This window comes from Lactuca virosa, chromosome 3 (genome assembly GCF_052849685.1).
Source record: "Lactuca virosa cultivar CGN04683 chromosome 3, Lactuca_virosa_CGN04683_v6, whole genome shotgun sequence".
In the NCBI taxonomy this organism is placed as follows: Eukaryota; Viridiplantae; Streptophyta; class Magnoliopsida; order Asterales; family Asteraceae; genus Lactuca; species Lactuca virosa.
This window is the reverse complement of record NC_136428.1, coordinates 114,525,803-114,669,981: the sequence shown is the minus strand read 5'-3', so window position 1 is coordinate 114,669,981 and position 144,179 is coordinate 114,525,803. Positions and strand designations below refer to the sequence as shown.

General features: G+C 40.4%; 2 protein-coding genes and 1 non-coding gene across 3 annotated transcripts; 2 read left to right on the top strand and 1 right to left on the bottom strand.

The window, feature by feature from the left end:
• Positions 1-39,860: 39,860 nt before the first annotated feature.
• On the top strand, positions 39,861-128,051 carry LOC145162553 (uncharacterized). The gene is made up of 2 exons (XM_079081667.1): positions 39,861-40,332; positions 127,949-128,051. The coding sequence occupies exons 1-2, from the start codon at positions 40,044-40,046 to the stop codon at positions 128,008-128,010; spliced, it is 351 nt and encodes a 116-aa protein (XP_078937793.1). The 5' UTR covers positions 39,861-40,043; the 3' UTR covers positions 128,011-128,051.
• Positions 128,052-130,184: 2,133 nt separating this feature from the next.
• On the bottom strand, positions 130,185-130,291 carry LOC145167920 (small nucleolar RNA R71). The gene has a single exon (XR_013741521.1). It is a non-coding gene; the product is annotated as a small nucleolar RNA R71 (small nucleolar RNA).
• Positions 130,292-131,396: 1,105 nt separating this feature from the next.
• LOC145163942 (uncharacterized) lies at positions 131,397-133,093 on the top strand. Its single transcript, XM_079082678.1, has 2 exons — positions 131,397-132,044; positions 132,392-133,093. The coding sequence occupies exons 1-2, from the start codon at positions 131,397-131,399 to the stop codon at positions 133,091-133,093; spliced, it is 1,350 nt and encodes a 449-aa protein (XP_078938804.1).
• Positions 133,094-144,179: the final 11,086 nt, after the last annotated feature.

The following is a 144,179-nucleotide window of genomic DNA, read 5'->3' as shown; positions in this document are numbered from 1 at the left end:
ATATTATAAGAATAATATATTAATTGAGAAATCATATTATTTAATTGGTATTGATCAAGAATTAATTTGGAATTAATTTAGTGATCAAAAGAGACTAATTAAATTAACAGGGGCTGATTATGTAAATCAGTGATACATATAGTTTGGGCTAATGATCCATGATTAATTTGTGATGGACTAAGCTTATGTGAAAGTCCATGAAGTGTTAGTCCAAATGAATTATTGGATCAAAAGCCTAAGTGTATGAATTAGGGTTTACAAGTGACCCTTGGAATTCTACACTATATATGTAACCCCTTCAACCCTAAAATCGCCACTTGTGTTCCATGAGGAAACCCTAGACGATTATGGTGGTTCTAGCCTCTCTCTCATTGTCCTCCAATTATTGGTGGTGTTTTGTGAACCATTTGAGGCATCACATTTGAGGTGTTAAGCTCTCATAAGGCGAACTTCTACAAGCTACAATAAGAGGTAATCATCTAATTAGGTTTTATGATTCAAATATTAAATTTGTATGCCAGTTAGGCTTCATGCTTTGGATAATATGCAATTGCATTATAATTAGAGAAAACTTAGATCGAAGGCATTAGGGTTGTATGTGCACCATAGGAGTGTTATAGTGCCTAAAACCCAACAGTGGTATCAGAGCCATGGGTGTTTTCTGTTATATTTATCTATTGGAAATTGTTCAAAGCTGAAAAAATCAATTTTTTGGACTCTGCCTAATGACCATGAGGTGGTCAAAATCACCACGAGGTGGTGACGGGTCTGATGGCAGATTTCGGATTTATTGGCTTAAATTCGGATTTGGATAATTACTAAAAATTGTTTTGTTGATCAAAATTCGATTTTTATGTTATGAAAATAATTATCCTCATCTAAATTAAAAGATAATGGTCAAATTTATAAAATAATTACTAGATTATATGATAAACTAATTATTTGTATTATTTGATTTGAATTGTCTTGTTATATGAGTTGCATTAGGTCAAATTGGTAAAAGATAAAGATATATGATTATTTTATTAGTTTAAAATTTGATATAGATATTTTTGAAGAGTTACAAAACTTGCCATCAAGTTTTGGAACTCAAAAGTTGTTTAAGGAGTTACTAAACTTGCCATCAAGTTTGGAATCTAAAAGTCTTGAAGAGTTTCATAACTTGCCCTCAAGTTATGAAATTTGAAAAGTTTCATTCATGAAACATTAACTCCTTAAGTTATGGAATTCAAAAGGTTTTGAATAGTTACAAAACTTGTCCTCAAGTTTTGGAACTTGAAAAGTCTCACTTATGAAACTTTAATTCTAAACTCTAGAATTTTAAAAGTCTAAAATTCAACTATTATGGCTTTATTAAATTAAGTAAGTGTTTAATTAAAAGAGAGAATTAATAAATCCATAATGACATGGTTTAAGTTTAATTAAATTAAAAGTCTAATTTATTAATAGATTAAACCACTTAGTATTTTAAATGTGTAAAATACACCCTTATACTATATAAAAATTAAAAGTCTAATATATTATATATGTATAAGTTAAAAGTCAGTTTTACCGTTAGTAGGCCTCATTCACGAAGCTGGTCTATAAGGGGTGTTTAAGGAAGCGGCCTGCAAAATGACTGCCATTGAGTATACACTCTTACCCACCGCACTCTTGACTAGTGGAGGGTCGTTAGCCGAACGGGTAGGATAGGACATCCTTATTAAAAGTATAATGAATATTTTAAGTAACTAGATGTTTCATAAATTCCCAAATCTTAGTTACTTAAGAAAAATGTGAATTTGGTGCTAATCCATGAAATTGCACATTGCACCTTATTAGTCGTTAGTGGAGCGTGTGTGGTTAACCGACACACTAATCTGGGACTAATGTAGGATGGAAATGGGTAGCTCGGAGATTATCATAGATCAATGGAGCATGTGTGGTTAACCGGCACATTGATTAGGTGATAGATGTCTTCGAGAGTACCAAGCTAATTTACATGGTTATTCGCACCTTGTTTGTGATCCTTGGTATCCCAGTCACAAACTTGAAGGACATAATCGAGATTAAACATGCCTTTGAAAAGTTCAATGAATCTCAAAGAATCTAGGAGTTTCAATTCACTTAAAACCTAATGTTCATTTTCGTTTTTTCATGGTGGAAATTGGTAAATCGTCATTTACCTACCAACAAATATTTTGCAATTGGATTACGGCATCCCTCTTCCGAATTGCAGAATATTGTGTTGGGTCCTAGCTTTAATATTCCATTTTGGGTGTTATATTAAGGATTTAAATCAACTAACTTGAATTTCTCCCTTTGTAGATGTCTAGTTCTGACAACTATGGTCTACCTTATCCTTTTGGAAAAGGCTTTCCTTATAAAGATGATATTCCACAAGACGATCAAGGTGAAAGATTAATCCCTTCTTCGTAGTGGAACTTCTCTTCCTCCACCTCCTCGAATTATTCTCCCTGACCCACATGTTCGTCGACTTGAAAAGTTCAAAGTCACTCAGGCTCTATTGGCAAGAAAACATGAAGATGGAAAGTCTGTATGTGCTCACGTCTTGGACATGAAGTTGCATATTAACAGGCTGGGAATGTTGAGTGTCGTGTTACCGAGGAAGTTGGCTGTTGACTTGGTTCTTCAATCACTTCCTGAGTCATATAGTGAGCTCATTAAGGACTACTATATGACAGATCACGGCGTGACCCTTATCGATCTTACTTATTTTGCTAACTGTTGCTGAATCAGAAATGATTTGGCGCACTGGTAAAGCAAATTTGATTGGAAGATCTGCTTCCCAAACTTCCATGGACATTGAAATTGGCAACAATGGAAGTCCAGAAAAGCTTTCTCATCCCAATGGAAAGGGATTGGCCAAACCGTTTGACCAAATGGTAAAGAGAAAGGCTGAGTCTGAGATTGTCCCGTGTACCATTCCAAGAGAGTCTGTTTGTTTCTACTGCTAAGAGAAGGGGCATTGGTTGCGAAGCTGCCATATCTACCTGAAGGATCGCAAGGATGGTAAAGTCAAAATGTATGACTCTACTTAAGGTAAATCCACTATCTAACTCTATTAACTTCCTATTTGTAGATTCTTAATACATGATGTGATGAGATTGCATTTTGATGTTTTGTAGGATCAAAGAAAAGAAAGGAAGCTTAATGGAAGAGTAAGCTGAGTCTGATCGCGAATAGATGGATTTCGATCGCATGGTTCGATAATCAGATTTTTGAGCTGCTGCTTAGGAGTTATGATAGATTGCTTAGGAATATATTTAGAAACATAGTTTTCAATTGTATTTGCATTGTAAGGACAAGTTTTCTGCACCTTTTATAAATAAAAAAAATTTGATTTTATCTTATTTTATGTTTCCTTGCAATGGCATTTGTGAAAATTGTTTATATGTTTTTAATAATAGTAATGTTGAAAATGGTTTGATTCTTAGCTATATCGATTGTGGTAGTGTCGTAATTTTTCTAAGTAAGGAAAGATTCTCATCGCCCAAGTTTCAATTGGACAGAAACTTGGAATCATATGATTTGAATCATGTGATGTATGAAAATCTTGGTACTTGGGAAATTGAGACTAATTCCTTGTTTACATATGAATGTAAGTCAAGTGAAAGATGAGAGGATCTAGTACACATTGATGTGCACTGGTCAGATCTACCATAAAGAATGATAAAGGCTATTCGTAATTACTTACTAATGGATCAATAAATATGGTTATGATTACAAGATTAAGTGTAATTCTGAATCATTGGAAAAGTTTTGATGTATAGCAGAACGAATAAGAAGAATCAATTAGGCAGAAAGATAAAAGTTTTCTCCAATCTGAAAGGAAAGGAGAATACTTTAGTATCATGTTTTATGATCATCCTAAATGATTATAGGACCATATCACAATTGATCCTCTAAGGAGATCTTAGTACACTTGTATGGATAAGAAGAGGAATCGAGAATTATTGAAATTGTTAAATCAAAAAAGATGAGTCATACTTCGTTCCAAACTCGAGTCTTAGAGTCACACTCCAAGATTATACATTGAGTGACATATCTTAAGTAGGTTTATAATGCCTCATGAAATGTGGAATAGAAATGTTTCTTGTTCTTGCATATTTGAAATTGGTAGTTGTGATGTTTTGGATAAAACAAAGATCAACTAAGACCAATTACATGAAGTGTTGTCTTGATAGGATCTTACACTAACTCTTGAATATTTATTTGTCAAGGAATGATTCTTTACAAAAGAATCTTATATGTCAAGAGGTCAGTGGGAGTCTTAATGGTTCTGAATAGTTTCAAGAACTAATCAAGAATAAACCTATTTGTTTATCACTAGCACACGACTTGAGGTTGATAACCTATCGTGTTGACATATTCTTGTTTCTGTGCCTATTCCAGTTAGTTTGACTATGCATGTGAGTTCTATGAGTTCTCATTTGAATGCATAAGGCAAAGCGCCTTGATCAATGGAAAGTGCATTGATCTGTAGGGGTGAGCTGCTCAACAACATGGAAGCAATGGTAGGACCGTTGTGCTACTAGATGGCAGGAAATTAAGATTGAAATAATTCATTCCATAAGATTTTGGATTTGTCACAAACCTTGTCTTGTGATTATTGTTATGACAAATTCACATGGATAGGAACACATACACCGATAGTTTTAAGTGGTAAAAGTTTCTCTCCGCTTCATGAAAATGATTGTGAAGAAACGCTTTCACTAAGTAGATTTTAAAGAGATTACAGTTGTGTTAATTGCATTCACAAATTTGATTATGATTACGACATCCCTCTTCATAGTTCGAATTGTGAGATATGGCAATATAGTTTGAACATTCGAGACTTTCTGATGTAAGTTCTGAAATTATTTAGACACACATATGAGCTTTCTAATGAAAGGTGTATGAGCTCGTGAACTCTAGATAAATATTTTTCGAAGCACCATCAGGTATTGATTTCTAGAAGACCATCTGATTTTTGGGTACATGTCAAAGCTAGTGGGAGCATAAGTGTTATGCTAGTAAGAATGTAATTATTATGCTAGTGGGAGCACAATTATTATGTTAAGTGTTGCGAGTTAGCAATGCTAATTATAGAAAACAAAAGTTTGCAAAGCTGCACAGTTTGAAAAAGTTGTTTTGCTATAATTAAGGGAGAGGAACTCATACTTCATTTCAAATCTAAAAGCTTAGATTGAGATTTTAATAGATTTTAGTCATGAACATATATGAATGTTATGATGAAATGATTCAACATAAGGAAATTATATATATGGAAATGTTATAGCGAGAGACTGGTAAAGTATCATGTCTTTATGTAAGACATTATGAATCGTGTCCCGTATGCTTCGGGTATAGGATCGATTGCATATGCTATAATATTTGTGTGTTCTGAATTTTCCAAATGCCTAGGGCATTAAGAAGGAAAATGGACCAGAACCGTATATGACCAAAGTTGTTAAACAACCGTTAAGGACAATCCAAGGTTCGCCAAAGATTGGTTGCTTATGGACAGTTGGAAGTATAGTAATGAATGGACCATATTGACATGATTATGAATAGATAGGATTGTCACATGGCAAATATGGAAATGTTTCCATAATGGGAGTTGGATATTAAGAATCTATGTGTAAGTTAGAAACTTTCATGCAAGAAGGATGTTCAAAGGAATGTACTTTGAATATGAGACTTCGGTTCCATGGAATTGTTCTCCATTGGAATACTTTGTAATATCTTTTTCCGAAGCCCCTGTGACTTTTGTGCATAGTCATTACAAAAGGATCATTGCATTTAAGTTTAGAATCTAACAGAATACGATAAATGGCAAGAATTTGGTATTCTTACACTTACGATAAGAATTTGGAATTGTGAAATGAATATCATTGGAAATGTTTACAATTGATCTATTTCACAAAGTAAGGAGCATAGGTAAACATAGTGTACATGCTTGGAGCATGGGATGACTATTGTTTTAATTCAAGTGTTAAGTTGGTTAGTCGAAACATTATACAGTGATTAATGTGTAATCAATATGGTGATTAAATAATAAGTGTTTTATTTATATTCAATAGTTTTGAAACCATATTAGATTCGATTATTCTTGTGTTTCACTTTGCATGTTTTACTTCCCGAATAACTAGGTTATTCAAACATGCACAGTCAATCATACTTTGGAAGTAAGTAATCAGGTAAGACTGTCATGGATCTGACCGTAGATTGTCTAAGTGTTTAGACATAGCACAAGTTTGTTGTAGTATTCATGAGTACTCGTGTAATAATATTTGAGTATTGGATTAAACCCACGCTCACGTGAATCACTTCATGGATTTATCATGAGTGATTGTGAGACGATAATATCTTATATTCTTGAAACCAAGACATGTGAGTTGTAGTTTACAAATCGGTTGCACATTGATGATACGTAAATGCACCAGTAACTTGGTGTTATAAAACATATTGTTGTGTGTGATTTGATGAGTAAATTGAGAAAGCATATGAGTCAAAGTTTATCCGTTCTTTTTACCCTAAGAGGGATAAAAGCAATATTTGTGGGCCCCTCGATGATTTAATGATGACACCCTAAGTGCTTGGCCAAGCTTGGACTGATTTGATTTGTTCAATTAGTCTTTCATCATAAACCGGAAATCGGGAAACAACACATGAACAGAGAGAATGATTATAATCCATGTCTCAGTTCATACGATATCTTGTAGAATGGAGGAATATATGATCCCTTATCTAATGGACGCGTCAGAATTCGACAGCGGCTTTTGAGAGCTACGATTGCTAGTCGGTTTTTGAAGTCATACTTGCAGTTATAGTTATTAGACTTATCCAAGTGGGAGACTGTTGGATTAGGTGTCTAAGCCCATAACTATAATTGGTATGTACTTGACTCGAGAGTAGCATGGTCTATTTTGGGTTGCATTCACCGGAGCAATTTGATAGGAAGGATATTTGAGAAATAGGTTATTTGTGATTTATTAATATATTATAAGAATAATATATTAATTGAGAAATCATATTATTTAATTGGTATTGATCAAGAATTAATTTGGAATTAATTTAGTGATCAAAAGAGACTAATTAAATTAACAGGGGATGATTATGTAAATCAGTGATACATATTGTTTGGGCTAATGATCCATGATTAATTTGTGATGGACTAAGCTTATGTGAGAGTCCATGAAGTGTTAGTCCAAATAAATTATTGGATCAAAAGCCTAAGTGTATGAATTAGGGTTTACAAGTGACCCTTGGAACTCTACACTATATATGTAACCCCTTCAACCCTAAAATCGCCACTTGTGTTCCATGAGGAAACCCTAGATGATTATGCTGGTTTTAGCATCTCTCTCATTGTCCTCCAATTGTTGGTGGTGTTTTGTGAACCATTTGAGGCATCACATTTGAGGTGCTAAGCTCTCATAAGGCGAACTTCTACAAGCTACAATAAGAGGTAATCATCTAAATAGGTTTTATGATTCAAATATTAAATTTGTATGCTAGTTAGGCTTCATGCTTTGGATAATATGAAATTGCATGTATAGTTAGAGAAAACTTAGATCCAAGGCATTAGGGTTGTATATGCACCATAGGAGTGTTATAGTACCTAAAACCCAACACCTTCTTACTGAACTCATTGACTGAACTTGTGCTTTTTGACTCGGGTGCGAGTCAGTCTTTTGTATCTCAGTCTTTTAGTAGGGGTTTCGATATGCCTCTTGGAGAGTTGGAGTGACCGTTATGAGTTTCCATCGCCAACGAACACCGAGTTTCTGCATCGAGGGTTTATCAACGTTGTGTCCTAGAGATTTTTGGGATGCCTTATCTGATTGATTTGATTCCTATCCCCATTGGGGACGTGTGTGTGATCGTAGGGATGGATTGGCTGAGCAGATTTGGGGCTATGATCGACTGCGAGGGCCAGCGAGTGGTAGTTCGAACCCCAAATGGGGGAGATTTGGGTTATCTATGGAGAGGGTACCAGTAAATTAATCTCGGACAAGTAAGGGGTTTGATGCGATTTGGGTGATAGTAGATCTGTTGACCAAGAGTGCCCACTTCTTATCCATCCGTGAGAGCTTGTCGGCCGAGAAATGGGCCGATGTTTATGTACGTGAGTTCGTTGCTCAACATGGTGGTCCGATTTTTATCGTTTCAGATCGGGATGTTCGGTTCACTTCGCGGTTTTGGCAGAAGTTCCATGAGGAACTGGGTACAAGATTGCATTTTAGCACTGCTTATCATCCGCAGACGGAAGGTCAGAGCGAGCGGACCATTCATACACTTGAGGGTATGTTAAAAGCATGTGTCATAGACTTTGGTGGGAGTTGGGACTCCTACTTTCCCCTAACTAAGTTCTCTTACAACAAAAACTATCACTCCAGTATCGGTGCACCACCTTTTGAGCTCCTTTACGGGAGGAGGTGGCGTACCCTTGTTTGTTGGGGAGAGGTTGGTCATAGAGTACTGGGAAGGACTGAGATATTCCTTCAGACGACAGAGCTTATTTAACAGATTAGGCAGATACTTTAAACAACTTAGAGTCGATAGAAGAGCTACACCGAAAAGCGTCATTTTGAGTTACAGTTCCAGGTTGGCGACATGGTCTTGCAGAAGGTATCACCCTGAAAGGGTGTAATACGCTTCAGGAAGAGGGGCTGTAACGAACCAATTTGTCAAAAGAAAATTTTCATTTTTAATAAATCAAATGTTTACCACAAACCATAAAATCCCCGAATACAATTTAGTAACAATAACAATTTTATTCCAAAACATCAGAGTGTCCCATAAACGCCTGAGAGAGAGTGCACGCCGCGCCATCAAGCCTTGCGTTTTCCCTTGGGCTCAGATGTACCTGAAACAAATCCACAAACTGTAAGTTAATGCTTAGTGAGTCCCCCAGAGCATACCCCACACGCAATCCACATAACACATATCATAATAGCTATAAAAGTTATATATATCACATAAGCCACGCATACTACATATAAGGAAGCCATTGGAACGCTCCAGGGTCTTACACCTTGTGCCACTGGAACCCCCACATGGTCTTAACTACCTTCCATGTGTCACGCCCCAAAACCAGAATGGCGGAAACGTTCTGGGGTGGAGGACGTCATGTATAGTATCACAACCAATGTATAATAGCAATCATAGCAACGCAACCATTACAATGAATACTTAAATAAAAATGTTTACATCAATCTGGAAATCGTCTGAATCTTGTTTGAATTACATCATATAGTTTGTATGAATATAAACATTAAACTCTTATTGCTCTAACTCCTCAAAAACCCAGCAGGTACCTGTCTACTGATTTCCTGAGAATACAAGCTGTTTGAAAATATCAGCATAAAGCTGGTGAGTTCATAAGCAGTAGTTTGTAGTGAAATCTTATTGATGAGTTAGCAGAAATGTTTGTATAGTTTCAAGAAAATCCGATATTTTCTTTAGTGAAAATGTAGTGTTATCAGTTCTGTAATAAACCATGAATATCTGTATGTTTCCAAGAAAATCTGATATTTTCTTTAGTGAAAAGGTGGCGTTATCGATTCCGTATAAAACGATGAATGTTCGTTACTGGAAACTGTAGTGATATGCGAAAATACTAGCTCGTGTGACTAGCTAAGGCTAATCATGAAGTATAAGTATTTTGTATGTGAAACCATTGCATAATCGGTTCTGTTTGAAAACCCTGGCTTTAACCAGTATACGTAGTGTGTTTTAGTTCTATTTAGTATAAATAAAACCGTTGAAGAGTGCCAGATTGTAAACTAAAAATGATTTATACATAATATGAGTCCTATAACCATACTTGATATGACTAGAGACCTTTCCAACGTTCTTCAGGCGTCGAGTTAAATGACATTTGTCACCCTAGGCATGCCTGCCTAACTGTAGCTAGCAGTTCGGGTGTGGGATTATCAGTCCCGAATAGATCTATTCACAAATCTCACGCTCTCCCTCCAGGAGACTCTGGTTATACTATGATAGGATCTATCCCTGTACACCTAAGGGTACAGTATTGAAGTAGTGCCTCACAGTATCGTACAATCTAGTTTACATGTAGTGTAGTAGCGTTCTACCATAGTGAAAATCCGTATGTATACCGTGTATAGTGATATTTATAGTGATAACGTAGTGATGTAAACTGTAAACTATTTCCATCTTAGTGCATATGTTTAGTAGTGAAAATTCATGTACTTGTTATATTTAGAAAATTCCAAACTATGCCGATTATAGTTTGCATGTATAACGTAGTGAGTAGCGAATCCGGAAACTATGCAATTTTAGTGAAAAACGACCCTTACGCTCAGCACAGTACAAAAGGGTTAATGTATGAGGATTGCATGAGTTTTATACTTTTTAAAATCTCTTTGTATTAACAAAAGCATTTATGGTTTAGCTTGTATCCCCCCTAAAAACGTTTGAAAACCAGTAAAAATGTAGGGGTATGAACTCACCTCGGGTAAGTGGTTTGATTGAAGGTTCGATACAGAAAGTCGGGTGTTCAAGTGAAGCCTTGAACACGATTCGATCCTAATTAACACGCAATGACACATAAACGAGTCAAATGAAGGTATTTCACTACTAAATACCATTGGAATTCACTCTAGGGACTTGAAATTACTTGCACCAAGTGATAGGACCTTGTAGGATTGAGTATACGGGGTGTATGGCCACTTGTAGTGTGTGTGCGGCCATGGGTGTGCGGCCTAATGGGTGTGCGACCGTACACTCATGAAATGTGGTGTCTTTGAAGTGCTCTCAAGGTCTATACCCACATCCACGAAGTGTTCTAGGTCTATACTCAATTGTAGTGCAAGATAAGGGGTCCTAGAAGTGAGTTTATGGTCCTAGAGTGAGTGTGTGGTCGTACACTTGGGTGTGCTGCCGCACACTTGGAGTGTGCTGCCACACAAGGGTGTGTGCGGCCGTACACAGGTGTGTGCGGTCATACACCCCTCAAAATGATGCCCAAATTGTCCATTCCCAGGTGTAACGAGGCTAGGGGCATGTCTACATCGAATATGGAAGCAAAACTCTCACTTTGGAGGGTGTTTTAGGGGTGTGCGGCCACCCTAAGAGGGTGTGCGGCCGCACTCACTTCCAAACACGAAGAACATGTCGTTTTTGCACACATAGAGCTTGGATAGAGTGGTCTTTCATGGGTGTGCGGCCGCACACCCATGTGTACGGACGTAAGGGTGCTGCCCAAAAGTGAGTGTGCTGCCAAGGGAGTGGGTGTGCGGCCGCACACCCATGTGTACGGACGTACACTCCTCCAAGAGGTGTGTATGGCCCAATTTTCTCACTATTCAACACTCTGACTCATTCCTAAGCTCAACCTTGGTTATATACAAGCTTAGAACACTTAAATGAACCCTTAAATAGCACCAGAAATCAACAAAACAAGTTGAATATTGAATTGACTAAGTGTACAAGATTGAAGTTTCCGGGTTGTCACATCATCCCCCCATTAGAGGGAATTTCGTCCCGAAATTCAAGAATAAAGCACAATCATGAACTTGGAAAGAGATGGGGATACTTCTGCTTCATTGAATCCTCGCGCTCCCAAGTGAATTCAGGACCCCACTTGGCATTCCAGCGGACCTTCACTATCGGGATGCGACTCTGTTTCGTACGCTTGACTTCCCGATCCATGATTTCGACAGGTTCTTCCACGAAGTGTAGACCCTCGTCCAATTCGATCTCGTCGAGAGGAATCACAAGTGTCTCATCGGACAGACACTTCTTTAGGTTCGACACGTGGAAGACAGGATGGATGTTGCTGAGCTCTCGTGGTAACTGGAGTTTGTATGCTACAGGACCGATCCTAGCAAGGATCTCAAATGGTCCAATGTACCTTGGGTTTAGCTTTCCACGTTTTCCGAAACGTATCATGCCTTTCCAGGGTGAGACCTTCAAAAGGACGCGGTCACCGACCTAGAATTCCAAGGGTTTTCGCCTCTTATCCGCGTAGCTCTTTTGTCTATCTCGTGAGGCTTTCAGTCGTTCTCGGATTTGCACGATCTTTTCAGTCGTCTCTCGGATAATTTCAGGACCAGTGAGAGTGCTGTCAGGGACTTGACCCTTGACTAGCTGCGTGTCACCCACTTCAGCCCAGCATAGAGGGGATCTGCACTTGCGGCCATAGAGGGCTTCAAACGGCGCAGCCTTGATGCTGGTATGGTAGCTGTTGTTGTATGAAAATTCGACCAAAGGAAGATGAGTGTCCCATGACGCGCCGAAGTCGATGACGCAGGCTCTCAACATATCTTCCAATATCTGAATTGTTCTCTCACTCTGTCCATCAGTCTGCGGATGATAAGCCGTGCTCATATCCAATTTAGTTCCAAGAGCCTTCTGTAGTGATTGCCAGAATCTCGAGGTAAACCTGCTATCTCGGTCGGAGATAATGGATACAGGTACCCCATGAAGGCGAACTATTTCTTGAATGTAGATCCGTGTGAGTCTCTCCATCTTGAAGTTTTCTTTGATTGGCAGGAAGTGGGCGGATTTAGTCAACCGATCGACAATCACCCAGATGGCGTCGTGCCCACTCGGGGATCTAGGTAACTTAGTGATAAAATCCATTGTTATCATTTCCCACTTCCACTCCGGTATTTCTGGCTGCTGAAGTAAACCTGAGGGCTTCTGATACTCCACTTTCACCTTGGCGCAAGTCAAGCACCTGCCCACAAAGGTTGCAATTTCCGCTTTCATGTTTGGCCGCCAATAGAGTTGTTTGAGATCCAGATACATCTTATCTGAACCTGGGTGAACGGAGTATTTCGTCTTGTGAGCCTCATTCATGACAACCTCTCTGTACCCGCCAAACTTTGGGGTCCAGATCCGGTTCATGAAATAGTACACTCCGTCTCCCTTAACCTCTAAGTTCTTGTCCATTCCCCGCAATGCTTCATCCGCCACTTTCTCTGGTTTCAAGGCTTCCTGCTAAGCCTCTCGGATTTGTGCGGATAGATGGGAACGAACGGTCATTGTCAATGCCTTCACCTTTCGCCCTGAATACTCCTTTCGGCTGAGGGCATCTGCCACCACATTGGCCTTGCCGGGATGGTAGCGAATTTCGCACTCGTAGTCACTGAGTAGCTCTACCCATCGTCGCTGTCTCATGTTTAACTCCTTCTGATCAAAGATGTGCTGCAGGCTCTTATGGTCGGTGAAGATAGTGCACTTGGTTCCATAGAGATAGTGTCTCCAGATTTTCAATGCAAAGACCACTGCTCCCAACTCTAGGTCGTGAGTTGTATAATTGACCTCGATTGCTTTCAACTGCCTCGAGGCATAAGTGATAACCTTTCCTCGTTGCATGAGCACACAGCCTAAGCCTTGATTGGATGCATCACAGTAGACAATGAAGTCTTCCGTCCCTTCGGGCAGGGACAAGATAGGTGCGTTGTACAGGGCCTGCTTCAATGTTTGAAATGCATTGTCTTGCTGGACTCCCCAACTAAAGGTTACACCTTTCTGTGTTAGGGTAGTTAGAGGCTTAGCGATTCTGGAGAAGTTCTGGATGAACCTACGATAATAGCCCGCGATACCCAAGAATTGCCGGATTTCTGTGGGTGTCTTTGGTGCCGACCAATTCTCAATCGCTTTAATCTTGGAAGGGTCTACATGTATTCCTTTCTCGCTAATCACGTGACCGGGGAAATTTACCTTCCTGATCCATAACTCACACTTTGAAAATTTTGCGTATAGCTTTTCCGCCCTTAATGTTTCCAACACATGCCTCAAGTGTTGTTTATGATCATCCTCACTTCGCGAATAGACAAGTATATCATCGATGAACACGATCACGAACTTGTCTAGGAAAGGGCGGCACACCCGATTCATCAGATCCATGAATACTGCCGGTGCGTTGGTCAGACCAAAGGGCATCACTACAAATTCGTAGTGTCCATAGCGAGTTCGGAATGCTGTCTTGGGCACATCATTCTCGTGAACTCGCAACTGATGGTACCCTGACCTTAGATCTATCTTTGAGAAATAACTGGCTCCCTGAAGTTGATTGAAAAGATCATCGATTCTGGGTAAGGGATATCGGTTCTTGATGGTCAGCTTGTTCAGTTCTCGGTATTCAATGCACATCCGAAAGGATCCATCTTTCTTTTTCACGAATAAGATCGGAGCTCCCCAAGGTGAGGAACTCGGCCTTATGAACCCTTTGCTGATCAGCTCATTGAGCTGGCTGGATAGCTCTTGCATTTCTGCTGGCGCTAAACGATAAGGAGATTTAGCTACAGGAGTAGCTCCAGGGATTAAGTCGATACGAAACTCGACTTGACGCTCGGGAGGAATTCCTGGGAAGTCTTCAGGGAAGACATCAGGGAAGTTGCAGACTTCGGGAAGACTCTCGAGGTCTTTACCTTTTTGTGTCTCATCGACGACGTGAGCTAGGAATGCATGGCATTCCTTCCGCAGATACTTTTGGGCCTTGATGCATGAAATGATACGAAGGTTCGAGCTAAGTTTATCACCATAAATCATGAGGGTTTCACCAGAGGGAAGGTTGAGACGAATAGCTTTCTCGAAACAAAGAATATCAGCACGATTGGAGCTCAACCAGTCCATGCCGATGATGACATCAAAGCTCTTGATGGATACCGACATAAGATCGATGGGAAAGGAGTGATTGTCTAGGGTAAGAGTACAGCCTATGAATATGTCGTTAGTGCTCTCTTTCTTTCCGTTAGCCATTTCGATGGTGAACGTTTCGGTTAAAGGTTGGGATTTACATTTGATTAGATGCTTGAATGCATGACTAACAAAACTCCTCTCCGCACCAGAATCGAAAAGAATGCATGCATAAGAGTTGTCAAGGAGGAACGTACCCATAACAACGGTAGGATCAGCGACTGCTTCCTCCTGGCCCATTGCCAGAACTCTCCCTGTATTGCCACCAGTTGTTGCTTTGGGGCAGTTTCTCCTGAAATGCCCAACCTCTCCACATTCATAACAAGCTTGACTAGCACCCGCTCCTGGAGCCTGGTTGGGTTGGCATTTTGCAGAACCGAGCTGTGTGTCCCTTCCTTCCATAGCTGTTGCAACTCAACTCACGGTAGGGTCCGTGATGATGAAAGTTGCACTTGTTGCATAGAGGTAGCTTCCCTGCATAAACACCAGTGGGAGCTTGAGCGGTTGGAACGGCAGCAGGAGTAGCAGCAGGAGTAGTAGTAGCATGAACTGCCACTGTTTGTTGCTTCTTGGAAGGCTCCTGCGAAGACTAACCCTTCCGTTTGTTCCATGATTTCTTCTTCTTCCCACCACTTTCCTTCTGTGGCTCGGAAACAGCTGCCACATCATCTAGATCAACCCCATTATCGATCAGAACCTGTGCCAGATCCTTGGCGCTTTCAAATGTAGTCGGTCTAGCAGCCAAGACATTTCCTTTGGTTGGCTGTGTCAGTCCCCAGATGTACCTCTCGATTTTCTTGCTTTCCAGGGTGACCATTCCCAGACAGAGGAGAGCCAGATCACATAATCTAGCGGTGTAGGCAGCGATGTCGGAACCCTTCATTTTCAAGTTCCAGAGTTCGTGCTCCAACTTTTGCACTTCGCCCCTCGGGCAGTATTCTGCAAGCATGAGTTCCTCCAGTCTTTCCCAACCCATGGCATTAGCCACTGGCAGGGTTAGGGTTTTGACTCGACCATTCCACCAAGTCAAAGCTCTGTCGGTGAAGGTGCAGGCGGCAAACTTCACCTTGTTGGCTTCGGAACAGGCGCAAAACTCGAAGATGGATTCGATCTTCTCGAACCATCGAGTCAGAGCGATGAATCCTCCGTTTCCGTCGAAGGACTTGGGTTTTGCGGTCATGAAGTCCTTGTAGGAACACTCCTTTTGATGTCCCTGACTTCCGTCTTGCCGTTGGGGGTCGGTTCCACCTCCAGCCCCACCGGAGTTCACTTGTGCCATTGCTGCAGTTACAGCGGCGATAACTGCTGCCTGGAACATGACGGGGTCAAACTGGGGTGGTGGTGGTGGCGGCGGAGTGTCGTTCCTTCTGTTGGGTCTTGGTCGAGGAGGCATCTTTTTCTAGAAACAATCAGGGAGAAGAGGATGGTAAGTCCTCAAGATATATGAAACAAGATATATTTCATCCTGCTAATGAAAGCATTCTACCAAGCGATAAGCACATGAAGGTTACTAATGCAACTAAGTTATCGCTACGAAACAGATAGGTAGCAACACTAAGAATGAATCTCTTCATTGAATTTGGCTCTAGCAAAATACTCCTATAGTATTTTATGATGAAAGTTTTTGGTAAGTTTTAGGCCTGCTGTAACACCACCATCACTCCCAAGCACATGTTGGTCATGTTTTGGCTGAATATAGTTGATCAGGCTATATTGACCTGAAACATGATTACATAACTGCCCAGGTTTGACCGCAGTGTCCAACATCCAAATACTTTTTGTGTTATTCCACTAATGACACGAATTCTGTTATGTATGCATGCTCGTATACTTTTTATAAAAATACTTATATTTTTTTTTGAAAGTATACTTTTACTTTAGAGAGCTTAGGCCCCTTAATATTTATAGTTGTATACCATGTAAGGTTCGGTATATTTATAGTTGATACCAATCTGTCACACCCCAAAACCAGAATGGCGGAAACGTTCTGGGGTGGAGGACGTCATGTATAGCATCACAACCAATGTATAATAGCAATCATAGCAACGCAACCATTACAATGAATACTTAAATAAAAATGTTTACATCAATCTGGAAATCGTCTGAATCTTGTTTGAATTACATCATATAGTTTGTATGAATATAAACATTAAACTCTTATTGCTCTAACTCCTCAAAAACCCAGCAGGTACCTGTCTACTGATTTCCTGAGAATACAAGCTGTTTGAAAATATCAGCATAAAGCTGGTGAGTTCATAAGCAGTAGTTTGTAGTGAAATCTTGTTGATGAGTTAGCAGAAATGTTTGTATAGTTTCAAGAAAATCCGATATTTTCTTTAGTGAAAATGTAGTGTTATCAGTTCTGTAATAAACCATGAATATCTGTATGTTTCCAAGAAAATCCGATATTTTCTTTAGTGAAAAGGTGGCGTTATCGATTCCGTATAAAACGATGAATGTTCGTTACTGGAAACTGTAGTGATATGCGAAAATACTACGTCGTGTGACTAGCTAAGGCTAATCATGAAGTAAAAGTATTTTGTATGTGAAACCATTGGATAATCGGTTCTGTTTGAAAACCCTGGCTTTAACCAGTATACGTAGTGTGTTTTAGTTCTATTTAGTATAAATAAAACCGTTGAAGAGTGCCAGATTGTAAACTAAAAATGATTTATACATAATGTGAGTCGTATAACCATACTTGATATGACTAGAGACCTTTCCAACATTCTTCAGGCGTCGAGTTAAATGACATTTGTCACCCTAGGCATGCCTGCCTAACTGTAGCTAGCAGTTCGGGTGTGGGATTGTCAGTCCCGAATAGATCTATTCACAAATCTCACGCTCTCCCTCCAGGAGACTCTGGTTATACTATGATAGGATCTATCCCTGTACACCTAAGGGTACAGTATTGAAGTAGTGCCTCACAGTATCGTACAATCTAGTTTACATGTAGTGTAGTAGCGTTCTACCATAGTGAAAATCCGTATGTATACCGTGTATAGTGATATTTATAGTGATAACGTAGTGATGTAAACTGTAAACTATTTCTATCTTAGTGCATATGTTTAGTAGTGAAAATTCCTGTACTTGTTATATTTAGAAAATTCCAAACTATGCCGATTATAGTTTGCATGTATAACGTAGTGAGTAGCGAATCCGGAAACTATGCAATTTTAGTGAAAAACGACCCTTACGCTCAGCACAGTACAAAAGGGTTAATGTATGAGGATTGCATGAGTTTTATACTTTTTAAAATCTCTTTGTATTAACAAAAGCATTTATGGTTTAGCTTGTATCCCCCCTAAAAACGCTTGAAAACCAGTAAAAATATAGGGGTATGAACTCACCTCGGTTAAGTGGTTTGATTGAAGGTTCAATACAGAAAGTCGGGTGTTCAAGTGAAGCCTTGAACACGATTCGATCCTAATTAACACGCAATGACACATAAACGAGTCAAATGAAGGTATTTCACTACTAAATACCATTGGAATTCACTCTAGGGACTTGAAATTACTTTCACCAAGTGATAGGACCTTGTAGGATTGAGTATAGGGGGTGTATGGCCACTTGTAGTGTGTGTGCGGCCATGGGTGTGCGGCCCAATGGGTGTGCGGCCGTACACTCATGAAAGGTGGTGTCTTTGAAGTGATCTCAAGGTCCATACCCACATCCACGAAGTGTTCTAGGTCTATACTCAATTGTAGTACAAGATAAGGGGTCCTAGAAGTGAGTTTATGGTCCTAGAGTGAGTGTGTGGTCGCACACTTGGGTGTGCTGCCGCACACTTGGAGTGTGCTGCCGCACAAGGGTGTGTGCGGCCGTACACAAGTGTGTGCGGTCGTACACCCCTCAAAATGATGCCCAAATTGTCCATTCCCAGGTGTGACGAGGCTAGGGGCATGTCTACATCGAATATGGAAGCTAAACTCTCACTTTGGAGGGTGTTTTAGGGGTGTGCGGCCACCCTAAGAGGGTGTGCGGCCGCACTCACTTCCAAACACGAAGAACATGTCGTTTTTGCACACATAGAGCTTGGATAGAGTGGTCTTTCATGGATTGTAAGCTAGAGGAAGAAGTACTCATGTTCTTGAAGCTTTGGAAGGTTCAAAGTTGGAGAAACTTGAGAGGAAATGATGTTGTGTGCTGCCAAGGTGCTAAAGGAATGAAAGGAAGGGGGCTACCCTTTATATAGGGGTAAGGGTGTTGCCCAAAAGTGAGTGTGCTGCCAAGGGAGTGGGTGTGCGGCCGCACACCCATGTGTACGGCCGTACACTCCTCCAAGAGGTGTGTATGGCCCGATTTTCTCACTATTCAACACTCTGACTCATTCCTAAGCTCAACCTTGGTTATATACAGGCTTAGAACACTTAAATGAATCCTTAAATAGCACCAGAAATCAAAAAAACAAGTTGAATATTGAATTGACTATGTGTACAAGATTGAAGTTTCCGGGTTGTCACACCATGGGAACCCCCACATGGTCTTCCTGCCATGGGAACCCCCGCATGGTCTTCTCTACCAAGCAAATACAATGCAAAACTAACATGAAATTATATACTAGGATGCCATGGAAACCCTCCAAGGTTTTATACCAAATGCCACGGGAACCCCCGAGGTCTTCCATACAAATGTCATACTAACATAACGTATAGTCAACCGACAATCCACATATTATAAAATGGGTCGGCCTTGGTGCCTTAGACCCATTGGTATGGTGAGAAGACTCACCTCTCGAGTGCTGAAACGACAAGCTAAGATAAGATATATCCCACACACTGCTCCTCCTCAACTGCCTATAACCAACATGTGATTAACTTGTCACAATCCCAAAATATCATAATTACCCTCAATGTCAAACCCGGTCAAAGTCAAGGTCAACAGTCCATGTTGACCTCAACTCGTCGAGTGCATCCAGCAACTCGTCGAGTTAGCTGAATAATTCTTTAACTCGCCGAGTCACCTAAGTGACTCGTCAAGTTCATCAAATGTACAGAAAGCCTAAAGTCTATTCTGACCAAACTCTAATCCTTCACTGCACTCATTCAGAAGCTCGAGAATGGGTAAACCCTACCCGACTCGTCGAGTCAACTAAGGGACTCGACGAGTTCCTTTAGTCCCTTTTGTGTTCAACCCTTTTTAATGGGATCTAAGGTCCCAAACTTCAGATCTAACCTCCCCTAGTGCAGATACCACATAAAGTTGCAAACTTTACGTGCATGCAAGGTCCTCCAAGGCTATAACATCAAAACTAAGCTTCCTACAAGGTTTTAGTGCATGGAGAGGGGCTAAGCTGTATAAAGTGAACAACTTTATGTCATTGGGGACCTAGAGAGGTCCAGATCTGGAACCATATCCTTGTGATAAGTCCAGATCCGAGTTTGACCCCATTTTGCACCCAAAAGTGACCACATCCTTCCATGAAATGAGATCTAAGCAAATAGAGATCAAGGTGGTAACTTTTTACCTCTAAATGGATGCTCACAACCAGTAGATGCTGGATCCCAAGCTTTCTCCTCTCTTCAAGCTCCTCTACTTTCAAGTTTCATTCTTCAAAGGCACAAGTTTCACTCTCTAAGGCTCACACACACTCAAGGAAGCTCAAATATGCAGCTAGGGTTTCTTTCTGGGCTGTAAGGACGATGAAGGAGGCTACAAATGAGCCATAAGTCCTTTAAATAGGGTGCAAACCCCTGAAAATTAGGGTTTCTCTCTACAGCGTCTACTCTTTGAGTCGGGGCCTTCCGACTCGTCGAGTAGCATCCAAATCCCGCGTCCTCATATTAGTATCGACTCGACGAGTTGGAGCACCCCAACTCGCCGAGTCCATGCACAAAACCCTAAAAATTGGATAAAATATATAATACCTGGAACATGTGTTATAAGTGTCCCCCACTTGAACTAGACTTCGTCCTTGAAGTCTGCTGGTCCAAACAAATCCGGGTAGTGGTCTCGCATCTCGTCCTCCGGCTCCCATGTCCATTTGAAGCCCCTACGGTGCTGCCATTGCACCATCACCAGCTTCACTTCCTTGTTCCGAAGAACCTTGGTCTTCCTATCTAAGATCGCAACAGGCCTGTCAATGTAGTTCAGGCTCTCATCCACCTGCATATCGTCCAGAGAAACGACTGCGGCCTCGTCGGTGACACACTTCTGTAGCTGTGACACATAGAAGGTGTTGTGAATCTGGCTAAGCTCATCCGGCAGATCCAAGCGATAGTCCACCTTGCCCACCGAGCCATAATCCTTAACGGTCCAATATATCGGGGCCCTATCTTGCCTCTCTTCCGAAACCTGATGACTCCCTTCCATGGCGACACCTTTAGTAACATAAATTCCCCTACCTGGAACTCAAGATCCGATCGCCGCCGGTCAGCATAACTTTTCTGACGACTCTGCGCGACCCGCAGCCGGTCGCGCACCTGCTGAATCAGTCTGGTAGTCTTGAGCACTACCTCAGTGCTCCCCATGACCCGGTGTCCAACCTCGCCCAAACAAACCGGGGTCTTACATCTCCTACCATACAACATCTCAAACGGGGGTCGGTCGATACTGGCATGGTAACTGTTGTTGTATGAAAACTCTGCCAACGGGAGATATGTATCCCAACTCCCTCCAAAATCCAACACGCATGCCCGAAGCATATCTTTAAATGGCTGGATCGTCCTCTCACTATGGCCATCGGTCTGGGGGTGGTACGCCGTGCTAAAATGCAACTGAGTGCCCAGTTCCTCGTGGAACTTCTTCCAGAATCTAGATGTAAATCGAACATCTCTGTTAGAGACTACCGACACTGGCACCCCGTGTTTAGCCACCACCTCTCGTACATAAATATCTGCCAACTTCTCAGCGGATATACTCTCAGAGATCGGAATAAAGTGGGCACTCTTCGTCAATCTATCCACAATCACCCATATGGCGTCCATACCCCTCGATGTCCTCGGTAACTTCGTGATGAAGTCCATAGTGATCTCCTCCCACTTCCACATGGGAATGGGTAGTGGCTGAACCTTGCCATGAGGCCGCTGATGCTCGGTCTTGACCTTCCTGCAGGTCAAGCACTGCTCCACGAACCAAGCGATCTCCCGCTTCATGTAGGGCCACCAGTAGCTCAGTCTCAGATCTCTATATATTTTCGTAGCTCTCGGATGTATAGAGAACTTAGACTTGTGTGCCTCCTCCAATATCTTCTGTCTCACTCCTCCAGTCACCGGTACCCACACCCGACCACACTACGTCAGGAGACCACGACTATCCTTAACAAACAAGGGATACTGACCCCGAATCCTCTCTATCTTCCAATTCTCTTTCTTTACACCCTCAACCTGAGCCTTCTTGATCATATCCAATAATGGGGAAATCATCTTCATCCTCAAACATACATTCCTGATCGGGGAACCGACCGCCTTGCGGCTCAAAGCATCGGCCACTACATTGGCCTTTCCGGGGTGGTACAAGATCTCACAATCATAGTCTTTTAGTACGTCCAACCACCTCCTCTGTCGCATGTTGAGGTTCTGCTGATACATAAAATACTTCAAACTCTTGTGATCAGTATAAATCTTGCACCGTACTCCATACAAGTAGTGCCTCCAAATCTTGAGGGCAAACACCACTGCCCCCAATTCTAGGTCGTGAGTGGGGTAGTTCGCCTCATGAGGCTTCAACTGCCTCGAGGCGTGGGCTATCACATGACCCCTCTACATCAGTACCGCGCCTAGCCCTGAGATCGACGCATCACAGTATACCACCAAATCATCTAACCCCTCCAATAGTACTAGAATCGGAGCTTTGCACAACCTCCGTCTCAGGGTCTTAAAAGCCAACTGCTGATCTGTGCCCAATCGAAAGGTCACATTCTTCTTGGTCAAGCGGTTCAATGGCACAACAATCTTGGAGAAATCCTGGATAAATATCCGATAATAGCCCGCTAAACCCAAAAAGCTACAGATCTCGGATGCGTTCTTCGGTACTTCCCACCGCATCACTGCCTCCACCTTGGCTGGATCAACCGAAATGCCCTCCTGATTGATGATGTGCCCTAAAAACTGTACATCACGCAGCCAGAAAATCACACTTGGAGAACTTTGCATAAAGCTTCTCCGCCCTCAAAGTCTCCAGTACCTCCCTCAGATGCTGCTCATGCTGCTCCTTGGTCTTAGAATATACTAGGATATCATCAATAAAAATGATCACTGACCGATCCAGCATCGGTCTACACACTCTGTTCATAAGATCCATAAATGATGCTGGGGCATTGGTGAGCCCAAATGGCATCACCACAAACTCATAGTGCCCATACCGAGTCCTGAAAGCTGTCTTCGGTATATCCTTATCCCAAATCCTCATCTGATGGTATCCCGACCGAAGATCAATCTTGGAAAACCAAGACACACCCTGCAGCTGATCGAACAAATCATCGATCCTCGGTAACAGATAATGGTTCTTCACCGTTAGTTTGTTCAGTTATCGATAATCAATACACATCCTGTGTGACCCATCCTTCTTTTTCACGAACAGGATCGGAGCTCCCCACGGGGAACTGCTCGGTCGGATAAACCCTCGGTCTAGCAGCTCCAGAAGCTGCATAGATAACTCCTTCATCTCAGGCGGTGCTAGCCGGTACGGTGCCTTTGCTATCGGTGCGACACCCAACACTAAATCAATGCGAAACTCCACTTGCCTCTCCGGAGGCACTCCCGGTAACTCCTCGGGAAAGACATCCCGAAACTCCTGTACAACCGTCACACTTGAAGAAGTTTGATTATGATGGCATGTGCGGAATATGAAAGATCTAGTGAATCATCAAGTAAAATCAAGAACATGAACAAAAGAAGTAAATAATTCTTTTAAGCTCTCATTAGTTTCATAGAAAGAGTACAAAATGGGTTTGCAATTTTCTCTCTCTAAACTAATCTCTCAAAATGTTCATTAGATAAAATGAGTGTCACTCATTTCCTTATAAAGGAAAGACAACTCATTATGCAAAATCAAAGGAGTAAGCCCTCATAACATCCAAGAGTGACTTTGCACCCTTACATTCTCTCTCTTTTTATAATCAAAAAATGATTATAAAACTCATTAAGGGTGAGAAGCGCCCGAGGAATAAACTTCACAATACTCCCCCTTGATGTGTGCCAAAAATGAAACACCAAAAATCTTGCACGAAAAAACAATCACTAAAAAGCCTCAAAAAATTTCCAAATTCGTGAAATTTTTTTGACTTTTGGGTGAAAGTTGCAAGATTTTCCAAAATCCGGGTAAAAAATGTAACTTTCTGAATTCTGCAGGGACCCATTGCGCCAAAAACAGCCAAAAATGCGAAACTCTCCCCCTTTTTCAAAGCTGGGTAGAAAGCGTCAATTCGCATAAACTGTAAGGGCCTGAAATGCATTGTCTTCAATTTCTCAGCAAAAACAGTCCATTTTCGAAACTGGGCAAAAACTGCCAACCTTTCAAAACTTCAATGTCTGATTTTGAAAATTTTGCTTTTTGTCCTCCAAACATTCGAAAAATACCCCAATTGTCGAAGTTGGGTATAAGCTGCCAAATTGTCGAAATTTCAGGGACTAAATTTGAAAATTCTGCACACTTCTTCAAAACATACGAAATTTTATGGAACGTACGAAAAAGTGCCAAATTAACGAAACTTTAAAGTTCTTTTACGAAGCTTTGTTTTCTTCTTCCCCAATTTCGTTTCCCAGGCAACGTTCCGCAAATTTTCGTTAGTTTCACCATTCTAACAAAAAATTTTCATCCTCTTCAATTCGTGAAATCGGTAACGAAATTGTCTTCCCTTCGTTAATGAGGTAACAAATTTTCGTTATCTTTACATCTTCTTCAATTTTCGTTATGTTTTACATCTTCATGCTTCGTTATCAAAATAACGAAAATCTCTATTAAACCCATTCGTCAACTCAGATGTAATCCAATACACACACATCGATTTTTAGAAGTGTCAAATTTATTTGTGAATCACGAACTCAACACTATCTTTTGCAAAGCTCAATTGAACTCAAATCGATTTCACAAAAACTTCCAGACCACAAAAACTTCCATACCAGGCTAACTCAAGCTTTGAATTTTCGACTATCAACCCAAATGTCTTTCGATTATTACTGCACATATTCAAAATCAAAATACTTTTGATTTCAAATTATTCCCAATTTCACAAATCTAATTTCGATTTTAAGTAGCCTAAGCATACGTTCTGTGAGAACTAACAAATCCAGTCAATCCTTGGTCGATACCAAATAACTCCAATCGGCATCAATCGAACTCGCACAAATCAACCATGCGAACTCACACATCGAACCAAATCATCGACAATACTGGTACCATTCGCACATCAACCACACAAACAAAATCACTAGTCAACTATCTTGTTCGTTTGCTAAGGTGTGTTCGTCCCCAACCCATCGAAATCAAACTTCAACTCAACTATCAGGCTTCGTTTTCTTCGCTTTTGATTCACTAAACACGACATCAAATTCTCAACTTCGTTCGCTTTTCACAGTTCAACCCAAAACGAACTCACATCGACTTCCAAACTCTTGATTCCAAATCCAAGCAATTCCATGCCTTCGAAATCACGACATCAACGAAAGTCAATATCATTCAATCTACAAATACAGTTTAATTTTCGATTTCGTGTTCGATTCATCAAGAACATGAATGTTGACTTTTGAGTTTGACTGTTCAATCGAACCAATAATCGATATCTTGATCATAATCGATTTCTGTGAATAAACACAGTATATTGAATCGATTCACAAGAGCTGAGGAACATGAAATTCTAATTGATTTTCAGAATTGCTAAAACATCGTATGAACACCGGTCTTGAAGAAAGTCAAGAATGTACAACACATGTATGCGTATTGTACAAAACAAAGAATTGTTAATGAGTTTATTAAATCAAAATAACGAAATAGTTAGATGAACAGTATTCGAAACTTTTATGGGCTCAACAAACGTGAATAGTAACTGATCATACCAATTGGGCTGAATTAATTCAATGAACAGTGATTTTATCACAATTGGATTTCGAATTATTGGGCTGAAACAATGATGAACAGTAAATGAATTTAGAAAATGATTTTAATTTTGATGTTTTGATCATAGAAAAAATAATTGGATAAATCAATAGGGTTGAAACGGATTTGATCCAATGAGGCAAATCGATCAAAAACGAAAAACAAAAAACACAAATCAAACTCATGGACGTTTTGGAATCCATTTGAGAATTTGTGATACCTTTTTGACGAATCGAGACCCATTTTCAACGAACGAATCAAATTTAGAAGATCTTGGTTCTTTTGTCGGAACGAGAAAATCTCCAATTTGAACATTATACCACCCATTATGCGAGATGTACAATTCGTTCTTCGTGTTCTTCAACGATCCAAGAACATCTTCAAAAGAACCACCAACACTTTTGGGTTTTGACTTCAAATTCAATGCAACCTTTGGAGATTGTTGCTTTGCAACCCAAATTTGCTTCACGGATTTCGGATTCACAACAACATTTGACGATTTTTGTGAATAAACCCGCTTGTTCTTCCTTTTAATCTTGTTCTTCTTTTTCTTTCTCATCTTTTTGCATATTGAAGACTTGATTTCATGAACAAACCCACTTTCCACAACTTCAACTTTGTGAGTTTGCATCAAATCTTTTGGAGTTTGATACTTGTGAATTTCTTGGATCACCGGCTTCCGATAAGGAATAATTCCTTCAAACGAATCACAAGAACACAAAATATCATCGGTTTGAACTCCAATCGACCAAAAAACTTTTTCATCATGAGAATCAACTTGAATCTTCTTATCATGAACTTCAAGAACATCAAGAACATCATATTGAACTCTATTGTCTTGAACTTCAACAAACTTAAGAGCATGAAGATCATTTGGGTCTTCAATAAGAGAAACATATTTCTTATTGAACAAATATTTTTCTCCTCCAATCTTATCACAACTACGTGTTGATATGGACCATGTAATTTCAGCCAACCATTTAATCTCACAAAGTGGTTGAAATATCAAGCTTCCATGATCATCCTTCAATCCTCCATAAGAAACCATAGTTCGCCATGTAATCAAGTTGTTTAACACCAACCCATAATATTGATTTTTATTGACTTTGTATTTAACATCTTCAACGATCACAATTCAAGAATTATACGGCAAATTCACCATGATCACAAAAACTTGAAGATTTCTAGAGAGAGAAAGTGATTTTGAATGAGTTTTCTAGAGAGAGAAAGTAAAAATCACTTGAATTCTAGTAAAGAAAATCGAATTTTGAAAATAGAATCAAAGATGAATTCGATTTCTAGAATCCAAAAACTCTCTAAAACACAAAGATCAAAGATAAAAAAATGAATCACCAAATCAAGATTGCCATCAAGGATCAATTCTTGATCAAATCAAGAACACCCGCTCTGATACCAATTGAAGAGGTTTGATTATGATGGCATGTGTGGAATATGAAAGATCTAGTGAATCATCAAGTAAAATCAAGAACATGAACACAAGAAGTAAATAATTCTTTTAAGCTCTCATTAGTTTTATAGAAAGAGTACAAAATGGGTTTGCAATTTTCTCTCTCTAAACTAATCTCTCAAAATGTTCATTAGATGAAATGAGTGTCACTCACCTCCTTATAAAGGAAAGACAACTCATTATGCACAATCAAAGGAGTAAGCCCTCATAACATCCAAGAGTGACTTTGCACCCTTACAACACTGCCCACATCCGTCGTGGGCTCAACCCTCGTATCCAAGATATAAGCCAAAAATCCCGTGCATCCCTGCTGCAGAAATCTCCTAGCCCTCGCAGCTGAACAGAGGGTTTGCCCCTGCGAGGCCCTCTCACCATGAATAACCAGTTCTCCCCCACTTGGGGTTCGAACCCTCACCAACTATCGCTCGCAATCGATCATGGCCTCGTTGGCCCCCAACCAGTCCATCCCGACAATCACCTTCAACCCTCGAAATGGTATCGGGACTAGATCAACATGAAACCTCTCCCCAAGCACATTCAGGACACAGTCCCGATACACCCTCGCAACACTCACAGTGCGGTCATCCGCAATCTCCACCTCGAGCGGGGAATCCAAAGTTCCCGACGCATCCCAGAACTTTTTGCTAAGCGCAAGAGACACGAACAATCGGGTAGCTCCCGAATCGAACAAAACATGAGCCGACATACCATTGACTAAAAAGGTCCCTATACAAGCACAATGTACACATCAGCAATGCAAATAAACATAGAGCATATAAGAATAAAACACGTACTAGCCACAACGCCTGGCGCTGCTTGAGCCTCCTTGGTAATCAACTGAAATGTGCGGCTCTTCACCGCTGGAGCATCCGACTTAGTAGGGAGGCCATCAGTAATCCTCATCGTGGTGGGCGCAGGCGCCACCACTACTCCTCCCCCTTCCTGCAACCTCGGACAATCGACCTTTTTATGGTCAGTCTGGTTGCAGTGGAAACAAATCAAGCTTTCTTGAGGAAATCCATGCTCACGTGGCCCGGCTGACCACACGTATAACATACCGGGCTCGTCCCCCGACAAGCTCCCCCATGAGATCTCCCACACTTGGCACACCGGCCACGATCCTGCTGGCCCCTACTGGATGAATCCGAGGTCTTAGGCTTTTTAGCCTGACCCACTGCTGTCTGTGCCTGCTCAGGCTTCTGCTTGGTGCAGAAGTCTAACTTCATCTCCCGCTCACGGGCCTTCTCCACCATCTCATTCAGGGTTTTGCACCATGTGAAGCTCACAAAATCCCGAATATCATCCCTCAACATGGAATGATACCTCGTCCTCTGCATATCCTCATCGGTAGCATACTGTGGCATCAACAATGCTTGTTCCCGAAACTTGGCGGTGATTTCCGCCACAGTCTCGGTGGTCTGCTGGAGCTCCTGGAACTCCCTCACCAATCGTTGCACCTCAATAGCCGGTGCAAACTCCAAATCGAATCGCCGAACGAACTCGGCCCATGTCATCTCAGTCACACCGGCTGCTCCCACCTGACTAGTCACCTCGCCCCACCAGTCTCGGGCTCGGTCTCTCAGCATACATGAAGCAAAACCCACCTTTGCCGCATCCGGGCAAGAACTCGTGCGCTGGGAACTCTCGATATCCGCCACCCAGCGTCGGCTAACAATGGGGTCCCGGACCCCGAAAAGCTTCGGCGCCCCGCACGCATTGAACTCCCGGAATGAGGGAGTTCGGGCCCCGACCTGGCCCGCAGTAATCTCAGCTCTAAATGACCTGAGCCTCTCCTCCATAATCTCCATCATACCCTCCTTAACCGTCCCAAAGATCACTGGGTGGCGTCAAGGATGCCTTTCGTCACCTCGGCTGCAATGAGCTCGCGCAGCCTCTCATCAACGGGCTCAGTACCACTGCCCGATCCAGATCCAAATCCCGATCCTGATCCCCCTTCTCCCAATCGCATCCTCACCATGCTGAACTGAAATGTCATAAATCATAATGATCAGGATATCCATATAGGGGACCTTCCGACACTGGTCCTCCTCAGAGCTTTCAGACCTAACATTGGTTCATGTACAGGTCCTGTGCTTTCAGTAGTACGGGCCCAATACTACTTTCCACACCTACCTGTACCTTCCCCAAGGCTCTACCTGTTAACTCTAATTCGTCCCAAAAATAAATCATATCCCACAGTCCATCACATATCTCAAATACAAGGCTATCTTTAGATTTTCTCTACTCACATCAATCAAACCAATCATAGCAGGTTGCCTTTATGCATGCAAATTATACACAAAAAAGGATCAAATAGACTTTCGAATAAGAGATTCTACCCTAGGACCACAACCACACAAGGAACAGGAAATAAGGCCAAATCAATCATTCTAAGGCTATAAGCTCCTAACCGTATACAATTTTAAAGCATACACATAGCAAGATCCATACGATTATCATAACTCAAATATCAATATAACATGGATAACATATTGGGGAACTACTTACTTGGCTTGACCGATCACGCGCGTTGCACTTTCATCTTTTCCATTCATTAAAAAGCTTTAACTTTTATGTTATTTTTTGAAAACAATTTTACCATCTCCTTAGTTTGAGTCCTGACACACCCTAAAGTGTGCCTGAATCCCTCAAACCACGGCTCTGATACCAACTTGTAATGACCCAATTTTTCAAAAGAAATTATTCATTTTTAATAAATCAAATGTTTACCACAAACCATAAAATCCACGAATACAATTTAGTAACAATAACAATTTTATTCCAAAACATCAGAGTGTCCCATAAACGCCTGAGAGAGAGTGCACGTCGCGCCATCAAGCCTTGCCTTTTCCCTTGGGCTCAGATGTACCTGAAACAAATCCACAAACTGTAAGCTAATGCTTAGTGAGTCCCACAGATCATACCCCACACGCAATCCACATAACACATATCATAATAGCTATAAAAGCTATATATATCTCATAATCCATGCATACTACATATAAGGAAGCCATTGGAACCCTCCAGGGTCTTACACCTTGTGCCACTGGAACCCCCACGTGGTCTTAACTACCTGCCATGGGAACCCCCACATGGTATTTCTGCCATGGGAACCCCCGCATGGTCTTCTCTACCAAGCAAATACAATGCAAAACTAACATGAAATTATATACTAGGATGCCATGGAAACCCTCCAAGGTCTTATACCAAATGCCACGGGAACCCCCCGGGGTCTTCCATACAAATGTCATACTAACATAACGTATAGTCAACCAACAATCCACATATCATAAAATGGGCTGGCCTTGGTTCCTTAGACCCATTGGTATGGTGAGAAGACTCACCTCTCGCGTGCTGAACTGACAAGCTAAGATCAGATATATCCCACGCACTGCTCATCCTTAACTTCCTATAACCAACATGTGATTAGCTTGTCACAATCCCAAAATATCATAATTACCCTCGATGTCAACCCTGGTCAACCCTAGTCAAAGTCAAGGTCAACAGCAAAGGTCAACAGTCCATGTTGACCTCAACTCGTCGAGTGCATCCAGCAACTCGTCGAGTTAGCTGAATAATTCTTCAACTCGCCGAGTCACCTAAGTGACTCGTCGAGTTCATCAAATGTCCAGAAATCCTGAAGTCCATTATGACCAAACTCTAATCCTTCACTGCACTCATTCAGAAGCTCGAAAATAGGTAAACCCTACCTGACTCGTCGAGTCAACTTGGGGACTCGACGAGTTCCTTTAGTCCCTTTTGTGTTAAGCCCTTTTCAGTGGAATCTAAGGTCCCAAACTTCAGATCTAACCTCCCCTAGTGCAGATACCACGTAAAGTTGCAAACTTTACGTGCACGCAAGGTCCTCCAAGGCTATAACATCAAAACTAAGCTTCCTACAAGGTTTTAGTGCATGGAGAGGGGCTAAGCTGTATAAAGTGAGCATCTTTATGTCATTAGGGACCTAGAGATGTCCAGATCTGGAACCATATCCTTGTGATAAGTCAAGATCCGAGTTTAACCCCATTTTGCACCCAAAAGTGACCACATCCTTCCATGAAATGAGCTCTAAGCAAATAGAGATCAAGGTGGTAACTTTTTACCTCTAAATGGATGCTCACAACCAGTAGATGATGGATCCCAATATTTCTCTTCTCTTCAAGCTCCTCTACCTTCAAGTTTCCTTCTTCAAAGGCAGAAGTTTCACTCTCTAAGGCTCACACACACTCAAGGAAGCTCAAATATGCGGCTAGGGTTTCTTACTGGGATGTAAGGATGATGAGGGAGGCTACAAATGAGCCATAATTCCTTTAAATAGGGTGCAAAGTGCAAACCCCTAAAAATTAGGGTTTCTCTCTACTACGCCTACTCGTTGAGTCGGGGCCTTCCGACGCGTCGAGTAGCATCCAAATCCTGCGTCCTCATAATAGTCTCTACTCGATGAGTTGGAGCACCCCAACTCGCCGAGTCCATGCACAAAAACCTAAAAATTAGATAAATTAAATAATAATTGGAACAGGTGTTACACGGGAAAGTTGGGCCCATGGTATATTGGGCCATTTCGGGTGACTGTCAGGGTTGGCAAGGTAGCTTATAGATTGGATTTTCCTGAGGAGCTCGGCCAGATCCACAACACTTTCCACATTTCGCAGCTTTGGAAGTGTATGGCTGATGATCCAGCGGTTGTTCCTTTGGAGGATGTTCAGGTTTATAACCACCTAAACTATGTTGAGTGGCCAGTGGCGATTTTGGATAGAAAGACGAAGGCCTTGCGCAAAAAGGTGGTATATTTAGTCAAGGTTAAGTGGTTGCATCAGAAGGGTTCTGAGTGGACCTGGGAACCCGAGGCAGAGATAAGGGAGCATTACCCAGAGTTGTTTGCATCGCGGACTTCAAGGACAAAGTCTGATTCAAGTGGGGATGAATTGTAACATTCGGATTCTTGCCGGTACTTTAATTTAAAGTGTATATATATATATATATATATATATATATATATATATATATATATATATATATATATATATATATATATATATATATATATATATATATATATATATATATATATATATATATATATAGTGGATTTTGGGCAGCATCACATTATGGTGAAGGCATCCACGACGTGGTTATGGTCGTTGTATCGTGAGTTTTAAATGGTCGCCACAGTGTGACATTCTATGGCCACGACGTGGCAGCTGTTTAATGAGAAACCCTAATCTACGGGGCTTGCGTCATATATAAGGGAATGTGATGGCTAGGGTTGCTCACCCTCAGCCTCGATCACACCCTCTCAGCCTCCAAGCAAACCCTAGCCTCCATTTTTTCTCTCTAAGCTTTTTTTTGTTGATTTTTGGGGACTGAAGAAGAAGGAGGTGACTTTTAGGCCTGGATTCAGTAAGCAACCCTTCTCACCATCTTATTGTGCATCTTCTGGACTCCTATAAGTCCCCAAGTACCAAGATTTTTTGTTCTTTGTGCATAGATATAGTTTTTTATGCCTTAAACTTTATGTAAATGACTATGGGGTGGTGAGATCCCATAAAGTTGCAAACTTCATGAATCTCCAAGTCATTTTGAACCTTAGATGCTTTGGATCTGGATTAACATTGAGTTTTAGCATCATGCATGGAAGATTTGGTCAAAAACCCTCATTTTGATCTAATAGAGTCCAATACATGCATTGGACATGCATGTCTAGAAAGTAAGGATTTTTATATTGTTATTTGATGCTAGAAATGTCCTGGATAAAGGGATCTTGTAGTCTTTAAGAGAAAGTGCTTAATGGGTTAAGCCAAGTTTTGTTCTTGCCCTTTTTGAGGTTAAGAAATGGGATCCCTACACCTTAGAGAGTTTTCAGGGATAAAGTTGGAAAATTTATCCACTTGGACCTTAGAATGGACCAGATTTGAGCTTTGGAGCCCTTAAGATCAAGGAAATCGACTTAATCCATTCAGCTGTTGGGGAGTCCAGTGCCCACGACGTGGCCAAGGTCTCCGCGGCATGGCGATTGGGCTGGGATTCGACCGTTTTGTCATTTGGTGGCCATGGCGTGGCCAAGGATGGCCACGACGTGGCGACCTGCTGTAGTTGACTTTGACTTTGACCAAGTTTGACATAGGGGTATTTTCAGTATTTTGAGTTTATTTGAGAAATGATCACTATTTGTTGGATAGGTGACCGATAGAGCTGACATTCGGAGTTGTGTCCTGTTCAACGATCATTTCAGACTGAGAGGTGAGTTTTCCTTACCGTACTTGTGGGTCGAAGGCATCAATGTCGGCCTACTAGATTATGTATCCTGATATAGAGGATGTTGATATGTTATAATGGTCTGTTAGATCAGTATCCTGGTAAATATGATGTAATATGAGGTAGTGATCTGTAGATCTTCATGTTTGTCTAATGATTGGTTATATATTTATCTGTTTGCTGGATATATGTTATATGTTATGTATATGTCGACATAGTATGGTTGGGTTGAGGTAGTACTACTTTGTGCGACAGCCAACAAACCTGGGAGCAAGCCAGACATAAGCTGTGGGCCTGTAGGGCAAGCTAGACTTATGTTGTGGGCTTAGGAGCAAGCCATATATGAGCTGTGGGCCAAAAGGGCAAGCCAGACTCATACCGTGGGCTCAGGGGTAATCCAGTCTGTTAGATGTGAACCCAATATGTGCTGTTATATGTTGTGTGTTGGTACTTTGGAGGAACCCACTAAGCTTTGGCTTACAGTTTCAGTTTATTGTTTTAGGTACTTTAGATGACCGTGACAAGGTGAATGGGTGATCGTGCACATCCTTTGGTTTTTATGTTGTTTGGATTTTGGGATACTCTGATTACTAAAATACACTTTTGAAACAATGATTTTTTAAACATTTATGGTTATAGGTTGTTTTTGAAAAATTTAAAATTTATTGTGATTTTCGGGATGTTACAGAGTATCAGACTAAGACTTAGTTATAATCATACCTAGGTCACGTCAAGGGGAAAAGTCAAGGTGTTAGGCGAAGTTCTGTCCAAATCACCAGGCATCCACTTTATCAAGTGAGTGCATAGTTACTTTAAGCTTACACATAGATATAAAGTATCTATTAAATGCTATATGTTCTTACTATCTGTGTACTTGATATTTGTGCTATAATATAATATGATTTTATTTATATAAATTACTTTATCATATACTCATCCCCTAGTGAAGGGTTTTGGGAAAGATTAAATAATGGGCTGGGTAGTAACAAGTTTTTGGGTAAATAAAATAATGGTGAGAGGTTACACATCGTATTACCGGGATCAGTCATCTAACAGAGTATAAGTGACGACCACTGGCTATTCTAGGTAGTCCGGTGGAACACTAGCAGATTCGCCACCTGTAGGTGTTTACGATCATACTTTTTAGGGAAAAGGAAAGTTGTTCGTTTGGGTACTCTATCCCTCTCAGGGTTGCCTTATTGACACATATTACTACGGAATCTACGAAGTAGTATTGTTTGCTCACAAAGATCCTTAGGGTAGGTCTTATGTGTTTAGCATTTTAGGGTCAGATGGGTAATTGGGATTAATTGTTTATTGTGAAAAATATATAATTAGAAGATTGTGGGTTGAAAACCTTATGTGCTTACCAGGTTTCCCAACCTGACCTACTCAATTTCTTTGTATCACAGGAAACAATATGAAGGTACCATCCACTGAGAGATTTAATGAATTTAGGCCTTTAATACAATAAGTTAATGTAAGGCCAGTAATCTTTATGCTTATGTTTTGTATCAGTTATGACATCTCAAGTTTTAATAATCAATTAAAAACATTTTCTTCAAAAAATATTTTTTATGGGACCAATTCCGTATTTATAAAGATCACTCTGATTTAAAATAAACATAAACAAAAAGGTCTTTTCGGACCTTGAAAATTTGGGATGTCACATAACACATCATATTTTTGTCATAAAAATAAATATATTTGTATAAGATAAATGAAGATAGATCTTAAAAATTACATCATGTAAAAATTAAAAAGTAATAAAAATGATGTTTTTATACTTCAATTTTTTTAGATAAAAAATAGAAAATTGAAATATTTAATTATGTATTGTAGTATGAATATTTTAGATAAAGTTTAGACAACAAAAATTATTTATATATTAAAAAAAGTTAATAATAACACAGGTGTGAAAAAATAAAGGAAAAATTTTAAAAGAAATTTGAATTAAAAAAAATGTAAAAAAGGGGGTCGAAAATATAAAAAGAAAAAAGTAAGAGACTAACATTGTAATATTTGAAATGGTCATTGTATAAAATTTCACAAATGGTCATTAAACAAGTTTCACAAAATCGCAAAAGTAGTCTTTATCTAAAATTCATTCAACTTAAGAGATCCATCTAACAGACATCCATGGTAAGAATAACTTGTATGCAAAGTTTGCTCCATATGAACCATCTAATGGAAAGAAGTTTCATAGGGACCATTTCATGGACAAACAGAAAAGCAAAAGGACCATTCATGGGGGCGTTGGCGATAAGGGCCCTTTTTTTTTTCTGGCTCGTCCTGGGCATTTGAAGATTTTTGAATCCTCAGGACCGGCCTTAGGACCATTTATGAAATTTTGTCTAAATTTTTTATTAACACTTATATAAATATATTAATTGTTTTAGGCTTATTATAGAAAGAATAAGAACAGAAGCCACAACATATTTAGGGTTCGAGACAAATGCACTTTAAGGAAGGCTCGAGTTGGTGTACACGTCGAGTAGAAGAAGATTGGTAAGTAATAAGCAAAATTAATATGTTGTTTAAATATGTTGTTATTATTATTATTATTATTATTATATTTTTTGTTTAAGGTATAGTATTATTAGTTTAGTGTTTAAATTTAGTTTGTTATAATGAAGGCATGTTTATTTTTTTCTTTATTTTAGGAAAAGTTCAAGAGGATTATAGGAAAAGGGATAATGACTTAAAAGGGTAATATATTTTTCGATTTGTACACATTTGGTCACTGAGTTTTTTTTTCGTCCACATTTACCCCTTCAACTTGTTAAACTGTATACATTCAGTCCTTATGACCGGCTACTCCAGATTACCCGGTAAAAATGACTTAATAGGGTAATATATTTCTCACTTTGTACACATTTAGTCTTTTTTTTTTTTTTTTTTTTTTTTTGCAAAATAAATCATTTTTTTGTATTCATTCAGTACTTATGAATGATTTTTTAGTTTTTTCTCACGAAATCTTACGTGAGACATTCATTAATGAGGTGTATGAGGCTTTTGATGCTTATATCCATTGCGATCTCGACTACTTGGTTGCTTAGGTCATGTGTTCTGAACGTCATAACTTTTTCATATGATCTCGGATTTTAACGATCTTTATATCCATGCGTTCGTATTTTAGTCTACTACAACTTTCATTTAGATTACTCCCATTAAAAAATAATATATTTTTACTTACGATTTTTATATCTACACGCGGTGGCGGATTTAGTATGGTCCCGGTGTTGCACCGACAACACTTGTTTTTTCTGTTCGCAGTGGAAATTTTTTCGCTTTTTTTTTCGTTTATACCTATTTTTCATGTATCGGCAACACCTATTTCATCTCGGCAACACCTACTATGTATTATTGCGTCTTTCCCTGTCCATACGTTTTTTATGAATGCATGTATATATGTTTTTTTTTATAAAATCGTTAGTAAAAATATATTACATTTTAACGGGAGTAATCTTAATGAAAGTTGTAGTAGACTCAAAAAATGAACACGTGGATAAAGATCCTTAAAATCTGATATCGTATGAAGAAGTCACGATGTTCAAAATACAAGACCTAAGCCAAACCACAAGACTTACGCAACCAAACAGTCGAGATCGCATTAGACATAAGCATCAACAACCCCAAGCACCTCATCAATGATTGTCTCACGTAAGATGTCGTGAAAAAAACCTAAAGAAATCATTCATAAGTACTGAATGAGTACAAAAAAAGGACTTATTTTGAAACAAAAAAAATGTTAAGGACTAAATATGTACAAAAATATTAAGGACTAAATGTGTACAAAATGAAAAATATATTACCCTATCAACTCATTTTTCCCGACTAACCTGGAGTAACAGGTCATAAGGACTGAATGTGTACAGTTTAACAAGTTTAAAGGGTAAATGTGGACGAAAAAAAAAAACTCAGTGGCCGAATGTGTACAAATCGAATAATATATTACCCTTTTAAGTCATTATCCCTATAGGAAAATGTAAGAAAAAGTCTAGTGGCGGAGGGAATAGGGGGCATGCAGGTCCTAAAACCCCCTCCCAATTTGTCTAAAGAAAAAATAATATATGTATCAAATGTATGCTTTGCATATCACAATATGGTGCTTTGTATATAGGGATTCAAAATTGTGGAACCATTTAATCTAAGTTACATTAAATCTGATTACTAAAAATATTTAAAAGCGTTTAAATCTAAGTGGGAAATAATTTAAAAATCAAAAATCAAGATTCAAAATTTCAAACCAATATCCCGATTTATCCTCAAGATTTATTCTAATAATATTTAAGATGTTCCATAAATTGAAACTAAAAACTACACCAATATCTACCTAACAGAACATACAACCTTGAAAGGTCGTCAGCGACGCTACCCTCTCCGACATCATCTCACTGTTTAACCTTTTCTCTCTGGCATCGCCTTCTTGGGCTATTCCCCCTCTATATCTTTCGCATGCGGTTTCTCCCTCGTCAACCTACGTCCATGCCTATCTTGCGTGGCCAGTAGCCCTAATCAGATTTTCCTTCTCCTTTCTTAAAGTATCCATTGCATCTTGTTCTTTGAGTGCTTCATTCCAAGTTAATATTTGGTGTGTTAAAGTTAAATAAAAAGGTGTGAAGCGGTAACTAGTATAGACATTGCATACCGTAATTTATTTTCTAGTTTCATCGTTAAGCCCCCCTTAATATAGAATTCTAGCTCCGCCCCTGAAGAAGTCGTAGATGCAAAGATGTAAATGAGTCTCAATGTCTCACTCATGGCCTCGGGAAGAGACACGAACATACTCGTGGATTTGGAAGGAAACCCAACAAACAATAATTTTTTTCCAAATCAGCCCCCTTCCACATCTTTCCAATCCCAACCCCAACCCTAAAAATATGAATGATTCTCAATTTGTTGCATTAACCTACAAATTCCAACAATACTTGCAGAAATGAATAAAAGGTATAATGACTCATTGATGGCCTCAATTCCTAACTACCAACCACCACCAATGCTACAATTTCAATTCTATCCTTCTATGTTTCCAAGAAATACACCCGAATCACCTGACAAGACCGATGAAACTGAAGAGACGAAAGAAGAAGATGATGATTAATCTTTTTTACCATTTTGAACAATGTTTGTTGAACGCTTGTTATTTTTTTTGTATGTCATTTTGGTATGAACTAGACTTTAAAGTCTTGAATTTGAACTATGTGGGTTTGTTATGTTTATTTAGTTATGAATTATGTTGCATATTATTTGGGTTTGTTTTAAAAAACAAGTTTGGTAGTTACAAAATTTGTGAAAAATATTAAAAAATAAGTTGGTTATACCGACGACATGTCGTCGGTATAGATCTTAACTGTAGAAACGGTTTTGACCTATATCGACAACATGTCGTCGCTATAACTCAAACTCTAAAAACGGTTACAAACTTGGGCCGACGACATTACGTCGCTATAGCGTCGTGTCCTCACGACATGTTATCGGTATAGAATTGACCTATGGCGATGATATGTAGTCGGTACAAGTAAATAATAAAACTTTATTATTTTTTTTTGAAAATCAATCCCGACGGACCTGTATAAACTACATGTCGTTGGTATAGGGGGTACTTATCCAGACGACTTTTTCCACTTCCAGCGACACGAGGCTATGCCGACGATTTTTTACCGGCGCTTGTTGGTATAGGCTATCCAGACGACTTATCATCGGCATAGGGTTTGTAAAGTCGTCGCTATAAGGGTCGATTCTTTTAGTGTTAGGCACAATTTATGGAAAGACAAATTATGTGTTCGTAGATGTATAAGAGGTGGACTATAATCTTGCTACATTTACATAGTATTCTGGAGACAAAAATATTTTTAAATGGTGATTCGGATGACGTAAAATATTATTTTCGCTATGTCATCAAAGATATGTGTTATATTATGTATTTGGTTAATTATTTATTTATTTATTTTTTTTGCTATGGGGTTCGGATGATGTAACACCATAATGTTCCAGGTGATTAGTAATTATTAATCCAAATTTATGGCTGTTTACAAAAATGATTATTTAAATAGAATCTTCAAAACATAGAAAGTTTTGCATTGTAGGACTACTTAAAATAGAAATTACCGTAGCAAAGTAGCTTACTCAAAAATATTAATTTCTTCTTAAAATATAAACAAAATTAGTATATATTAATTAATACTCACTGTTTGGTGTAGTTATTTAATACGTACAAATAATCAACTGTACACGTCATAATACTCCGGAAATCTCATTATTTGAAAATTTAAATAATACAACACGATATAATGATATATTATTAGAACTTAAATAAATTAATTACATATAATAGTTTTTATTTTATTTTAGTATAAAATAAGCCTACCCCACTCCCACCGGCCTTCTCTACTATCTCCTCTCCAGAAAGGGATTTTTGTTGTAAAACCAATCGTCCCCTTTACATCTTCCAAGTCAAATATCACTTTCAGCTTTCAGATTTCATCTGCTCTCTTTTTCTCCACCTTCCTACCTAAAACTATACTACTATATATAATATATTATATATATACTTGCACTAGATACCCGCACTCTACTGCTACTACTGCAGCTGTAACCACTATACTATCAAGAATCCTTCAAAATGGCGCAAGATCTTTCACAAGAAATAGCAAAAACAAGACGCACAAGGAGAAGAACAGATTCGAATCCAAGAATCCCACTTTTTGTCATTTGGGTCATCCTAATCTCCACCCAATTACCGTCATCGTCCCCAGCTCACCACCACCACCACCACCACCACGATTCAATACCCTCCAGCCGAAAAGCTGAGTTCTTTAGAACTGCGGCACCACATTTCCATGCAGCAGCACGAAGCCGAGCAGCTGGAGAAGGCAATTTGTACGATGAAGATAAACGATTAGTTCACACAGGTCCAAACCCTCTTCACAATTAGTTAGTTAGTAAATTAAATGGCTTTGCTAATGTTGATTCTATAGTTTCAATTCAGTTTTCATTTTTTTTTTTTACCTTTTTAATGGTAGTATTTAAGATGTGTAGAAAGTAGGATCAGAGCAACACTTATCTGTGTAAGTTCTTTCTGTTATCATCTTATTCCTTTTCTTCATTTCACCCGACTTAGAATTAATGGTAGCATGGCTTTTTAGCTTTTTCAGTCCATGTTTAACGAGTGTGACAGTCCAGAAATGGATGATACATATACATATGTGTGTGTATATATACACACATAGTATATATGGAGAGAGAGAGAGAGAGAGAGAGAGAGAGAGAATTTACTGCTCTTGTCTTCTTACTGGTGTCCATCTGAAACCTTCTGTTGAAGAAGTTAATGAGTTTCTGTATTGAATTTGATGTAAATAACAGCAGCCATTAATTTACTGTTTCGCTCCATGTGGGAGATGTTTCTTTAGCAACAAACCATTGACTTACTGTTTTAAATCCTTTAATTAGGGCAAATAAGTCTTTTACTAGAGGTGTTAAGGCGTTGATTCTTCATGCTTTCATGCCATGGGTCCATGTTATGAGTTCTAACAATAACCAGCCAGGATATCTTTGTCTTTTGACAAACATGTGTATAGAAACATTAATCCTAGTACATTTTGGCATCGACAAGGGCAAGTTTGTCCTTTCCAAGCAGAGTGTGAAGGTATGTGTAGGAGTGTCAAATCGGACAATCGTGTTGTGTTTTTGTCAGACAAAACACGACACAACAATGTTTTATGTAATACAAACACGACACGACACGGTGCCGTGTTTTTTTAATAATACGAAAACGAACCGATTAAAAAACGACAAACATGAAAAAGATAACATAAAATAACAATTAGTTTATTTAATTAATACTTAATCATAAATAACACGACAAACACGAAAAACACGACAAAAAAAATGCTAAATCGTGTTAATTTTGTGTTGAATTTTAAACACGAACACGACATGACACGAAATCATGTTTTTTTTATAGTTGACACGAACACGAATTCGAATTTCAGTATCGTCCCAATTTCGTTTCCTATCATGTATTTTTGCCGTGAGGTGTCATCAATTTCCACCCCTAGGTACAAATGTTCACAATGCAATATGATATATTTTAGAGTCAAAACCGCTCTACCGCACCATATATGTGACAGGGTTTAATCATTTTGACAAACGATAAATGATTTTTTCAAAAGAGTAATAAATGCAAAAGACATAGAATACAATCAATTTATGTGGTTTACATGATTATGATGATTTGCTATGTTTACGGCGAACACGAAAAAGTTTTATTATATATGATGTAAAAGACTTTAGTATAGTACATTCGAATGTAAGGAATATAAATATTATTCTCTGATTTAAAACTGCCAATAAGGTCAAGCCCAAAAAACGCTAATGAAACTAGCCCATACATGTTTTGATGTCGTTTATGATAAATGAACTAGCCCACAAAAAAATTCTTCATGGAGCGGAACCCCATGTTTGGGTTGTGTAGCGGTTATACAGTCAAATGGTGAATCAGTTTCCAGAACTTATTAGTATGTCGTTTAAACTTTTCGAAAACCGCTAAACAACATTATAAAAATTCTAAACAACGTTATGCGGTTCAGTTTATTGTCGACAGTTTATATTTGTTTGTAATCATTCAATTTAAACATTTTTTTTTTAAATTTTATTGAAAATAAATGCATTTGTGTTTTCCTTTCTCTAATTAAGTAAGTCTATTATAACTTTGTAAGTTGCATGATTGCACTTTCTTTGTCAAATTTGTACTTCTTATCTTCTTTGAAAAAACCTATAACAAATGAAGAGCGACATCAAATAGGTTATAGTTTGAGCACAAATATATCTTTGACATACAAAGAATGTTCGGTGCAATTTGTCCTTCGAAAGCTAGTATGATACACATTTACTAGTTGGTGTTAAAGTTTTCTTTTTCATACTTCAATTCTCAAACAATACAATTTCGTTAATGGTTCATGTTTTAACTCAAATATGGGTCAATTTTGTTTTTTGATGTTTAAGAGTTTGGATTTTTGCAAGTATAACTAATATATTTCATATATAACATCTGTATTTTATTTAGAAAGTATTAAGGGGATGGTAATTATCGATTTAAAAAATCATTTTTTGAGCTTCAAAACTTATCTTTGGCGTACAGTTATAGAAAGAACAAAAACACTTTGGATCCTTGAAGTACTATAAGAGTTTTCTTTTATTTTGTTCTAACACATACTCCGTATTTGTCTTTCCACAACCACATATTAATACATTATTCTTGTCTATGCATATTTGTTTTTCTATAACCACTAGCCATTCCTTGTGTTCCAAATCTGTCTACAAGTTCCGTTATACACGTTAAGTACCATCATATTTCAATAAATGTTAAAACTAACATTCTAATTTCAATCCAAGTCATTCTTCTAGTTTTTGCCCCATCTTACATGACACTTTAATTCAAAGTCACGCCCTCAAATTCTTGACATTAATGTGATTAACACTTGCTTATGCGAACCATTTATATTAACAATTACTTGGTTCAAGCATACATACTCAATGTTTATCTGTCACACCCCCGAACCAGACGGCGGAATCGTCTGGGGCTCGTGTGACGATCAATTGAAATATCATCACAATGAATATACATGAAACATAACACAATCATCACCAACATTACATATTACAACTGATATTGTTCACATCAAGTACATTGTCTTAGATTACATTTTCCCAAATATTAATTGTACGATGATTGACATTACACAAAATAAATTCCTACACTTGAAAATTCCCATGTTTAACGGTTACCTGAGAATACAAGTTATTTTGAAAACGGCCAACATATATTATGTTGGTGAGTTCATAAGCATGTTTGAATGAAAGTCTTTATATTATTTGTAAAACCCAGAAAGTCCGATACTTTCTGTAAAAGTCTGAAAAATGATGTGAAAATCGAGTATAGATGCATGTGTATAGATCTATACACAAACTCTCGCTCTCCCTCTAGGAGACTCTGATTATAACTACAGGCTACGATCATACACTCAGTGGTGTCAACCGACATGTCTCACTAGATCCTAATTGTTAATGTATAATCATTTGAAATTCCCGATATAAAATGTATATGAATTTAGATTCTTGCACATACCAATTAAGAATTTATATGAATAGACAAAGCCCAACCAACATGGAAGAGGGACAACTGTGGTCCATTAGGCATGAAAGTTATTTCCAGGCTTGATAAGTATGCGAAAGGACACTTTAAGGCCAATTAAGCATATAATGAACAGTCCACGCCCAATCAGCATGTAAATGGGCCACCAAGGCCCAATAAACATGTAAAAGATGATTTCGGCCCATTAAGCATGTAATTGGGTCGCTAAGGCCCAATGGACATGTAAAGAATGAATTGGACCCAAATAAACATACAATTTGGACCACGAAGGCCCAATAAGCATGTATAGTGGTTATTAGGCCCAATAGTCGTATAGTGGTTGTATTTTGTTGGTTCATTATAACATGACTCTTTCTATTTGAATTGTTTAACGAAGATGATGTAAATAGTCCAATATTTTATTATAAGGATATTTTTAATCCATTACGTCAAAACTTTACAATTTGGACTTATTTTTGTAAAACTTACACTTTAGGTCCCTTAAAACCTAAATATGTTTGTAATGACTTATTTCCTATAAAATGACATTTTTGGCCTAAATAACATTTTAGCCCATTAATTTAGAAAACTTTGTATTTTCGGCCCAATTTTGTAATAATTTGCAATTTCGGCCCAAAAATACATTCATGGACATTTTCAGCCCATTTATATAAGATTTCACAATTTCAACCCTTATTTGATAAAAACGGCATTTTCAGCCCTTATTTTGTAGAAATGACATTTTCAGCCCTTATTTGCTATAAATGACATTTTCGGCCCAAATTTTATAAAATTAACATTTTTGGCCTAATTTTGAAATAAGTGTCATTTTCAGCCCCTAAATTTGTAAGTTTTCGTTTTTGACTCAAGTTGTGATCAAATAACATTTTAGTCCATAAAAATTTATATCTTTGCAATTTGGGCCCAAAAAGCCGTAAGGCCCAAATTAAGGCCTATAATGCAAAATTTTACACTTTTGGTCCTTTGGAAGGTATGGTTGTTATAAAAACTCATTTTTATACAAATGTGACCCTTTTGATCCTTACAAAACCGTAAGTGGCAAAATTATTCCAATCTTTTGTTTACTTGTCAAAAATGATCCTTATACAAGATTTTTGTTTTGTTTTTCACATCTTAGGCATGTATAACACTTTTATCTTTGTAGTATGATGTTTAGAGTGTTTTAGTTTATGAATCTCACCCATTTTTGTTAGAGTTTTCGAGATTCATCAATTTTTATCACATAATCACAACATAAACCAAGAAAATCACACATAACATGCATAAATACATAGATCTACACATAAAAACTTGTATTCTCCCCCCAAAAACATGTAAAACCGAAAACAAGGGGTATGAACTCACAATGGGTTGATGATCTCGGTTGTGAAGAATAAAGTGGAAAGATCTCGGCCTTTAGTAAGCTTTCTTGAGTGGATTTCGAACTTAGGAAGTTCTAGGAAGCAAAATCATGAAAACATGTGTTGATAAGGAGTGATTTAGCTAAAGAATGAAGTAAACCAACTTAAGTTTACAAGATTTTACCAAGGATTGATTATATTAGTGAAGGATCCTCTTGAAAGCACTCTAGATCTTCGAAAATTTGAGGGAGGAAGGGGATGTCTTGAGAGTGTTTGAGAGAGAGTTTTGAAAGTGTGTGTGTGTGTGTTTTGGGCTTGCTCTCGTCCGAGAGTGATAAAGAGAAGGAATAAAAGGTTTTGCATGGAGGGTAATGATCTCATGGATGTATGTGATTTCTCGATATTTGATATGTAATTGTGAGTTGTCACTAGCTTAATCCATGCTCTTTTCATTTCTTTTTCCTTTTTTTTTACATATGGGCCGGAAATTTGGGCTAAAAAAAAGAAGTGGATTAATTTGGGCCATTACTTGCCTTTCCTTGAAGTTATGAGGCCCAAATAAATACTTTTTGGCCCATTGGGCCCTTAGGATGGTTCACGGCCCAATAAAAGTCCATTAGGGTAAATGGAATCATTTATGGCCCAGCAAGGCCCAATAGAAGTAAACTAATCCTTTTTAGGCCCATTATTGCCCAAAATGTTAAGTTTTATGAATGTGGGTCCATTTAGAGCCCATTTAAGGGTTCCTAGGCCCAAAGTAGTCAAGTTGAAAGTTTATTGGTCCATTAGGCCCAATAAGAGAGTCCTAGTCCATAACGAACTTGAACCGGGATTTTTAGGGTTTTCAACTCCCAATTGACTTTCTGAATTGTTTTGCATAGAGTTTGAACTTCAATTGTGAATCTTGACTAAGTTTGTTGTCATAGAATGAGCATAGTGCATGATATCGAATAAGAATTACATGTGCCATAATAGATGATGTTTACAAGAGTACATAATTTCCTAGCAAAAAATGCCAGTTGTGACATCATCCCGCCGTTAGAGGGAATTTCGTCCCGAAATTCTTTTGAAAACTAGGATTATGAAGGAGAGAATAAGTGGGGGTACTTCTGCTTCATTAGGTCTTCGCGTTCCCACGTGAATTCCGGTCCACGCTTAGCGTTCCACCGAACCTTCACAATCAGAATGCAACTCTGCTTTTGTACGCTTCACTTCCTTGTCCATAACTTCGACCGGTTCTTCGATGAACAGGAGATTCTCGTTGATCTCGATCTCTTCTAGAGGAATGACAAGAGTTTCATCTGATAGACTCTTTTTCAGATTCGATACGTGGAACACGGGGTGTACGTTGCTGAGCTCGGCAGGTAGCTGCAGCTTGTAAGCCACTGGACCAATCCGGGCAAGAATTTTGAACGGTCCAATGTATCGCGGGTTCAGTTTTCCCTGTTTCCCAAAGCGGATCATCCCTTTCCAGGGAGAGACCTTCAATAACACTCGATCCCCGAATTGAAATTCTAGTGGCTTTCGCCGCTTATCTGCGTAGCTCTTCTGTCGGTCTCACGATGCTTGAAGTCGAGCTTTGATTTGGATTATCTTTTCGGTCGTTTCACGAATGATTTTTGGTCCTGTGAGAGTACTGGCTGGTGATTGCCCTTTTGCTAGCTGGGTGTCACCCACCTCAGCCCAGCATAGGAGCGATCTGCATTTACGACCATAAAGAGCCTCGAAAGGAGCAACCTTGATGCTCGTGTGATAACTGTTGTTGTATGAGAATTCAGTCAAAGACAAGTGAGTATCCCATGACTTGCCAAAATCAATCACACAGGCTCTAAGCATGTCTTCAAGTGTCTGGATGGTGCGCTCACTCTGACCATCCGTCTGAGGGTGGTAGGCAGTGCTCATATCTAGCTGTGTTCCCATTGCCTTTTGCAGCAACTGCCAAAATCGTGAAGTAAATCTACTATCTCGATCCGAGACGATAGATATTGGCACCCCATGAAGTCTCACGATTTCTTTGATGTAGATTCTGGTCAACCTTTCCATCTTGTAGGATTCCTTTATTGGCAGGAAATGAGCGGATTTAGTTAACCTATCGACAATTACCCATATGACATCCAATCCATCAGTTGTATTGGGTAGTTTGGTCACGAAGTCCATAGTAATCCGTTCCTATTTCCACTCGGGTATCACGGGCTGTTGCAATAGTCCCGAGGGCTTTTGGCATTCCACTTTTATCTTAGCGCAGGTGAGGCACTTGCGTACATAAGTGGCAATTTCTACTTTCATGTTTGGCCACCAATAATGTTGCTTGATATCCAGGTACATCTTATCTGAACCAGGATGTATGGAGTATCGTGTCTTGTGAGCTTCATGCATGACTACTTCTCTGAATCCCCCAATCTTAGGAACCTAGATTCTATTCATGAAGTAGTGAGTTCCATCCTCTTTAACTTCAAATCCCTTATCCATTCCACACAGTGATTCACTAGTGACATTCTCCGGTTTCAATGCGTCCAATTGGGCTTCCTTGATCTGTGAGGATAGGTGAGATTTGATGGTGATTGATAGAGTTTTCACGCGACGACTTGAATATTCCTTTCGGCTCAGGGCATCGGCTACCACGTTAGCCTTGCCTGGGTGGTACTTGATCTCACACTCGTAATCATTTAGCAGCTCAACCCATCTCCGTTGCCTCATGTTTAACTCCTTTTGGTTTAGAATGTGCTGGAGGCTTTTGTGGTCTGTAAAGATGGTGCACTTGGTACCATAGAGGTAGTGCCTCCAAATTTTTAAGGCAAAGACCACAGCTCCCAGCTCGAGATCATGCGTGGTATAATTTACTTCATGTGTCTTTAGTTGCCTGGATGCATAAGCTATCACCTTCCCACATTGCATGAGGACACTGATGGGTTTGAGCCATAAGAACTTTCCTATGTGTACATGCAAACCCTAATGCTTGGATCTAGGTTTCTCTAATTGAACATTCAATTTATCCAAGTCTTGCAAACCCTAGATCTAGTGAGTATAATTCAAATTTGATGAGACAAATCAAATCTAGATGATTACCTCTTGTTGCTTGTTTGAATCTTCTTGTTCTTGGAGCTTAGAGTCACAATTGTCACTCCTCTAATGGCTTACAAACACTAACTGGCAAGAGGATGATTTGGAGAGAGGATGTAGGCACAAAATCGGCTCTTGGAACTCCTTAGGGTTTCTGGTAGTCGATTTCTGTAGCCCATGAGGTCTTTAACTACTTGAGCTGCTAGGGTTACATCCTGAAACCCTAATTGAATAACTTAGGCCCTAAGCAATCCAAAGATCCTTCTAGATTGAGGCTTGGACGAATTCAAGGAGCCCATACACCTTGATTTCGTCCACCCTATAATTCATAAGGATCCATAGCCCAAAATCAACTATCACACAATTGACAGCTCCAGTCCCCTTTATTTAATTAATCTCTTTTAGTCACCAAATTAATTCCTAATTAATCTATGACTAATATTAATCAAATAATATGATTATTCCTTTAATATATTATTCTCATAATATATTAATATAATAATATCTTCTCTCTTTTCATAAATCACCCTGTCAAGTTGCTATGGCGAAGGCAACCCAAAAGGACCATGCACAACCGGGTCAAGTACTTACCAAATATAGTTACGGGCTTAGACACTAATCCAACAGTCTCCCACTTGGATAAGTCTAGTAACTACAAATGCAAGCACAATCCGATTAGCAATCGTAGCTCTCAAAGATGCTGTCGAACTTTGATCTTATCAGTAACCTGTCCTTTAGATAAGGGATCGTATAATCTTCTGTTCTAGATATCATGTGGACAATTACATGGAACATAGTCATACCTATTGTCCATCAGTTAGTTTCTCGATCTCAGATTCATTTGACATAGAACTTAATTGAACACATCAATTCAGTCCTGACCGGGCCCGACACATAAGTCAAATCAAATCATCGAGGGGCCCTGATATCGCTTTTACCCTCTTAGGATAAAAGGAACATATAAACTTCGACTTATATGCATTTATTATCCACTAATCAAATCATACACAACAATGCGTTTTATAACATCAAGTTACTGATGTGTTTACGCATTATCAATGCACAACCAATTAGCAAACAACAAATCATATATCTAGGTTTTAAGACCATATGATATTACCGTCTTGCGATCGCTCGTGATGAATTCCATGAAGCGATTCCAGCCAGCGTGGGTTTATTCCAATGCTCAAATCAAGTTCATAAGCACTCATGAACGTTGTAGCAAGCCTTTGCTATGTCTAATACATTTTAGACATTCTACACACCAATTCATGACAATCTTCATTCATATCTACTTCCAACATATGAACGACTGTGGATTGTTCGAATAATTCGATTATTATCAAATAATTCAATTATTCAGGAAGTCAAAACATGCAAAATGAAACAATAGGTAAATGATTAACATAAGATAGTAACATTACTAATAAATAATACTCTTTTATTTAATCATCGAATGTTAATAACAACTTATCTATTACACGTTTCTAAACTATCTAATCTAAACTAATATCGTTCTTCAGCCCAATGCTCCTAGCATGCTGCAAGTGCTTAACCCTGCTCAGTCCCTTCGTAAGCGGATCTGCTGGGTTATCCTCTGACGATACTCTCTTCACTACGAGAAGTCCTTCTTCCACCCGATGTCGAATAAAGTGATATTTTCTGTCGATATGACGAGATCTACCGTGATCCCTTGGTTCCTTGGTCAAGGCAACCGCTCCTTCATTATCATAGAAAATTTCCATAGGCTCTTGTATGGCCGGTACAACTCCAAGGTCTCCAATGAAGTTCTTCAACCATATTGCCTCCTTTGACGCTTCGCTTGCTGCTATATACTCTGATTCGCACGTTGAATCAGCTACGGTCTCCTGTTTGGAACTTTTCCAAGTCACTGCTCCTCCATTAAGGGTAAAGACCCAGCCCGACTGTGAACGGTAGTTGTCCCTGTCGGTCTGAAATCTAGCATCACTGAACCCTCACACCTTTAACTCATCACTCCCACCGAAGACTAAAAACCATTCCTTGGTCCTCCGAAGGTACTTAAGAATATTCTTGACTGCGATCCAATGCGCTCTGCCAGGGTTCCCTTGATATCTGCTGACCATGCTCAAAGCGAAGGCCACATTAGGGCAAGTACAAGTCATAGCATACATGATTGAGCCAACTGCGGAAGCGTAAGGTACTCGACTCATCTCTGCTATCTCGACTTCAGTACTCGGACTTTGAGTCTTACTCAACTTGGCATTACTTTGGATTGGTAACTCCCCTTTCTTTGAATTCTCCATACTAAAACGTTTTAGTACCTTGTCGAAGTAAGTATTCTGACTAAGTCCTATTAGTCTCTTACTTCTGTTTCTTACTATCCTTATTCCCAAAATATAGGAGGCCTCTCCGAGGTCCTTCATAGCGAAGCACTTCCCGAGCCAGGACTTAACATCCTGCAGTGTCGGGACATCGTTTCCTATGAGCAGTATGTCGTCGACATACAATATGAGGAAGCTTACTATACTCCCACTGGCTTTAACATATACACATGATTCATCTTCGCTTCGCAGAAAACCAAACTCTTTGACCATCTCATCAAAACAAAGATTCCACCCGCGAGACGCTTGCTTAAGTCCATAAATGGACTTCTCAAGCTTACACACTCTATTGGGATGCTTCGCATTGACAAAACTCTCTGGTTGAGCCATGTAAACATCCTCAACCAACTTCCCATTAAGGAAAGCGGTATTGACATCCATCTGCCATATTTCATAATCATGAAACGCAACAATGGTCAGCATCACCTTGATAGACTTTATCTTCGCAACTGGTGAGAAGGTTTCGTTGTAGTCAACTCCAGGAGTTTGAGTGAAACCCTTCGCAACCAATCGTGCCTTATAAGTGTGCACATTCCCATCCACGCCAGTCTTCTTCTTGAAGATCCACTTGCACCCGACCATCTTACGACCTGGTACGTTGTCAACCAAATTCCAAACTTGGTTGTCATACATGGACTGAATCTTGCTGTCCATAGCCTCTTTCCATTTCGCAGACTCCGGGCCTGCCATGGCTTCCTTATAGCTGTTAGGTTCGTCCAGATTCACTAATGTACTATCACTAATGAACGTATCCCCTTCTGTAGTAATATGAAAACCATAAAACTGGGGTGGAACACTAACCCTTTCGGAACGTCTAAGAGGTAAGGACTCATCAATCGGTTCAACCGGAGTTTCCTCCTCGGGTTGAGCGCCAGTGTTAGAGGTTCCTTCATCGCTCGACTCTTGAAGCTCTTCAATATCGATTTGCCTCCCACTGTCTCCTTGGCTTATGAGTTCTCGCTCTCGAAAAACCCCTCTCCTCGCGACGAAGACCACATTGTCACTCGGTCTGTAGAAGAGATATCCAAAGGATTTCTGCGGGTAGCCGATGAAAATACATCGCTCACTACGAGGTTTGAGCTTGTCGTAAGTCTCTCGTCTTAAGAAAACCTCGCAACCCCAAACCTTGATATGTGCCAACGAGGGAGCCTTCCTTGTCCACATTTCGTGAGGTGTTTTGGCAACCTTCTTCGTAGGGACTAAGTTAAGGATATGGGCGGCAGTCTCTAAGGCATACCCCCAGAATGAGATAGGTAGTGAAGCACGACTCATCATGGAACGAACTATGTCTAGCAAGGTTCGATTGCGCCTCTCAGCCACACCATTCAACTGTGGTGTCCTAGGTGGCGTCAATTGCGAAACAATTCCACATTCCTTGAGATAGTTGTGGAGTTCAAGACTTAGGTACTCTCCACCTCGATCAGATCGAAGCATCTTGATTTTCCTGCCCAACTGATTCTCCACTTCTTGTTTAAACTCTTTGAACTTTTCAAAGGTTTCTGACTTGTGCTTGATTAAGTAGATATACCCATATCTGCTATAATCATCTGTGAAAGTCACATAGAAGCGATTCGCATCCCTTGTGGTGGATCTAAAGGGTCCACATACATCTGTATGTATGAGATCCAATAAACCCTCACCCCTCGCACAAGTGCCAGTGAAGGGTGACTTGGTCATCTTTCCAAGTAAACAAGACTCACACACGTCATCGTCCCTAAGGTCGAATGACTCCAACACTCCATCCTTCTGGAGTTGGGCTATGCGTTTCTTGTTGACATGTCCAAGACGACAATGCCACAAGCATGCCTTATCCATACTATTGGAAGAATCCACATACAACACATCATTTCCTAAGTTATCTACAACCATCACAGTTTCATATATTCCATTACAAGGCGATGCTTCAAAATATAAAACATTATTAAGATAAGCATAAATAGAACCCTTTTCATTATCAAATGAATATCTAAAACCTTGTCTATATAAACCATGAAATGAAATGATGTTTCTAGCCATATCTGGCGAATAGCAACAATTATTCAAATCCAAATCTAATCCATTACTAAGCACTAAGGAGTATACTCCAATCTTGGTGACAGGTGACGTTCTTCTGTTTCCCATGATCAGATTCATCCTTCCATGCTCCACATCCCTATTTCTTCTTAGTCCCTGCAAATCAGAACATATGTCAAAACCACATGCTGTATCAAGAACCCAAGAAGTAGCATGTGATAAATCATTAGATTTAATTGTGTAAATACCTGCAAAAGATGGCTTGATCTTCCCATCCTTGATGGCCTGCAGATATTCTGGGCAGCTTCTTTTCCAATGCCCTATCTTGTGGCAGTGGTGGCACTCTGCCTCTTTAGGGTTAGAGTTGGGTTTAGCAGAACCAACTTTGGTTCCACTAGAAGAGGTGCCATCTTGGGACTTTCCCTTGTGGTGGCCCCTTGAGGGAGCCTTCCCCTTCTTACCCTTCCCTTGCCCTATTGCCAATACAGGGGCAGCAGCAGGAGTTGGAGTTGATGCAACAGATTTATCCTTGAGGTTGCTCTCAGCAGTCCACAACAAGCCCTGAAGCTTGCTCAAGGAGACCTCTTCCTTATTCATGTGGTAGGTCATGCGGAACTGGCTATAGCAGGAAGGCAATGAGTGAAGGATGATGTCAATTACCAGCTCTTCATCGAAGTTCACGTTCAACTTCAGCAGGCGATCGACATATCTCTGCATCTTTTGCAGATGAGTGGTAAGGGACTCTCCATTACCCATTTTGGTAGTGATCATCGAAGTGATGATCTCATACCTTTCTTGCCTAGCGCTCTAGTGGTAGCGTTCCAGCAGATCCTGATGCATCTCATAGGGGTACTTGTCCTCATAGGACTTCTGGAGTTTTGCAGTCATAGTCGCTAGCATGATGCAATGGACTTTCGTGGCATCACGCTCGTGGGCCTCATAGGTCGCGATCTCTTCGGCGGTAGCAGTGTCGATGTCAATCTCCTTTAGCTTCTCATCGAGGACATATTCTTTGTCCTCGTAGTGAGAGACCATGCGAATGTTGCAGATCCAATTACTGAAATTAGTCCCATCAAAGATCACTTTCCCACACAAGTTCATGAGTGAGAACGAACCAGAGGAGTTTGAACCAGAAGCGTTGTTGTTTGCGTTCGACATCTGAAAAGGAAAAAGAACAAAGTTGATTAGAAATGAATTTCCCCAATTAATCACCCAAATGAAAAATTTAGGGCTAGGAACCAACAACATTATTCACAAATTAGAAAATGAATGCCGTAATCTAACAAGTAAATAATTTGAAGGCAAGTGAATGTCGATTCACTAATTCTCCACCATGAAAAACGAAAAAGAGATTAGGTTTTAAATGTATTGAAAAACTCCTTGATCTTTTGAGATTCATTGAACTTTTCAATGACATGTTTAAATCTCGATATGCCCATGTAGTTTGTGACTGGGATGCCGAGGATCACAAAGCGGGTGTGAATAACCATGTAAATGTACATGGTGCCCTTATTGTTACAGTCACCTATTCGATGTGCCGGTTAGCCACACACGCTCCATCGAACTATGACAAACAATGAGTCACCCTTTGCCACCTTTGCTTAGAACCCAATTAATGTGCCGGTTAACCACACACGCTCCATTAACGTCTTAGCAAGGGTACAAAGTGTAATTTCATGGAATTGCATCAAATTGAGTTTTGCCTAAAGTAACTAAGATTGAGAATTTTGTAAAAACATTTAGTTACTTTATATAGATTCATTATACTTTTAAATGAGGAAAGTTTGTCCTATCCTACCCGTTCGGCTAATGACCCTCCACCAATCAAGGAAGCGGTGGGTGAGAATGGACACCCATTAAACGGCCATTTTATAGGCCATAACCTTATACCCCCCTTATAGATCGACTTCGTGAATGAGGCCTACTAACGGTAAGAATAACATTTAAGTTATATATATATATATATATATATATATATATATATATATATATATATATATATATATATATATATATTAATCTTATAATATTATAAGTATAAGGTTGAATTTTAAAACTTGTAAAATTCTAGGGTTTGAAATTTAAATAGTTCAAATTAAAACTTTTAATCACAAAACTTAAATTTCAAAACTTGAGGACAAGTTTTGAACTTTTCAAAACATGAAGGATCAAATAGCAAATAATATAAATTAAACAATTAATTTAATGATTATCTAAATTTGACCTAGTCAATATTATTTGCAAGACAATTCAACAATTAATTCAAATAATCAATTATTATCAAATAAGGAAATTATTATTTAAACAATTGGTAATTATCTTTTGTTTTGATGAGGATATTGACAAAAGGATGATAAAATTCGGATTTTATTGAACCAAAACGATTTAGGCAAGTATCGTCAAGCAAAACAGCAAGAAATCCCGAAAATCACTCTGACAGATGCTTCGACTCGCCGAGTCCCCTTATGGACTCGTCGAGTTCATCCTATTCGTCGAGTTCATCCTTCTCGTCGAGTCCACAATGGGACTCGCCGAGTCTGTCAGTCAGAAGGCAGAAAAACGATTTTTCCAAAGCTTGAACAAATAACCAATGCATCAATTCAATAGAAATCAATCAAAACTCTGATACCACTGATGGGTTTGAGCCATAAGAACTTTCCTATGTGCACATGCAAACCCTAATGCTTGGATCTAGGTTTCTCTAATTTAACATGCAATTTATCCAAGTCTTGCAAACCGTAGATCTAGTGAGTATAATTCAAATTTGATGAGACAAATCAGATCTAGATGATTACCTCTTGTTGCTTGTTTGAATCTTCTTGTTCTTGGAGCTTAGAGTCACAATTGTCACTCCTCTAATGGCTTACAAACACCAACTGGCAAGAGGATGATTTGGAGAGAGGATGTAGGCACAAAATCGGCTCTTGGAACTCCTTAGGGTTTCTGGTAGTCGATTTCTGTAGCCCATGGGGTCTTTAAATACTTGAGCTGCTAGGGTTACATCCTGAAACCCTAATTGAATAACTTAGGCCCTAAGCAATCCAAAGATCCTTCTAGATTGAGGCTTGGACGAATTCAAGGAGCCCATACACCTTGATTTCGTCCACCCTATAATTCATAAGGATCCATAGCCCAAAATCAACTATCACACAATTGACAGCTCCAGTCCCCTTTATTTAATTAATCTCTTTTAGTCACCAAATTAATTCCTAATTAATCTATGACTAATATTAATCAAATAATATGATTATTCCTTTAATATATTATTCTCATAATATATTAATATAATAATATCTTCTCTCTTTTCATAAATCACCCTGTCAAGTTGCTATGGCGAAGGCAACCCAAAAGGACCATGCACAACCGGGACAAGTACTTACCAAATATAGTTACGGGCTTAGACACTAATCCAACAGACACAACCTAAACCTTGATTCGAAGCGTCGTAGTAGACTACGAAGTCCTTGGTTCCCTCTGGTAAGGATAGCACTGGAGCACTGCAGAGGGCTCGCTTCAAGGTTTGGAAGGCAATCTCTTGCTTCTCAGTCCAGTTGAAAGGTACACCTTTTTGTGTCAGTGTGGTGAGAGGTTTGGCTATGTTGGAGAAGTTTTGAATGAACCTTCGATAGTAGCCTGCAAGACCCAAGAATTGGCGAATTTCTGTTGGTGTTGTCGGACTTGCCCAGCCTTCAATGGCTTTGACTTTGGAAGGATCTACATGAATTCCTTCCTTGCTGACAACATGTTCCAAGAAGTTCACAATGCGGAGCCAAAACTCACACTTGGAGAGTTTCACATACAACTTCTCAGCTCGCAGGGTCTCTAAGATTTGTCGGAGATGTTGGCTATGCTCTTCTTCGCCTCGAGAGTATACAAGAATATCATCGATGAAAACGATTATGAAATTGTCAAGGAATGGGCGGCATACTCGATTCATGAGGTCCATAAATGCAGCGGAGGCATTTGTTAGACTGAAGGGCATCACGACAAATTCGTAATGACCGTAGCGAGTTCAGAAAGCAGTCTTAGGAATGTCCTCATCTCGGACTTTGAGTTGATGATAACCAGATCTCAGATCTATCTTCGAAAAGTAACTAGCCCCTTGAAGCTGGTCAAATAGATCATCGATTCGTGGAAGTGGATACCGGTTTTTGATGGTGAGCTTATTCAGTTCCCTATAGTCAATGCACATCCTGAAGGATCCGTCTTTCTTTTTAACGAAAAGAATCGGAGCTCCCCATGGAGAGAAGCTTGGTCTTATGAATCCTTTATCCAAGAGTTCGCTCAGTTGGCTTGATAATTATTGCATTTCAACAGGAGCCAACCTATAGGGTGATTTGGCGATTGGAGTGGCTCCAGGCACGAGGTCGATTCGGAATTCGACTTGTCTTTCTGGGGGTATTCCCGGAAGATCTTCTGGAAATACATCCAGGAAGTCACATGCCACTGGAATGTCTTGAATGTTCACTTCCTCTTTGGTCTTATCCACCACATGAGCAAGAAATACGTAGTTCTTCTTGTGTAGACACTTTTGTGCCTTGATACACAAGATAAGGCGAAGGTTGGCACCAAGTTTATCGCCATAGATTATTATGGTTTTGTGATTGGGGAGATGAAGGCGAACGGCCTTCTCGCAACACATTATATCAGCATGGTGGGGGCTTAACCAATCCATGCCGATTATCACATCAAAACTCCTAATATTTACTGGCATCAAGTCTATTTGGAATGAGTGATTGTTTAACGTTAATGTGCACCTTACATAGATATCTTTGGTTGTTTCAGTTCTGCCATTAGCCATTTCCACCGTGAAGGCTTCGTTGAGCTTCTGGGGTTGTTGATTTAGTAAGTGTTTGAATTTATTGCTAACGAAACTTCGCTCCGCCCCACTATCAAATAAGATGCATGCGTGCGAGTTGTTAAGTAGGAACGTACCAGTAACAACTGTTGGGTCCTGCACTGCTTCACCTTAACCCATTGCCAACACTCTTCCTGCTGCTCCTGCCCCTTGATTGTTTGCTTTGGGGCAGTTACGCCGGAAATGGCCAGTTTCTCCACACCCATAGCAGGTGTAACTGGCCCCAACATTGTTTTTGTTGTTGTAGTTGTTATTGTTGTTGCGTTTGTTGTTGTTTGACTGTTGGTTTTGTTGCGGATAAGTTCTACAGAATCTGGCAGTGTGACCCTTTCGGTTGCAGCTCGTGCAGTGCATCTCTTTGCATTCTCCCTGATGGTGAAAATTGCATTTGCTGCACTTAGGTAGGGTCCCTGAGTATTGCTTGGGATTATTTGGTGTGGATGAGGCTGGAGCATGTGGTGTGGTGGTAGCTTGAGTTGCAGCATGGACGGTCACAGTTTGTTGTTTCTTTGATGATTCAGAGTTTTGTTTTCCCTTCCGTTTGTTGTTTCCCCCTTTCTTGTTCTCACCTTCTTTCTTAACTTCCGCTTCTCCTGTTTTGGCACCCTTTTTGTTGCCATGATCATACAATTTCTTGGCCAGCCTCTTCGCACTATCATACGTCTCAGGGTTTGCCGCAATGACATTCCCGTGGATAGGTGCGGTCAATCCCCAGATAAACCTCTCAATCTTTTTCCCTTCAGAGGTGATCATTCTGGGACACAGGAGAGATAGCTCACTAAACCTGGATATGTATGCGTCGATATCAGAGTTTTGAACCGTGAGGTTCCACAACTCTTGTTCCATCTTCTGAATTTCACCTCTTGGACAGTATTCAGCCAACAACATTTCCTTAAGCTCTTCCCATGGCATCGCGTTCGCCACCGGGAGTGTCATGGCCTCTACATGACCATTCCACCAGGAGAGAGCTTGATCAATGAATGTGCAGGCCGCAAACTTGACCTTGCACCCATCCGGACACCCGCAAATTTCAAAAACTGATTCCACCTTCTCAATCCATCGCTTCAGGTCTATTACGCCTCCTGTTCCTTTGAAAGTTTGAGGTTTGGCATTGGTGAAGTCCTTGTAGGTGCAGGTTCGTGTGGTTCTGTGGTTTGTTCCTTGATTTGTGCTTCCGGTTCCCTGTCTGTTGCCTTCCCCGTTGTTTCCGTTGCGAATCTGCGCAAGTGCTGCAGTGACCGCAGCGGACACTGCTGCTTGGAATGCAACTGAGTTTATTTCAGGTGGGGTCGGTGTTGCGTTGTTTCCACGGTTGGGTCTTTGAGGCATCTTTCTGTCAAAGAATGGAAAGATGTTGAGTACATATCGTATTCCGAGTTTAGAATTCCACAGACTCGGCGAATCGAGTGTGCATTTAAGTGATTCCATGTATTAACACAAAACAAGGAAATAAAACACATAGCCGATAACAACATCACGATAAAAACATAAAGCATTTCCATTAATACTAATTGTTTTTAATACATGAAAATTTGCCAAAAAGGCATACAGTACATGGGAAAAACATATGATCCGACAACATGACGACCCTATGAGTAGTGTAATCACTTAAACATATGGTCGATAGTACAGAGAGCAAAACACAAAAAGAAACTCATAACAGGAGTACGTAAACAGGTGCTAACTACGATGAGATGGGTCTGCCTACAATATTTTTTATGCCGAAATGTCTTGCGACTAGATTAGCCATCACGATCATCTCTCTGCCCACTTCGTCTCTCTCGTGCTCAGCCTGGACAGCTCGGGCCTCTGTCGCTAAAAGTTGTTGCCGAAGAGTGGCAACCTCCTCCTCTAGGGAGTGAGTCCTATCTACGGGATCCCGTGGTGCTATGGAGTGATCCTGCACTGTCTCGGAAGTAGGAGGTTCACTAGGTTCTTCATTAATATCTCCATTCTCCTCTGTGATCTTATCGTATTCCCCAAACTCATAATTCGTCTCCACGTATTCTTCGGGCCCGACACTAGGGGCCGCCTCCACCACGGGGTCCTCCTCAACTACTCCGTGGGCCACTAGGTTCTGGTAGAAAAGAATGCCCTGTTGTGCTCCGTCCATGGCGATTGCATGAGAAATTGGGATTGAGAAGTGTGTAAAAGGGGGGGTGTGTATAAAATTTCAAAATACTCCTATAGTATTTTAATTATTTATGTTTGAATTCCCGAGAAGTTTTGGATATGAGGTAAGTTTCTAGGTCAATTTCCCGCCATGATTACCCCCAAACACATGTTGGTCATATGTTGAATAAATATAGTTGATCAGGCTATATTTACCCCCAATATAACTACATAACTGCCCGGGTTTAATCACATCGTTCCATTTCCTCTAGAGACTTTTAATGTTATAGTTTTTAATGTATGCACTTTATTCAGAGTGTTTTAGTCCCATTGTATTTATAGTTGCATATCAAGTATGGTTAGATATGCTAGTTCACTATAAACAATGCTCTGATACCAATCCGTCACACCCCCGAACCAGACGGCGGAATCGTCCGGGGGCTCGTGTGACTATCAATTGAAATATCATCACAATGAATATACATGAAACATAACACAATCATCACAATCATCACCAACATTACATATTACAACTGGTATTGTTCACATCAAGTACATTGTCTTAGATTACATTTTCCCAAATATTAATTGTACGATGATTGACATTACACAAAATAAATTCCTACACTTGAAAGTTCCCCTGCTTAACGGTTACCTGAGAATGGAAGTTATTTTGAAAACGGTCAACATATATTATGTTGGTGAGTTCATAAGCATGTTTGAATGAAAGTCTTTATATTATTTGTAAAACCCAGAAAGTCCGATACTTTCTGTAAAAGTCTGAAAAATGATGTGAAAATCGAGTATAGATGCATGTGTGAATTTCATAGTAAAACATGTATAAGTATGCAGTCCAAATTTCTTTGTATTCTTTCTATTGTAAGTAGGAGGTAATTGAATAATAATATTTCCCCAGGAAATCCGATATTTTCTGATTATAAATGTGTTGTGGTCTTAAACCCTATGACCATGTATTGATGTATGTATGATTTGTATTGACATGATTAATGTTCTGATCTCCTTAACGTTATGATGATAATGATCTCTATGTGAGTCGTTATAACCATGCTTGATAATGACTAATTCGCATGTCTTGGCATTTTTCCAAACGCCGGTTTGATAAAGAAAAGGTTGTCACCCTAGACTGGCCTAGTCTAGCTGTAGCGAACAACTCAGGTGTGGGGGAGTCACCCCCGTATAGATCTATACACAAACTCTCGCTCTCCCTCTAGGAGACTCTGATTATAACTACAGGCTACGATCATACACTCAGTGGTGTCAACCGACATGTCTCACTAGATCCCAATTGTTAATGTATAATCATTCGAAATTCCCGATATAAAATGTATATGAATTTAGATTCTTGCACATACCAATTAAGAATTTATATGAATAGACAAAGCCCAACCAACATGGAAGAGGGACAACTGTGGTCCATTAGGCATGAAAGTTATTTCCATGCTTGATAAGTATGCGAAAGGACACTTTAAGGCCCATTAAGCATATAATGAACAATCCAGGCCCAATCAGCATGTAAATGGGCCACCAAGGCCCAATAAACATGTAAAAGATGATTTCGGCCCATTAAGCATGTAATTGGGTCGCTAAGGCCCAATGGACATGTAAAGAATGAATTGGACCCAAATAAACATACAATTTGGACCACGAAGGCCCAATAAGCATGTATAGTAGTTATTAGGCCCAATAGTCGTATAGTGGTTGTATTTTGTTGGTTCATTATAACATGGTTCTTTCTATTTGAATTGTTTAACGAAGATGATGTAAATAGTCCAATATTTTATTATAAGGATATTTTTAATCCATTACGTCAAAACTTTACAATTTGGACTTATTTTTGTAAAACTTACACTTTAGGTCCCTTAAAACCTAAATATGTTTGTAATGTCTTATTTCCTATAAAATGACATTTTTGGCCTAAATAACATTTTAGCCCATTAATTTATAAAACTTTGTATTTTCGGCCCAATTTTGTAATAATTTGCAATTTCGGCCCAAAAATACATTCATGGACATTTTCAGCCCATTTATATAAGATTTCACAATTTCAGCCCTTATTTGATAAAAACGACATTTTCAGCCCTTTATTTTGTAGAAATGACATTTTCAGCCCTTGTTTGCTATAAATGACATTTTCGGCCCAAATTTTATAAAATTAACATTTTTGGCCCAATTTTGAAGTAAGTGTCATTTTCAGCCCCTAAATTTGTAAGTTTTTGTTTTTGACTCAAGTTTTGATCAAATAACATTTTAGTCCATAAAAATTTATATCTTTGAAATTTGGGCCCAAAAAGCCGCAAGGCCCAAATTAAGGCCCATAATGCAAAATTTTACACTTTTGGTCCTTTGGAAGGTATGGTTGTTATAAAAACTCATTTTTATACAAATGTGACCCTTTTGATACTTACAAAACCGTAAGTGGCAACTTTATCCCAATCTTTTGTTTACTTGTCAAAAATGATCCTTATACAAGATTTTTGTTTTGTTTTTCACATCTTAGTCATGTATAACATTTTTATCTTTGTAGTATGATGTTTAGAGTGTTTTAGTTTATGAATCTCACCCATTTTTGTTAGAGTTTTCAAGATTCATCAAGTTTTATCACATAATCACACCATAAACCAAGAAAATCACACATAACATGCATAAATACATAGATCTACACATAAAAACTTGTATGCTCCTCCCAAAAACATGTGAAACCGAAAACAAGGGGTATGAACTCATAATGGGTTGATGATCTCGGTTGTGAAGAATAAAGTGGAAAGATCTCGGCCTTTAGTAAGCTTTCTTGAGTGGATTTCGAACTTAGGAAGTTCTAGGAAGTTCTAGGAAGCAAAATCATGAAAACATGTGTTGATAAGGAGTGATTTAGCTAAAGAATGAAGTAAACCAACTTAAGTTTACAAGATTTTACCAAGGATTGATTATATTAGTGAAGGATCCTCTTGAAAGCACTCTAGATCTTCGAAAATTTGAGGGAGGAAGGGGATGTCTTGAGAGTGTTTGAGAGAGAGTTTTGAAAGTGTATGTGTGTGTGTGTTTTGGGCTTGCTCTCGGCCGAGAGTGATAAAGAGAAGGAAGAAAAGGTTTTGCATGGAGGGTAATGATCTCATGGATGTATGTGATTTCTAGATATTTGATATGTAATTGTGAGTTGTCACTAGCTTAATCCAGGCTCTTTTCATTTATTTTTCCTTTTTTTTTACATATGGGCCGAAAATTTGGGCTAAAAAAAAGAAGTGGATTAATTTGGGCCATTACTTGCCTTGGCTCGAAATTATGAGGCCCAAATAAATACGTTTCGGCCCATTGGGCCCTTAGGATGGTTCACGGCCCAATAAAAGTCCATTAGGGTAAATGGAATCATTTATGGCCCAGCAAGGCCCAATAGAAGCAAACCAATCCATTTTAGGCCCATTATTGCCCAAAATGTTAAGTTTTATGAATGTGGGTCCATTTAGAGCCCATTTAAGGGTTCCTAGGCCCAAAGTAGTCAAGTTGAAAGTTTATTGGTCCATTAGGCCCAATAAGAGAGTCCTAGTCCATAATGAACCTGAACCGGGATTTTTAGGGTTTTCAACTCCCAATTGACTTTCTGAATTGTTTTGCATAGAGTTTGAACTTCAATTGTCAATCTTGACTAAGTTTGTTGTCATAAAATGAGCATAATGCATGATATCAAATAAGAATTACATGTGCCATAATAGATGATGTTTACAAGAGTACATAATTTCCTAGCAAAAAATGCCAGTTGTGACATTATCTTTCATAGTCGAACGTCCTAATAAAAATAATATTATATATGAAAATTTGAAGTTTCAATAATAATATACTTGTCTAACATCAATTCTACTAACATTTAGTTTACTACTTCAACATCTTTTAAGCAAACATTGACTCACTAACACACATTTAAGTGTTTCTGGTTCACATGATGAAATACCAATAGTTCTTGATCTAAACATGAAATTATAATGTATAAAGTTTCTAATCATGTTCATACTCCTATAATTTAACTGAATTTCAAACATACAAGTGAAAGTTATAACATTAGGGTTCATGAGTTATTCTTAATTTCACTAATATTCACCAATAAAATGTAATATTAAAGATGATTACCTTCAATGCTTGCACTAGTTTCTCACATGTTTGCACTAGTTTTGAGCCTTGATATCGAATTTTGAGCCTTGATTACCTTCAATGCTTGCACTAGTTTCTCACATATTCACCAATAAAATGTAATATTAAAGATGAGTATTCATGAGGGTAATAAACTTTGTATTTCCTTTTTTTTCTCACATGTTTGCACTAGTTTTGAGCCTTGATATCGAATTTTTGTGTAACACTCGATTTCGGGTGATTTCTTAATTCAGGGCTGTGGACCAAAATTCGATCATGAAAAGGCTTTAGGCTTGAGGAAGGAAAGCTTAGACCTTATTGAAGGATTGTTAATGTTGGTTGTGAGATCTAATCCATTGATTTGTGTGTTGGAGCCGAAGGGTAGAAAAGGAAAAGTTATAGATTAGGTTTCATGCATGAATTAAGCATATTAGTTCGATATGTTTTTAGTCCAAAGTAACTAGATAAGATTATGGGGATCTTCAATACCTTTTCTTTAATATAAAAAACGTTGAAAACGGTGTTGGAACGAAAAGGTTATGGTTGTTTGAAGTAAGCTACAAATGGCAGTCTGGTACTACACAGGGCATACTCTAAGTAAGCAAGCCATAGTGGGGGCATGTTTCTAGTGAGTTACGCATGGCGTAACTTATGTTACGCAGGGTGTAACTTGTCATGAATAAATCTGAGATGACGAATGCAGACTATCAAGAACAATCAAGAATCAATCAGCATAATATTCAAGTAATATGTCAAAGGTTTTCTGTATATAGATTTTGATATGAACGTACAAAAAAAACCCTAATAAGGAAAAAGCTTACACCAAAAGCTAACCTAATGATTATATATAGGGAACTTAAAATATTTACCAAAAATATAAAACCCTAAAAAGGCTTCCCTAAATAACCAAAGATGCCAAATCATTTTCAATATCTCAAATACTCAACAATCCACCCTAGATGTTGAAACTGATGAAGATCACGATTTTCGATCTTCTTCGCATTTCTCCTCCTAAATTGTGATACTCATCAGCACATGGGGTCTTCAAAGCGAGAGAAATAAATATCATCTTCCAAATATGAACTCCCCCTTGAATACTCATCACACCCCCATGAATCTTCAACAAATACCATAGAGAGAATCCAGAAAGTTATGAAGAATCACCAACAATCTTCGCTATCTCATAGAGTAAGTCGTATAATCTGCTCTGTCATAAGGAGCGAGCTTGCCAAAATAGATCTTCAAAACCCGTCAGATTTGATGAAATAAATCCCTTTTAGAATATTTGTAATTCTCAAAAATCAAAACGGGAAAAATAACAAAAATTAATTTTTTATTTTTCGATTTTAAATTTTAGACAAAAGAATAGAATAAGTAGCAATTATTTAGAAGGGTTTGAAAAGAATAAGACCAAAGAAAAGGATAAGAAGTGAAAATATTTTGGTAAGAAGGGGTAAAAATGGTAAAACCCATAAAATTTGGAAAGAATTTAGAATATGGGGTTGAATCTGTTAAGTTTTGAAAGAATAGGGACTAGGATTGTAAACTCAATCCATCGTCTTCATTGATCTGATGAACACGCGTTTTGATCAAAATTGAATTTCGATCGCAGCTTCACAGTTCCGAGATGCATTTTCACATAGTTCCGATTTCGTAATGAAAGATGTGAATTTCCGATTCGATTCATTCCGAGGATCCGATCAGGAAGACAGATTTGATTAACCTGAAACACTGAAGGCGTATTCAGTACATGTCAATTCGAACGCAATTTTAATTCCGAACGATGATGTGAGTTACAATTCCGAGCAGACAGAAACTCCGAAAATGGTTCAATTCTGAATGTGATTTCTGATTTTGCCACTGAATTCCGAACACCAATAGTTCCGATTACGAAATTCGGAGTCCGAATCGATTACAGTTTCCGAAACCAAGAACTCCCAAGGACTCCGAGCGCTCGGAACGATTCGGAGATGAACGGTAAATTCCGATTGTTGATATGTAATTCCGAACGGCAAAAATCCATTCCGATTACGAACCCAAAATCAGTTCCGATTGCGAGACCTTAGCACTTGATGATTTTGACTTCCGATTGCGAACAGTCTTCAAAGCATTTCCGAACACAGTGAATTCCAAATTCAGTATTAGAAACAACTTCCGATTCCAAAAGAAAGTCCGAGTTATTCCGAAGGCTCGGAACATTTCAGAGTTTGAATCAATTTCCGATTGCCAGTGGTTGTTCCGATTCTTACTGTCGATGTCCAAATACGAGTCCGCTCAACGAGTTCTGATAAATTCCGAAATCAACCCTTATGCTTATAGTCTAATGGGAGAACCCTTAATGTTCTAAGGAAATCGCAGTTTTTACCCAAATTCCGAAAGTAACACGTTTTAGCAATAATTCCGAATCTGACCCTCGTTTTGCAGTACACTGACAGTTTCATCCCACTTTTTGCTGTAATGTCAGATTGCAGCCCTCCTTTTGCAGAAAAAGTATTTTTCAGCCCATCTTTTCAACTTTTCACAATTTTGTCATTTCCAACCATTAAAAATCAATAAAAATTGATTTCTTCAACAAGATTTCATATATTTGACTGAATTTTCACCAGATTTTGTCCCCTTTTTCGTTGTTTTTTTAAATTTTTTTTTAATACAAAACTTTTATGAAACCTTTGGTACCCATTTAAGATTCAAGAATGAAGTTGGTTTCTTGCACACCCATTTATTTGAAGAAAATCGATCATCTTCTGAAAATAATACCCGTTTTTTAGTTGAAAAACAAAAATTTCCAGAAATTTCATTAAACCAACCAAATACTCTTCTCTTTTCTCCAACTTCTAACATCTTTATCTGAAGAAAAATAAGAATTGAAGTTTGTTTGAACATGCTTGACTTCAACTTTCTGAACTTTTTCACAAGCTTGAGGGACTTGTACCTTGGGCATCCAAACCTTCTTAATTTTACTCTTGTTCTTGTTATTCTTCTTCTTCTTTCTTTTCAGATTATGAGGCTTCAAATATGATTTTTGAATATGAACATGTTCATTATATTTTAGAGTCTGAACATCACAAGCCTTTGGTACACAAACTTTTGGAGTTTGGTAAATTTGAACATCTTGAATTATATGCTTTCTGTAAGGAACCATTCTTTCAAAAACATCATCAGAACATAAAAAATCATCTATTTGAGTTCCAATAGAACAAAACTTCTTCACTTTCACGATTTCAGAAGATTTGCTTTGTGATTCAGCTTCAGAACAACTAGATTCGGACTGTGACACTTCTGAAAGACTTGAAACTTTTGACTCCCCCTCAACAAGAACATTTGGAGTCACATTTTCTTCAGAAACATGAAGAACATTATTAACTTCATCAAGAACATCAAGAACTTCTTCTTTTTCTTTTCTTTCTTTCTCTAGATTCTGTTGTATTTTCTTCAAAAGTAAATATTCTCTGATAATGAAAAATTGCTGTAACAAATCTTTATCTTCATCCAAACGATTAATTTCAAATCCACCACAAGAAATCTGTGTGAGTTCACCAATCTTCTCATCAACATAGAGATTATACATCTCAATGACATTCTTCAACATATAATGACCAGGAACATCCCATAATTGCTATCCTTCTTTAAGACGAAACTTTGGATCTGTAACCTTTAATCCAAGTTCTTTCATGGGTTTTACTACCCTCTAATTCGCCATTGAATCTTCAACAAGAAAGAAAACTTGAAGAGAGAGAGAAAGTAGATCTAATAAGAATTCTAGAGAGAGAAAACGGATCTGAGATGGTTTCTAGAGAGAGAAAATAGATCTGAGATGATTTTTAGAGAGATAAAGTAGATCTGAACACAAAGATGCGAATAAACACGAAATTCTTCTTATATTTCTCTTCCAAAACACGAATCAAGAACAAATTAAGTAAAATAACAGATCTGAGATGGGTTTTGCAATAAAACGAGATATTTAACTTTTTCTTTTCATAAAACTTACAAAACTTGAAGAACAAAGTGAGATTCATGATAAAATATCGCCATAAACAAGATCGATTCTTGCAATAATCGCTGGGATCTACAAGAACTCGCTCTGATGCCACTTGTTACGAATAAATCCGAGATGAAGAATGCGGAATATCAAGAACAATCAAGAATCAATCATCATAATATTCAAGTAATCTATCAAAGGTTTTGTGTATATAGATTTTGATATGAACGTACAAAGAAAACCCTAATCAGGAAAAAACTTACAACAAAAGCTAACCTAATGATTATATATAGGGAACATCAAATATTTACAAAAAATATAAAACCCTAAAAAGGCTTCCCTAAATAACCAAAGATGCCAAATCAGTTTCAATATCTCAAATACTCAACATAACTCCACAAAGTAAAAACCATAATTTCGGGTTTTGAGCCCTATTTAAGGACTCTAACCCATTGGGGAGTCCACCCTCTTGAGCCTCTAACTCGAAACCCTAGCCATCTTGTGAGGATTTTGAATCATTTGAGTGTGTTCTAGTGTGTTTTGTGAAGAGGAGATCATTGAAGGTTTAATTGGAGAGTTCAAAGCTTGTAGATCCAGACTCTATTCTTCTTTTGCATAGCGTCCCAAAAATTTCCAAGTAAAATTTTTATTTTTAAAACCAACAGAAACATCATTTTTTCATTTCAAAGATCCATCAAAACGTGAATATGTATAAACTAGTTATCAGAGTACACATCATGTTATAAAATGCGGAATGCTGGTGGATGTGGTGCGATCATGCCGGGCCCTTCCCTTTCGAACCGAAAGTACCTGAAACCATAAACATAAAACTGTAAGCACAAAGCTTAGTGAGTTCCCCTAAAATACCCCATACCTTACATACATAACAGTTCAACACAAAACTGGGTCTATTTAACCCCCTTCGGTATCTTTCAACTGGTACTGGGTCTGTTTCACCCCCTTCGGTCTCTTTCAACCGGTATTAGTTCTATTTTACCCCATTCGATCTCTTTCAACCGGTACTGGGTCTATTTCAACCCCTTCGGTCTCTTTGTCACACCCCAAAACCGGAACGGCGGAAACGTTCTGGGGTGGAGGACGTCATGTCAAGTATCACAACATATGCATTATAGTAATCAAAGTACAACAACCATTGCATTAATAGTAATAATTTTACATAGGTTACATTTATTCCAACAACGTCAAAGTAGATATGGAAAATAACATAAGCTGCATCTTGGTAGTAGGCTGACTTCGCAAAAGCTCCCGGAGTGTACCTGTCTACTGATGACCTGAGAATACAAGTTATTTTGAAAGCGAGTATCAGCATTTTAATGCTGGTGAGTTCATAAGTATTTAATGACTTTGATATGAATACATATTTTTCTTCAAAATAATCTCACTAGATAATGGTGATTTGAGTTTACAGAGTATTAGATATCTTTCCAGAAAATCCTATATTTTCTAATAAAAGTAGTCTTCTACCAAGACTCAATTGTTTTATGTTTCAAGAGTAATTTCCCCCAAAGGTAACTATCATTATCAAAATATAATTAATACTTTAAAGAATATGTGAGAAAGTCACAAGTAAAAGTAATAAGGAAAAATTATACTTTTCTTCAGCAATGACATTGCTGTTTATAAAGAATGAAAATACAGACTCCAGGAAGTATTGAATGAACAATACACCTCGGGGAGTCTAAGTGAATGAAATACCGACTCCAGGCGGTATTAAATGAACAATACGCCTCGGAGAGTCTAAGTGAATGAAATACAGACTCCAGGCGGTATTAAATGAACAATACGCCTCGGGGAGTCTAGGTGAATGAAATACAGACTCCAGGCGGTATTAAATGAACAATACGCCTCGGAGAGTCTAAGGAGACCTTTTAATCCTAAGTAGGTTAGTTTAAAGGTTTTAGAATGTGGCCTAGTGTATAACTAGGAAAATATGTTATGAGGGTTTTATATCTAGAAGGTACCGTGATGACACTTATTACCTTAAAGCCATGAATTATAAGGTAATTGTAAAGATACTCGTAACCATACTGATCGACGGATGTAAACTTGACGACCTGTTGGCATCGGAATGAATGTGACATTTGTCACCCCTTGGCTTGCTCGGCAGGGACTGTAGCTAGCAGTCGGGATGTGGGAGTGTCTGTCCCGTATAGATCTATACACACATTGCCCGCTCTCCCTCCAGGAGACTCTGGTTACCACTCGACAACGGTGAAATCCGTGTTTAAGGATGTATCTCGTGTTTTGAAATCTATATACCTTTCTTTTACTAAAAGTACAAGTATTTAGAATATAGATATAACTAAGTTCTTCTTCATGACAGTTATGGTTGGTTTCTAAACTATACATATTATAGTTTACTTGAGAAGTTATCTAGATGCCTTTGCTACCCAAAGGTGTTGAACTGGAATGAGAGTTTTAATATCTAACCAGATATACATAATATATAACTAGAATTTCAACGACACTCGGACAAATAATCGGATGTTCTAAGTCCACAACCAAACGAGGAACAGGAAATAGAACGGGCTATCAGTGCTAAGTCCTTCAAGCCCTACTTATATAACTATATCCATATAGACATGAATCTATCAAGAAAATAAGTTTAAAATACTTTGATAAAAGCTTTAACAATCTAAAAGGGATTTTCGTATTTTAAAAGAGATTTGAAAACAAGATTTGAAAACCTTTAGCTTGATAAAACAGTTTAACATGCAAAAATCTATTTGCTAGACAGTTATTAATCACATGTGATTGAATTAATAACTTATCAGTTCAACTTGTATTCCGCCCCCATAAAATCATTTAAAATCATTTAAAAGGTTAATTAAGGGGTATGAACTCACCTGACGTGGGTGATTTGGATGAACGGATGGTATAGGATGCTAAGTGTCAAGTGAGGACTTGAACACACACGCGGATCCTATTGAGCATGCAATGATACATTTATGTATCTAATTAGTCATTTAATAACTAATTAAGCAATTAAAGACACTCAATTACATGAAAACACTTTGTTTCAAGTGCTAGGAGTGCTAAGGGTTGCATCTTAAGAGAGTATGGCCTCACATTGGAGTTTACTCCCCATATGGTAGCACCATATGGGTTTACGGTTCTGGGACCATTTCCCCCATGAGTTTACAGCCGTAAACTCATGGTAATGGTGTCATTGGGTGTTTTAAGGTCCTAAACCACACAAGGAAGTAAGCTAGACTCGAATCCAAGGCTTAGGAAGTGACTAGGGCTCGAAATGCCCCTTTGTTGGAGTTTACGGTCCTTGGACCACTCCTTGGGAGTTTACGGTCGTAAACCTATGAGTTTACAACCATAAACTCTTGGTCACTTCTATATTTTCGTGTTTTAGGGTTTCTAGTTCATGCATGCAAGGTTCTACTCCTTTATACAAGCATTAGAAGGCATTAGGGGCACCAAAACCCCATTTGGAGGTGTTTACGGTTCTAGGAGATCTCCCTAAACCGTAAACACATATGTTCTTGGAGATTTTGATGTTCTTCAAGGGTTTAACATGTATTCTAAGCAAATAACTAGATAGGAGAAGTATACTTACTTATATGAAGCTTGAAAGAGTGTTTAGAGCCCAAGAACACTAGTGTGTGTTCTTGGTGTTCTTGGTGTTTTGAAGAACACTTGAAGATCTAAGAAAAAAAATGAAGAATCCATGGATGAAATGATGTAAAAACACTAGATTAAGTTTTGCATGTTCGAATCTAGGAAGGAAACACTTACATTTTGGCGGATTTGAAGAGATGATCTTATGATAGTTGAGAGAAAAACTTGGGTGTTCTTGAACTAGGAAGTGAAAAGTGAGAGAATGAAGGGTAAACTCATGCTATATGCATGAGTCCACGGTCAAAGGGAGTTTACGGCCCAAACTCCCTTGTTTGGCCGTAAACACCTAGTCAAGGTGTTAATCGTTTATTTGTTTCACAACACTCCTAACGGGTACTTCCATTTATTTGTTCGTTTGACGAAAATTAAAATAAAAACACCCAAACGGACTTAAAACCGGCCAAAAATGTGCTGGGATGAATTTGACTATTATTTGATGTGCCTGACTGCAGAGTTTATACAAATGAAAATTTCGGGTTGTCACACTCTTTCAACCAGTATTAGGTCTATTTTACCACGTACAACTAAGCATACAATCATATCAACAAGAGCCACAAAGACAACAAGCACATACAAGCATAATAGTAAGTGTCACAAAGACAACTATTATCCTACAAACATAATAGATCTAGCTATACATGAACAGATCTAGCTAAAGATAAGCCAAGGTAACGACTTGTTACCTTCCAGATGATGCCAAGATGAAGTAGAGTCAGATCCACAAGCTCCTCTTTGCTCCAAGCTCTTTAGACTTCAAGTCTTCTTCACAAAATGCACCAAAATCACTCTTTAAATCTCACAAACACTCAAGAACAAGGTATAGACTTGTGACAACCCGAAATTTTCATTTGGATAAACTCTACAGTCAAGCGCTACAAATAGTAGCCAAATTCATTTCAGTACGTTTTTGGCCGATTTTCAGTCCGTTCGGGTGTTTTTATTTCATAATAGTCAAACGAACAAATAAAAGGAAGTATACCTTAGAGGTTGTCGTGCATCACTTAAGTCTCAAAAGTCCAAGAGTTTGGAGTTTACGGCCCCAAACATGGAGTTTACGGCCGTAAACTCTAAAGAGTATAAATATGACACTTAGTCATTTTTGGCTCATTTTCACTTCCTAGCTCAAGAACACGCACAATTCTCTCTCAAGTATCATATCACATTTCTTCCAATCTTCCAAAAATGTAAGTGTTTCTTCCCTAGATTTGTTGATATAACACTTTATCTAGTGTTTATACATGATTTCATCCATGAAATCTTGTCTTTTTCATAGATCTTCAAGTGTTCTTCAAGAACACCAAGAACACCAAGAACACACACTAGTGTTCTTGGGCCCTAAACACTCTTTCAAGCTTCCTATAAGTAAGTACACTCCTCCTATCTAGTTGTTTGCTTAGTATACTTGTTAAATCATGGAAGAACACCAAGAAACCCTCAAGAACACATGGGTTTACGGTCAAGGGATATCCTTGAACCGCAAACACCCTCTAGTGGTGTTAAATGCCACTAACACCTTCTAGGGCTTGGATATTGGACTAGAACCTTGCATGCATGAGCTAGAAACCCCAAAACACGAAATGGTTGGGGTAACCATGAGTTTACGGCCGTAAACTCATGGGTTTACGACCATAAACACATGGGTTTACGACCATAAACACATGTGTTTACGATCGTAAACTCCCAAGGGTGGTCCAAGGACCGTAAACTCCAATGATGAGCCATTTTGAGCCCTAGTCCCTTCCTAAGCCTTTGGTACAAACCTAGAACACTTCCTTGAGGGGTATAAGACCTTAAAACACCCAATGATGGAAATTACCATGAGTTTACGGCCGTAAACTCATGGGGGAAATGGCCAAAAACCGTAAACTCATGTTTTGTTGCCAAATGGGAAGTAAACTCCAATGTGAGGCCATATTCTCCTTAGATGCAACCCTTTTGCACTCCTAGCACTTGAAGCAAAGTGTTATCCATGTATTAGGGTGTCTTAACTTGATAAATTAGCTATTAAAATGACTAATTAGATACATATATGTATCATTACATGTTAAATAGGATCCGTGTGTGTGCTCAAGTCCTCACTTGACACTTAGCATCCTATACCATCCGTTCATCCGAATCACCCACTACAAGTGAGTTCATACCCCCTTAATCAACCTTTGAAATGATTTTAAATGCTTTAATGGGGGGAATACAAGTTAGACTATTAAGTTATTATATCAATCACATGTGATTAATAACTGTCAAGCAAATAGATTTTTGCATGTTAAACTGTTTTATCCAACTAAAGGTTTTCAAATCTTGTTTTCAAATCTCTTTTAAAGTACCAAAATCGCTTTTTTTAAATTACTAAGCTTTTATCAAAGTCTTTTAAACTTATATCCTTGTTAGATTCATGTCTATATAGATATAGTTATATAAGTAGGGTTTGAAGGACTTAGGACTGATAGTCCGCTTTATTTCCTGTTCCTTGTTTGGTTGTGGAATTAGAGCATCCGGTTATTTGTCCGAGTGTCGTTGAAGTCCTAATTATATATCATGTATATCTGGTTAGATATTAAAACTCTCACTTCAGTTCAATACCTTTGGGTAGCAAAGGTACCTGGATAACCTCTCAAGTAAACTATAATAGGTATAGTTTAGAAACCAACCATAAATTTCATGAAGGAGAACTTAGCTATATCAATATTCTAAAAACTTATACTTTTAGTAAAAAGAAAGGTTTATAGAAATCAAAACACGAGATACATCCTCATGACGCGGATTTCACCGTTGTCAAGTTGGTAACCAGAGTCTCCTGGAGGGAGAGCGGGCATTGTGTGTGTAGATCTATACAGGACAGACCATCCCACATCCTGACTGCTAGCTACAGTCCTGGCTGACCAAGCCAAGGGGTGACAAATGTCACATTCATTTCGACGCCAGCAGGTCGTCGTGTTTACATCCGTCAATCAGTATGGTTACGAGTATCTTTACATTTACCTTATAATTCATGGCTTTAAAGTAAGTATTATCACGGTAGTTTCTACATATAAAACCATCATAATATATTTTCCTAGTTATACACTAGGCCACATTTAAACCTTTAAACTAACCTACTTAGGATTAAAGGCTGATTTAGACTTTTCGAGGCGTATTGTTCATTCGATACCACCTGGAGTCTACACTTCATTCATTTAGACTTTTCGAGGCGTATTGTTCATTCGACACCACCTGGAGTCTACACTTCATTCATTTAGACTTTTCGAGGCGTATTGTTCATTTGATACCACCTGGAGTCTACATTTCATTCATTTAGACTCTCCGAGGCGTATTGTTCATCTAATACTACCCGGAGCCTGCATTTTATTACCATATAAACAACAATGTCATTGTTGAAGTAAAATATTATTTTCCCCTATTACATTAAATTGTGGTTTTCCCATATACTCATTAATGTAAAAACTATATTTTGATAATGATAGTAACATTTGGGGAAAAATGCTCTTTAAACACAAAACAGTCTGGTCTTGGTAGACGACTACTTTTAATAGTAAATATAGGATCTTCTGGAAGGAATTCAAATACTTTATAAGCTCTTATCACCATCATCTAATGAGATTATTTTGAGGAAAAACATGTATTTATTTCAATGTAATTAAAATACTTATGAACTCACCAACATTAAAATGCTGATACTCTCTTTCAAAATAACTTGTATTCTCAGGTCGTCAGTAGACAGGTACATTCCGGAAGCTTTTGTGAAGACAGCCTTGTACCAAGCTGCATTTTATGTTATTCTCTGTATCTACTTTTGATGTTGTTGCTAAATGTAACCTATGTAAAACTATTACTATTAATGCAATGGTTGTTGTACTTTGATTACTATACTGCATGTCACACCCCAAAACCGAGAACGGCAGAAACGTTCGGGGGTGGAGGACGTCATGTACAGTATCACAACAATGCAAAGTAGTAAACAAGCAACAACATCATTCATTGCATTAATAATATAATTTCATACAAGTGTGTTCTGTCAAGTTATATAGACACCAAAAATAATATACATCAAAATAAAGATGAGTCTTGAACGAGCTCCATCTTCTCAAAAACTTGGCTCCGGTACCTGTCTACTGGCGACCTGAGAATACAAGTTATTTTGAAAGAGTTTATCAGCTTTAAAGCTGGTGAGATCATAAGTATATTAATGTCTGTAGTTGTATGAAAGTGTTTGTAAGTCTGTAATTGTATATGTTTGTAACAGTTTGTATTTGTTTGAACTCTCCTAGAAAACCCTATGTTTCCTACTAAAAGTAGCCTTCTACCAAGGCATCGAGTGTCTGTGTGTGTGTCTCTTGTAAGTGTATGTATTTTCCCAAATCTGACTATCATTATCAAAAAAATATAGTTTCTACATTATTGTTTATTGTGTGAATATCACAAAGTAAATGTAATGGGAAAATGATATAGTACTGTAGTGTTGTATTAAGTAACTACTGCTGTACTAATTACTTTAAACCTATTGTTATTCAAAGTACCATGTGATCGGCCTGTATCCTGCTACCGACTCAATTGAAAAACGACAATGTAAGATGTCGTAAGAAATGACGTTTGGCACCCGTAGACTTGCAAGTCCCATTGTAGCGAGCAGCAAGGTGTAGGATAGTCAATCAGTATAGATCTATACACAAACTCATACGCTCCCCAATTAAGGAGATTCTGGATACAATAACGGTCATGGCAGGTAGTGCCATGCCCCGTTTAGTGGCTCACATAAATGTAATAATGTATATGTAATGAATGTGCTAGCTGTATTGTATGTTCTCCCTCTGTCTAGCCTGTATGTTCTCTGTGTATGGTATTGTTTGTTATCTCTTTCTCTGTATGGTATTGTTTGTTATCTACTTTGTATGGTATTGTTTGTTATCTACTCTGTATGGTATTGACTCATGTATGAACTGACTCTTTGTATGTTTCATTGTTCTAGTAATAGTATCTTCCTAAACTATACCTATTATAGCTTACTAGTAATGTTGTTTGTGTATATGAACATGTTTGTATACCCTTGCTACCCAAAGGCATTGAACTGAATGAAAGAAGTAACCTTTTATATCTACACATGTATACATGATATATAACTAGGGTTCAAACGACCTTCAGACAAATAACCTTGATACCCTAAGTCCACAACCAAACAAGGAACAGGAAGTAAGGTAGACTATCAGTACTAAGTCCTTTCAATCCTACTTATATAATTATATCCACATAGATACACAGAATATAAGTTAAAAGAGTTTAATAAAAGTATTTGATATGAAAAAGAGTTTGTAAGACAATTTGAAGTAAAACAGTTTGGTAACATAGTTTGAAAAGTAAGAAATCCACTTGTTTGGTAGTTATTAATCACATGTGATTGATATAATAACTATAATTGTTCAACTTGTATCCCCCCCATAAAAGCATTTAAAAAAATTTAAAAGGTTAATTAAGAGGGTATGAACTCACCTGTAGTGAGTGGTTTGGATGAACGGAAAGTATAGGATGCTAGGTGTCAAGTGAAGACTTGTACACACTCAATGATCCTATATAACATATATTAAGACATATATGTATCCAATTAGCCTTTAAACAACTAATTAACAAAGTTAAGACATCCTAGGACATGTAAAACACTTTATATAAGTGTTATAGGTGCTAATGATTGCATCTAAGTGTTGTAGGACATTGCTATTGAGTTTAGGGTTCAAGGGAACCCCTTACATGAGTTTACGGTTTTATGACCATAACTCATTGAGTTTACGGTTGTAAACCCATGAGTTTACAGCCCGAAACTCATGCTTCTTTGACCAATTGATGTTTTGAAGCTCTACAAGTCCTTAGAAGCATTTCCACTTGAAGTATAAGCCTATGGAAGGGATTAGGGCACCATTTCACTCCTAAATGGAGTTTACGGTCCTTAGACCATTTGCCTTTGGGTTTACGGCCGTAAACCCAAATGGTTTATGGTCTTTTGATGTTTTCATGATCTTAACTCATTAAGGAAAGGATCCATGCTACTTCCCAAGGCTTAGACGGGTAAAGGGCACACTTTGGCACCCTTTTTAGGGTTTACGGTCCAAGAACATCTTGGACCGTAAACACCTTTGATCTTGCCTTTTCTTGGGTGATTTCTTGATATATGGAAGTGTAACAAGCCTTAAGATACTCTAGGATAGAAGTACTTACAAGATAGAAGCTTGAAAAGGTGTAAGAAGTCCAAGAATACTAGTGTGTGTTCTTGGTGTTCTTGGTGAAACTTGAAGATCTAACCTTTTGGAATGATTTCAAGGTTGGAAGTGTGTTAAAACACTAGATTAAGTAATATCTCAACTTAAAAGGGCTAGAAACACTTACAAGTTGGAGATCTTGAAGAAAAAAGTCGAAGATACTTGAGAGAGAATTGAGTTTGGATCTTGAGTTTGTGAAAAATGGCAAATAATGACTAAGTGTCATATATATACCCCCAAAATAGGGTTTACGACCGTAAACACCCTTGTTTAGGCCGTAAACTCCAAACTCTTGGAGTTTTGGAATAATATTGTTGCACAATATACCCTAGGGCATCCTCTCTCCTGATATCTCCTGAAGTGCTAATACTAAAATTCTCAAACTTATTCCAAAAAGCTTGAAATTTAGCGGAAACATTTTCTGACTTCTATTGAATTGAAAGGTTGTACAGAATAGAAATTTCGGGTTTTCACATCATCCCCCCCTTAGAAGGAATTTCGTCCTGAAATTAGAGTTTAAGCAAATAAGTAGTTACAAATAAGTAAGTAAAAAGACGAGGATATTTCAGTTTCATCTGATCCTCTCGCTCCCAAGTGAATTCAGGTCCTCGCTTGGCGTTCCAGCGAACCTTCACTATCGGGATGCGACTCTGTTTCGTTTGCTTGACCTCCCGGTCCATGATCTCTACTGGTTCTTCCACGAAGTTGAGGCTCTCGTTGATCTCGATCTCGTCGAGTGGGATTACAAGAGTCTCGTCGGACAGACACTTTTTCAAGTTCGAGACGTGGAAGGTAGAATGTATGTTACTGAGTTCGCTCGGTAAGTTAAGTTTGTAAGCTACAGGGCCGATTCTTGCGACAATCTCGAAAGGCCCAATGTACCTTGGATTCAGCTTTCCACGCTTTCCGAAACGTATCAAGCCCTTCCAGGGTGAGACCTTCAATAGAACACGGTCGCCCACCTGGAATTCCAACGGTTTCCTTCGTTTATCAGCATAGCTTTTCTGTCGGTCTCTAGAGGCTTTCAATCGTTCACGAATCTGAACGATCTTCTCTGTCATTTCCCGAATGATCTCCGGACCTATGAGAGTGCTTTCAGGAACTCGTCCTTTAGCTAACTGGGTATCACCCACCTCAGCCAAACACAGAGGGGATCTGCACTTTCGGCCATAGAAGGCCTCGAATGGAGCAGCCTTTAAGCTCGTGTGATAACTGTTGTTGTAGGAAAATTCTATAAGGGGTAGATGAGTATCCCATGCTTTCCCAAAGTCGATCACACAGGCTCGCAACATATCTTCCAAGGTTTGGATAGTCCTCTCACTTTGCCCGTCTGTCTGTGGATGGTAGGCGGTACTCATGTCCAGCCTAGTTCCTAGGGAACTTTGTAACGACTGCCAAAACCTCGAAGTGAACCTACTATCTCTGTCCGAGATAATGGATATGGGAACACCGTGCAGTCGTACAATCTCCCTAATGTAAGTTCTTGTAAGCTTCTCCATCTTGTCTGTCTCTTTGATCGGCAGGAAGTGTGCGGACTTGGTCAATCTATCGATGATGACCCATATGGTATCAAGTCCACCCGTCGTCTTGGGCAACTTGGTTATGAAATCCATAGTGATCTGCTCCCACTTCCATTCCGGTATTTCAGGCTGCTGTAGAAGACCTGAGGGTTTCTGGTATTTGACCTTGACCTTTGCGCTAGTAAGGCATTTACTTACGAAGGTAGCAATCTCTGCTTTCATATTAGGCCACCAGTATAACTTGTTAAGATCCAGATACATCTTATCTGAACCTGGGTGGACGGAATAACGAGTGTTGTGCGCATCGTTCATGACTAAGTCTCTGAAACCACCAAGTTTCGGGGTCCAGATCCGGTCCATGAGATAATAAGCTCCGCCACCTTTAACCTCCAAGTTCTTATCCATTCCTCTCAGGATTCACCCGCCACATTTTCAGGTTTCAAAGCGTCGAGCTGAGCCTCCTTAATTTGTGTGGACAGGTGTGAATGGATAGTCATAGTCAATGATTTGACTCTACGACCAGAATATTCTTTCCGACTTAGGGCGTCAGCTACTACATTGGCTTTATCCGGATGATAACGAATTTCGCATTCGTAATCATTGAGTAGCTCGACCCACCGTTGTTGTCTCATGTTGAGCTCCTTCTGGTCGAATATATGTTGTAAGCTCTTGTGGTCTGTAAAGATTGTGCTTTTTGTTCCGTACAGGTAGTGTCTCCAGATCTTCAGAGCAAACACAACTGCTCCTAGCTCAAGATCGTGTGTGGTGTAGTTGACCTCGTGTGTCTTCAGCTGTCTTGAGGCATAGGCGACGACCTTACCTCGCTGCATCAGAACACATCCGAGTCCTCTATTCGATGCATCGCAATAGACAACGAAGTCTTCTATCCCTTCGGGGAGGGATAGTATTGGTGCGGTGCATAAGGCTCGTTTGAGCGTTTGGAACGCTCTTTCCTGCTTCTCTTCCCAGTCAAAGGCCACACCCTTCTGGGTCAGTGTTGTCAGAGGCTTCGCAATGCGGGAGAAGTTCTGAATGAACCTGCGGTAGTAGCCAGCGAGGCCTAGAAATTGACGAATTTCTGTAGGCGTCTTCGGTGCTGACCAGTTCTTAATGGCTTTAATTTTGGAAGGGTCCACGTGTATTCCCTCTTCGCTAACCACGTGCCCTAAGAATTCGACTCGTCGGATCCAAAATTCGCATTTCGAGAACTTCGCATAGAGCTTCTCCGAACGTAGTGTTTCTAAGACTTATCGCAGATGTTGACTATGTTCCTCCTTACTACGAGAGTAGATAAGTATGTCATCGATGAAGAAGATGACGAACTGATCCAAGTAAGGATGACACACCCTATTCATTAAATCCATGAATACAGCGGGCGCATTTGTTAATCCGAACGACATCACTACGAATTCGTAGTGCTCATAACGAGTTCGGAAGGCTGTCTTCAGAACATCCTCCCCTAACACTCATAGTTGGTGATATCCGGACCTTAAGTCGATTTTTGAAAAGAAGTTCGCCCCTTGAAGTTGGTCGAATAAATCGTCTATCCGAGGCAAAGGATAACGATTCTTGACGGTCAGTTTGTTGAGCTCCCTGTAGTCGATGCACATATGAAACGATCCGTCTTTCTTCTCGACGAACAAGACTGGAGCTCCCCAAGGTGAGAAGCTTGGTCTTATAAAGCCCTTGCTGAGCAGTTCGTTAAGTTGACAGGACAGCTCTTGCATCTCTGCAGGTGCCAGACGATAGGGCGATTTGGCTACGGGAGTAGCCCCTGGAACTAAGGCGATTCTGAACTCGACTTGACGTTGCGGAGGTAATCCTGGGAGTTCTTCTGGAAAAATGTCGGGAAAATCGCGTACTACTGGAATGTTCTGAATGTCTTTTGTTTCTTGGCTCACATCGACCACGTGAGCAAGGAATGCGTGACATTCCTTTCGCAAGAATTTTTGACCTTGAATGCTCGAGATGATACGAAGGCTCGTGCCGGGTTTGTCACCATAAACTACTAGGGTTTCACCAGACGACAGATTAAGGCGAACAGCCTTTTCGAAACACATCATGTCGGCACGATGAAGACTCAATCAATCCATGCCGATAATGACGTCGAAACTTTTAATTGAGACCGACATGAGATCGATCAAAAATGAATGGCTATCTAAAGTTAGGGTACACCCTATGAATATACTGTTAGTGCTCTCCGTCTTCCCATTAGCCATTTCTACAGTGAACGGTTCTTTAAGTGCTCGTGATTTTTGCTTAAGTAATTGAGCAAATTTTTGATTCACGAAGCTCCTCTCCGCTCCACTATCAAATAGTATACATGCATATGAGTTATCGAGGAGAAACGTACCCGTGACCACTGTGGGGTCGGCAACCGCTTCCTCGTGGCCTATGGCCATCACTCGTCCCACTCCACCGGCATTTCCTGCCTTCAGGCAGTTCCTTTTGAAGTGGCCTACCTCGCCACATCCGTAGCAAGTCTGGCCCACTCCTGTGCCGGGGACTTGGGTGATTGGCCTCTCCGGAGCTTTGCAGAAACGGTCAGTGTGCCCCTTCCTGTTGCAGTTTGAGCACTGCATTTCTCGGCAGGCTCCTGTGTGGTGGAAGTTGCATTTGTTGCACTTAGGAAAACTTCCAAAATACTGCTTGACCGGAACAGCAGCGGCAGGTGCTATCGCAGCATGAACTGCCACGCCCTGCTACTTTTTGGCAGCCTTCATCTTCTTCTTGTCATCCCAGAATTTCCGCTTGGACTCAGCGGTTCTGGCGGGTTCTGAGATGGCCAGGGTTGTTGTTGCGGCCGGGGTACGAACCCCGTGGTCTATGAGCCGCTGTGCCAATCGTTTGGCACTATCGAATGTAGTGGGGTGTGATGCCAAAACATTTCCCTGGTATGGTGGCATCAGCCCCCATATGTATCTCTCGATCTTCTTTCCCTCCGTATGAACCATGTTGGGATAGAGGGCCACCAGTTCACAGAACCTGGCGGTATACGAGACTATGTCGGAGCCCTTCATGGTTAGGCTCCATAGTTCCTCCTCTAGCTTTTGGATCTCGCCCCTCGGGCAGTACTCCTCAATCATGAGGTCTTTCATAGTATCCCAGCCCATAGCATTAGCCGTCACAAGAGATAGTGACTTAACATGGCTATTCCACCATGTTAGGGCTTTTGATTCGAAGGTACAAGCGGCAAACTTGACCTTGCTTCCCTCCGGGCATGAGCAGATCTCAAAGACCGACTCTGTCTTCTCGAACCATTGCGAGAGGACAATGACTCCGCCAGTTCCCTTAAAGGACAATGGCTTGCAGTTTGTGAAGTCCTTATGGGAGCACTCTCTCGAGCGCACGGGAGCTTCACCCTGAATAGATTGTACAAGGGTTCCTCCTCCAGTGGAACCAGAAGAGTGATATTGAGCCATGGCTGTAGCCATAGCCGCAGCTAGAGCAGCATTTAGCGCTGCCATATCTATTTGAGGAGCAGGTGATGTCGGTGCGGGAGGATTGCGTCTTGTTGATTTACGTGGAGGCATCTTTGAACTATAAGTTTAGAAAGATGAAGACAATGATAAGAATTTAATAAGAAATGATGAGGATGAATCATGGACTAACTCTCCATATCCCAACAGCAAAATTGAATAGCAAGATTTAAGGATGATCTAGTACTAGCAGATGATAGCAATTGGATATAGATTTCAATAAGATTAGATATTTGTCAAAGATACTGGGATTACAGATGTAACAAGTTCGGGAAAAATGACCTAGAAGTAGGTCTTACATCAACCAAGATGGGAAAATTTTGACAGAACTACGACCTAATCAAGACCTAACAGGTCTAAGATTTACAAAGACAGGAAATTAGACTAGAGTTTTTACACAAACTAGGTTATATCCAAAAGAGGAATCGATGAGACTCTATCGGCGATGAGAACTACTAGAGTGAGTTCTTGAATCCGACAGAAGACGTTCTAGGTCCCTCATTCGCCTATCAGATCTTGCTTGCTGAGCTCGAAGTTCTCTGACTTCAGCTTGGGTCTCAACAAGTTCCCTTTGTAGAACTGCATTGCGGATCTGAGTCCTTTCATGAGCAGATTCTAGCTGGCGAATGCGGACAGTGTTAACGCATGATTTGGCGTCGACCTCCATTACTCGATCGATAGCTGCTCGACCTTGCTCGGTGTTTCGAGCAATCCTACGAACCATGATGTGTAGGACCCTGTCAGCTGAACCTCCCTTGGTGAGGTTGTAGAAGCTTCTGTCTCCATTGTAGGGAATGGGTTGACCCTGTTCCTGACTCCATCTATTCAAGTTTGTGGCCCACATAGGAGTGGGTCCTTGAAATGTAGGACGAGGGTTCAGGTTTGGGTCTTGAGCAGCTGGGGGTAGGTTGTTGACTTCAGGCTCTGAGTCAGAACCATCAGAAAAGCCTTCAGCTTCATGATCATCCAAAGGGATTGGGTGATCATCTTCTGGTTCTTCTTCCAGCCATCCTGCGTTGCCGTGGTTGGGGTAGTACGGGTCTCAGAGAAGATGGAATCCAGCCATTAATTCTACGCAAGAAAAGAGGTGTAAGAAATAACTAAATAGACGTACTAATTAGATAATTATAAGATGATCTTTATCAGTTACTTTAATACTTGTTTAGTGCATACCAGTTATATGTATTCGGGACAGGATAGACCTTCGAATAAGTGACCCTAACTCTAAGCCCACAACCCAACGAGGACAGGGAATAAAGCAAAGATTCACAGATTCTAAGTCTATGACATCCCATATGCATATATCCTTAGTGTATCCACTAAACAACCATTGATATACTAATAAAGGCCTTTAGTTCTCAAATAAGTAATTATAGTAACACAAAATACTCCTATAGTATTTTTAAGTTTAATGTTCTGTTCTACTGTTCTCATTGTAGTAGTGTTGGTAAGTTTTTAGACTTGTTGCAACCTCACAACCACACTTAGGCACATGCTAGTCACTCCTCGGATAATGTAGTTGATCAGGCTACATCTTCCCATGGTTGACCATATGTCTCTAAGTCTACTTGTGCTGTCCAACAATCGTAATACTTTTGTTCCGTCCTAGTGACACTGATTTTAGTATGAATGCAGGTATGTATACTTAGTTAAATATTTTATTATTTAAAAGTATAAACTCTTTATCAGAGTATTTTAATCCCGCTTGTGTTTATAGTTCGTATATATTTTATGGGTTGATACACTCAATTCACTATAAACAAGGCTCTGATACCAATCTGTCACACCCCAAAACCGAGAATGACGGAAACGTTCGGGGGTGGAGGACGTCATGTACAGTATTAGAACAATGCAAAGTAGTAAACAAGCAACAACATCATCCATTGCATTAATAATATAATTTCATACAAGTGTGTTCTGTCAAGTTATATAAACAACAAAAATAATATACATCAAAATAAAGATGAGTCTTGAACGAGCTCCATCTTCTCAAAAACCTGGCTCCGGTACCTGTCTACTGGCGACATGAGAATACAAGTTATTTTGAAAGAGTTTATCAGCTTTAAAGCTGGTGAGATCATAAGTATATTAATGTCTGTAGTTGTATGAAAGTGTTTGTAAGTCTGTAATTGTATATGTTTGTAACAATTTGTATTTGTTTGAACTCTCCTAGAAAACCCTATGTTTCCTACTAAAAGTAGCCTTCTACCAAGGCATCGAGTGTCTGTGTGTGTCTCTCTTGTAAGTGTATGTATTTTCCCAAATCTGAATATCATTATCAAAAAATATAGTTTCTACATTATTGTTTATTGTGTGAATATCACAAAGTAAATGTAATGGGAAAATGATATAGTACTGTAGTGTTGTATTAAGTAACTACTGCTGTACTAATTACTTTAAACCTATTGTTATTCAAAGTACCATGTGATCGGCCTGTATCCTGCTACCGACTCAATAGAAAAACGAAAATGTAAGATGTCATAAGAAATGACGTTTGGCACCCGTAGACTTGCAAGTCCCACTGTAGCGAGCAGCAAGGTGTAGGATAGTCAATCAGTATAGATCTATACACAAACTCATACGCTCCCCAATTAAGGAGATTCTGGATACAATAACGGTCATGGCAGGTAGTGCCATGCCCCGTTTAGTGGCTCACATAAATGTAATAATGTATATGTAATGAATGTGCTAGCTGTATTGTATGTTCTCCCTCTGTCTAGCCTGTATGTTCTCTGTGTATGGTATTGTTTGTTATCTCTTTCTCTGTATGGTATTGTTTGTTATCTACTTTGTATGGTATTGTTTGTTATCTACTCTGTATGGTATTGACTCATGTATGAACTGACTCTTTGTATGTTTCATTGTTCTAGTAATAGTATCTTCCTAAACTATACCTATTATAGCTTACTAGTAATGTTGTTTGTGTATATGAACATGTTTGTATACCCTTGCTACCCAAAGGCATTGAACTGAATGAAAGAAGTAACCTTTTATATCTACACAGGTATACATGATATATAACTAGGGTTCAAACGACCTTCGGACAAATAACCTTGATACCCTAAGTCCACAACCAAACAAGGAACAGGAAGTAAGGTAGACTATCAGTACTAAGTCCTTTCAATCCTACTTATATAATTATATCCACATAGATACACAAAATATAAGTTAAAAGAGTTTAATAAAAGTATTTGATATGAAAAAGAGTTTGTAAGACAATTTGAAGTAAAACAGTTTGGTAACATAGTTTGAAAAGTAAGAAATCCACTTGTTTGGTAGTTATTAATCACATGTGATTGATATAATAACTATAATTGTTCAACTTGTATCCCCCCCCATAAAAGCATTTAAAAACATTTAAAAGGTTAATTAAGGGGGTATGAACTCACCTGTAGTGAGTGGTTTGGATGAACGGAAAGTATAGGATGATAGGTGTCAAGTGAAGACTTGTACACACTCAATGATCCTATATAACATATATTAAGACATATATGTATCCAATTAGCCTTTAAACAACTAATTAACAAAGTTAAGACATCCTAGGACATGTAAAACACTTTATATAAGTGTTATAGGTGCTAATGATTGCATCTAAGTGTTGTAGGACATTGCTATTGAGTTTAGGGTTCAAGGGAACCCCTTACACGAGTTTACGGTTTTATGACCATAACTCATTGAGTTTACGGTCGTAAACCCATGAGTTTACGGCCGTAAACTCATGCTTCTTTGACCAATTGATGTTTTGAAGCTGTACAAGTCCTTAGAAGCATTTCCACTTGAAGTATAAGCCTATGGAAGGGATTAGGGCACCATTTCACTCCTAAATGGAGTTTACGGTCCTTAGACCATTTGCCTTTGGGTTTACGGCCGTAAACCCAAATGGTTTATGGTCTTTTGATGTTTTCATGATCTTAACGCATTAAGGAAAGGATCCATGCTAGTTCCCAAGGCTTAGAAGGGTAAAGGGCACACTTTGGCACCCTTTTTAGGGTTTACGGTCCATGAACATCTTGGACCGTAAACACCTTTGATCTTGCCTTTTCTTGGGTGATTTCTTGATATATGGAAGTGTAACAAGCCTTAAAATACTCTAGGATAGAAGTACTTACAAGATAGAAGCTTGAAAAGGTGTAAGAAGTCCAAGAACACTAGTGTGTGTTCTTGGTGAAACTTGAAGATCTAACCTTTTGGAATGATTTCATGGTTGGAAGTGTGTTAAAACACTAGATTAAGTAAGATCTCAACTTAAAAGGGCTAGAAACACTTACAAGTTGGAGATCTTGAAGAAAAAAGTCGAAGATACTTGAGAGAGAATTGAGTTTGGATCTTGAGTTTGTGAAAAATGGCAAATAATGACTAAGTGTCATATATATACCCCCAAAATAGGGTTTACGGCCATAAACACCCTTGTTTAGGCCGTAAACTCCAAACTCTTGGAGTTTTGGAATAATATTGTTGCACAATATACCCTAGGGCATCCTCTCTCCTGATATCTCCTGAAGTGCTAATCCTAAAATTCTCAAACTTATTCCAAAAAGCTTGAAATTTAGCGGAAACATTTTCTGACTTCTATTGAATTGAAAGGTTGTACAGAATAGAAATTTCGGGTTGTCACACTGCATGTGTTGTGATACTTGACATGACGTCCTCCACCCCAGAACGTGTCCGCCGTTCCGGTTTTGGGGTGTGACAGATTGGTATAAGAGCATTGTTTATAGTGAGTTAAGTATATCAAATCATAAAAGATATACAACCTATAAATACAATGGGATAAAAACACTCTGACCAAGAATTATACTTTAAAATATAACCATATTTTACAAAAGTATAAGAACATCCAGAATATAAAAACCCGAACAAGTATCACAAGAAGAACAAGAATAAAAGTCTTTGGATGTTGACGATTACCGTCAAACCTGGGCAGTTATGTGATCGTAAGCTGGAATAAATATAACCTGATCAACTATATTTATTCGAGATGCAACTAACGTGTGTTTGGGAGTGATGGTGGTGTTGCAATGAATCCGAAACTTACCATGTAGGAATGCTAGAGCCAAACATAAAGTTTAAAATACTATAGGAGTATTTTGTAATACTAAAAGACTAACAATAAACCCAAAGGCATGTTCAGAAGTTTTAGAATCAAACATGTAATTAAAATACTATAGGGGTATTTTAGGAACCATAAATAACCTTGCTTGAAAACTCAAAAGATCCTTATGGATCGGTCTATGATTACAGAGTGTATGCTTCCAAAGGTTATATATAATTAGGATCTCATAGGCTGAGAATGTGTGGTTTCGCTCTACTTCCTTTTCCTTGTTTGGATGTGGATATAGGGTAGTATCACATATTCGAAGGCCTATTGTTGAATCATGAAAGTGACCCTCTTGAACTTTGCTACCGCAGCCACTTCAGCACCCGCAGTCAGTCTCTTTATCAGCATCAGCAACCGGAGTCAGCTACCGCAGTCAACTTAGCTAGATTACTTTACTTGTCCTTTTTGTAATACACTCTATTGTCCAGTATGCCTTGCACGACTGCTTATAGAGATGTAATCTAGTGTAGTTCTAAGTCTCTATAAATAGAGACTTATTCTCTTGTATTCTATACCGATAACTTATGCATTCTATCTGAATATACATTCTGAAGTTATCTCTCTATCTTTCTTCACTCATCGCTTCTTACTTAAATCTTATCATAATTCTGCTGATCATAATCTCTCTTTGGAGCAAGTCATCTTTGACTTAATCACTAAGCTTGATCTTCCTTATTAACTTGGAGTGAATGCATTCCTTGTTATGAATCAGCTTAAGTGTATTCTTGATATAACAATTGTTGTCATTTCTATTTCTTTACTTTTCCGCAACTAACTCTCTAACCATCTAACTATATTATTGTTGAGCTTTTAGATCCTTTGAGATTAACTATTCCGCAATATACTTGTTCTAACTTTTGTTCAAGTGTGTCTCCAAGTTTTTCTCTCAACAATTGGTATCAGAGCCATAGTGGTTGCTTTTTGAAAACGGAACTCTGATTTTTCAAAAGGCTTTCTATACCACTTAAGCTCATCTCTAAAAAAAAAACAACTTCAAAATGGCTCAATCATTATCTCTGAATGTTTCCAACAGTTTTGGTGGTTCTAACCGAGCCCCAATACTGGTAGCAAATAAATATCATCACTGGTCACAAAGAATGGAAAGGTACTTGAGAAGACTTGGTAGAGATGTATGGCGATCCGTAGAAGAAGGACCACATGTCCCAGTACTTACACCTGTTCAAACCGACGGCGCTACAACCAGATTAGGAGGAGGTCAACCAGTCATGAGCCGTCCCACCAAGGATGATCTCGATAAAATGGAAAATGATGCTGTTGCTTTTTATGAAATCTCATGTGGAGTTGCTCCTGACAACTTCGATATTATCATAAATTGCAAATCAGCAAAAGAGATCTGGGAAGTTCTCAAGAATTTGTACGAAGGCTCAGAACAAGCACAAGACAAGAAGCTTACTACCGCACTCAATGAGTTCAACAACTTCAAAGCTCATACTGGTGAAAGTTTGGAAGACTCCTTCAAAAGGTTCAACCTGATAGTCACCAAGTTATCCAATGCGGGCACCATCCGCAGTAACCATGAAACCAATCTTCAGTTTCTTAATGGTTTGGGAAGACATTGGACTACGGCTAAGATTATAGTCCAAGGCGATAGAAAGATTCACTCTTTGTCACTCTACAAGCTCTATGGAGAGCTACAAGCACAAGAATCCACCGTACTCAAGGATTGTGCTGACTTTGGAGGACCACTTGCTCTCATAGCACAAACTCCACCGCATTCACCTTACTCTTCCTCGTATGACACTCCACCACAGTCATACGAAGCTGATTCAGAGTATGATGATGAAATAGAATTTCAGAAGGCTATTGCTTTGGTTAGCCAACAGTTCAACCGTCTACCACCTCCTTCCTTCCGCAAGAATCAGCAGTTCAACAAACCTCCATTCAACCGTAACTTCGGTTCCCAGAATAACCACTCTTGATATCCCAAAAGTTCTCATCCACCACCGCAATCTCAAAACAATCAACCAAAGGAGGTACCGCAGTCTCCTCAAACCACTGACTCCGGTACTCCTTCAGAAGACAAGACTGATGTTGTAATTTGTCACAAATGCAACAAAGAGAATCACTTTGCACGAGACTGTAAGGCCAATGTAGTGAAAGACAGAGCATTCTACCTCAGAATGGCTCAAGAATTGGATGACAAAGAAAAGGCTGAAAAGGCATGGGCATACGTAGCCCATGTCAAAAGAGACCATCAAGTTTGGTCATCCGGAGACAAAGATGAAGCCATCAGCAGTGTCAAAAACAAAGGAAAAATCTGCATGCTAGCCACCGCGGATGCGGATGCTAATGAGCCTGCAATGCTGAACAAAAACTACTGCTACATGGCAAAGGATGGAACTCTAAGCATCGTCGAACAGGTAAAACTCATGATCTAAACTCTAAATTATAGCATGCATGACTGTCAACCCTACATAGATGATCTTAATGACACATGTGCTGCCGTCCTTTCAGACTATAACAAAGCCTTAGATGAAAAGAACATTGCGTCCCAAGAGATGTTCCACGTAAGAGGACGACTAGATAACAAAAGACTCAAGATGGCTATGTTAGAGAAGGACCTAGAGTTAGAAAAAGATGCAAGAATGTTAAGTGAAACCCAATTAGAGATAGCTTTGAATCAGAGAGATTTAGCTCAGAGTGAAATTGTACGCTTAAATCTCTTAATTGAATTTTTTTTTAATGAAAGTGAAGCTATTGAAAATTTGGTGAACAATGGAACCGTGGACAATACATACAATTGGGGTTGGTCAAATGGATATCCTACCGCAATGGATTCCTCACCCCGGTTCAACAAAGACAGACTGTATGTCCCTCCGGACCGAGAATTTCATTTCCCTGTCAATGACAAAACCTTTCCCGAAGATATCAAAACTCACTTCGGCAGACTGCATAGTCTAAGCAATAACTGTGTCATTGAGGAAATAGTGCCTGAGGTTTCGGGTTACACATGTGATCTAATTCCTATCTGTGGCACCGTTTATCCAAATTCTCAAACATCATCCGTAGTTGATGAAGGTCACACATGTGATCTAATTCCACCTCTGTCCTTAGACCGCAGTTCATCACACTACAGTAAAAAATCTCACAAAAGTCCAACCGCAGTCTCAACTCAGACTTACTCTGTAGTAGTTAAAACATCACTACCGCAGTCCTCAGCAAAAGGAACTGTGACTCTTCAGGCGATTCATCATGAATTACCTATAGAGAACTTTGAAGTGGGACAATGCTCTCAGATCCTAGAATCTTCAAGTTCGGATGACTCAAGCCCACGTTTTCAAAATTATCCTAAGAATTCCAGGAAACCGCAGTTGAACATCAATAACTGCGGTTCACCAAAATCCTTGGCCAAAAAGGCCTTCAAAGAGGAAATTAGATCTCGAGGCACAAACAGACAAAGTTTTTCAAAAAATAAGAAGCATGTCAGAATTCCTAAGTCCAAGAGTCCAGAAAAATTTGTTTTCTCACACTACATGTCAAAAAACTCTTCTTTCAAGAAAACAAACAAAAAGGAACGTCCAGTTTCAAAAGTCATTCCTACTCCTTCTGACACAACCCAAAAGGGTGTTCAGTCTTTTCGAAACTATGTTTTTCAGGTCTATTCCTCAAATGATCCTAAATGGAAAGGTATTTTACCCACTCCAACACTTTTAAAGTCACGTCAAAATTTCAAATGGAAGGGTATCTTACCAAATCCATCAAAAAGAACTCAAAGATCTTCACGTGCCAAACCTTTTCAAAAACAAACTTTTTCAAAACTCAACAACACTCATATCAGGAATTACCCACCTCGGACCGGTAACAAGTCCAATTCATGCTATAGACCGCTGACCAACCATAGTTTCAGATCAAATGACAAAATCTCCTTTTGTAAATGTCAGTGTAGTTGTCAAAAGGTTTTATCTCATGTCAAATCGATTCAGAGTCAGAAACCTCGTATTTTTTCAAAAAATCACAACACTCCAAATCTACTCAAACACCCAGGACTACGCTTAAAAGTTGACAAGAGCCCTGTCCCTGCAACCTCGTTCCATGCATCCTTTAGAAACACATCAATTGTCTCAGGCTCCAAACTTGTTTGGATGCCTAAACTAACCGTTTAATTCGCAGGCTTTGTGCAAGGAGGAACAAGAAGATGAATGGTTAATTGATAGTGCCTTCTCCTTGCACATGACCGGAAGGTTAGAATACCTTCGGGATTTCAGGCCAATATGCAATGGTGGAAATGTCACATTCGGCAACAATGCGAATGGTGTCATCCGCGGTTACGGTGTTCTCACTACGGGGAACTTCTCCATTCAGAAGGTTGCTTATGTAGAAAGCCTCAAACACAATCTCATCAGTGTTGGCCAACTATGTAAAGCAGGACATCGTGTTTAATTTGATGATCAATTTTGTTACGTAATGACAAGTGACAGGAACACATGCCTGATCAAATCCCGATCCGAAGGTACCATGTACCCCTTAGATGTCTCTCTGATCATTGGCAAACCGCAATTATGTTTCCTGTCCAAAGCTGTATCAGAATTCAGCTGGCTATGGCACCGCAAGCTAGCTCATCTCAACTTCAGGTACATAAACAACTTGGTCACAGGAGAACTAGTCTGAGGTCTCCCTATTCTCAAATTCAGCAACGATACTCTCTGTCCGGCTTGTGAATGTGGTAAACAATCCAAAGCAAGTCACCCTCTGATAATGGACTCTTCTATTTCTGAACCTCTGGAGCTATTGCACATTGATCTCTGCGGTCCATCAACCGTAGTCAGTCTCCACCACAAGAAATACATACTAGTTATTGTTGATGACTATACACGCTTCACATGGGTCTTCTTTCTCAGACTCAAATCAGAGACACCGCAAATTTTCATCAACTTCATCAAATAAATCGAACTTCAGATCAAGCTTCCAGTTAGACGCATCCGCAGTGATAATGGCACTGAGTTCACTAATCATCTTCTCAACAGTTTCTTGGTGTCAAAGGGCATCACTCACAACTTCTCAGCCCCATATACACCGCAACAAAATGGAGTAGTTGAAAGAAAGAACCGCACTCTAGTAGAAGCAGCCAGATCCATGCTTAACTTCGCCCATCTTCCTCTCTACTTCTGGGCTGAAGCTGTAGCAACCGCATGCTTTGTCCAAAACCGAAGCATTGTGTGCAAACGCCTCAATAAAACACCATATGAGGGCCTTAACAACCGCAAGCCAAATATTCGCTTCTTTCATATCTTTGGTTGTAGATGTTTCGTGATCAACAATCACGATCAGCTTAACAAATTTGCACCGAAGTCTGATGAAGGCATATTCCTTGGTTACTCCACTAACAAAGTTGCTTATCGAGTGCTCATCAGGCGTACAAGGCTAATCATTGAAAGCTTTGATGTGAAATTTGATGATTCTCACATCCGCGACGCCCCTCCATCCACTCAAACCACTGCATTCATGGAAAGTGATATTCCTGCCTCTTCAGGTCCTTTAAATCTAATTGAAGTCAATTATGACGATCTTTTTGACCCTGTTGAAACGGCGAATCTATCCGAAGTTCTTGTGTCACCCGCAGCTCAACAACAACACGCTGATGTCTCTGGATCATCTCTATCTGAAGTAGCATCTCTCAATACTTTCACCTCTCCGGTTGAGGGGGAAAGCTCTACTCCGGATCAAGCAACAACCGTCGAGGTTCCAGTACCTGATGCTGTTCAAAGTCCCACCCACAGAGAAGCAATACCATCAAACGTATCTTCGGATTCGGATGATGAAATCATAGAAAACATTGACACCAGCACCGATCCAAGGATTATCACTCTCCCATCCGCAGTCCAGGGGGAACCTTCTCAGGTTCCAGAGGAACTCCCATCAGCAATCCAGGGGGAACCTCTCCCAACCATTCAAGAAAACTCCACTCTCGTTCCAACAAACCAAGATGACTCAGCAGGATGTTCTCAAATCCAGGGGGAACTGCCATCCCCCACCGCAGCTTCTTCTGATATTCAAGATATTCCCTCTACCGCAGCTGCTGATCATCTGCAGCCCCATCTACATGTATGGACGAAGGACCACCCACCAGGTCAAATCATCGGCAACCCATCCGCAGGCATCCAAACTCGATCTTCCCAGGACCTATCTGACCATTGCCACTACGCAGCATTCATGTCCTCGGTAGAGCCTAGAACGATCAAAGAAGCATTGCTTGAACCTGACTGGATAGCTGCAATGCAAGAAGAGCTAGCAGAATTTCAGAGGAACAAAGTTTGGCAGCTCGTTCCAAAGCCACGTGGTCACTCCATTGTTGGCACTAGATGGGTGTTCAAAAACAAGCTGGATGAATCTGGTGCGGTAGTCAGAAACAAGGCCATGCTAGTTGCAAAGGGGTATAGTCAACTTGAAGGCATTGACTACGATGAAACGTATGCTCCGGTAGCACGCATGGAAGCTATCCGGATCTTCCTTGCATACACAGCTCACAAGAATGTCAAGGTACACCAAATGGACGTTAAGAGTGCCTTTCTCAATGGGGAACTAAAAGAAGAGGTCTATCTTCAGCAACCTCCAGGGTTTGAAAACGTTGAATTCCCAGACCACTGCTACAAGCTTGAAAAAGCAGTCTACGGTCTGAAGCAAGCCCCAAGAGCATGGTATGAGACTCTTTCTGAATTTCTCGTCTCATCCGGGTACAAGAGAGGAGTGATTGACCCCACGTTATTTAGAAAAGCTAATGGTGACCACCTTATGCTTGTACAAATATATGTGGATGATATCATCTTCGGTTCGACTGATCAAGGCATGGTGGATGAATTTGCTAAGCTCATGACCAACAAGTTCAAAATGAGCATGAATAGAGAGATCAATTTCTTTCTAGGACTTCAAGTGAAACAAATTCCGCAAGGGATATCCATTCATCAAGAGAAATACACCACTGAACTTTTAAAGAAATATTCCATGGACAACTGTTCTTCTGCTAAGGTCCCCATGGCCTTCGGTTATAAGATCTCTGCTGATCCCGCAGGCGAATCTGTGGATCACAAGACTTATCGAGGTATCATTGGTTCTTTGATGTACCTCACCGCAAGCAGGCCAGCCATTGTTTTTGCAACTGGTGTATGTGCAAGATATCAGGCGGACCCAAAAGTGTCACATATGACCGCAACCAAACAGATAATACGGTACCTGAAAGGAAGCAAATCTCTTGGTCTATGGTACCCTGCAGGCAATGACTTCAGCCTGCAAGCTTTCACAGATGCGGATCATGCCGGATGCAGATTAGACCGCAAAAGTACTTCAGGAGGATGTCAATTTTTGGGTGGAAGACTTGTCAGCTGGTCTTCAAGAAAACAAAGTTGTGTTTCTCTTTCTACTGCAGAAGCTGAGTATGTGGCCGCAGCCAGTTGTTACTCTCAAGTCCTTTGGATGAAAACTCAACTAATGGACTACGGGTATAGAATGCTACGGATACCGATCTATTGTGACTCAGAAAGTGCTATTGCTATCTCTCACAATCCAATTTAGCACTCCAAGACTAAACATATTGAACTACGGTATCACTTCATCAAAGACCACATCTTAAAAGGTAACATTGAACTCATCTTTGTCCGTTCTCATGAAGAGATTGCTGATGTGTTCACAAAAGCGCTCGATTCCACAAAGCTTAACACCTTCCTGCAAATGTTAGGAATGATGAATCCAGACCCGTAATTCTTATTGAGTTGTTAGCTACCGTAGACCATCCTTGGTCTCCGTTGCGGTTCTAATTAAGAGTTATCTATGATAGATGGTTATGGTACCGCAATCTAGGTACCGCAACCATATATTATACTTATCTCTCATGGGTCTTTATTGTCTGTTATTACTAATCTTTGTACAAGTGTTTCTCCTCAGTTCCTCACTACAGTCTTTTCCTTGTCCATCCGCGATGATTTTCCAACCGCAATGAAATTTCCATCCGCGATGACTTTCCAACCACAATGAAATTTCCATCCGCGATGACTTTCCAACCACAATGAAATTTCCATCCACGATGACTTTCCAACCACAATGAAATTTCCATCCGCGATGACTTTCCAACCACAATGAAATTTCCATCCGCGATGACTTTTCAACCGCAATGAAATTTCCATCCGCAATGACTTTCCAACCGCAATGAAATTTCCATCCGCGATGACGTTTCCAACCGCAATGCAGCTTCCATCCGCGATCACGTTACTCATTTCTCAACTGCTTCATCAACTCCTAAATCTTTTGTGTGCTATTTAATGATCCTTCATTAAATAAAACATTAAATATAAAAAAAAACATTCCCTTAGAAACTGTCTCATTCTCTTTATGCATAATCCTTGTGTCAGACCTATTTTAGGGATGATGACAAAAAAAACGTTTTCCCATAAACTCATCCTTAATTTGTCCTTTCCTCTCCCTAATACGTCCCATCCGTTACAACTTCCTTTCCCATCACCCCCACGATCACCTGACACATCGATTGAGGCCTGACTTTTCATTAAATGCAAACCCCTTTTAGTAAATCTCCCAAATCTTTTTTTAACCGTTTTAATTATTTGTGGCTGAGATTTAACCCCAAATTCAAAGATTCCCCCCAAATACCAAATGACGTTTTTACCCTATCTTTATCTTTTACCTAGGGTTAAAATCTTTCAACCCTTTGTAAACCCATATTCTTCCCCAAATTCACTTCACGCTTTCTGAACATCGATCATTCCCTCTCTCTAAAAAAAAAACTTCAAGAACTCTGTTTTTCTACTTCTTCTCTCAAGCTCTCAAAAATGGTGAAATCAGGTGCATCAAAGAAGCAATCTAAGGCTTCAGGCTCAGTAAACCCCACTGGATCAGACACTCCAACAATCGCATCAAGCAACTTTCGAGCAGTGTTTGAAGATCATACCTCATACAATGCTCCAACCAAGCTCATGATCAAATTTCTGAAGAACCATCCCCTATTTGGTCCATTTGATGCATTCACAGATGTTGAACCTGTTTCAACTCGCTTCAGGTGTGCCTTCTCTGCTTATCGCCCACTAGAAAACCCCCAAGAAGTTCACCTCAACCTCATTAACGATTCTTTGGTCATCTTGTCCAAAGAAAAGTTCTTATCTGCCATTAATCTTCTGGTTCATCCATCCATCAAGATTTTCTCACCTTCAATGGCGGACGTTACATCTGCACTCTATCAAATGGGGTATCAAAAACCAATCAGAGGGATTGGTGAGTTCAAGAAGAACCAGCTACCTGCGGTTTGGCAGTTCGTATGCCACTTTGTCATCCGCTGTCTATCTGGCAGAACCGGAGGCATTGACAACATGGGATTAAAGCTTTTGGAATTAGTATGGAGCATATTCACCGGACATGACGTCAACTACGGGCAGATCCTTTGGGACGATTTTCTTCAGTACATTCCCAAGGAGAGCCCAAAGGAGAACCCAACAGAGCTCACATTTGCTCGATTTTGGTCTCTCTGCATATCAGACCTACATGCGGACGCTGGACTAGATATGGGTAGTGACATCAATTTCTTTGTCACTAAGGATCTCAAAAGGTACAATCCCTCTTCCAATCAATCTGTTTTTGGACCAATCCGCAGACTCCCTACTCACATTCTTTCAACCCTTGGTCTTGAGACTGCTGATGTCTCAGACCACATTGAGGCTACGGAAGGTATTGCCCCATACCCTCCTACCCCGCCTCTTCCTCAAATATCCGCAATTATAAAACCTGAGGGTACCGCAGTCCCCTCTGCCACTACACTATCCAATCTTTCTCAAAGAAGAAAGCAGTTGGCAACCAAGAAGCAGAGAACCCCAAAGAAAAATGCTCCCAAACCAACCGCACCCACGAAGAAACGAAAAACCAAACCTATCTCAATTCCATCTAGCAGTGATTCTGATGAGGATAGGCAACCGATTGCTATCCTCAAGAAAAGAAAAACCGATTCCCCTAGCCAAATGCGTGACCGGACCTATGCTGAAGCCTCTCAAAAGGCTCTAGTAGTCCTTGGGGTGGCCGCAGAGCCATTCAACACCACCATCATTTTCCAGTCAGACTCAGAAACTGAGTCTGATTCACAACATCGTGGAGACTCCCCCCAGTTCACTCCCAAGAGGATGATACTGGTGCACGCCCTAAGGTCTCCAGGGCTTCCCGACTGCATTTCTTTTCTCCCGAGGAGTTGAGCTCCATCCTTTTGAACGTCACCCATACACTACAAACACCTTCCCACCCGCAGGGCACTTCTTCCGCCCATGCCAGAACTGAGCAGAGGCCAAACTTGACCACGGGTCAAGGAGACCGAGGAAGTCAGGAAATCCTACTCTGCTTTCATCTTTTACAGGTGGTTTAGGCACGATGAGCACAAATGTGCAAGGATCCATGGACCCGAAGGACACTTCGGTGCGCTTTTCAGGATTTGACGGAGACGATTCAAATGACTCATGGTTACGGTACACACCTGTTACCGAGTCAGAGAAAAAGAAGTATGATGCATTCAAAAGGGCATTCCAAGCCCGCAAGGAACAACAGATCAAGCAGCAGCAGCAAAAGGAGCAGGAAATCCAGCTCGTGGCTAAGTATTGGGCAAATGCCATCAGCAATGCCAATACCGTAGCCACCATTCAAAAAGTTCAGAACTGGATGGATGAGATGGCTGAGACAATGTTAAAAGCACAAGCTTCAGGTGCAGCCGCAGGCACCTCTAAAGTCCCTCCTACTCCAACTCCCAATCCAATTCCCACTCCTACAGTCAATCCATCACAAGAGGAAGGATCCGCAGTTGAAATCAGCTCTGCTCCAACCTTCGGTCTTGATGATGACGATATCCAAGAGGTCAACAAGCCAAACCCTTCAGAAGATGACCTTATGATGTTTGAAGAAGAAGAGGAGTCCATCGGTTCTCATCATTCGACTTCCAAGCCTAAAGAGAAGAAGAAAAAGAAGAAGAATGTTGTCTCCACAAAAGAGTTCCTAAGCCTTCAAGTCAAAGTCGATCAGATCTTGGCTGCGGTCAAGCCTACTCAACCGCAACCTGAAGACACCCCAGGACCGCAGTCACTGATTGAAAGAATAGAACGTCTGGAAACAAGGGAACGCATGGCTGCTGAACGAATCTCTCTGAAAAGTAGAGATGGGAATCCGGTCCCTTGACAACAACCGTAAGGCGGACCACAAGGAATTTATGGCTGCAGCGGAACGCCTCATCTCTGAGGTGACCGCAATCAAAACGGATCTCCAAGCGGCCATCACGGATCAAGCCTCTCAGTCTAAGAAATTGATAGATGAGACTCATACTGTTTATGAGTCCACTATCTCTGTTCTTCAAGCCACAATTAACAGACTGCAGAAATCCCTGTCCTCCAACTTCCATGGTCCAGAGATCCTCCAGCTCACAAAGGAAATCCACAAGCTGCTCTTCAGCTCCTCCACACCTAACAATCAACAATTGGCAGAAGCTCTAAAAGCTCAATTCCAAGAAGTCTGTGCCAAGGTTGATGGACTTAAGCAATGGCTTGAGGAAGCTCCTCCGTTGCATCCCTCAAGAGGGGGAAGTAAAGAAGAAGAAGAAGAAGAAGAAGTCCATCACTCTGATCCATCTATTCATCAGAGTCCCCCCATCACCACTGAAAAAATTCCCACACCGCAGCCTTCACCGCAACCATCTCAACATACTCCATCTCCTCACACTTCACCTCCAAAGGATACTCCCAAAAATCCAGAGACTCCTCCGCACTTCAAGAACTTGGCTGAAAACATGTCTTCTCCAAGCACCACAGACTCCCCTGCCACCGCCCAAAGAAAGCATGATTGGAAAGCAGCCAAGCTGGCAGAGTTAATTTGGAGAGAATGCGGGTTTGACACCATGATGGATGAGTCCTTGATCAATTCTTCGATTAATCCTCACCGCAGGCTGCTGGATGAAGACTACCGACCCCACCTTACATATGCTGAACCCCCATCAGACGGGTACTGGGATGTACCAATTTCTCCAAATGCCAAGTACTTCACTGTATTTGAGCAGTTTGACCGGAGCCTTCCAGATCACAAACGACTGCCGATGGAGTTTGAGAGACTAAATTGTTTTTATTCTAAGCATGCCTCCTCCATCGAAAACATATGGTCTAACGACAGACCATCCGCAGTCAAGAACTACAAAGTCCGGAAATTTATGAAAGCTGAATACATCCAGTACACCCTGACAAGAAGGGAACATGACTACATCCGCAGCCAAGCAGACTTCCCTTGCATGAATCCGGAAGAAATCTTCCTCATTGCCAAGGTATTTCAAAATAAGTCTGAGAAGCACCCCAAGATGAAGATTGCGCTGGAAAGGGCCAACACCTTTCTCAAGGAAACTGTCTGCGATTTTGCCAAAATAGATGCGGATATCTACCCCACCATCCTCAAAAAGTTTGATCTCCCACCGCTTGAACCTGTGCCAATGCCTACCGAAGGCTTTGAAGAGAGATCTCTAGGCGCAACAAACTTTCTTGAACTTGGAGTCATATTCAAAAGGAAGACTGACAATGTCAAATATTTCATTCCTATGACTGCCATGCATCGACTCACCAGAAAACAACTTGACATCTGCCGGACCGCAGTTGAAAGATCGAAGCATACTACTGAAGAAGTCAAGTTTGAGATCACAAGAAGAATCACATGGCTAGAAAACGTCAGGAAATTTTGGTGGATTCTGATCAAGTTTCTCAAACTTGATAGCTGAACCGAAGTTAAAGAGGTCACTTAGGGGGAAATTGTTGAATCATGAAAGTGACCCTCTTGAACTTTGCTACCGCAGCCACTTCAGCACCCGCAGTCAGTCTCTTTATCAGCATCAGCAACCGGAGTCAGCTACCGCAACCAACTTAGCTAGATTACTTTACTTGTCCTTTTTGTAATACACTCTATTGTCCAGTATGCCTTGCACGGCTGCTTATAGAGATGTAATCTAGTGTAGTTCTAAGTCTCTATAAATAGAGACTTATTCTCTTGTATTCTATACCGATAACTTATGCATTCTATCTGAATATACATTCTGAAGTTATCTCTCTATCTTTCTTCACTCATCGCTTCTTACTTAAATCTTATCATAATTCTGCTGATCATAATCTCTCTTCGGAGCAAGTCATCTTTGACTTAATCACTAAGCTTGATCTTCCTTATTAACTTGGAGTGAATGCATTCCTTGTTATGAATCAGCTTAAGTGTATTCTTGATATAACAATTGCTGTCATTTCTATTTATTTACTTTTCCGCAACTAACTCTCTAACCATCTAACTATATTATTGTTGAGCTTTTAGATCCTTTGAGATTAACTATTCCGCAATATACTTGTTCTAACTTTTGTTCAAGTGTGTCTCCAAGTTTTTCTCTCAACACCTATTATATCTAAGTTATATAGGATTTGTGTACGCTATGTAATTGTAGCAAGACTCGATACAGATCACCCAGTAAAATGTTTTAATAATCTCTTAAGATTCTTTAGACATTCCCATTCTCGCATGAAACCCTTTACAAAACCTTATCCACTCCTGTAATCGACAGAGGAGTCGATAAAGACCCGGAAGAGGTTCATTGAGGAAATTTCCAAGTAGGAAATAATTGAACAGTGATGAGACTATTGAAATCACCATGTGCCTATACCTGTTAGGGACGTCGGTGGGAAATTCGCCTGAACTTCCGAGATTCCAGTCACCCAGTACGAAGTGATGGCGATCAGAGTCAGAATCGGAAGTAAGGCGGAGCAGGAATTCAATATGTCGACAGGAAAAGAGAACCCTATATAAGTACCCGAAGAAAACCAACGCTTGTTTCAACCAAGGATAAAAGGTGGACAACGGGAGCCAATGCATGGAACCCGAGAAGTGTTTCTACCTCCTTAACGTCACGCTAATAACCCATAAAATAATACAACTTAGTGAGCTAGTGATTACACTACTCACACTATGTGTTAGGCAAATCGTCTTTCCTGTCGCGACTAAGATAAATAAATCGGATCGCAAAATCTCGATTGAGAGTGCTTAGCTCTAAACTTTCATGAGCCTTTTCTTGTGTAATCCTCGTTCCGGAATTCTTTCAAATCTTTTCAAAGCCGGAGAGTGAACCTCTCCAGTATAAAGATAACTTAGTTGGAACGACATCCGATTTATGGCTTTCCGATACACTTACTCCTACCTTGTTTCCAGGATTGCATCATAGGGATGTAGGTCAACACTTAGAGAACCATAACTCAAAGCGCGGGAAAATTTTTATGCCTATTATAGTTAAGAAAGATATGTCTAGGGGTAACCATCGTTTCTCATCAACTTGTGTTCTTCATCGTGTAGGGAAAACCATGCCTCCGAAGAAACGTAACCAACCCGCCAGTAAGACACCGACTCTTCGGATCGATGAAGCTACGTTCCAAGCTGCAGTTTCAGCAGCCGTAGCAGCTGTCATGGCTCACCTGAATGCTAACAACGCCAATGTTAGCAGGAGCACTATCGGGAATCCCGATCATAGCAATGGACAACAACAACCAACACCCGTGTGCAAAGCCACCCAAGAACTCCAACCTAACCCACTGAAAAGGAAGTTTGGGAACGAGGAGGGAAGTACCTCGACTCAAGGAACCTCTGAGGGGCAGCAAGCTGAGGTGATCAATACCCTTGTCGACCCGCCTGTCTCGACACCAAGAAGACCATACCTAGGAAACCTCCCCCACTGCAGCAAGTGTGACTACCATCATTATGGAGTCTGTCGAGAACCCTTTTGTGTTAGGTGCAACATGAAGGGGCATACCGCTCGAAACTGTAGGACCCCGGTTGAGTTTATTACATCAACCACCAATGTAGGGACCAGTCCAATATGCCACCTATGTGGTGAAATTGGACACTTCAAGAAGGACTGCCCAACCGAAAGAAATGACAAAGGCGCAGGAGGAGTTTAACCCTAATGCCTAGGGGGAAACATCAAGGAACCCGGTAGAATTTTGGTACGTCTCTCAACCTTAAGTAGCTAGTCGAAAACTTTAAATAATCAATTCTAATTGTAATTACTCCCTCGTTAAGGCAAAAGTCGCAGCACTGCTGTAAAACTTAAAAACCCATCAGGTAAAGCTATGATGGCTTAGTATATACGTTCAGGCCAATTGTAATTGGGATGGATAGACCTCGAGTGAGTGATGCGGCCTTAATTCCTGTTCCTTGTCTGGTTGTGGATTTAGGGCGGAGTAGCTCAGTCAACAGTCTATTTAATCTTAATTATACATGACTAGTGTATGCTAGGCAATTATAGAGAGGCCTCGTGAGGAATCTATTCATGAAAAGTACATTATTCCAAAACATCAGGACCCCTAACGTTCAGCGTTAAATCATATCGGTCAAAGTATTCGCGATAGTAATACTATGGACGAACCCGAGATGCTATGAACTTGTGTGCTCTGTTCAGCACCTGGTCCTATCAATCTTCATTCCATATTGTGTCGATGGTTGTAAATTTCGACACCACCGTCAGTCATGGCTCGACTTAGTTCGACCATGCGAAAATTTCTAGTGCTGTGTAAAAAGAACTTTCACCTTATCCTAAGCGTCAAATAAAGGTTCCTTGAACCTAATAGGGAAAAACCTAATGTGAACCATCGATCGTCCTTCTCATCCAACCTTCAGAAGTACCCAGGAGAGAAGTACCACATGCTGTTAACCAACTCCATTAGACATTAAAACTAGGAGCGAAAGGTACTGGAGATATCCCGGAAGACAATAACCGCCCGAGGCTTACTCAATAGATCCTCCAGAAAGGCCATTTGCACCGCACGAGATGGTTCGTGAATCAAGAGAAAAGAACTCATGGGATTAATTTACTACTACTGGGTATATGCATTAGAGTGGTATATAATTTAGATCAATAAAATTTAAGATGTGTGCTTCCTCCCTACTCCCCATTCCTTGTTTGGTTGTGGGTTTGGGGTGGGGCCACACATCTGAACATCCTGTCAATCTCAATTATATACGACATGCATACACCGAGTAATAGTGATCGAGCCGAGTATGAGGTCTACCATGAACCTTAAAATAAAGCCTTCATCATATACCCTTAGAGAAGGAGCTGAAGTCAAGGAAACAATTGTGGGTTGAGTTACTAAAATGACTACAAATTCGAAATTGTTGTCATCCCGATTAAGCCAACATAGTAGCCACCATCCTCAGATAGGAAAAGTAACTCGAGCCGAAAGAGTCAAAAGCATTGACTACGACCATCCATTCACGCCTGACCCCACAAATTTAAGCATCTCAGTAGATGGTTAGTTGCGTTAAGCTTTATAACCCAGGTCATAAAGAGATTGTGGACTTGACACCAGTCTAGGTGTTAAATCGATGGGTTATTTAAGAACACGAGCTTCCTACAAACTGGAGAGAGCACACATAATGGAGAATGGAGCATGTCTTAGAGATTTGTTAGACTACTAGGTGTCCCAAGGAATACTATCTCTAAAGAGATAGTGGAACCACCTCTTGAAATAGTCAATCATTTCGAAAAATCTCTAAGGGCGAAGCTAGCCCTGATCAGAGACTGCTATCCATGAAACAAGCGAAGCGAGTAAGAGAATGTTTCTTTCCGATTAGGGATCATACTGTGAAAGCATCTGGTAGACGATGATGAAAATTTAAAATTCTCTAAGCATCGTCTGGTAAAACCCTCTATCATACTGACTTTGAGATATTCCGTTAGGAACGCCTCATGAGTCAGAAGTGCAGGTCCATTTTGCACTGGGCTGAGATAGATGCCACGTAACCAATAGATGCCAACATATAGTCAGCATCCCCAATGATCCAGAAAACCTCCGAAAGCCAACTAGTAGGAAATACGAATCCGAAGACGACTTAAGCTTTCTAAGAACCAATCAAAAGGACTACACCCTCAGTAAGAAAGAACTTTTGGAACTTCAGAATGGCGATCACGCCAAGTGATGATCTCACCATGGAAGTACATTATGTTTTAGATACTAAAACGTTCTATCTTTCCAAGAACTTAGGACCATCAGAGATTCTTGATAAGAATTGGTCCAGCATCCGTCAGACCTCAACTGCTTTAAGGATTCCATAATTTCCACCCTAATCTATCCACGTCTAAAACTTGAAAAAGTGCTTGTCCGGTGAGGCTCTTGTAATCCCACTCGACGAGATCGAAATCAACGAGAGCCTCAACTTCGTAGGAGAACCTGTAGAGATCATGGACCAAGAGGTCAAGTGAACAAAACAAATCCGCATCCCAGTCGTGAAGGTTCGCTGGAACGCCAAGCGAGGACAGGAGTTCACTTGGGAGCGCGAGGATCAAATGAAACTTAAATATCCCCATCTTTTTCTTAGTTATTTTGTAATAACTTAGTTGCTTGAACTCTAATTTCGGGACGAAATTCCCTCTAACGGGGGGGGGGGGGGGATAATGTGACAACCCGAAATTTTCATTTGGATAAACTCTACAGTCAAGCACTACAAATAGTAGCCAAATTCATTTCAGTACGTTTTTGGCCGGTTTTCAGTCCGTTTGGGTGTTTTTATTTTATAATAGTCAAACGAACAAATAAAAGGAAGTATACCTTAGAGGTTGTCGTGCATCACTTAAGTCTCAAAACTCCAAGAGTTTGGAGTTTACGGCCCCAAACATGGAGTTTACGGCCGTAAACTCTAAAGAGTATAAATATGACACTTAGTCATTTTTGGCTCATTTTTCACTTCCTAGCTCAAGAACACCCACAATTCTCTCTCAAGTATCATATCACATTTCTTCCAATCTTCCAAAAATGTAAGTGTTTCTTCCCTAGATTTGTTGATATAACACTTTATCTAGTGTTTATACATGATTTCATCCATGAAATCTTGTCTTTTTCATAGATCTTCAAGTGTTCTTCAAGAACACCAAGAACACACACTAGTGTTCTTGGGCCCTAAACACTCTTTCAAGCTTCCTATAAGTAAGTACACTCCTCCTATCTAGTTGTTTGCTTAGTATACTTGTTAAATCATGGAAGAACACCAAGAAACCCTCAAGAACACATGGGTTTACGGTCAAGGGATATCCTTGAACCGTAAACACCCTCTAGTGGTGTTAAATGCCACTAACACCTTCTAGGGCTTGGATATTGGACTAGAACCTTGCATGCATGAGCTAGAAACCCCAAAACACGAAATGGTTGGGGTAACCATGAGTTTACGGCCGTAAACTCATGGGTTTACGACCATAAACACATGTGTTTACGATCGTAAACTCCCAAGGGTGGTCCAAGGACCGTAAACTCCAATGATGAGCCATTTTGAGCCCTAGTCCCTTCCTAAGCCTTTGGTACAAACCTAGAACACTTCCTTGATGGGTATAAGACCTTAAAACACCCAATGATGGAAATTACCATGAGTTTACGGCCGTAAACTCATGGGGGAAATGGCCAAAAACCGTAAACTCATGTTTTGTTGCCAAATGGGAAGTAAACTCCAATGTGAGGCCATATTCTCCTTAGATGGAACCCTTTTGCACTCCTAGCACTTGAAGCAAAGTGTTATCCATGTATTAGGGTGTCTTAACTTGATAAATTAGCTATTAAAATGACTAATTAGATACATATATGTATCATTACATGTTAAATAGGATCCGTGTGTGTGCTCAAGTCCTTACTTGACACTTAGCATCCTATACCATCCGTTCATCCGAATCACCCACTACAGGTGAGTTCATACCCCCTTAATCAACCTTTGAAATGATTTTAAATGCTTTTATGGGGGGAATACAAGTTAGACTATTAAGTTATTATATCAATCACATGTGATTAATAACTGTCAAGCAAATAAATTTTTGCATGTTAAATTGTTTTATCCAGCTAAAGGTTTTCAAATCTTGTTTTCAAATCTCTTTTAAAGTACCAAAATCGTTTTTTTTTTAAATTACTAAGCTTTTATCAAAGTCTTTTAAACTTATATCCTTGTTAGATTCATGTCTATATAGATATAGTTATATAAGTAGGGTTTGAAGGACTTAGGACTGATAGTCCGCTTTATTTCCTGTTCCTTGTTTGGTTGTGGACTTAGAGCATCCGGTTATTTGTCCGAGCGCCGTTGAAGTCCTAATTATATATCATGTACATCTAGTTAGATATTAAAACTCTCACTTCAGTTCAATACCTTTGGGTAGCAAAGGTACCTGGATAACCTCTCAAGTAAACTATAATAGGTATAGTTTAGAAACCAACCATAACTTTCATGAAGGAGAACTTAGCTATATCAATATTCTAAATACTTATACTTTTAGTAAAAAGAAAGGTTTATAGAAATCAAAACACGAGATACATCCTCATGACGCGGATTTCACCATTGTCAAGTTGGTAACCAGAGTCTCCTGGAGGGAGAGCAGACATTGTGTGTATAGATCTATACGGGACAGACCATCCCACATCCTGACTGCTAGCTACAGTCCCGGCCGACCAAGCCAAGCGGTGACAAATGTCACATTCATTTCGACGCCAGCAGGTCGTTGTGTTTACATCCGTCAATCAGTATGGTTACGAGTATCTTTACATTTAACTTATAATTCATGGCTTTAAGGTAAGTATTATCACGGTAGTTTCTACATATAAAACCATCATAATATATTTTCCTAGTTATACACTAGGCCACATTTAAACCTGTAAACTAACCTACTTAGGATTAAAGGCTGATTTAGACTTTTCGAGGCGTATTGTTCATTCGATACCACCTGGAGTCTACACTTCATTCATTTAGACTTTTCGAGGCGTATTGTTCATTCGATACCACCTGGAGTCTACACTTCATTCATTTAGACTTTTCGAGGCGTATTGTTCATTCGATACCACCTGGAGTCTACACTTCATTCATTTAGACTTTTCGAGGCGTATTGTTCATTCGATACCACCTGGAGTCTACATTTCATTCATTTAGACTCTCCGTGGCGTATTGTTCATCTAATACTACCCGGAGCCTACATTTTATTACCATATAAACAGCAATGTCATTGTTGAAGTAAAATATTATTTTCCCCTATTACATTAAATTGTGGTTTTCCCATATACTCATTAATGTAAAAACTATATTTTGATAATGATAGTAACATTTGGTGAAAAATGCTCTTTAAACACAAAACAGTCTGGTCTTGGTAGAAGACTACTTTTAATAGTAAATATAGGATCTTCTAGAAGGAATTCAAATACTTTATAAGCTCTTATCACCATCATCTAATGAGATTATTTTGAGGAAAAACATGTATTTATATCAATGTAATTAAAATACTTATGAACTCACCAACATTAAAATGCTGATACTCTCTTTCAAAATAACTTGTATTCTCAGGTCGTCAGTAGACAGGTACACTCCGGAAGCTTTTGTGAAGACAGCCTTGTACCGAGCTGCCTTTTATGTTATTCTCTGTATCTACTTTTGATGTTGTTGCTAAATGTAACCTATGTAAAACTATTACTATTAATGCAATGGTTGTTGTACTTTGATTACTATACTGCATGTGTTGTGATACTTGACATGACGTCCTCCACCCCAGAACGTTTCCGCCGTTCCGGTTTTGGGGTGTGACAAGACTGATTAAGGTTTCTTCTGGCCGTCAAGAGGTAGCAAGGGGCTGGAGGAAAGGACTTAAGGTCCTTTAAATAGGGTGCAAACCCTAAAAATTAGGGTTTCCATGCACAGACTCTAGTCATCGAGTCGAGGTCCTCCGACTCATCGAGTAGGAATCATAAATCACGCGGGCCAACTAGGTTCGACACGACGAGTTGGGTCCTCCAACTCGTCGAGTCCCCTCAGTAAAATGAATATAAGGCTTTTGAAAATTATACTTGGGAGTCAGGGTGTTACACTTCTCCCCTACTTGAACTAGACTTCATCCTCGAAGTCTGCTGCGATGAATAACTCGGGGTAATGCTCCCGCATCTTTGCCTCCGACTCCCAAGTCCACTCAGATTCCCTCCGGTGCTGCCACTGTACCTTTACCAAAGGTACTTCCTTGTTCCGTAGAACCTTCACCTTCCTTTCAAGAATATCCACTGGCCTCTCCACTTAATTCAGGCGCTCATCAACCTCAATATCATCTAATGATACTACCGCGTCCTTATCCTGAATGCACTTCCGCACATGTGCGACATGGAAAGTGTTGTGGATCTGACTAAGCTCCTCTGGGAGATCTAGTCTATACGCCACCTTACCAACTCTGGCAGTGATCCTGAATGGTCCAATGTATCGGGGACCCAACTTTCCCCCCATCCTAAAGCGAATCACACTCTTCCAGGTTGAGACCTTCAGAAGTATCATGTCACCGACCTGAAGCTCCAACTCAGATTGGTGCCGGTAGGCGTAACTCTTCTGCCGATTCTGTGCGGTCTACAACCGCTGTTTGATCTGCTGAATCATCTTGGTAGTCTGCAGAATTACCTCGGTCCAACCCATGACCCTGTGACCAACCTCGCCCCAATAAACTGGGGTGCGACATCTCCGTCCATACAACATCTCATAAGGTGGAGCACCTATACTAGAATGAAAGTTGTCGTTATAGGAGAACTCTGCAAGGGGTAAGTAGGAGTCCCAACTCCCACCGAAGTCAATAACACAGGATCTTAGCATATCCTCGAGAGTCTATATGGTCCGCTCACTCTGGACATCTGTCTGCGGATGATAGGTTGTACTGAAGTGCATCTGTGTGCCCAGCTCCTCGTGGAAATTCTGCCAGAAACGGGAGGTAAACCGAACATCATGGTCGGAAACGATAGAGACTGGGACCCCATGGCGAGTGACAATCTCGCGTATATACACATCAGCCAGCTTCTCGGCTAATGGCTCTCCTGAATGGGCAGAAAATGAGCACTCTTGGTCAATCAATCCACGATGACCCATATAGCGTCGAACCCCTTTGCCGTTCTCGACAATTTGGTAATGAAGTCCATCGTGATCTGCTCCCATTTCCACATGGGAATCTCTAGAGGCTGCAGCATGCCATGCGGCCTCTGGTGCTCGGCCTTGACCATTCTGCAGGTCAAGCACCTCTCAACGTACCAAGCGATCTCCCGCTTCATGCACGGCCACCAGTAACTCAATCGCAAATCCCGGTACATCTTGGTGGACCCCGGGTAAATAGAGAAGTGAGACTTATGAGCCACCTCCAATATAGTCTGTCTAACCCCACCAGACATCGGAACCCAAACACGACCGCAACGGGTCAATAATCCCCGGCTATCCTGCACAAACCGGGTGTTCTCACCCCTCATCCTCTCAAGCTTCCAGTTCTCCACACGCATACCCTCTGCCTGAGCTTCCCGGATCAAGATCACAAGTGAAGAATCCACTGATATCCTCATACATGTCACTGGGGTAGATGATCCAGCTGACTTGCAGCTCAGAGCGTCCGCAACCACGTTCGCTTTACCTAGGTGGTAAAGGATCTCGCAGTCATAATCCTTGGCCACGTCAAGCCACCTGCGCTGCCTCATGTACAGGTTCGGCTGATCCATGATGTGCCTCAAACTCTTGTGGTCACTGTATATGGTACAGCAGACCCCATAGAGGTAATGTCTCCAAATCTTGAGAGCGAATACTACCGCTCCCAACTCTAGATCATGAGTAGGGTATCTCGTCTCATGCGACTTCAACTACCGCGATGCGTAGGCTATCACTCGTCCTCTCTGCATGAGGACCGCTCCTAGTCCTATGATGGATGCATCAAAGAATACCACAAAATCCTCAACTCCTTCTGGGAGAGTCAAGACTGGAGCCTCGCATAGTCGCTGTCTGAGGGTATCAAACGTCCTCTGATGCTCGGGGCCCCACTGGAAATCCACCCCCTTCCTCGTCAGACGAGTGAGGGGTACTGCAATCTTGGAGAAATCCTGTATGAATCTCTGGTAGTACCCTGCCAATCCCAAAAAGCTCCTGATATTTGAGGGAGATTTCGGAACCTCCCACTACATAACCACCTCGATTTTGGCCGGATCGACCAAAATCCCCTCTTGGTTAACGAGATGTCCAAGGAACTGAACCTCTCGTAACCAAAACTCGCACTTCGAGAACTTGGCATAAAGCTGTTCTTGCCTCAAGACTCCCAGTAGCTCTCAAAGATGCTCCTCATGCTGCTCTCGAGTCTTGAAGTACACCAAGATATCATCTATAAACACGATGACTGAGTGATCGAGCATCGGTCTGCAGACCCGATTCATCAGGTCCATAAATACTGCTGGCGCGTTGGTGAGCCCAAATGGTATCACCACGAACTCGTAATGTCCATAACGAGTCCGAAACGTGGTCTTCTCCACATCCTCCTCCCTAACCCTGACTTGATAGTACCTGAACCTCAGATCTATCTTGGAGAACCAAGATGCTCCCTGCAACTGATCAAAAAGGTCATCTATCCTCGGGAGTGGATAACGGTTCTTCACCATCAACTTGTTCAACTCCCGGTAGTCAATGCACATCTGGTGTGAACCATCCTTTTTCCTGAAGAAGAGGATCTACGCTCCCCACGGAGAACTGCTAGGACGAATGAACTGCTTGCCTAACATCTCCTGCAACTGTGATGACAACTCCTGCATCTCTGGTGGTGCTAATCAGTACGGCGCCTTGGCGATAGGGGCCGTACCTGGCACTAGGTCAATCCTAAACTCGACTTGCCTCTCCGGAGGCACTCCGGGTAACTCCTCCGGGAACACGTCAGCAAACTCCCTGACTACTGGAACCTCTGAAACTGAAATCTGATCCTTGACCTACATATCCACCACGTACGCTAGATAACCCGCACACCCGTGCTAAATGTACTGCCGAGCCCTGGCATCCGAACAAAACCCTGATCCCAATCTGGTGCCCTCACCGTAGACAATCAGTTCTCCCCACTTGGGGTTCGAACTACCACCCGTTGACCCTCGCAGTCGATCATGGCACCGAAGCAACTAAGCCAGTCCATACCCACAATCACACCTACATCCCCCATGGGAACCAGGATCAGGTCTATCGGTAAAGATACGCCGAAGATCTCTAATTCGCAACCCCGATAGACCGAAGAAGCAGAAATCCTGTGCTCGTTGGCGATAGAGACTCGCAACAGACACTGTACTTCTCCTACTGGAAAATCGAACTCCCTACTAAATGTCTGAGAGATAAATGACCGACTCGCCCCCGAGTCAAATAATACCAAAGCAGGTAAGGAGTTCACTAAAAACGTACCGAATCACAGGTACAAACATAGAAGCATAAAACAGATATATAATCAGTAAGGTAAGGGATAGAATCATACCAGCAACCATGTCTGGTGCTGCCCTGGCCTCCTCTACTGTAAGCTCGAAGGCGCGTCCCTGAGCCCTCAGGGGTGCTGCTCTACCCTGACTCCCATCGGTAATCCTCAGTGTAGCCAGTGCTGGAGCATGCGTCGGCCTCGCAGCGAGCTGTGGACAATTGGTCTTCACGTGACCAACCTGATGACAGTCGTAGCAGATCCTCATATCCTAAACCAGTGCTAGCTGGCGACAATACCTCGCAAAGTTCCCCTCCTTGCCGCATTTGCAGCACACGCTACCCGATATGCAAACCCCAGAACGACCCTTCCCGCACCTGCCACAAGTGCGGCCCTGCTGTCCTCCCGACCTAGAATCAGTGGTCTTAGACCGCTTTGGCACCGGATGTGACTGTGCCGAGGCCTGCCGCTGCTCCCTCAACTGCAGCTCAATCTCTAACTCACGCCGTCTAGCGGCCTCCTATAAATCCAACAATGTATCGCAACGCCAGGTGGAAAAAAACTGACGGATGTCAGTCTTGAGCATGCTCAGATAACGTGTCATCTGAGCCTGCTCAGAAGCAAACTCCGGGCAGAACATCACCCTCTCCATGAACATACAGGTGATCTCCGTCACTGTCTCACCATCCTGTTTCAACTCCAAGAACTCCTGAGCTAAGCATTCCCGCTCGACCCGTGGAATGTAGCGCGCGCGAAACATATACCCGAACTGCTCCCAAGTAACCGCATCTCTCTGATCATCAGTGTAAGACCCAGTCATCAACCTCCACCAGTCCTTTGCCACGGACCTCAGCAGGTTCAGGGCACATCTGACTTTCTGGTCAGTAGGACATGAACACGTGAAGAAACACCCATCCACGTCAGATAGCCGCCTCATGGCTTTGATGGGGTCGTGAGTCCCATCAAAAGTAGGGGGCTTCGTGTTGTCAAAGTCCCGATACTGAAAAGCCCGACTGGCTCCTCCCCCTACCGCCATAACGACTGTTGTAGCTGCTGCGGCAGCCGCCTCAGTGAGGGCTGCATCATGCTCATCGAAATACTCAATCATGGAGGTCTTGATAGACCCAAACAACTCCGGTAACTGAGCCCGGAACATCGCAACAACCTCATCATGCAGGATCTCCCGAATCCTGGTGTCCATCTCGTCTGGCCCCATATGGCCGATAGTCTCGGGTACTGCTGGTGCCTCCTATCGCCGCCTCCTGATCCTGACCCAGATCCAGCCACACATCGTCGAGTAACCACCATGCTGAAAACATACCAGGAAGATATCAGATACTCCATATAATAATCCGGGAACCAACTCCCAACAAAACCCTAGGGGTTGTGACTTCCTTGCTACGCGTATGGGTCCTGTTCTTTTAGTAGTACGGGCCCATACTACCTTCCACACCTACCCATATTTTTCTCAAGTATCATCACAACGCCCTACACTATACGTAAGCATGGCATGCGCTCAATCCTCACTCCTAGAGGAAGGCTAAATATATCATAACTGGCAGACTGATCCCACACAACTCATCCATGAAACTTCCACCAACCCTGCAACACTAGTGTATGCTAGCCATACATAACGCTGGACCCTATAGACTTTCAAATACCTGATCCCACCCTAAGCCCTTCATCAAACAAGAACAGCAAATATGGCCAAACCAAACATTCTCAAGCTATAAGATCTTAATTATGTACAACCGTGATGCATACACTAAGCAACTACAGTAATGATGTCAATTTCATATAAGGAAAAACCTTAGGCTATCAGCCATCATATAATCAGGCAATTATATCATGCAATTCCTGAAGATCCCTAGCCTAGTACTAGCATGTTGTTCTAACATATCACATAAATCAAATAATCCATAAGGTATTTTGGGGTCTACTTATTGGCTCCGACTAATCGTACACTTGCATCCTCGTTTAGTATTTTGAAAACCATTTGAAAAAAATCATTTTAAAATCTTGTCCTCAGTTTGAGAATGGAGACACACGGGTGTTTCCTCCAATTCACTCAAACCGAGGCTTTGATACCAACTTGCAACATTCATAAAAATCATGCTAAATTTGAACTTTTTTAAAACATTTAAAACCATTAAGTTATTACAATTTGTTTTCAAAATAGTCTGAACATCAGAGTATCCCCAGAATCAAATCATGAAAATATAAGGAGGTGCACGATAACGCCTTCGCTTTCCCACGATCATCAGAAGTACCTGAAACATAATTAACAACTGTAAGCCCGAATCTTAGTGAGTTCCCCCAAAATACCAACGCCATACAGATATAATCATATCATATAAACAAACACAACATGCATAATGAGCCATCAGTCTGGCTGGACCACCTCACAGGCCATCAGTCTATCTGGGCGCTCTCCGAGCCATCAGTACGTCTGGACCACCTCTTAAGGCCTTCAGCCTATCCGGACCGCTCGCCGAGCCTTCAGCATTACTGCATGCCCTAGCCGGGTCTGCAGTCTATCCGGTCCGCCCTGAGTATCTTGGCCTACAACATAAAGCAGGACCGGCCTCAATCCAATCCCCCAAACCAACAAACATGTGCATATAATATCATACACTAGATAGCAAGTACATATAGTCATACAGATCTAACAGATCACTAATCATGGCAACCATCCTATAATCAGGATACAGATCTAACCGATCATTAACATAGCAACCATCCTATAACCAGGATACTGATCTAACAGATCTCTAACATAATATATGCATATAACCAGGATACCGATCTAATAAATCACTGACATAGCAACCATCCTATAACCAGGATACAAATCATAGAGGACCGACCTTGGTGCCGTAGACCCTGTTGATATAGTGAGAAAAACTCACCCCACGATGTCGAACTGTAGTGATAAGATCAAACTCCCGAATCACTGTCACGAACTTAACCACCTATAACCACCATAGGACCAAGTCCATCAGAATCCCAAATTACCAAAATACCCTCAAAAGTCCAACTGGTCAACCCTTGGTCAAAGTCAAAGTCAACGGTCAAAGTCAACAGTCCATGTTGACCCGACTCGTCGAGTGCAACTAGCAGCTCGTCGAGTTCCCTAAAAAATTAGGAATCATCAAAACCCTAATTGACTCGCCGAGTTTCCAACCAACTCGTCGAGTCCATGCGTGTCCAAATGTCGGGAAAACCCTAATTAACTCGTCGAGTCTTCTTACTGACTCGCCGAGTTCATGCAGGACCAATACAGGCAATCTTCATCCGACTCGCCGAGTCGGCTATGCAACTCGTCGAGTCTCTTCAGTCCATTTCTCATCCAGACGATTTTAAGCTACCCCAAAGCTCCATATTGCAGATCTAACCTCCTAGGGCATGGTTTCCACGTAAAGTTGCAAACTTTACGTACATGCATGGTCCTTAATGCCAAAACCAAGCTAAGGGAAAGGTTTAACCCAAGGAGAAAGGCTAATGCTTGCTAAATCTGATAACTTTATGACTATAGGGACCAAGAGGAGTCTAGATCTGAAGTTACAACTTCAGATCATGCCCAATACCCAAATTCACTAACAAATGTGCTAAAAATGTCCCTAAACCTATGCATGAATAGATCTAGCTAAAGATAAGCCAAGGTAACGACTTGTTACCTTCCAGATGATGCCAAGATGAAGTAGAGTCAGATCCATAAGCTCCTCTTTGCTGCAAGATCCTTAGACTTCAAGTCTTCTTCACAAAATGCACCAAAATCACTCTTTAAATCTCACAAACGCTCAAGAACAAGGTCTAGACTGATTAGGGTTTCTTCTGGCTGTCAAGAGGTGGTAAGGGGCTGGAGGAAAGGACTTAAGGTCCTTTAAATAGGATGCAAACCCTAAAACTTAGGGTTTCCATGCACAAACTCTACTCGTCGATTCAGGGTCCTCCGACTCGTCGAGTAGGAATCATAAATCACACGGGCTAACTAGGTTCGACACGACGAGTTGGGGCCTCCAACTCGTCGAGTCCCTTCAGTAAAATGAATATAAGGCTTTCAAAATTTATACCTGGGAGTCGGGGTGTTACAAATACTCAAAACATAGATAATGAATTTCAACCAATACAAATCCGAAAGTTGTGCCCAAAATCCTTACATATACACTTGACTTCCTGACAAGTCATCACCAACCCACTGCTCCCATGAGCATAATAATGCAAGTCAACCAATACCCAACATTTATAACCAAACTCCTAATAATACATCCTCAAGAAAATGAGGTCCCCATAGTGGAAACATTCATCAAGCGACTTTCGATGCACAACTAATACTCCTAATAACGTTTTATTGTCCACACAATCCAAACCGGCTGGTCATTGAGTCACCGGACTCCCAATCAAAGCACTAACACCAGAATATAACAATAAGGCCAATGGTCTAAGACCTAAGAGTCTCAATCAGATGACTACCGGGTTCCACCCATATGAATCATTTAGCCACTGGTCCACGATACACAGTGGCATCCTTTAGCCACAAGAACATTAAGCACACAGTACTATACCGATCTCGCCGCTATTCTATCATTGTCCTGAAGACTCACGAACAGCACCACAGGGGCCTAAAAATACTCAACCTGTCAATCCACCGACTTGAAGGAACCCAATCAACATCCCTCTCAACGCTAATCGAACATAACACGGGTCATACCCTTTTTATCATGCACAGTTCCTTTCATAGTACAGGCTGCTACTAATGCAAAATCATATGAAAACATGATTACACACAACTAAAGAATGAGGTAGTCGGTTGCACTCTTGTTCCGATTCAAGAGCTATAAACCCAATAAGAACCATGCCAATAACCTGAGCCAAGTTTTTTCATGATATCATAATCAGTCCACATACACTTCTCATGGGAAACACATAAACAACCCTAGATCTAATGCATTCCTTCTTCCCCACAACTTTACCTAGAGGGTGTGGTACCAGTAGATCTAACCGAAATGATGAACCTCAACCGCTAATGAAACATCCTCATGAATGACCGATACAAGATCCCACACCTTGATTGAAATTAAACAGATCTTACCAATACGTAACTCAGATCGATAAAAAAAGTCAAAATTATTCAGAAATGTTGTCAAAACTATGGTCGAGTCAATCCAGATACCAACCCTGCTAACGTGACATCCTAAAATTAGATTATGCATAGATCCCAAGCCACACCTGAAAATTAAACAACACTGCCCCAACATATGAACTTCCAATAACCAAGGATATTTTCCAAACTCGAGCCTGCTATGAGCAATAATTCCATAAACAACGATTGAGCGTACCCATACCCAGAAACCAAATACACAACGTACATAATTTGACGATAGGTTGACGCATCTATTGAACTTCAACTGATACAACTCGAAACTTCCTAAGGACCTTTGCTATTGAATATAAACGAACTGACCAACGATCGAGAATGCATTGACAACAAATCCAATGATCCAATACACTACCGAACCAAAACTCATGAAAAACTAAACACACCAAACTCTGAAGCTGGTTTACTGATCATTAATTGCCTATACTAGACTATAGATAACAATCTATACAACGAGTTGATGAATCCCTCAACAATCGATACTCAACTTGAGCAACCCAAACACATCTTGATCTATTCACCGGCATCCCAAAGGAACCACTGGCTACACAAACTCCTTGCCCAACAGCTTCCTGCCATGAAGACAACTCATGCGTTCCCGAGCATATATATCTGATGGCAACTTGCTCTACACCCCCGACTTGACCAAATCTTGAACCAAAGTCTTGCACACCTAAACCGTAAATCCATATGACCCATTCTTCTGAAGCCATATACTCTAACAGATTGATGATCCTCTAAGCAGAATACCCAGATCTCCCTCACTTAGGGTTCGAACTACCACCAATTGACATTGCAAGAAACAAATACTCAAACCGGCTCAACCAGATACATACCATCCCTGACTCTATGAATGTATAACACAATGCAAGATGATCTTCTAGATGATGACCAATAAAAATAAAAGATATTCCGAATCTTAGAGGGATACCTCAGAAACCTCCTAATCATAACCACCTCTAACATCAAGAATCCCTTGCAGATGCACAATCAATCATTATGACGGTCTATTCATAGCGCTGATTCTTTATCTAGAAACAAATGGACTACCACACACCTCACCTATAAATCCCCAGAAAACAATTCATCGCGAGCGTTACTCATAAATATAAGAAGCATCATTCTCTTAATCAGGATAGATCAGAGACAACAAAGTTTTCATTCCCAATTCACCTCCCTTGATCACCTGAAACAATCAACTAGCACCTGACTTATCTACATTCAAAGAAAGCAGACCCTTGATCTCATCTCAAGGCAACCATACCACAAGAATCCTCTTGTGTATTCCTACACTGCCATACTTGTCACCCAAAAGCCACAACCATCTAGCCCCCCGATGGATCTACATCCTACCTCTGAAAATTTCATGCATGCTCTCTCTTTCCTTCGAACATGGAAAACTGGAATAACATAACCTCCATTGTAGATGGTTACATCCCAATCCATCTGCTAATCACTCAGCCTATGGTTGCAATCATCAAGCCGATCATCACAATCGCTTCATTCTTGAGTCCCGTGACTCAATTGGAACTACCTTGAGAAAGGCCCTCAAGACCTCAAATCAACTAATTCACCTAGGTCTGCACCATTCAAACCCAAACTGACATGGCCACTAAGGCCTAAACAGTCACCAAACCCTTTCTTATCTTGAACGTCCATAATCGATAAACCGAATAAGACGAAAACCCACTGAAATGAATCATGGTGCCGAACCATATAATCTACCCTCAATCAGCTCCTTAGAATCCTTGAAAGTTTTCCTTGATTCGAGTATGGATCCAATGCTTTCAGTAGTATGGGCCCAATACTACCTTCCACACCTATCTGTACTTTCTTCAAGAATCATTCTAGATCCTCTAAGTAACTACTCATGTCCGTTATTGTCTGATCCAATCACATATACTCGCCCTCAAATGAATATATACCGCTAAACAGCATACCAGTTCCTCTAAGGCGATTCCTAGACTCTCCTAGGATTCCCACCTCACCCTTCCATCAGCTGCTTAATAACCCCTACTAATATCAGTAACTACTTCATGAATACAATTACATGCAACATAACTTAAATAATTTTTCGAATAAAAGACCTAACCCTACAACGATTAGAATCAAACGAGAGTTGCACAATAGGGCCAAATCAATCATTCTAGAATTATTTAACCTTCGTAGCATGTAACTTAACATATTCATTTAATAGTTAGCCTACATCAATATGGGTCCTACAAAGCACAAAGCAAGTAGCATTCAGAAAATACCATTCTATAGGCCATAAAACATAAAAAGGCATCCTCCAACTAACTTTCTTCTGCAATGATACGAACTTCTACCAACATTGCTAATCTTCCTAGATTCTCCTTCTAGAATCGCTCTTTCAAAATTGCTCATACAAGCACATTATAACATTCTTCCTAGGCTTTCCTAAGGTTCCCTTCACACCACTCTCTGCCATCAGCTTCAGAAAAGACTCCCTCTAATACCTTCTAAATACCTCATGAATACAATTACATGTTGTCGACATCAGATAACTTTCGATTGCTAGATCCCACCTTACAACGGTTAGACTCAAACAAGAGTTGTGCAATAGGGTTGAACCTATCCTTCGAGAATTATCCAACCCCCACAACATGTAATTTAACGTATTCGCTTAATAATTAGCCGATACCAGTGGATTCCCTAAAAGCACAAAGAAAGCAACATTCAAGCATCGAGTGATCTAAACCAGTGCCTCACCTATATCAGACCATTCTATCAAATAACCTGAAATCCGTACTAGCATGCAGTTCCAAAAGCTCAATCAACAGGCATATAAAGGCATCTCTCCTAGCATTCTATCATGCAAATCCTGAGCATATCCTTATTCCTAATCTAACATGCAATTCTCATATACTCATACCAAAACAATGAGCATATCACACATATGGGTATTTTGGGAAAACTTACTTGCGCTCGGCTGATTGCATGCATCGCACCCCCTTTTCTTAGAAAACCTTTTTCGAAAATCATTTTCTTTTAAAAGATTTTAGAAATCCTCAGTTTGACTTCAGACACACCCGAGAGTGTGCCCGAATCCCTTAAACCAAGGCTCTGATACCAACTTGTAACGTGATTATGTATAAAGTAGTTATCAGAGTACAAATCACATCATAAAATACAGAATGTTGGTGGATGCGGTGTGATTATGTCGGGCCCTTCCCTTTCGAACCGGAAGTACTTGAAACCATAAACATAAGACTGTAAGCACAAAGCTTAGTGAGTTCCCCAAAAATACCCCATACCATACATACATAACAATTCAAAACTAAACTGGGTCTATTTCACCCCCTTCTGTATCTTTCAACCAGTACTGGGTCTATTTGATCCCCTTCGGTCTCTTTCAACCTGTACTAGTTCTATTTCACCCCTTCGATCTCTTTCAACTGGTATCAAGTCTATATCACCCCGTACAACTAAGCATATAATCATATCAACAAGAATCACAAAGATAACAAGCACATGCATACATAATAGTAAGTGTCACAAAGACAACTACCATCCTACAAACATAATCTAGTGGGCCGACAGTGGTGTCTTGGACCCACGAGTATAGTGAAGAGACTCACCTAAAAAACGATTATCAACTGCAACTGCTCTTACTGCCGCAAAATTGATGCTATAAAACACGTATACTGTAACGCCCTGACTCTCAGGTATTAATTTTTAGCTTTACTCTTTCATATTGAAAAGCCTACTCGACGAGTTGGAGGCCCTGACTCGTCGATTAGGAACGTGTTTGGACTGCAAACTTAAGTGACCAACTCGCCGAGCCAGAGGACAAGACTCGACGATTTGGAGCTGGAGGATGAAACCCTAATTTCCATGGTTTTGCACTATATTTAAAGGGTTATTAGCCTCCCTTAGCCTCACATATAGCCCTTTGTGAGTCTAGAAACCCTAAATCGTTGTTTTCTCTCCATACTTGTGTGTTTTAAGCATTTGAAGGTGGATCTTGGTGAGAGGAACTTGAAGATCAAAAAGTTTGAGGCAAGGAACGTGTGTGGATCTGAAGTGTACCCCAGTTTAGCATCATTTGAAGGTATCAAGTCGTTACCTTGATCTCCTTCTAGCTATATCCTTCTATATTTGAGTTTTGGGGCCATTTTGGTATATTGGTGCTTCCTTTCGACTGATGAACTAAGATCTGAAGTTGCAACTTCAGATCTAGGCTCATCTTGGCCCTTACAATCATAAAGTCTCAGTCTTTAGCATGATAGTGTAATTCCCTTGCCTAGAACCTCTTCTTTAGCTTGATTTAAGTCATTAGAAACTTGTATGTACGTAAAATTTGCAACTTTATGTAAGAAGTATGCCTTAGGAGCTTAGATCAACGTTATGGAGCTTTGGAATGGATTAAAAAGCATCTGAATGGAGAAAAGACTGAAGGGACTCGATGAGTTGCATGGTCAACTCGACGAGTACGATGGATATTATCGTGCAAGGACTTCTGCATGGACTCGACGAGTCAACTAGGGTTTTCCCGACATTTAGACATGCATGAACTCGACGAGTTACGGGGAAACTCGACGAGTCAACCGGGGATTTCACGACTTCTTGAGTTCAGGAAGGACTCGACGAGTTGGGTCAACATCGACTGTTGACCTTGACTTTGACCAAGGATTGACTAGTTGACTTCTGGGGTATTTTGGTAAATTGGAAATTTATGGAAATGATTTTATGGTAAATATATGTGGTGGAGTTCGTGGCCGTGGTTCGAGAGTTTGAGTTTATCACTTCGATTCTTTAGTTGAGAGGTGAGCTATGCTCACTATACTAAGGGGTCTAAGGTACCAAGGCCGACCCATTGGATTCGATATCCTAGTAGTTGATTACGTGTTGAATATGAGATGATTATGCATGCTAGTTTGCTATGCCAATTAGGTAGATCTGTAGGACTACCTGTGTTACTGTTCGATTATCCGTATGCGTTATTAGCTGTATATGTAGACATGTTGTGTGGGTAGGGTTGAGGTTGCACTGTCTCGTGCAGTGACCAACAAACCCTAGAGTATGCCAGATATGAGCTGAGGGCCGGGAAGGCATACCAGACTCATACCGAGGACTCATTAGCATACCAGATATGAGCTGAGGACTAAGTGGTATGCCAGACTCGTATTGAGGGCAAGTCATATATGTTTCGGTTGTAGGACTGCAGGGGGCAAGCCAGTCATAAGCTGTGGGCTCGAAAGCAAACCAGACTTATGTTGTAGGCTCGGAGGCAAGCCAGATGTGAGCTGTGGGCCCGGAAGGCAAGCCAGACTCACACTGTGGGCTCTGGGGGTAATTCAGTCTGTAGAGAATTGGACCCATTACATGCTGTTATTATGTGTACTGTTTGTTATATATCGGTATTTTGGGGGAACTCACTAAGCTTTGGGCTTACAGTTTTAGTTTTTGTTTCAGGTACCTCAGATGATCGCGGGAAGGCAAAGGCGTGATCGTACAACTCCTCACTTTTTATGACTATGTTTCTGGGATACTCTGATATGGAATTATTTTGAAAAAAAATTGTAATAACTGTTGGTTTCTAAATGTTTTAAAAAGTTTAAAATTGGCTTGATTTTTATGGATGTTACAAGTTGGTATCAGAGCCTTGGTTTGAGTGAATTAGAGGAACACTCGTGTGAATGCAGTCTCAAATCAAGGAAAGGATTTTCAAAATGACTTTTAAATGGTTTTCAAAATACTAAAGGAGGATGAAGAGTGTACGATCAGCCAGAGCCAGTATGTAGACTCCAAAATACCATACAGTTATTTTATATTGTGATATGTTAGAACAACATGCTAGTACTAGGCTAGGGATCTTCAGGAATTGCATGATAGAATTGCCTGATTGTAAGATGTCTGGTAGCCTAGGGTTTTCACTATATGAAATTGACATCATTACTGTAGTTTCTTAGTGTATGCATCATGGTCGTACATAATTAAGATCTTATAGTATGAGAATGTTTGGTTTGGCCTTATTTCATGTTCTTGTTTGATGAAGGGCTTAGGGTAGGATCATGTATTCGAAAGTCTATAGGGTCCAACGTTATGTATGACTAGCATACACTAGTGCTGTAGGGTTGGTGAAAGTTTCATCGATGGTTGAGTTGTGTGAGGTCAGTAGACCAGTCATGAGATAGTTAGCTTTCCTCTAGGAGCGAGGATTGAGCGATCACCATGAAGGTGTATGTTGTTAGGGTATTGTGATGATACTTGAGACAAATATGGGTAGGTGTGGAAGGTAGTATGGGCCCGTACTACTGAAAGCACATGACCCATACGCGTAGCAAGGAAGTCACAATCCCTAAGGCTTAGTTGGGAGTTGGTTCCCTGTTATTTATGTGGATTATATGATATCTTCCTGGTATATTTTCAGTATGGTGGTTACGAGGCATTTTGTGAATGAATCCAGATCGGGATCAGGGCAGGGTGATCAGGGTGCTCCGACAGAGCCCGGGGATATCGGTCAGGGTGAGCCAGTGTTAACAGAGGATCGTGTCAGAGAGATCATCCGCGAGGAGGTGATCGGATCGTCTGGGGTCAGATTCCGGAGATGTTTGGGTCTATTAAGACTGCTATGATTGAGTATTTTGACGACAGATATGTAGCCCTAGCTGAGACGCCTGCCGCAGCAATTACAACGGCTGTAACCGCGGCAAGGGAGGAGTTGGCAGAGCTTTTCACCATATTTGATGGTACTCAGGATCCGATCAGAGCCATGAGGTGGCGGTCTGACGTGGAGGGTTGTTTCTTCACGTGCTCATGTCCTACTGAATAGAAGGTCAGATGTGCCCTGAACCTACTGAGGTCCAGGGCAAAGGAGTGGTGGAGACTGATGACGGGGTCTTATTCGGATTATCAGAGAGCTGCTGTTACTTGGGAGCAGTTCAGGGATATGTTACGCGCTCGCTATATTCCACGGGTCGAGCGAGAGCTTCTAGCTCATGAGTTTTTGAAGTTGAGGCAGGAAGGTGAGACTGTGACCAAGATCACTCGTATGTTCACGGAGAGGGTGATGTTTTGCCCGGAGTTTGCTTCCGAGCCGGCTCAGATGACACGTTATCTGAGCATGCTCAAGACTGATATCCGACAGTTTGTTGCTACCCAGCGATGTGATACTTTGCTGGATTTACAGGAGGCCGCTAGGCTGCGTGAGCTGGATATTGAGTTACAGTTACGAGAGAAGAGGCGGGCCCCGGAGCAGTCACAGTCTACGTCGAAGCGGTCCAAGACAGATGATACTAGGACCGGAGGTCAGCATGGCCGCACTTGTGGAAAGTGCGGGAAGGGTCATTCTGGATTTTGTCGATCAGGTAGCGGGTGCCACAAGTGTGGCAAGGAGGGGCATTATGCGAAGGATTGTCGTCAGCCCGCCCTAGTTTCGAGTGTGAGGTTATGTTACCATTGTGAGCAGATTGGCCATGTGAAGGCCAACTGCCCATTGCTCGCCGCTAAGATGGTGTAGGCCCCCGTACCAGCAACACTGAGGATCACTGACCGGGGTCAGGGTCGAGCAGCGCCCCCGAGGGCCCAGGGACGCGCTTTCCAGCTTAAAGCTGAGGAGGCCAGAGCAGCACCAGATGTGGTTGCTGGTATGTTTCTATCCCTTATCTTATTGATTATATCTGTTTTATGCTTATATGTTGTACCTGTGATTAGGTACGTTTTTAGTGAACTCCTTACCTGCTTTGGTATTATTTGACTCGGGGGCGAGTTGGTCGTTTGTTTCTCAGACTTTTAGTAGGGAGTTCGGGTTGCCAGTGGGAGAGTTAGAGTGTCCGTTGCGAGTCTCCATCGCCAACGAACATGGGATTTCCGCTTCTTCGGTCTATCGGGGTTGCGTATTGGAGATTTTCGGAGTATCTTTTTCGATAGACCTGATTCCGATTCTGATCGGGGATGTATGTGTGATCGTGGGTATGGACTGGCTTAGTCGTTTCGGTGCCATGATCGACTGCAAGGGTCAACGAGTTGTAGTTCGAACCCCAAGTGGGGGAGAACTGATTGTTTATGGCGAGGGCACTAGGTTGGGATCAGGGTTTTGTTCGACTGCCAGAGCTCGACAGTACATTCAGCACGGGTGTGCGGGTTATCTAGCGTACGTGGTAGATACGTGGGCCAGAGATCAGGTTTCAGTTTCAAAGGTTTCGGTGGTCAGGGAGTTTACTGATATGTTCCCGTAGGAGTTACCCGGAGTGCCTCCGGAGAGGCAGGTCGAGTTTAGGATTGACCTAGTAGCAGGTGTGGCCCCATCGCCAAGGCGCCGTATCGGTTGGCACCGCCAGAGATACAGGAGCTGTCATCACAGTTGCAGGAACTGTTGGGGATGCAGTTCATTCGCCCGAGTAGTTCCCCGTAGGGAGCGCCGATACTCTTCGTCAGGAAGAAGGATGGTTCACACCAGATGTGCATCGACCACCGGGAGTTGAACAAGTTAATGGTGAAAAACCGGTATCCACCCCCGAGGATAGATGATACTTTCGATCAGTTGCAGGGAGCATCTTGGTTCTCCAAGATAGACCTGAGGTCCGGGTACCATCAGGTCAGGGTCAGGGAGGAGGACGTGGAGAAGACCGCGTTCCGAACTCGTTATGGACATTATGAGTTCGTGGTGATGCCGTTTGGGCTCACCAACACGCTAGCAGTATTCATGGACATGATGAATCGGTTCTGCAGACCGATGCTTGATCGCTCGGTCATAGTGTTTAGCGACGATATCTTGGTGTATTCCAAGACCCGAGAGCAGCATGAGGAGCATCTGCGGGAGTTGTTGGGAGTTCTAAGGCGAGAACGGCTTTATGCCAAGTTCTCAAAATGCGAGTTTTGGTTACGAGAGGTCCAGTTCCTGGGACACCTCGTTAACCAGGAGGGGATTTTGGTCGATCCGGCCAAAATCGAGGCGGTTATGCAGTGGGGGGTTCCAAAATCTCCCTCAGACATCAAGAGCTTTTTGGGATTAGCAGGGTACTACCGGAGATTCATACATGATTTCTCCAAGATTGCAGTACATCTCACTCGTCTGACGAGGAAAGGGGTGGACTTCCGGTGGGGCCCCGAGTAGCAGGGGGCGTTTGAGACCCTCAGATAACGATTATGTGAGGCTCCAGTCTTGACTCTCCCGGAGGGAGTTGAGTATTTTGTGGTGTTCTGTGATGCATCCATCACGGGACTGGGAGCGGTCCTCATGCAGAGAGGATGGGTGATAGCCTATACATCGCGGCAGTTGAAGTCGCATGAGACGAGATACCCCAATCATGATCTGGAGTTGGAAGCGGTGGTATTCGCTCTCAAGATTTGGATTACCTCTATGGGGTCCGATGTACCATCTACACGGACCACAACAGCCTGACACACATCATGGATCAGCCGAACCTGAACATGAGACAACGCAGATGGCTAGATGTAGTCAAGGACTATGACTGTGAGATCCTTTACCACCCATGTAAAGTGAATGTGGTTGTAGACGCTATGAGCCGCAAGTCAGCTGGTTCTTCTACACCAGTGACATGCATGAGGATTTTAGTGGATTCTCTACTTGTAGGCTTGATCAGGGAAGCCCAGGCTGAGGGTATGCGTCAGGAGAACTGGAAACTTGATAGGATCAGGGGTGAGAACACCCGGTTTGTACATGATAGCCAGGGATTATTGACCCGTTGCGGTCGGGTCTGGGTCCCGATGTCTGGTGGAGTCAGACATATTATTTTAGAGGAGGCTCATAAGTCTCGCTTATCTATTCACCCGGGGGCCACCAAGATGTACGAGGACTTACGATTGAGTTACTGGTGGCTGTGCATGAAGTGAGAAATCGCTTGGTACGTTGAGAGGTGCTTGACCTGCAGGATGGTCAAGGCCGAGCATCAGAGGTTGCATGGAAGGCTACAACCTCTGGAGATTCCCATGTGGAATTGGGAGCAAATCACGATGGATTTCATCACCAACCTGTCGAGGACGACGAATGGGTTCAACGCTATATGGGTCATCGTGGATCGATTGACCAAGAGTGCCCATTTTCTGCCCATTCGGGAGAGCTCATCGGGCGAGAAGTTGGCTGATGTGTATGATGGATTTTGAGCACTACATCAATCCTATGGTGTACATGCAAACCCTAAAGCTTTGGATCTAGTTTGTCTAATATACATGCAATAATCATCCAAAGCTCATAAACCCTAGATCTAGCATATGATAAACAATCTTAACATAAGAATAGGGCTTAGATCTTACCTTGATTGTTATATAGCAATAACAATCTCAAAACCTTCTTGATCTTGACTTCTGAAAGCTTAGTGTCTCAAATGTTGCACCTCTAATGGAGTCACAAACACCATGAGCAACAAGATGACTTAAGAGAAGGAGGAGGAGCACCAAAAACGTCCAAGAACCCTTAGAGATCACTTAGCCACGTTTTTGGGAGCCTTAGGGGTCTTTATATACTTGTGTGGGGTGCTAGGGTTTCAAGTGAAACCCTAATTCTCTGCTTAGGCCTTAAGCAACCCATGAAGTTCCCTTAGAAAGCCCTTGGACAAAATCCATATGGGCTTCCCATAGATTTCGTCCAAACTCCTTTCCATTAGGAATCCATAGCCCAATTGCAACTATCATATAATTACAATATCAGTCCCCTTTATTCAATTAATCTCTTTTACCCACAAAATTAATTCTTATTAATTCTTATTAATTCTTGACTAATATTAATTAAAAAATATGATTTCTCTTTTTAATATATTATTCATATAATATATTAATAAATCATAATTAATCCTCTTTCTCCTTAATTCATCCTATCAGTTGCTATGGTGAAGGCAACCCAAAAGGACCATGCTCACAATCGGGTCAAGTATATACCAAAATAGTTATGGGCTTACACACCTAATCCAACAATCTCCCACTTGGAACTTGATCAGCAATCGTAGCTTTCAAAAGCCGCTGTCGAACTCTGATCATATCAGAAACGTGTCCTTTAGATAAGGGATCATATATTCCTCCATTCTTGATATCGTATGAACTGAGACATTGATATGTGCAAAATTAATCATATGTTTAACATATATTTCTATTCATTTTTGGCTAATTATATGCATAATATAGACAAAAGGTACTTAATAATGCTTATATTGTGTTTTCAGTCCAAAAGACATGCTTGGAAGCAGAAAGGAAAAAGGAGAAGCAATTAGAGACCAAAGAATGAAGAAAAAAGGAAAACTACACACCTACTCGGCGAGTCCACGCATGTACTCGGCGAGTTCATTAGAATGTTCCCGAAAGAAAAGTCAAGATTCCTTACCGAACACGGATTTCACACTAGTACTCGGCGAGTCCACGACCTACTCGCCGAGTAGCCCCTGTTTTGTGATAATTATAAATAGCGGGTCTTAATCCGATGGAAGGACTTCTGGAACCTTTGGGGAGAAGCAAGCTGCGATTGAAGAGCCAGAAGAACCCTAGAGAACGAAGATACAACCTAGAATCCAATTCCGAAGAAGATTTGAGGCACATTCTCATCATTCTACTTAATCTATTGTTTCTCAATTATGGTTAGACAATTAGAATTCGTTTTATTGCTGTTAATTACCTCAATCATGAGCTAAAACTCTTAAACTTCTGTTTGGGGATACAAAATTGATATTATGGTTTGATTAATGGTAGGATTAATTAAATATTGGTGATTTTGTTAATTTTAGCTTGTTAAAGAACCTTGTGTGTGAATGATAACTAATTTTCTGTTAATAGGAAGATAATTAAATAGTATGAACATCTTTTAATTATCAACCCCATATGTTTATGTGACCACTTTATCATATGTCTAGGACTAACGAACGTGAAACTAGAATTAATAAGAAAAATTAGGTAAATTCATGTGTGAGCTTGTTTGATGACCATCAGCAAGAGGTTAACTAAAGGACCAATTTAGTTAGCTATTACAAGTCTAAATTAACCCGAATAAATAATCTAGTGAATTAAATTAAATTAGACAACTGATCACTGTTTGAGTTAGTTTGTTTTCTAAGGATTATCGTAGCGAACGCAAGGCTAATCACTTGAATCGGTAGCCAATAGAAGAATTAATCCATTGCACTATTACCATAATATCAACCATAGGATCAATTGAGTTGAACTAAACAGAAGTCCCTTTTATTATTAAATTCAGTTAAATCTTTGTTTTTCTAGTTCTTAGCCTAAGTAGTATTAGTAAGTTTCTAGTCTTGTAAAACTAGAGAAAACCCATATTTACTATTTAATTTAGATAAAATTAGTCTTTAGTTTTAATTTACCGTTCCCTGAGTTCGACATTCTACTTACCCAACTATACCACTAAAAGACAGGTTCACTGCCTTTGTGTGCTTAATTTATAACTCAAAAGTAGGATTAAAACCAGTGCATTTCACACACATCAAGTTTTTGGCGCCGTTGCCGGGGAACGGTTCTAAATTAGCACTAATTTCTATTTTTATCGATCCTTTGTGTGGGATTTATCTTACACAAAGTTAATTCTGAGGTAATTTAGTAGTTAGTATAGGTTTTGATCAATCCCTGTTTTAATAAATTAAGTAGAAAATTTTTCTGTTTTTACCTTGAACTCGCCGAGTGCACTCGACGAAACTCGGCGAGTCCATCACTGTTCACAGTTTTAGCTTTTATTTTATTTTTGTTCTTTTTACGCGTTTTTCTTGTTTTATTTGCAGTTGTTTCATGACCCGAGGATCTGATACACCTTTGATCCCTCCTCTAGATGACCCGGAATCCGCCCTAAGGAAGAACAAAGGAAAATCCATTGGAGAATCCACTTCTTGAAGGAATTCGCCACTAAAGAACCTAAAGTCCGTTTTCAGCAAGAAGAAGAGCAGCAAATTAGGAGCATCCAACGCCTCTTTGACAATCGAAGACCCAACTAAAGAAGACGTCGAGTACGAGACCGAGGAAGAAGAAGACCCTACATTCGGTCACGTTTCCGATTCCGACGACGAATTAACTATTCTCATGGCTAACATTGATGAAGTCCCCATGGGGGAATGGAAGAAGAGGATACGCGATGATACCGGACCGGGACTTGTGCAACCCGCAATCCCCGCTACTGCTACTTTTGAGCTCAAGGGTCACATCCTGGCTCTACTTAAAGAGATCCCCTTCACAGGCAAAGACCATGAAGACGCTTACAAACACTTGGACGAAGTCAATGATGTAGCTGATTATTTCAATGTTCCAAATGTGCCTCGGGAAACTCAGCTACTTCGCATGCTTCCGGTTACTTTGAAGGGTGCTGCCAAGGATTGGCTCAAGTCATTGCCCCCAGGATCTATCACTACATGGGCCCAAATGAAAGAAGAGTTCATTGATCAATTCTTCCCGCCATCCAAGATATCCAAGCTAAAGAAAGCCATAGCTAACTTTAAACAACAAGCTGGAGAATCACTATATGAAGCGTGGGAGAGGTACAAGAGCCTGCTAAGGAATTGCCCACATCATGACCTCAATAGTCAACAAGAAGTCTCCATCTTCTATGATGGAGTAAATGTTACCACTAGGCAATTACTTGACTCGCAAGGTCCACTCACGAAGAAGGCACCTCCAGTGATAAAGCAACTAATTGAAGAATTCTCTAAGCATTCTAGAGAATACCACAATCCAAGAAATGATGTGACGAGGGGGGCTGCCTATGCAGCTTCAGAAGACTTGTCAACAGTTATGGCTATGCTAAAAACCATGGATAGGAGGATGGATAAAATGGACCAAACGATACATGCTATTCGGGTGGGTTGCGAAAATTGCAATGGGCCTCACCTTACTAGAGACTGCAATTTGGATGAGAATGGCAACAAAAAGGTGCAAGTTTGTTACTCAAGTGGGGACCGATATGATGAAGATTGGCGTAGACCAAAGAAAGAGTGGCTCCCTTATGACGAGTACAAGAAGGCTAAGGAGGAGAGGTTCAAGTAAAAGGGAAGGGGTTTTTACCAAAAGGAGGAGCCATCACAAGAAAGAAAACCAAGTTTGGAAGAAATGCTTACCAAATTTTTAGCTGCTTCAGAAAAGAGACATAGTGATCATGATGCTGCAATTCAAGAAACAAGGACCATGCTTAGAAACCAGCAAGCATCTATCCACAACATAGAAACGCAGCTAGGGCAACTTGCTCAACAAATAAACCAAAGATCACCCGGCGAACTTCCTAGCAAAACCGAAAACAACCCACGAGGCGCGCACATAAACATAGTCACAACAAGAAGTGGGAAACTAATCACTCCTCTGGCCCCTATTCAGAATGAAGCACCCAAAGAATCACAGAAGGAGGAAGCAGAAAATCAAAATCTTCAATCTGACAGCTCTACTCGCCAAGTACAGAATATGGACTCGGCGAGTCCACTGCCAAATCCGAACAATCAGACCCCTGAAAAGTTTTACCAGCCGCCATTGCCCTACCCAGCCCGAGCTAAGAAAGTGAAGCAGGAAGAGGAGTACCAGAAGTTTCTAGATCATATAAAGGCTCTTCAAATCAACATACCCTTCATCGAAGCTGTGGCACAAATGCCCAAATATGCAAAGTTCCTTAAGGAACTTCTCACTAATAGAAGGAAGATGGAGGAAGTGAAGAAGGTAGTCCTCAATGAGAATTGCTCAGCAGCCATGCTCAACAAACTACCAAAGAAGAAGGGTGACCCGGGGAGCTTAACTTTACCTTGCCAATTTGGCAATTTAGCTACCACTCATGCCTTGGCTGATTCAGGAGCAAGTGTGAATTTAATGCCTTATTCATTCTTCAAGAAGCTGGATCTCCCGGAACCAAGACCAATTCGTATGGCGATTCATTTAGCTAACAAGACAATCACTTTCCCAAGAGGAATATGTGAAGACTTAGTGGTCAAAGTGGACAAGTTTGTATTTCCCGCTGATTTCATAATTCTAGACATGGAGGCGGATCCTCAAGTCCCAATCATCCTTGGAAGACCCTTCCTCAACACGGCAAGTGCTATAGTAGACATGAGGGACTCGAAGCTCACTTTGCGGGTAGAAGAAGATTCAGTCACATTTGGGGTTGATCAAGCTATGAAGTATGCACGGAATAGTGACGACACGGCATTCTCAATTGACATGCTTGATGAATTATTGGAGGAATGCATAAGTGAAGATTCCAGCAAGTTCACAATTTTTGATGAAGAATTTGATGCAGAAAAAGACTTAATGGACATCGAGAGGCTGCTGGAAGAAGCTGAGTTTGAAGAATTGGTGAGGCTATCTGACACTTCAACTCGCCGAGTAGGGCCGATCTACTCGCCGAGTCCAAGCGAAAAAAAAAAACAGAATTCGTAAATTCAGCTACCAACTCGCCGAGTCCCTTACCTACACTCGGCGAGTACAACAAACAGAACCCAAAAACTGAGCTCAAAAAGTTACCAGAACATTTGGAGTATGCCTTCCTTGAAGATGGCCATCAAAAGCCAGTCATTATAGCCTCTGACCTTTCCAACTCTGAAAAGGAAGAACTAGTGCAAGTTTTGAAGAAGCGAAAACGAGCCATAGCATGGAGCATTACCGACATCAAGGGAATAAGTCCCTCTTATTGTTCACACAAGATTAACCTGGAAGAAGGAGCAAAGCCGGTTGTGCAGCACCAAAGAAGACTAAACCCAAATATGCAAGAGGTGGTCAAGAAAGAAGTGGTCAAGCTTTTAGATGCGGGGATTATATATTCCATTTCCGACAGCCCGTGGGTGAGTCCGGTTCAAGTGGTGCCCAAGAAAGGAGGGATGACGGTCATAACCAACGAAAAGAATGAGCTTATTCCGACACGAACGTATTTGTTTGCCAAACAGGATGCCAAGCCAAGATTGATACGATGGGTTCTACTTCTTCAAGAGTTTGACATAGAGATACACGACAAAAAGGGAATGGAGAATGTAGCAGCTGACCACTTGTCAAGGCTTGAAAACCCGCGATTGCAAGAAGATAGAGTTGGAGATGATTTTCCGGACGAGTATATTATGGTGACTGTGGGAGAAGAACCATGGTTTGCAAATATAGCTAATTACTTAGCTAGCAATTACATCCCAAAAGATCTCACAAGTCAACAAAAGAAGAAATTCTTTTCCGAGATAAAGTATTACTTTTGGGATGAACCATATCTTTTTCGAAGCTGCGCGGATGGAATCATACGAAGATGCGTGTTCGGGAATGAAAGCTGGAAAATATTGGAGCAATGTCATAGCGGGCCCACGGGTGGACATCATGGAGCACATTACACTGCTAAGAAGATCTTTGACATTGGGTTTTACTAGCCCACGATTTTTAAAGATGCAACCCAATTTGTCAAAGAATGTGATGCATGTCAAAGAGCGGGAAACATTTCATCTCGGAATGAAATGCCACAACATAGTATTCAAGTGTGCGAAGTATTTGATGTGTGGGGGATCGATTTCATGGGACCATTTCCCATATCCAAAGGCAACAAATACATATTGGTGGCGGTGGATTATGTATCCAAGTGGGCGGAGGCACAAGCTTTGCCAACTAATGACGGTCGGGTAGTGGTGAGGTTTTTAAAGAAGTTATTTTCAAGATTTGGGGTCCCGAAAGCTCTCATAAGTGACCGAGGCACTCATTTTGCCAATGATCAACTAGAGAAGGTGCTAAGTAAATATGGGGTAACCCATAAATTTTCAACATCCTACCATCCACAAACTAGTGGACAAACCGAAGTGACAAATCGAGCTTTAAAGAGAATCTTGGAGAAATCGGTGGGGAGCAATCGAAAAGAATGGTCGGATAAGCTAGACGATGCACTTTGGGCCTTCCGTACAGCTTTCAAAACCCCTATTGGTACTACACCATATAGGTTAGTTTATGGAAAGCAATGTCATTTACCGGTGGAGATAGAGCATAATGCTTTTTGGGCTTTAAAGATGTGCAACTTCAACATGGAGGAGCTGAAGAACAACCGGTTAATGCAAATTAATGCTCTTGAGGAACTTAGAAATGATGCATACACTAGTTCTTTGATCTATAAAGAGAAAACTAAGAATTGGCATGACAGGAGGATCAAGGAAAATAAAGAATTTCATGAAGGGCAAAAGGTGTTGCTCTTTAATTCAAGGTTAAAACTCTTCTCGGGCAAACTCAAGTCAAGATGGGATGGTCCTTTTCTGGTAAAGAAGGTGTTTCCACATGGTGCTATAGAGCTATTGTCAAAAGATGGCACCCCGTTCAAGGTCAATGGACATAGAGTCAAAAAGTATGAAGAAGGAGTTCCAAGGAATGAAGGCATGGAAGAGTTGATGTTGCTGGAGGGATTGCAGCCACGTAGAATGGGAGGAGTCCAGCTAATGACTCCTTAAAAAGAAGCGCTTCCGGGAGGCAACCCGAGTTTAGAGTTTGCATTTCTTTTTCCTTTACTTTCTTTTTAATTTCTTAGGATCTTTTTCATTCATCTTCTTCTAGAAATATGTTCTAAATGATTGCTTGAGGGCAAGCAATGCCTAGAGTGTGGGGTGGTGGGTTAAAAAATTAAATTAAAAAAAAAATTCAATTTTTGTCAAACTGCAAGCTTTACTCGCCGAGTAGGTATGAGTACTCGGCGAGTGCTTGTCTAAATAACCAAAAAACCGCGTAAAAGCATTTGTAATCGGCGAGTAGATCGTTTCTACTCGGCGAGTAGCCAACTTACACAGACGGTATAAAAATCTGAGAAACAAGAGTTTTTACCCATTTTACCCACACACTCGCCGTGCACAGCCTCCTTCAAGCGATTTCTATGATTTTTGGCTTAATCCTCGACTTTCAAGGGAAAAGGTATGATCTTTACACTTAAAAACTCATCAAAGGTTCAAGCTTTATCACTGATTTGCCCCTATTTAGTCTAAATTCGGATTTGGGGGTTTCCTCAAATTCTAGGGTTTTAATTTTACCATGAATTAGGAGTTGTTAGGAGAATTTTCTTTTGGTTTAGTGGTTAATGGACTTAGTACAGCAAACCCCTGTGCAAAATTGGGTGTTTTAAGTGACCCATATGTGTTCGACAGATTCTGGTCCCGATGTTCGTCCTACTCGCCGAGTAGGACATGAACTCGGCGAGTAGGAGGCTATACAGATCTGTTTTATTCAATTTTAATTACTGGGTGTTGTTTGTTTGTGCTTTCTTAATGTTGTCATGCAGGTACCATGTCCAGACGAGGTCAGTCTTCAAGAGGGGGAAGCCAAGGGGACATCCCGTGGCTCTCGTTCCGCCAAATCACATCCAAATCGTCTCAAGCCCGTGCCAAAAACAAGTTAGAGGCTTTAAAACAGAAAGAGATTCATTTACCCAATGCAGTGGATTGGGATTGGATGGGGAAAGTTGGTTTGGAAGAAGAGCTAACACCATATTTGGTGAAAGAATGTAATTTGGGGGATTCAACCATCATATGTGATGGTTGGTTACAGCTTTTCAAAATTCAAGAACCGGTCTACGCTGAATTATGTTGGGAGTTTTTTGCTACCATCTCATTCCGAGGTGGTAATGAGTACTACAATCCCAATGTAGTTTCCTTTTCTCTTGGTGGGGAGCTGCGACAATGCAGCATGGCTGAATTTTCATGGAGGCTTGGAATCTATGAGCAAAGCACTATGTTGAATGAAGATTTTGAAGTTTTTTTAGAGAATTGCCACAAAGATCTCCCCGAGGGAGTGGTTGCTTCTACCTGGTGGAATACTATTGCTAACCGGGTGTACATCCCATCTACTGCACAGGAGGGTCACATACGTTCACCGATCCACCGTCTCATTCATCGGTTCGTTGCCAGCACGATTAATATGCGAAAGGACTGGGACAAGGTCCCGACCCTTGACATCTTTTATCTTTGGAGTTTTATTACTCCCGATGTTTTCTGCAATCTCCCCTATCGCGTAGCCAAGTATCTTGCTGAAGGGGCTGTTAAGGAGAAGATGAACTCCAAGATTAATGGAGGGATGTTTGTGACGAGGCTTGCAAGGTCATTTGGGGTATTAGATTTGCAAGAGTCAAGGGCGCTGACGGTCATTTATCCCCCTCCGTTCAACACCGCATTATATAGGAGGGCAAGGATTGTGGAAAAGTTTGGTGATTCTTTTTCTATTCCTCATGCGGATGAGCCGGCTATCCCCGAGGAGCCGGGAAGGCGAGTGAGGCAAAGAAGTGAGCGAGTACGGGAAGACCCACCGGTTATTCCGGTGGAAGAAGAGAACGATGGATGGAATCAACTTGAGTACCGGCGCTACTTGGATGATATTGGAAGAGGAGTTAACTATAACAATCAATCATTTGGCTATCTCTTCCAACAAATGAACATCGCACCGAGACCTGGACCCGGCTACCCCCACATCATGAGTTGGGAAGAAAGGATGAGGAAAGGCAATGAAGGAGGAGGAAGTGGATCTGGAGGAGCCGACATGGATGATTGTGACAACCGTCAAAATTGAGTCAAGTCAAAGTCAAACAAAGTCAACAAGTCAAAACCAATCGACTCAATTAACCCTTGTATATTAGGGTTTACACTATGTAATTACTGTACAATGCAATATTTTAATGAGAGAAACATTATTTGGAAAGTTCGTGTGTTGAATTTCCTAAGTCTCAAATGCAGTAAACATTGAACCAAAACGATAAAAAAAAATTATTGCACACTCATCGGGAGTGTGTACGACACTAAAACACGGTTTAACGGGGTTTACGAACCTTGCGTTGTGAAGCCGGACACTCAAATTAATCACAAACGAAACCTCTCTAAATCGTTTTCACTCTACCTCTTTCTATTTGAAATCTCTCCCAAATCTCTCCCAAATCTCTCTCAAAAGTTACTTTAACTTTTTGTAATCATTCGGGCCATCCCGACCCTTAACCGGGTCAAAAACCACTTGAAACGGGGTAAAAACGGGTAAAATAACCTTAAGGAACCAAAACCCTCCTATTAGAAGCGAAAACTCTCATGAGAAGCCTCTCAGGACCGAAGCCTCTCATTAGAAGCCTCTCAGGACAGAAGCCTCGCATGAGAAGCCTCTCAGACAGCCCATGCGAGAGGTCTCGCAGACGGCCCCTTTTTACCGGTTTTTCGACTACGACTTCGTTTTAACTCCGTTTTTCATTATTTTAACGTGAGATTTTCACCCAAAACTTTATTTTATAAAATAAGGCCCCAAAATATATAAATCTCCAGGGTTTTTATAAAAATGTATTAAAAGAATTGGTGGTTGGACTAATTATTGAGGGAATATTTGCTTTTCCTTATTTTATGACAAAAGCAAGCCACCACCACCTCACTCTATGATCAGCCATTCTTTCCAACCACCCCTTGTCTCCTTGGGGGACCTTTACACCCTATCTCCAGCTCTTCCCACGTTCTAAGAGCTGGAGGATTGGTCCTCTCTCCTCATTCTCCTTAAAAGCCCTTTCATTCTACACTTAGCAACCAAGAACACTCTCCAAAATTCTCTCATCTTTTCTCTCAACTTCAAGAACTTCAAGGCTTTCTCCAGGGATTTCTTTCTTCAATTAGTAAGTATCTTCATCACTCACATAATTATTAAACTCCATTCTACTCAAATCATTGATATCTTACACAAAGTCCATCTTATTCGGTGTTAGATTCTCGAATCATCAAGACATCTTCTTAGTGTTCTTGGGTTGAACACTTCCTCTCTCTCACTTTCATCTACTGAAACCACATAAGGTGAGTTCATACCCCTACATTTACATGTTTTTCTTAAGTTTTAAGGGGGGAATACAAGTAAAATCATCAAGAACACAATTAAACGTTTTCTATCAGATTACATCAGAAAAGATGAACTTCAATCACGGACTGTTTTGGTCAACTTAAATATTTTAGTTTTCAAAACTGTTCCAGGTGCAAGTAGTTCAAACTCTTAGATTTAAAATGGCTACTTGCACATCTCCATATGATTTTTCTACAATTTATGGTGATTTTTACAAAACTGCCTATCATTTGAGAGGCAAACCCGGACCAGTATGTGATTATGAACATTTTCACCTCTGTTAGAGATCACTAAAAATCATGATAAAATTTACGAACAAACTAGACTCATATTCCAAACTCTCAGAATTTGCGGATTTGGATTTAGAGCTTTGATGATTTTTCTATAAATTTTCTAAGAACAGTAACAGAAACTGTATACAACAAAAAGTTGCTGTCAATTTCATTTCACCTTGTAACATGTTGAGCAAGGTGTATATCTTTATGTGATTATATGTTATTGCAATATATGACATTTTATCTTAATATTTAGACACACATCAGTTTACAAATGGATTTGGACATATAAAATATAAAGAATAACAAGTGATTATAATCAAAGTACAACCGATACATTCAAACATTTAATAAACTATTTTGAATATAGTTTGCATACATTACTACGTACTACACTTGGTTGATAAACTATAATAGGTATAGTTTATGATACATTACATAATACATACATTTAAAAAGGGTACATTTATACAAAGGATATTTTCATTAACCAAGGTACGGCCATACGGTACCAAGTTTTCATAACACGTAATTCTGTTAATGACTTTATGAAACATTACATAACACATACATTTAAAAAGGGTACATTTATATAAAGGATATTTTCATTAAACAAGGTACGGCCATACGGTACCAAGTTTTCATTACACTACACGTAAATTCGTTAATGACTTCTGCGAGACATTCGATTCAATTTACAAATAAGTCCTGTATTATAACCAGAGTCTCCTCGAGGGAGAGCGTGATACTTGTGTATAGATCTATATTGGGTCTGACAAACCCACACCTTAGCTGCATGCAACAGCTAGACCGACAGGTCTGGGGTGACAAATGTCATAACATTTCCGACGACTGAAGAACGTCGTTTCAGGCCAACTAGGTCATAGCATGGTTATAATAACTCACATGTGGTATTAACAAACATAGAATTTACGGGGATTTCACTAAAATCAAACGAGTTTATGTCGATTTAAACTTACATTGTTTTACTATAAGGAACGAACACTACTTCTACATTTCGGTCTTTGGGTTTTAAGACTACATTTACACATTAAGGAAAATATTGGATTTTCTGGAACGAACACTACTTTTACAAGAAAAGGCTTATAATAACTCACATGTGGTATTAACAAACATAGAATTTACGGGGATTTCACTAAAATCAAACGAGTTTATGTCGATTTAAACTTGCATTGTTTTATTATAAGGAACAAACACTACTTGTACATTTCGGTCTTTGGGTTTTAAGACTACATTTACACATTAAGGAAAATATTGGATTTTCTGGAACGAACACTACTTTTACAAGAAAAGGCTTTCAATAACTCACATGTGGTATTAACAAACATAGAATTTACGGGGATTTCACTAAAATCAAACGAGTTTATGTCGATTTAAACTTGCATTGTTTTACTATAAGGAACGAACACTACTTGTACATTTCGGTCTTTGGGTTTTAAGACTACATTTACACATTAAGAAAAATATTGGATTTTCTGGAACAAACACTACTTTTACAAGAAAAGGCTTTAATAAACTCACATAAAGTATTAATGAATATTGGAATTTACGGGAACTTCATTAAAATTAAACGAGTTTATGTCGATTTAAACTTACATTATTTATTATAAGTAAGAAAAGTTACTTATACATTTCGGTCTTTGGATTTAAGACTACATATACATTTTAAGGAAAATATTGGATTTTTCTAAAACAAATACTACTTTTACAAACGAAAGGCTTTTAATAATACCAAACAAAAGCTTATGAACTCACCAACCTTTGTGTTGACACTTTTTCAAACAACTTGTATTCTCAGGAAATCATTAAACAGGTAACCAAGTGCTTTTGAGGATGGGACGCTAAGGCGTCTACTATTTCATATTTTGTCAACATATTGTAATTGATTCGTAAACATGTAATTCATACAATGATGTAACTTTTTCAATTATATATATGTTGGTTGTGTTTGCTTGAATTACTATTACAATTGTTGTTATGATACTATACATGAAGTCCTCCACCCCCGGACATTTCCGCCATCCTTGGTTTGGGGGTGTGACAATGATGAAGAATGAAGAATGTTTCTTTTGTGTTTTTAATTTATTTTCGTGATGTTTGATTTGGACAACTTGTTAAACTTGGATGATTTTATTTCTTGTTAGGACTTTTGGTTGCTTTCACTTTTTTCTGCATTTTTTTTTCAGGATTGGAAGGTTAGGATACATTTAGAAGTCTTATGGGTCAAGGTTCAAGTAAGGAATGTTTAATTGAGAGTGCGAAGTCTTTTCCATTAAGTTCGAGTCCGTTAGAGTTGGGAGTGTAGAGTGCTTTATTACTGAAGTAATTAGAAAAAGAGTCACTATATTACCCCAATTCAGCACTTCAGTCGTGTACTCGGCGAGTGCGTGGACAATTACACGACTTCTCTGCAAGTTAGCAACATACTCGCCGAGTACACGACTTACTCGCCGAGTCCATCATCATTTTTCGGATTCCAGAGTTGTTTTGGGTACGTTCGTTGCAGTTTTATCCAACTCTTTCATAGAGAATCATTGCTGGAGGTTTCTAGGAGCTGTATCCTACATATTTGAGTCATTTGCAAGTCTACCACACGCGACATGACACCCAAGACATGGATGAGCTGTTCCCATGTTTAAAGTCATTCAAAGATGGAGCTAAATTGAAGATGATCAGCCTCGCCACTGCTATCCCAGGGAAGTTTGTTCCAATGATGTAACTTTTTCAATTATATATATGTTGGTTGTGTTTGCTTGAATTACTATTACAATTGTTGTTATGATACTATACATGAAGTCCTCCACCCCCGGACATTTCCGCCATCCTTGGTTTGGGGGTGTGACAGATTGGTATCAGAGCACAGTTTATAGTGAATTAAGTATATCAAACCACATAAGATATACAAACTATAAACACAATTGGGACTAATAGTATCTGATTTGTGCATTTTTCAAATAAATATACTTTTAGAAAATAAATGATTTTCTTGATTAAAGTATACATACATACATTACATGCTCGCATGGTATCATAACTAGCGAAAACATAAAGCAAAAGAAGAAGAGTTGAACATTTTGAGTATGCCTTAGTATATGTGGATTAAGTCTGGGAAGGATATAGCCTGATCAACTATATCTGTCCGGGAATTGACTTGCATATACCGGGGGATGGTCAGGATGGGCAACAAATCTAACAAACCTAATAACACACTACAAAGGATACTTTGAGAACTCAAAACTAAACATTTACAAATACTATAGGAGTATTTTGTGTTACTATAATAAATTATCTGAGAATTAAATAGGTCTTTATTTATAGATCAATAGCTGCTAAGTGGATGCGCTAAGGTCATATGTAACTAAGATGCTATAGACTTAGAATTTATGTATCTTTGTTTCACTTCTTGTCCTTGTTTGGTTGTGGTCTTGGAGTTAGGGTCATCTATTCGAAGGACTATTATATCTTAATCACATATGACTGGTATGCACTTTGCAACTAATGAAGTAACCGATAAAGATCTTTTTAAAACATAAATATATTAATTATGTCCCGACTAAATTAGTATGTGTGAAACTTTTACAAACGGTCATATACTTGGAAACAAGAAGCTGCTTTCCAAATGTTAAAATAAGCCCTATGCAGAGCACCGATCTTGTCTCTCCCAGAGGGAACCGAAGACTTCGTAGTGTACTGTGATGCTTCGAATCAAGGCCTCGGATGTGTGCTCATGCAGAGAGGGAAGGTTATCGCGTATGCATCAAGACAGCTTAAGACGCACGAGGTTAATTATACTACGCACGAGCTGGAATTAGGAGCAGTAGTATTCGCTTTGAAGATCTGGAGACACTACCTCTACGGCACGAAATGCACTATCTTCACTGATCACAAAAGTCTTCAGCATATCCTCAATCAGAAAGAGCTCAACATGCGACAGAGGAGATGGGTAGAGTTGCTGAATGACTACGAGTGCGAAATTCGTTATCATCCGGGCAAGGCCAATGTAGTGGCCGATACTCTAAGCAGGAAGGAGTACTCGGGCCGCCGAGTAAAATCCTTAACAATGACAATCCATTCCCACCTGACCATACAAATCAAGGAAGCTCAACTAGAAGCTTTGAAACCAGAAAAGGTGGCAGGAGAGACATTAAGGGGAATGGATAAAAACTTAGAAGTCAAGGTTGATGGAGCACGTTATATCATGAACCGGATTTGGACACCGAAGTTCGGTGGACTCCGAGACGTCGTCATGAATGAAGCACACAAGACTCGATATTCCATCCATCCCGGGTCAGATAAGATGTATCTGGACCTCAAGAAATTATACTGGTGGCCGAACATGAAAGCTGAGATTGCTACCTATGTGAGCAAGTGTCTGACTTGTGCCAAGGTCAAAATCGAATACCAGAAACCATCCGGGCTATTACAATAGCCGGATATACCTGAGTGGAAGTGGGAACGAAAAACCATGGACTTCATAACCAAGCTGCCTAAGACATCGGGCGGGCTTGACACCATATGGGTAATCGTAGACAGATTGACCAAATCAGCACACTTCCTACCGATAAAAGAAACCGACAAGATGGAGAAGCTGACTAGAACGTACATCAAAGAGATTGTACGACTCCATGGTGTGCCGATATCCATTATCTCCGATAGAGATAGTAGATTTACCTCATGGTTTTGGCAGTCTCTACAAAAATCATTGGGAACTAGGCTTGACATGAGTACGGCCTACCACCCATAAACCGACGGACAGAGCGAACGAACCATTCAAACGTTGGAAGACATGTTAAGAGCTTGTGTGATAGACTTCGGTAAAGCATGGGATACCCATCTACCGCTTATCGAATTCTCCTACAATAACAGCTATCATACTAGCATCAAAGTCGCTCCATTCGAAGCTCTTTACGGTCGCAAATGCAGATCACCCGTGTGTTGGGCTGAGGTGGGGGATACACAGCTAGCTAGAGGACAAGTCTCTAATAGCACCCTCACTGGCCCTGAAATCATAAGGGAAAAGAGTCTCGAGATCGACAAAAGAGTTACGCAGACAAACAACGCAAACCCTTGGAATTCCAGGTGGGTGATCGTGTACTACTAAACGTTTCCCCTTGGAAAGGAATGATACGATTCGGCAAACGCGGGAAACTAAATCCAAGGTACATCGGGCCATTCGAAATCCTTGCTAGGATTGGGCCAGTAGCATACAAACTTCGATTACCTCAGGAACTCGACAAAGTACATCCCACATTTCACGTGTCGAACCTAAAGAAGTGTTTGTCTGGTGAGACACTCGTAATACCACTCGACGAAATCGAAGTTAACAAATATCTCCACTTCGTGGAGGAACCAGTCAAAATCATGGATCGGGAAATCAAACGAACGAAACAAAGTCGTATTCCCATCGTGAAGGTCCGTTGGAACGCTAAACGAGGGTCTGAGTTCACCTGGGAACGCGAAGATCAAATGAAAAAAAAAATACCCACATCTTTTCCCAAACTCTTGATGTCCTAGTCAAATGCAAATTTCGGGACGAAATTCCTTCTAACGGGGGGATGATGTGACAACCGTCAAAATTGAGTCAAGTCAAAGTCAAACAAAGTCAACAAGTCAAAACCAATCGACTCAATTAACCCTTGTATATTAGGGTTTACACTATGTAATTACTGTACAATGCAATATTTTAATGAGAGAAACATTATTTGGAAAGTTCGTGTGTTGAATTTCCTAAGTCTCAAATGCAGTAAACATTGAACCAAAACGATAAAAAAAAATTATTGCACACTCATCGGGAGTGTGTACGACACTAAAACACGGTTTAACGGGGTTTACGAACCTTGCGTTGTGAAGCCGGACACTCAAATTAATCACAAACGAAACCTCTCTAAATCGTTTTCACTCTACCTCTTTCTATTTGAAATCTCTCCCAAATCTCTCTCAAAAGTTACTTTAACTTTTTGTAATCATTCGGGCCATCCCGACCCTTAACCGGGTCAAAAACCACTTGAAACGGGGTAAAAACGGGTAAAATAACCTTAAGGAACCAAAACCCTCCTATTAGAAGCGAAAACTCTCATGAGAAGCCTCTCAGGACCGAAGCCTCTCATTAGAAGCCTCTCAGGACAGAAGCCTCGCATGAGAAGCCTCTCAGACAGCCCATGCGAGAGGTCTCGCAGACGGCCCCTTTTTACCGGTTTTTCGACTACGACTTCGTTTTAACTTCGTTTTTCATTATTTTAACGTGGGATTTTCACCCAAAACTTTATTTTATAAACTAAGGCCCCAAAATATATAAATCTCCAGGGTTTTTATAAAAATGTATTAAAAGAATTGGTGGTTGGACTAA

Coding starts and splice junctions, on each gene's coding strand:
- LOC145163942 (XM_079082678.1), top strand. CDS start 131,397: ATGGAGGAAGTGAAGAAGGTAGTCCTCAATGAGAATTGCTCAGCAGCC. Junction 132,045..132,391: donor AAGCTGAGTTTGAAGAATTG/GTGAGGCTATCT, acceptor TGTTCACACAAG/ATTAACCTGGAAGAAGGAGC.
- LOC145162553 (XM_079081667.1), top strand. CDS start 40,044: ATGGCGCAAGATCTTTCACAAGAAATAGCAAAAACAAGACGCACAAGG. Junction 40,333..127,948: donor TAAACGATTAGTTCACACAG/GTCCAAACCCTC, acceptor TTGTGTTTTCAG/TCCAAAAGACATGCTTGGAA.